The sequence below is a fragment of the Anoplopoma fimbria genome, chromosome 21, assembly GCF_027596085.1.
Source record: "Anoplopoma fimbria isolate UVic2021 breed Golden Eagle Sablefish chromosome 21, Afim_UVic_2022, whole genome shotgun sequence".
Lineage (NCBI taxonomy): Eukaryota > Metazoa > Chordata > Actinopteri > Perciformes > Anoplopomatidae > Anoplopoma > Anoplopoma fimbria.
Genome location: NC_072469.1, coordinates 21,195,862 through 21,340,040, shown reverse-complemented (window position 1 = coordinate 21,340,040; position 144,179 = coordinate 21,195,862). Strand labels below are relative to the sequence as shown.

At 41.6% G+C, this 144,179-nt stretch overlaps 3 protein-coding genes across 3 annotated transcripts in view; 2 read left to right on the top strand and 1 right to left on the bottom strand.

The window, feature by feature from the left end:
• c21h8orf34 (chromosome 21 C8orf34 homolog) overlaps positions 1-11,668 on the top strand; it is a 55,029-nt gene extending 43,361 nt beyond the window's left edge. The window contains exons 11-15 of the mRNA XM_054623282.1: positions 948-1,074; positions 4,774-5,264; positions 7,000-7,096; positions 10,747-10,785; positions 11,588-11,668. Of these exons, the coding sequence (XP_054479257.1) occupies positions 948-1,074; positions 4,774-5,264; positions 7,000-7,096; positions 10,747-10,785; positions 11,588-11,595 (762 nt within the window). The 3' untranslated portion in view covers positions 11,596-11,668. The remainder of the gene's footprint in view (positions 1-947; positions 1,075-4,773; positions 5,265-6,999; positions 7,097-10,746; positions 10,786-11,587) is intronic.
• Positions 11,669-57,996: 46,328 nt separating this feature from the next.
• Positions 57,997-94,083, top strand: sulf1 (sulfatase 1). Its single transcript, XM_054622562.1, is given in 20 exon segments — positions 57,997-58,060; positions 71,543-71,841; positions 72,305-72,544; positions 73,245-73,396; positions 75,993-76,162; positions 78,985-79,135; positions 79,236-79,411; positions 79,569-79,697; positions 80,288-80,344; positions 82,579-82,705; positions 84,759-84,972; positions 85,353-85,599; positions 85,708-85,804; positions 86,029-86,123; positions 86,270-86,341; positions 87,119-87,291; positions 87,410-87,552; positions 87,768-87,891; positions 91,828-92,055; positions 92,058-94,083. Coding segments are annotated over 19 exon segments (3,459 nt in total). The 5' UTR covers positions 57,997-58,060; positions 71,543-71,666; the 3' UTR covers positions 92,747-94,083.
• A 1,218-nt stretch (positions 94,084-95,301) lies between these two features.
• Positions 95,302-130,394, bottom strand: LOC129110999 (solute carrier organic anion transporter family member 5A1). The gene is made up of 10 exons (XM_054623286.1): positions 130,296-130,394; positions 128,435-129,865; positions 110,663-110,795; positions 110,346-110,563; positions 106,604-106,768; positions 102,684-102,882; positions 100,217-100,376; positions 99,414-99,655; positions 99,117-99,181; positions 95,302-97,496 (listed from the first exon to the last, which is right to left on the bottom strand). The coding sequence occupies exons 2-10, from the start codon at positions 129,390-129,392 to the stop codon at positions 97,039-97,041; spliced, it is 2,598 nt and encodes an 865-aa protein (XP_054479261.1). The 5' UTR covers positions 129,393-129,865; positions 130,296-130,394; the 3' UTR covers positions 95,302-97,038.
• Positions 130,395-144,179: the final 13,785 nt, after the last annotated feature.

Below are 144,179 nucleotides of genomic sequence, written 5' to 3'. Positions count from 1 at the left end.
ATTGGCCTGTGGCATTGTGGTTCTGCTGCCACAGAACGCCTCATGTATCGGACAGGCACAAAGATCAATGTCATGGACCCTGGGAATCGTGTTCTGTCATTCATCAGAGGATAGCAACTTCACTTGTTATTCACCCTACGTCCTCTCTGGAAACCCACTTTGAATCATGAAAATCATAAAATGAGTAGCCTGCTGTATCCCAGGTTTATCTTTAAACGCTGATGGAAGGCTGTATGTTCTGTATATCACCAGATCTCCAAGGGCCTTGCTCTGTGTCAGCACTTTGTCAACACAAATCTGTCTCTCGTTAAGTGCTCAGCAAATCATATGACCTAAGTGCTGGCACATGCCGTAACAGAACTTACTTATATCTAGTGTAAACCAAACTTAACAGGAGTTGGAGTTATGGCTGACAGATTTTATTTCTCACCTGTGCTTGAAGCTCATGTGCACTTGGTCCATTGGCTTAGCAGCTCATCTGGCCACTATCTGCTTTTCTTTCATATGCTTTGGAATATGATCATCTGTTATTATTTTGTATAATAGTAATATCGTGCCCACTTAGGGAACAATCCAAAATGGCTGATTTATTGTTCCTTAACTGCTGTTTCAAGATTTTCTGCTGTCAGGCTCTTTGCCAACGGACTAGTGTGCATAGTGGCTCCTATAGCTTTACTGATAGTTATATAAAAATGTCCTGAACCACTACTGACAGTCTAGCGACCAGCATTCACTAAAGAGAGTGCACTGCATGCTCATTCGCTTTCATCTACACTTGCTGTGGTTTCTTGTGTTTTTCTAAAGCCCATAAAATAATAATTGGCCTTTTTTTCCAGCAGATATGGCTCAGATATTTCCAGCAATAGCTGAAAATTATATAAAGAGTTAATTGAAGGGTCTTTCTTCTAATGTGACTTTCTCTCTTTTCTGTTCTCCGCGCTAACTAGCGTCAGGCTGTCTGGGAGGCTGATCTGAAGTCTGCCAGAGGTGGGAGCTCTGTCGGGCAGACGGGCCTGCTACTGGGTGACTCCCTCTTTTCTAAAGAGCTGGAGAACATGGGCAAACAGCTCGCTGGTAGGAACGTCTGTGTGGTGTGAATGTTCGTGTGCTGTGCCTTTATGCCTATGTGTTTGTCTGTGTATTTATTAGTGGCTTTAATGGTGAATAGTATGGGAAAGTCAGATCAAATACTTTCTTTTGGAATACATACTTTACACTGTGCAAACATTTACACACACACACACACACACACACACACACACACACACACACACACACACACACACACACACACACACACACACACACACACACACACACACAGACTTTGAACTGCAGAGACTTATGAAATAGAAAGAGGTTTAGAGAGCACTTATGAGGGGTGGGAGGAGGGGAGTCCAGCTAAAGAATGCACTATTTTTGGCCAAAGGATTTTCTTGGTTAATTAAAAACTGATCTTCCTGCGAAAAAGTTTCAAGACCAAATAGAAAAAAAACTAATTAAATAATTTCCACATGCCAGGAGTTTACCTCAACTCCAGCTTTGACAGGTTTAATCAATATCTCCAGCTCTGCTGAGTCATTTTGAAATGATCGAAGCCTAACTGTGATTTGATCAGACAAAATGGAATTTGTGTGGCCTTTTTTTTAAATCATTATTCCTAATGTAGATCAAGGCTCATCTTTGGCATATGTGACGTCTGGGTGATTCAGAGACTGCTTTTGTTGTCACGATGATTAAGTGTGTATCCACTTGTGAATCAGATGAAAGCCTGGAGTGGAGGCCAGAGGGAATGTCGCCATCTAGCATCATGTGTCGCCCACTTGTTTGTTTATGCATGTCCTCCCACTCTGTTTGACAGTGTCACTGTGTGTAAAGACCTCATACTTGCAGACTATTTGAAGCATGTTCCTACTTAGTGAACCTATTACTGTCATCCAGCAGTGGTAGCAGCTGCTCTCATCTCCTCAGCTCATCCGAACATCGGCGCTGAATACTCCAGTTGCCTCTATGCCTAGAGACGGAAACAGCAGGCTGGTGCTTAGGGGGCACTAAAAGAGGACTATTTGTGTTAACAGCACACTCAGTTTTGCCCCCAGAGGTCCTCCGATGGAATTCATTTCTAGTTGTTTTACGCAGAGTTAGTGAATATTCAGATGGAGGGCTCCCACCAGGCAGCTCAGTGAAGCTGTTCAACAAGCTAATTCAGCTCTTTCAAGCCTTTATTAGCTGCTAATACTTTCCAGGTTTGGAGCCAGGCCCTCACTCTTCATCTTATATTGTCACCCCAATTATGTGGCTGTTTAGTCACTCCTTGTCTGCCGTTTGAGGTATTGTGAAGCTCATGTGCACTAAGTTGTTTTTTTAAATATATATATTATATTTATTATATTTTCATAATATCGAAACAAATTACTACTCACTAAATGTGTTATTGAATTATGTATAATTTGATAGCAGTTTCATCTAGGGATGGGTATTGTTTTCAAATGTTCTATATCGTTACTAATAAGATGCATTAGTTTTGGGAATATGAAAATATTTTAACCGCTTTTTCCATTTTACCAAAAAGGCCAAACTGCTTAATGTTTTAAAAAGTTTCCTGATTTAGAGCCATAAATTAGTGATTAAAGTACAAGTAAACATGGCTAAGAATCAAGTATTTAGGTTCAGTACCCAGTCTTAGTTACACTATATTAGGAATTTGTACTTCTGCCCATATTTGTACTTAATTTATCTATCTAAGGACAATGGTGAGTATTAAATTCATCCTGGCAGGCAGTTTATTGTATTGTTTTAAGCATGCAGATGAATTACCCACAAGCGAAATGAAATAAAACTTTAGTTTATTTTCAGAGGAGGGACCTGATAAAGTTTGCATGACTTCTGAATGGTTGAATAGCGTGCTATGGCCCTGTATTCTCTGCTGCTTGATCAAAGACTTTAATAGATTAAATCTGTTTCTATTTCTTCTTGTCTCCTTCTCTGTCTCTCGCTGTCTCATTTTCTCCCCATCTTTCATTTTCCTGTCTTTATTACTGAATCAGAGCTTATCAAAGGTTTATACCATATGGAGCCTGATGCCCCCCCTTTGATCTCTAGGAGCTGTCATTTTATATCAGTGTCTGTGAGATTGCTTGAAGAATCTTTAAAATAAAGCTGCTTTTAATAGGCTAGAGGAAGTCACAGAAAATAACTGGTTTACAATACAATCATGAGTGGAGCAACCATTTACGGAAGGAGGACGATTTCACAACAAAAACATGTGGTGTTTATCATTATACCAGTAAATAACTTGAGATAAAATATCAATTTTATGGGAACAGATTACTAATGAACATATCCTGTTTACGATTTAACGATAACAGTCGTGGTAGATTTGGTGTGGGTGGTTCAGGGCTTGAACTGGGAATTTGTCATATGTGGAACTTCGTTTACACCAATTTTTTCTTCTGTATATATTAGTTATTTCCCTTTCATCCAGAGGCACTTGCCAACACAGCAGGTCTTATGGTCACCACATAGCTGTTCATGCAGACTATCAGTCAATTGACAAATGTTCTCTATTCTTTGTATTGTTACATAACGCAGCTATTTAAACCACAATTTAATTTACTCAATCAGAGGGAGGTCAAGAAAGGCCAAGTTGTAATCTGTATCTTTAGTTTTCCTTCTAACATTTAGAGAAGTATCATGTGTAAAATGCAAGAGGGTTAAAGCTACACAGACACATGTACACGTACAGAGTATTGAGCACATGGGCAAGGCACTAAGCAGTATGTGCTCTGCACTGTAAGGGTTGACCTCCATACAATCACAGCTGATTAAGCACAGAAACAGCAATCAAATTATGCATGACAGAGAATTAAATGGTTACTTTTTTTGTTGTTTTTTATCCCTGAAGGATTGTGTACATTTCAGTCTGGAATAGATTTCAAATCAACTAAGGAATGTCTCAAAGTTGAATTTAGAGTAGTATTGCAGACGTTTTCAACTTTGCATGGATATTTGTCAATGAATAGGAGCGTATGCTTCACATTTTTGCGTAGAAGATGTTGTTTGTATAGGAGAAAAGCACCATTTGCTCAAAAACAAGGAAGTCAAGGTTTGTAAAAATCCTTGTCGTGCTTCCTTTAGATATTTCATTAACGTCACACATCTACAGTTTTCCAGAAAAACATGCTCCTTATGAGTCATTCCTGAAATTATCCCTCTCAAATGATAACTCCCAGACTGGTTTGTTGAATCCCAATTGCCAAGATTTTTAACAAAAGCATAAAACGTGGAAAAAATGACCCAGAAGTTGGCAGCGTCACTTCTTTTGTAAACAGACATGTTTTTGAGACTACCAATGAGGCAAACAAATGAGTTTTTGTCAGGAAGATTTTTTTAATTTTTTTTACTGTATATCAACTTGGAACCATTTCTAACAGAGGAAGCTGGATTCACCACAATTTACAGGGCCTATAAATATTGTCATCATTGGCCAGAAGAAGGATTAAACCGAGCAGTCTCGCCCACTTTAATGCTCAGTAAAGTTTGTGAATCATCAGTCTTGTAGGACACATACCAACCTCATGACTTGATTTAGCAGACTTTTCTGTTAGATTTGTTGCAGTCGTTGTATACATACGAATAAAACTGTTTAAACATTGTCATTTAAATGTGTGGGGGAAAAATAGGATTAAAATCAGTCCTTCAGTAACTATATCAGTTGACTCTAAATTAAATATGAAATCTGGATGTTGATTTTCTCCCTCTTTTTCCCTCCAGAGGTTGAGAAGGACCTGGCAAAGCTGGCAGAAGTAGGGAAGATGACCACTCGGAGCTCCAATAATCCACACAGTAGTCTTCTCCACACCCCTCTGCGCCACAGAACTCTACCCGACACGCTTCCTCTCACCAGCCTGCTCTCTAGACCCCAGTCTCCAGCTGGCAGCCTCTCAGGCAAGCCCTGCAGTTTCGGCCTCCCTCTGCTCAGCCCCAAGCCCACCTCTCTGGTCATGGGTCGGACTCAATCTCCCAGCAACCCTGGGAGCAGGACTCAAACCCCCAGGACGCCCAGCAGGCCCCTAACCCCGAATAGTTTACTGACACGCTCCACCTTTAACCCTGGATCTCATAAAGAGGTGACCTTCAGGAGGTCGCGGAGCCGCCCTGTGACACCGACATGTCAGCCCACACATCCCCGACCGCTGCTCACCCCTCCTGGACTAAGCACTACAGACAGCCTCGGTGCTAGCCTACGGGCCTATCTGTCTGAGGTAAGACCGGATACTGAAATATATCCCTTTATCATCAAAAACAGCTTTGTTGCTATCTTTGTAGTGGTCATATGTGCCATATTGCATGACAAGGTGTCTTAATACAGTTAGATAATCAATGAGGAGGAGGCAGGGTTGAATTGTGGAAGCACTGTCTTCACAAATTAAATTATTTCCAAAAGTTTAAAATGATCTTAATTTTTAAAAATCGTACTTTCTTGCCAAGAGTTAAGCCCACATGAGAAGATTGATACCACTCTGATATCCTTCTGTCAGCATACTACAAAAGCCAGAAGACGGATAGCTTAGTTTATTTTAGCTTTAAGAATGAAAGCAGGGGAAACTGCTAGCTCTGTCCAAAGGTAACAAAATCTGCCAACCAGCACCTCTACAGCTCACTATTTATTACATTTTATGTTCTTTTTTTTAATTGGTGAAAAGAAACAAACTGTTCAAATGACATTTGGTTTTTTCACAGGGGGTTAAGTCCTGCTGTCTGCGTCACGTTGGCAACAAGCCCCCAGTAAATGACTGTACCTTGACAAAAAACAGTCCAGCACATAACCCCCCATTAAACAACTATTTGTCATTTTTTCCACTGGGGTTTATGTATGTATATCTTATTCTTTTTTACTTTCGGACAGAGCTAGGCTAGCTGTTTCCCCATAATTCCAGTCTTTATGCTAAGCTAAGTTAACTCTCTACTGGCTGTAGCTTCAAATTTAATAGACAGACCTATAGAGTGGTATGATTTTCTCATCTGCCCTTTGGCTAAAAAAGTGCACAAGCGCATTTCACAAATTTCTATATATTCTGACAATTGACCCAGTATCTTCCATGGCCTCGGTGTGGGACCAAATTCTACATATATTATTTTAGCTATTTCCCACATGTAAGATTTATCTAGCAATGAAATAGATCATGTGCTCACACAGTGTATAAAACATGGAGTAAAATTGTCATAAACTTTGGGTCATGGACTTCAAAATCCATCCAACTTTATGGTAATATTTTTGTAACTCATGAGTGTCAAATAGGCTCTATGTCCAAGTAAAGCTGCTGGAGAACATGAGAGCCTTTGCAAAGAAAGATCATGACTGAGCGCACCAGAACACACAATATCACACATGTGCATACTCTCACAAACGCACACACACACACGCTTCATGTGGGGTTTAATGGAAAGTCATGGAGGTCCATACAGTAGGATGTCATTTCATTGGGGAAAAAGGAGTCTGGCATAAAAGGAGAACTTTCAACAGGATTTTTTTTCTAATATTCCTTTCATGATTAAATTAACAGTGGCGCTGTTAAAAACGAGACCTTTTTGAAGGCTTTATTAATGGTGGGCAGGAATTCTTCAGTCCCTCAGTACTCTTTGACAGTTATGCTAGTTGACACCTAGTGAGATTATCCAAAACACTCGTGCACCCAGTCGGCCTTTATTGAAGCCACCTGGTCCCATGTAGATGGACTGGAAGGCCTGTGTAGAGGGTTAAGGTATCTTGAACCTTTTTAAATACTGACGTGCAGCAAATATGAATATGCTTGTGATCTTGTCTGTCTTGACCACTTATGTAGTCATTTTAAGGATTGGAGTTCCATCATTTTAACAGAAAAGTATTTTGTTGGTAGCATGGGGCAATTTATATATTTCAAGTTTTGCCCTAGGACTCAGTATGAGTTAACAGAGTCTTCAATCATTTCTGTTCTTCTCTCTTTTTTTCCATATCAGGATGAGTTTTACCAGCAGTTACAGGCCATCCGACAGCCTTGGCATATTCCCAGTGACACAGACAGTGACATCCTGGAGCCTCCTGAACAGGATAAGAGTGAGTGACCTGCCTTTTGTCTCTATTTTAAACCCTACATTTGATTGTTTATCATCTCCTCATTCAGGTTCCCTTCACCGGAGAGTTTCCTGGGAGTTTCTCAAAGCTCTTAGTTGAAAACACAGTTCACAAATTTGACAAATTGCCCCTCTAATGTTTTTACCTTCTTTGTAAGACGTGAGGCTCATTTCGTTAGTGTAATGTCTCTTTACCACAATGAGTAGCTAAACCATTAAACTGGCTCTAGATCTATTAAAAAGTGAAGATTAATGTGCTAGTGTTTCTTGTAAAATTTTGAGATGGAGCACAAGGGCTGACACATGAAAATTTCCATATTTCACAGTTGGATGAAATTCTGGTTTCAAAGGGGGGAAGCGTTGTCACATAAAATTTCCTTTCCTGGCATGATGTAAGAGATAAATTATCCATCAAGATCCAGTCGATAGACATGAACGGTTCTTTAAAGTCATAAATCCATTCATAGTAGTGGTCTGGCTGGGACACAGTGCAGCATATTACTCGGGCTTTGAACGGGACAGATTTCGATCAGACCTCCTTGAATGTTCTGGTGCATAAATCACATGAATGTATGTGGCAGTATGGTCTGATTGTCAGAGGCTTGTGGGTCTCAATTCACTGAGGTCCACTAATAAAATGTCAAATTTATGCTCTCTTAACATTGGTTAACATGAGGTGAAACTTCTCTGCGCCTCTGAGTTGTATGCATGAAGTTATACTATAGCTGGATTAAATAATACAAACCTATATAAACATTACATATTTCTGCTGAAAAGGTAGTTTAAAGTTGAAGAGGTTGGACAGGACAAACAGCTCTCTGAGAATTTTGTTTTCTTATTCTTACAAATAGCGGGAATTAAAGTGTAAACTTTCTCCTGATGGTGGCACTACAGGAAAAATCACACGCTTTTTCATATGAATACATTATTTATGCATTTGCGCTAGAGGCATTATGTTTTCGGGTTGTCTGTCCGTCCCATTCTTTTGAACGCAATATCTCAGGAATGCCTGGAGAAAATATCTTCAATTTGATACAAACGTCCACTTGGACACAAGAACCAACTGATTCGATTTATGTGGTCAAAGGTCCCTGTGGCCTCACAAATCACAGTTTTGTTCATAACATGAATTCATATGCTAATATTTACAATTTCACTTAGCTGTTTAATAGGATAAAACTGTAAAATGATCGCATTTTGGACAGATGTGGATGTAAACTCCAACTTGAATGATTGGCGGAGGCATTTACTGCAAGGCAGTAATTCTTATTTCCCTCTTGGGAGCAGGAATGAGTTCAGCAAACTTCATGTCATGATAATAATTATTAGATTATTATAAGATATTGGCTGCAAAAGTGGATATTTTTTCCTTGGGATGGCAAACCTGGGAAGCTTGGAAGTGGAAAGAAAGTCAACAATGCTAAAGGTTCATCTTCTGGGGAACATGAATGTGCTCAGTGGACGTTATACCAATTTACCCATACTGTACAGTACAGGTGGTAATACAAATAGACCTTTTGGCCTAGTAAAAGGTCACAAAGTAACCAAAAACATTTTGACTAAACCTTTTGGGACAATGAAAGTCCATTCTATGGAAATCTTGTCAATAGTTTTCTTTTGGACCAGTGTATTTGTCAAGAAGAAAATGATTACCCTATCAACAAAATGTCATGGTACTGGCATGGCTTCCTTTAGATCCCATGACTCCTAAATTAAATATGGCAGCTCTGAATTTATGAACAACTCCAAAAATGATACTGTGTATGCCATCTCAAATTAACTCTGCCCTGTTTTCCAAGTAAACAAAACACCAGCACCAGCTGCTCAAACTGAAAATCAAGTGCGTGTCGGACTCAAAAAGACAACTTTCATTGATGTTATTACACAAGAATTCCCTTCAAACAAAAGATCAAGCAGGCAAATGGTTGGCACATGGAATTATAACCCCTCCGACAAGTTCCTCCAGAGGGTCGTTGTTTTGCCAAATGTGTATCTTGCAAAATAGATGGATACATTTTCTTAATAGCCCCTGGGGGTCTGCTCTAAGCCTTGGAATTTGAAACTGCATGTTGAGAGAGGATATGAGCAACACATTGAATTAGAGGCAGCTCAGACACAGAGAGAGAGAAACTGACAGCAAAAAACTAAAGAGACCCAACAGCCTCAAGACATGACAAAGCACTTTCTGGCGGGAGAGAGGTCCCAGAGGACTGTTGGCTGAAATCTGCTTTCTGCTTGTATGCATTTTAAAGTGTGTGAATTAAACATTTGAGTGATTGCATTCGTCAAGGTAAGATATTCAACTTGTTTTCAGAGAGAGTTTATTGCCCCGTTAATCACATTTTTCAGTCTTCTCAGGGGTAATTTTGACCTAGTAAATAATACAGCTTAATTGCATCCTGGCAACCGAACACTCAAATTAGAATCCACAAACAGAGGAACAATCAGAGAAATCTACTACTTCCTAAACTACTTCAAGTTTGAGTTTTCCAAATTACTCAAAACTACTTAATTTCTTCTGCCAGGAAGGTCAAAAAATGTCAAGAGTGTGAACATGTTTGTCCATAAAGTGTTTTTGTGTCTGTGAATAAGGCTCACTTCATTAGTGCAGTGACTTCCCTGTATCACAGCACATGTGTCTGAGCTGGCGCCATGTGAAGGGTAAGAGCTGAATAATGGGGGAGAAATCCATAGCTATTTCCTGTTATTCTATAAACTTCCACAATGGTACAACCACACATACCACAATGGAGATGAAAGAAGTCTGCCCTTTTCCCATTCCTGACCCCATATTAAGCATATTAGTCAGTTCAACATAGACATTCACTGTACAGTGGAAGTAGCTTAATCAGTATGTTATATTATACACCTGTCAAGAAGCGTAAGTGATGATGTAGCTGGTGTATATGTTGACCATGTGAGCATATACACCAGTCACAGTGCTAAATAAAACTTTGAGAAATGTTATGCTAGGATTAGCCTCAGTTATGAAGAAAATAAAACTCTGTGAAAATGACTTAGTTGATATTTAAAGGTTTTCTATACAGTTTTATATTCAGAGCATTGCTATAGCATCAAACAGCTTTTTGCTATGTAAAGATATAGTTTAGTAATGTCTGAGCAGAGAACGCTCACTCTCTATGTATTGTAATCCAAGTTTCACAGTGCTTTGATTTCATAGCCGGGCTATGCCTTTTAGTGCGTGTGTGCCTTTTAGTGCATGTGAGCGTGACCCACTGGCGAGCTCATGGCTGCCACTCCGCAATGGCTGATATGGCCGTTACGGCTGATAACGTTGTCCTGACCGTAAGCATCTTCACAGCAGCAAGGGCCAACCCTCCCCCCCCAGGTTAACCTTGTTAGATCTGTCAGCACTGTTGCCATTGTTTGAACTGTTAGCACCGTTAACTGTGGGCCGCTAGGTTATTGCCATGTTGAGCCATTGGGAGGCAATCCCGAGAATATTGAACCATTAACTGTTATGCTTATTCCGTTTTCTGCTGAGCCTGTTAGCCTTGACTTCGGGAAGAACCAGGCTTGATATTTAATGGAAAGATACAGTATTTGTTTTGCTTTGGTCACATAAGTCCTTCACCTAACATGACACATTTTCTGTCTTTATTTTTTTCACAGGTGGTACACGCGACGCCAATAAGAGATCTGTGTTTTCAGGTGAGAAATTGAAAAGTTAGAGGCTTCACAGCCTGAAACCCAGAGAGACAGACTCACCTCATAATGTTCCGTATCATTTGAGTCACCAGAAACCAATTTTGCTATTGTAAGCAGCTGCCTTTAAGTTTAGAGTGCCTCAATGTCTGTCAATGACCTCATTTGTAGAGCCACAGCATGACTACCAATGGGTGACTTACTGTCGAAGCCTCCACCTTCATTTATGGTCCGTTCAATTACAGTCACAGGCTAAACGGAGGGCACAGTGGCTCTGAGTAGTGATTGGCGGAGGCCGTTCATGTGTGGAGACGGGAATGCTGTTGCCCAGTTCCATGAAGTCACTTGGGTTCTGAGTTTACACGCAGCAGACAGCGTCAACTCTCAGCCTCAACATTTGGGAGAAGGAGAAAGTCTGTCTAGTTTGAGGTTGTCTGCGGTTCTCCTTCTTGTGGCTCCGGAGGTGCCCACAGTTCCCAGTGTCAGTGTGCCAGTCTGGAGGGAGATCTGAGAGCAGACTGCTGCTGCTTGGCTATCAGAGAGGATTGCCACGGCAACCAGACGCAAAGCTTGCTGTTTAAGTCACTCAGATCACTGCTCTCCCAGAACTTATTGTGAAATATGGTCGTTGGAACCTCCACTGGGCAGCACCATGCCTCATTTTCCACCTCATGTTTGTCTATGACATGTTTAAATATTAAATAGTCTGTTTCATAGTAATTGCCACAGTTATTTTTCTTATTAGCGGTTAAATGTGTCTGAATTTAGTTTCTAGGAGACTAATGTTTTTGTCTTTCCTTTTACACAGGCCTATAGTGACGAAGACCAGAGACATTGATCCAATCAAACTATTATGCAAACCACTGGACATTTTGAATATGTGTACAGAGACAATTATTTTTGTAACTCAAATGAATGGGGGGGATAAAAATATTGTATACTTTTTTCACAGATATTTCATAGACATTGTAATGTAAATGTATGATAAAATGACAAAATATTACTTCGGAGTATGGAACATTTATTTTTGTTTGCTTTATAGCATGCTATTGCACTTCCATGTGGAGTCCAGAAACAGATGCATTTTGTTGTCGGCAGATTGTTTTTTTAGGCCTCGTGCATTTTCACCTTGCGAAGGCAGCACACCCATGTTAAGAAAGCGTTTATTGATATGCACTGTTAAAAGATGTCTTGTTTTCCGATAGCAAATACGCAAGTTGTGGAAGGAACACAAGGAATGCTGTTCTATTACTTAAAATGATTTGGTTTACATGTCCCCGTTCTTTTGACTCTAATGTCATGTGCTCCTTTTTACAGGCATATCCTTGTGAATTTTGTCCCGTCTCATTGATAAACCCACTGAAGTCATAATTGAAATGACTAAAGATGTCATAACACAGGCTCTGTTTAATACAGGCTTTCCCAGATACATGATCCATCTTACTTAGTGTCTCTGACACGTACTGTGGTATGACACATTTCTGACAGACACAGAAATCAGTTCTGACCATGACTACATTGCTTCTGTGTGTTTGCCTGGGCATGTGTTAGTTAAACTGTGGTTGTCTGACTGTTACACAGGCGACGTCGGCTTCTAGAGACACACACATCATGGACACACCCTCCAGCCCAACACAGTCTGATCCCTCCATTCAAACACAACTGAGATTTGCTGTATTGTAAACCAACAACGTTTCAGTCCATCTCTCGGTATCTAGTTAACAAACCACTCGACTCTCTCAGTCCCATTTCTCTGAAGGTGATTTCTGTAAAAGGTTGTGTGAAAGAACTAATCTCTTTAAACACCATCCTGCAAAGACGGCATGTTGATTGATGTCCCGTGTATTTCAGCACAGCATGTGCTCGTTGGAAAGGGATGTGGTTTTTGAAAGATCTGTGGAGAAATTGAAGGACATGGCATAACAGAGTCACAGTGTTGCCTTGATATAATCTTTATATCACAATATTTTCCTGTCAGGAAAGGCACATGTATTGCATTGCAAATTACACTTTTCACATTGCATAGAAGGTTTTTTCTATGTTGGAGTTAGGAGGGTGTTTGCCATCAGTTCATATGTCTCCTCCAGTGGTTTATGTCAGCTAAATATCAAGGCATGAGGAGTTCTGCAATAAGGCGAGACAGCTGAAGATGAAGACTTAAAATGACTACCACAGATGTCATACAAAGGCAGCGCTCTGATGCTTCCCCCCTCTGTGTAGCTTTGTATACTCAATATGTCACAACTTATAAAGATGAAATGGTGAGACCATCACTCATACCTCCTCTCACCACAACTTGCATAATCTCCTCAGACCACAGCCATATGATTTATTAATGATTAGTCCAAAGATGAAGATTAATTTCATGCTGCTTATATTTATTCTTTATCAGACACATATGTCATGTTGGGAATCAAGAGGGATCATGTTTCAAAATGGTAATACTCTGGAGTCAGAAGTATGAAACCTCCGATATCTTCTATGTTTACTGTGCAGGCTTTATACACCAGAACCATTCAAAGCAACTGCAAGGGCCACCCAGGAATAGCAGCAGACATCGCTGTACTTACAGGGAGATCCAGACCACCATCAATGGTCAGCAGACTGACCCAGGTCTTAATTTACAACTGAACAGACTGGGATTTATCCTGAAGTACAGCACAAATAAATCTAGTTGTAAGAGAGGTATGCTTTGAAGGCATATACAGTTGGTATCGTTCCATGCTTAAAATGAAAAACCCAACTTCTCCAGACATTTTTTTTTTGTCCATACATTTCCCTGACTATGATCTTAAAGAGAAAATCAACAATCTATATTTTACTTTCCGTGTTCATGGAAGTGAACTGTCTGTTCTCACAAAGCTAATGAAATCAGCCTGCACTGTTCTTTAGCCGCTTTAACTTATTTCAAGTCTGTCATAAACATGAAAGTTGAAGTTTTCTTTGTGCTGTTATTTGAAGCCAAGGTAGAAGTTTTGCACCACAAAAGCAGCCCAGTTTGTTTTACAAAATGTGTCGTATAAAAGCCAAAACAAACAGCATAAGTCTGACATGTCACTGTTTACGGAGCAGATTGTGACACTCGACCTGTTCTGCACCACTGGAACAGTGGGTGTACTTTTACTCCATTCTTAAGCATGTATTTTGATAACCCCAGAATTTGGGTAGGTGATGATTAAAAAGAAACATCAAGGAAAGAAAAAATGTTGGCTGTTAAATTCAGATTTATATATAATGCCTATTGATTGAAACTAGCATTGGGTGACAGTGAGCATTAGACTGAAGAGGATATGTTTCCATCCTCTTACGTATGTGCCACCCTATCAATGCTTCATGGGATTTGTTGTTGTTGACTTTTAACAAAATGATCATTCACAATCTCTCACTATGTGGTGAAATTGAGTCCCAATGTGTGTAACACACTATTACAATTGTGACCATAGAGCAAATGGCTAAAATTGTGACTGTATTCAAATAATATTTCTGAAATTGTTTTTGTATTACGGATGTTTATTTAACAATGTATTGAAAAAAGTTTTTCTGGGTGTCAGGCACTGATATATGACCTGAAATGTTGATGCATCCAGTACAGTACAACAAATTCACAGCACAGCTAAGCACTGTTTTAAGAGCTCATATGTAGCAAAGTGGGCAGAATTGGGGACTTATGTACGGTCTTGCAGTTTTGAATAAACCTGTATTTTCATTTCAATTCATGTATCTATTTTCTTTTCAGTGTGTGGTCTCTAATTGTGTTTGCTCTTATATGTCAATTGGGTAAGTGTCTTGTCCTACTGAGCCCCAAAAGAGCTCCAACTGTCAGTCATGTTGTGTCATTTAAATGAACAGAACCTGGATGTGATCACTTTTCACCATTGTTTGGTTCAATGTGTGATCAGAATTGTTTAGGTTTGATTACTGAAGCCAAATCTACTTTAAAGTCGAACTGAAGAAAAAATCAGACGGCCCAAGTTGTTTAGAAAATACTTGCTTCTGTTTTTGGAGACATTTCCAGATTTCTCAAAGATATTCCAGAATGAATAGTATTCCATAGCAGTAAGTATCAAAAGTTCCCATTCTGTCTTTTAAACCAAATGTGCCAGCAGGAAACATCTTAGCTTGTAAAATATGACCAAAGAAAAAAAAAAAAGATCTTCCTCTCTTTCTTCTCCTTCTTCTTCTTGATGACAGGCTCGAGGCACTGGTGACGTATTGCTCGTGGGTCAATTGCGGCTGATATTAAATAGCTATCACCTCCGGGTGCCATCTCCATTTGCAATAACCGATGACGTATCGTCAGCGGCGGACGTTACACTCCCATTAAGAGTGGTGAGAGTTTGTCTAAGTTTGTTTTGTAATATTATTTTCATGCAAAACACGTCACTAGCTCATCAACTTTAATGACAGTAGCGTACTAAGCGCACGAGGAAAGGCACGTGCAAGTTGTTATATTTGATATTATGATGCAAGGACTTTGTCATTCTGTAACATTATCGTTGCTCGTTTTGCACGCATAGCTTTTGTGGCTGCATGATAGTTTTAGCATTTGCTTTGATAACATTTCATGAAGCAATCCCACTCACGTAAATTATACATTTTAAATATACATCCAGTGTAAATGTGAATTGCTGTAACTTTTTGTTTTTAACTATACTTCATTTATTTGTTTCGCATACTGAATATTATGATTAAAGTTTGAGGGACACATAAATTAAATCCATTTCGTATTAAGTTTGAACTGTTTAAACCTCAGGCAGCAGAATGAAAATGATCTTTGACCATCCTTACCAACATTATGAACCAGAAAATATCCATCATTGTTGTCTGGATAGTTGAGGCTCTTAGGTTTGGCAGGACTTGTGATGTGTTGAGGGACCTGCCTGTATTAAACAAGTGTTATGTTGTTTTCTAGCTGAATCGTTTTCCTAACATTTTCAGCTGTTTGCTTTGGCAGTTTATTGGCCTTCTCTTTTACAACTGCACATGGTGTAGTCGCACAGACATCCGTTTTATTTAATGCTTTTTCCATGATGTTCAAGGTGTCAATCTGAATTTTTATTATAAATGACGTGGCGATGGCTCATCCCCTTTGGTGCGTTGTGTTTGAAAGGAAAAGATAACTACTGGGATTAGCAGATGATTGTTTCATCCTTTGGAACATCGTGTGTTTAATGTTGTTCCAAAAGAGTTGCTCAGCAAATCCTGAAGGATTACATAGTGGATGAATGGACAGAAATCCTTTTGTGATCTCTGGCTGATGGTGAGGCGTTCCTGTCAAATCTCTGTGAAAGTCACAGAATGATCGGGAGCCTTGAGAGGACTCCCCACTTTTAGGTTCATTTGTTAGACCTCAGTGTGTGAGAACAGTAGTCTGAGCTGTCTTGTCTGTATCTCCCTTTTTCTTTCTCTCAGACTAATTTATGGTTACCCTCCCTGACCATCATGCGGTCAGTGTTCCAGACGCTTGGGGATCTTTTCAAAGACTGGGCTGTACGTGTGTAACACATTGGCAGGCCCTGTGGTGGGTGAGGCTTAGACCTGGGTCAAATGACTCATCCAAACGCAGCGCTTGTCTTTGTGCTCATATTAGTCTTATTATTGTTTCAATTGCATGGTTCCAATCTTGGTCTTTTGGTGCGCAGTGTCATGGAAATTATTCGTTTGTGTGTGGATGTGATTTATTTCTGTCTGGAGTGGATTGAAACAAAATATTGTGGCAGGCACTGTTAACTCGATCATATGTCTACCTATTGTCAAACTGCTTTGTTTCTTACATCCATTGTAATGTGGAACACCTCCGCTGATGTTATACTTGGATTTAGTTTTACAGTCGCAGCTGATGGTTCCACTGTCCTGTGCTCCAAAAGCTCCAAGTGCCGCTCTTTTATGTTTTCATTTACATATAAAGTTGCAGTGAATTTATTGGGTCTGCACATGGCTTTTTACTCAAGCTTTGATTTATAATACAATTCAAATTCACTGCCAGCATAGTTTTTTGTGCTTTCACCAGTTTATGAAACCCTTCTACCAGAGGCTGCTAATGGATGTTGGGGTAAGATTTATCCGTAGAGCCTTAATCCTTTGACTAACCTTTTATAGATGGATCATCATTTACTCTGTGTAGCAAATATATATTACTCTTGTCTTCATGCCAAATATGAAGTAGAAAACATTAGTAGAAAACATTTATTTTCTGTTCAATCATTATGCTGAATAGGCCATGTGTTTACTCATCTGTGTGATTCACGATGACCAATCAAATATGAGTACACCAACATTAGTTCTCACACCAGATGCTAATTAGATTCATATTCCAGTAAAAGCGTTGTCATGTCACTCTCTTCCTTTGTTGAGGCGAGGAGATAAATATTTGTGTGATGTTACATGTTTCAGAGGTGAAATGATAATAAATCGTCAGGTTTAGCCTGCCAGATCACAAAAAGTCATGTAGATTTATATCTTTATATCATGGCCTTGTGTTTAACGAGGATTGATTCTCGTTGCTAAACATTTGCTGATCATTTCGAACACGTGTGGCTTGATTATTTCCGCCCTCAGTAAAATCAAACTACCACCATTAAATACACATAGCCCCGATGCCTGTGCAGAAACATTCATTCCGAAGTGATCTTTAAAGCTTTTTATTGATTTAAAGCTTTTCTCACAAAATACGGTTTACCTTTGCTCCTTTCCTTCCCTTCTTACGGTGATGAATTCTCTAGCAATCACAATTAAAAGTTCCAGATAACCCATTGCTCTTAACATCCAAATACGCAAACTGGGTAAGCGGCAGAAATAATATAAAATAATGTTTAGGCAATAAAGGCTCTTTTGTAAGTGTTTGTGTTACTTCATCAGGGCTTCACAAGGGCCATCATGTAGGGAAAAGGGTGGAGTAGGACTGAATGATGACTCTGTTACTGGCCAGTCGGGAGGGGAGGAGCTGCAAGATCGCCTTTGTTCAAAACCCTCAGATGGATCTCTGACCACAGGAGACCAGAGAATGTCTGTACTAACGCCAGAAGAAGTTTGACGGCTTTAAGCTGCTTCACACCTGCTGCTTCTTTTCATTTTCTCTCTACTCTAGTGTGTCGTATCCTTTAGTTAACAAGTAGTGTGTGTGGAGCCTTTTGTTGCTTTCTGTTTTTGCACATACTTGTCATCGGCATTAGCTTCATTTAGCTACGTCATGGCAGGGGGAATGGCAAAGGACAGATTAATTGGCCCGGTGTGAGTAACTTTGGAAGTGTTTGTTTCTCTTCCTCTGCAATCACTAAGATGACGCTGTTTCTCCTCATCAAAGACTCGTGCTGCCAAAAGTCTGATCTCAGTTTCCCAGCAATGCAACGTGACGTGGAATGATTCAGGGGTCATGATACATTAGTTTAGTTTAGTTTGAATGATAGCACAATGGACAGACCGGAACATTAACAATTCACATTTGTTGTTGTGACATTGATGACGTGGGTTTGTCATGATTTGAGGAGATGTTGAGAGTATCAACATTACAAAGAAGATGAATTTCCTGCACTTTTTTTTTTTTTGGCAGAGCTAGGATGAAATTATGTGTGTGAGTCAGAAGTGTTTTCACACTGGCTGTACAAAAATGCTTTCAATCAATATAATGATATTGAACAAAGGGTGATCGGATATCTAAATACCAGCTGTCCCAGATTGGGTTTTTTTTTCACCATATTCACCCTAAAGACAGCTTAAACCTCTTTTTTTATTTAGGGTAGTTTTAATCAAAAGGTTGTAAATGTAATGTTTATCTAAATTGAGTACCTCTGAAACCTCAACAGGTCGTTTGAACCACGGGAATAGAGTTGACTCAAAAGAAAATGTTGTGTCAGAAGGTTACACAGCAGGTAGGCTACCTCAATGGGCACATTTCTGCAGCCACACTATGTTTAGTCTGCTATTAAGTAGGAACCACAAAGAGATCTAGAGAAGTAGGTGGAAAAAAAGGGTTAAATCTTTTAAAATTCTGTAACCTGTAAGTTTGAGTCCATACGATATGGACTGTAGCATAGGCGTGCAGTGGAACTTTATAGTACATGATGTCATTGGTGTCAGCGCAAGAGCGAACATGAAAATAAAACTGATTTATGGGGTAAGAGGGAACACATTTTTAGGTATCCAAAGCAACGTTTTTGCTGAATATGTAAAAACCATCACTACTTTATGGAACACATATGGGTTATGAGCTTTTATAGAGAGAGCGATAGACCCACCAGTCTAACAGGCCATCTCACTTGCAGTCCTAGTGTGAAAGAATTATTGGGAGGTCTGTTCACTTTTATCACTCACAGCCTTTTAAGATCTCTCTCTCAACCACTGCTCTATGATGATACGTTTTCATTAACAGCCTAAAATAGGCAGTTATCAAGTTAGTCAGTCCTGAAACTGAAAATGAGCCATAAACTGTTTTTATTACATGAAATTGATTTCTAGACTACATCAGATGACTTATGTGTACAGACTTATGTGTAGATCACTCATCTTTTTGTCCCTTGCATCATCTCAGGCGGGCAGAGTCTGCCTCTGAAGTCCCGCTTTAAATTGCTTTTGATATTTATGTCACACTTGGCTCGTCTCATAGCGGGGCCCAGTGAATGAATGAGGATAAATCAATGATAACCAAGCAATTTGAGTGTTCCTCCATGATGTCAGTTTATGGTTGGACTTAGCACGCTGAAGTTTAAGAGTCTTTCAACTCCAGGCCAAACAAAGAGGGTTTTGGGGCTGATATTAGTTTCTGTGATACATTTCCATGAAGCTGAGAGGAGCTTGTGACTTGCCAATAGTTGTGAGGGGCAGGGGGGGAAGAAAGAAGAGCAACCAGAGAAAACAGGAGGTTAGAATAAACGTATCTTGCCAGCAGCTGTGGTGTTTTTTGCCTCAGATCAAACAGGGAGAAACAATGAGTGGGGATGAACTGTGCCAGCCCTCCACAAGAGGGCACAGATGATGTTACTGAAGGAGACTAACTATGTGTCCTCCCTGGAGTGTTTCTGATGACATGCCTAGTTGGTGAGACCCTTCATGTGGAGCCCTGGCCTGGCTTTGGTCATTAATCTACTGTTGTTATAAATCACATGTCTAGTTTCTGCTGAAAGACGGAAAATCCCTGGCAACACAATGTTCTGAAATGATAGCTCAATGTCCAATTAAAACACACAACTTTGGCAGTCTACATGATTGAATATATACACAAGTAATTGACTTCATTTAATACGTCTGGGTTTTTTTTAGGTTGTACGATCATTTCAGGGGACAACAATGTAAGGGTTATAAGTGATTTAACAGGATACCAAGAGCAGTCTCCTACAGCTTAGACTAAAATATTCTCATTTATTTTAAGTATTATTATAAAGCAGAGCCACTGTAGAGTTTTATGTTGTTGTTGTGATTGTGAAACATCCCCCCAAAGTTATAAATCAAGATTAAAGATTTGTACTTGGACATATTTTTCATTTTATAGATAAAGATTTTATAGATCTATAAGGGTTATTCTCCCTCCTGGTCAGATTTACCACCTCTCTGCTTTGCTGAGCAGGTAGCAAATACCGGACCATGAAGTGATCATAATGGTATCACCTGCCCTTTAGTGCTGGATGTCAGATGCTGAAACAGAAGAGCACTCGGGGTTTGATTTACAGGAACATGTGGTGCGGGCTGCTGTTTGTCCTTGCAGTTGGTGTGCTATTACAGGTCCTTTATGCTCTGTAGATGGCCCCATATGGTGCAAAAGACATCTGAAGTTGTCTCACTGTGTCTGGAGTTTTTCTTGGAATGGAAAGCAGTAAGAGTGGTTTGTTTTAGGGATGGGCATTTTTAACTGACTGGCTGTTAAAACCTGTGTATGACGTCAAAAACAATAATCGTTAAAGTTGAAATGGGTGCTTTGAATTTATTTGTCCTTTAAATAACATCAAACACATTTCTCGTCCCTGGATTTTCTTCATTGCAGCATGATGTTAAAACTGACTTTCACTTTGCCCTTCCTTAGTTAATCTAGACATGCTATTCTCTTTAGAGGTGGAACCTCTCTTAACATGTAAAATGTAGGATAGTTAGATATCTGGATTCTGCCCACGCTATACTAAAAGCCTCTTTTCCCCCATAAACCTAATTGATACTTAAGGCTAGTGTTGAAGTGTAAACAGAGAGGCAGCTGGTGAGACAGCGATGTGTCTTGGACAGAACAGCCACCCAGCCCGTAATGTAGTGCAGTTTGGATTGTGCACTCCCTCTTCTGTGGCTGTCGGGGCCGAACAGAGGCAAGGAGACGACCACACAAAAGAAATATTTGTCCAATCTGTCCAAGCAAACTCCCCAATTGAGGACTGAACTTTCCCATCGCACTGCTCTGTGCCTGTGTGACATGTAATTGAAAGAGGAATGACGCTTTGAACTGAGAAGGAGGGCAGCCTTTGCATTTCAAATCAGTCGTTAAGTATAATGACCACTGACAAATTATGCACCTGTTCCATTTCCAATTAAAGTTTTTTTGTTAAAATTTAGCAAAACTAATTTGAGTTTAGACTAAACAATAGTTTGGCAGTGTTTTCAAAGCTTCTTTGCTTCTTAACAAAACATTTAAAGTTGCAAGAGGAATACTGGAGATTAAAAGATATTGGTTTTAGACCACATTTACTTGCATTGTTTATCTGCACATCTTAGATACGTTATTTTAACAAACCCAATTATAGAGTTTTTAACCTTCTTTTAAAATAAGCCAAGTCTTTATGTCTGGACAATGATTACCATATGCAAACATCAAATATATCCTCATTGTGCCATAGTTGAAGGCTTGCCATTTATACACAATGTTTTTCAGTCCATAGATCTCTCCAAAGCTCAAAAAATGGGGTTTCCACTTGTCTGTATCTCCTGGCTTCTCAGAAAGCTTTGCTACCATCGTCACAAAGGGCCAGGAAGTCTTGTTCTGTGTGACTTAAACATTTATCTCTCTCAATTCATGAGAGGATGTTGGGTCGGCCGTCAAAAACCCTCATTCAGTATGTGTGTGAGTGTAGATTCAAATGGTTTGCCAGTGTGAAGTAAAACGGGTTGCCGGGGCGGTGAAAGCAAGTTGTTTGCTCATGTCCAGACCAGCAGAATGGATGGGGACACAGATGGGATATCTTTTCTGGTGGACTTTTCTTCTGAGCTAGCCTCTCTGTGTTTGGAGAGACATGGAAACCTCGGCTAGAATGGACAGGCATCTTATTGAATGAGGGAAGACTTAGGGCCGTCACCCAACAGGATGTGAATAGGATGTGGGAGACAGGCAGCGAAAGTTGTGTGTGGGGTTTGGGGGGGGTGTTTGTTGAGATGAGGTCAATATAATGTGAATGGCCCATGCTGTCACAAATCCTGATCTCCTTTTGACATTGAGAATGAAAACATATTTTTTAGATACTAATTGAATTACTGACCATGAGCATGTGTGTCCAGAGCATGTGGTAGATTTTTTATGAAATGGTGGTCTGTAGTGGTCTGATGAGACTCAGGCTCGTCTGGGCCTTGGCCTCTGAGGCTCCGTAGAGCCGCAGAACCGTAAAACTTCAAAGCCTGGACTAAAGAAATCATCTGGGTTTGTTTCTCTCCATGTCGAGTACTTCTGCTTTTTTCTTGAGAACCATGGGGGGGATTCATTAACAGCAGCACATTTTGTAATGGAAACAAAATGCATCACCAAGAACTGGATCGAAGACACACCTCTTGGCTTGAACTCATTATAGCTGAAGTTAATACCAATACACTTTACCGGGAGAGATAAAACAGATTTTTCATGACTGGTCTCCTGATATTTTCCCCCACATGATGATATATCTACATTCCTCTTAAAGTGAAACGTATAAGTAAATATAGGAGTTTTAAATTGTATCTGAAACATAATCTGTCCATCCTGCAATGTGTGCTAGTGCTGTGATCAGAGCTGCCGCAAACTTTACAGTCACGAGTGTACCTACGCATCTTATCCTGCGGCAGATTGCGAGCCACTTGAGCATTGCTAGACACAGTTCTCTCCAATAAACTCAAAACTCTGTCCATTGTATGGTTGTCATCACCAGAGAGAGCGCGGCCAGACAAGGTCTGAAACCCTGATGAAGAAGCCCCACCCACATGTGCAGCACTGCCCCCACCCTCTGGACAGAGCGTCACTGCAACCTCTTTCTGAGATAATGTTTGAGTCCTACAACCCACTTGTACTTTATGGTAATTATCCAAGTGATCCTGTACCTCATGGGTGTGCCCATGAGGTACAGGATCACTGACTGTGGCATCAATGACTGTGGTGCCACATTGATCAGGGTGAAGGACATGTTGAGGCTGGTTGGACGCCACACCAGGCGTTTGTTCTGGATTGACACTTTGTCGCAAACTAGCTTTGATAGATTCTCCAATCTCTATTCCAATTGACCTGATCAAGTCAGCTAACTGACTGGAAGATGCCTCTATACCAGAATCAGTCATCCTCTGAGGTGAAAAATCAACAGAAGAAATTTCTGGTAGGACGTAGCGCGCTCCATACAGTAGGTGCTAGTCATTCGCATGTCCTCTGGCCTTGTGCCTGGGACCAATTTGCTATTTGAAACCCGGCCAGAAGCTAAATGATCCAGACAGCATTGCTCCAAGGGTCACAAAGTTCTCTTTTCCATGATAAGGTGGGTTGTACAGGAGAGAAAATGTGGATTTGTTGTGAGTCATTTTTCAAGCTTGGCTTTCAAAGGACACACATACACACAGAAGCAGCGGTCTGGTGCAAGTTACACCAATTTATACAGTGTCAGGTACGGATGGGACTTCTCCTTTTTGATTTAAACCTCATATGTAGTTTACCAAAGGCACAAACTGTAGTTTAAATCACTAGCTCTGTTGGTGTTGACAATGAGATAATACAGTAAATCCCATTCCTCATTGTGGGTGAGTTGTTGCACTAGTTGAAGGAGTTTACGTATTTCACAACCTTGTAAAAGAGGTAGAATGGGGGTGGATGGTTGGGTGGAGGGGATCACACGGTGCAGTTGTGAGTTGCTGACAGGTGTAGCACGACAAGCGGTTAAAAGGTCAAGAGGTTTCCATGGTAATACAGGTCTGGAACTGCTTTTGGTAACGTGCAGGTTGGACGGAATGAGCAACTAAGCGAGCTCCCATTATCATTCTCACTACACTATATTGTCTGCAGTATTAGAAGTGTGATTTGAACAACAAGTTTTCAGTTGATGGTGTCTTTGGCTTTTTGATCATTTTCACCAACTCTTCTTTTTTATCACATTTATGCATTTGTTTGATTATTTGCAATTTTATACACCGTATCCATTTCATGGGTGCATCTTAATGCACCTAATGTTAATGCAAAAGAATGATCCCTTTCAGTGTACAATGGTAGTTGATTTGAGTTTGGCAGGGGTTATTTAGTGTGGAATGACTTATAACCATCAGGGAATAGCAGAGAATAGCTAGTTTCTTTAGATGGACATTGAATGAAATGTAATGACGGCTATAAACAGTCGTAGCCAGTTTCAGTTTGCTTGGGATGTGAACCTTAGGCGGGCTTTAACTTTGAGCAAGAGATGCTGTAATATAAATACTAGCATCTATTATTGTATAGAGAAACTAAAGGTTTTAAAAAACCAATAGCACATTCTCAGGTTGCCAGGGTAACAGGAATGATGCCTACATACAGTATGTGTCTTGCCCATTGTGAAAAGAAAAACAGTCAAAACGCATTTATTTCTCTTTGAAGATAGTGCTACTTAAAAACCCCGGTTGAGAGCAGAGGTGTCAGAGGCTTGTTGTACATTAGACCTAGTGGAACACAACTTGGTCTCAGAAGTGCAGAATGGGCACATTAACATCAGGTTAAATCAACACTGGGAATGGGAGTGACGCCAAGATCATTAGAGAGCGAGAGCGGGCGCTGGGCGAGGTCGGGTTACATGTTGTCGAACCCGTTCCTGCCCTGAACCTGTCTGTCAGAGGAGAGGCAGAGAGGAGAGTGAGTGAAGAGAAAAGACCGATGACTGACACATTTGGACACACCATTAAGCGGGACACTGTTGCTTACTCTGGCGTTGGAGGAGAGCTTAATCAGATCGGATGCTTGTATCAGACCCATTTCAAGTCACACTACTGGTAATGCCTTTAACACAAAACTATGTGGTGATGTGTTCCACTTATAATTTCTGCAGTGAAATCAGAAAAAAGGTCCAGCTCCTTTATTTTCATACAGTAGTTGGTGATTTTTTTTGCCTGGTGACACAAAAGTTATGTTGCTATACAGATCAACATTATGGCGGTGATTTGTTTGTGGCCTGGTTGTGACATCATGCGGGGAGGTGAACCCAGCACTGGGTCAGACCTTAATGAGACCCACAGAAGAGTCATTACAGTCAGTGGGAGAAAGTCAGACTGTTGAGAGTAACAAAACTGCCGGGTGGAGCAGCCCCCGCCTCCATTCCCCCCCCCCCTCCTCCTCCTCCTCCACCAGCTGGCTAACAGATGGAAGGACCTGTTGGCCAAGAAAGTGAAGGAGAAGACGGGAATGTGGGCGAGGAGGGAGGAAAAAAATTCAGTGACAGATTATTGAATGATAAGCAAATTTGTGGATGCTTCAATCAGTGCTTTGGGAGCACTTGCATATTTTTCTCTCTCATTGTTTGTGTGTGTGTGTGTGTGTGTGTGTGTGTGTGTGTGTGTGTGTGTGTGTGTGTGTGTGTGTGTGTGTGTGTGTGTGTGTGTGTGTGTGTGTGTGTGTGTGTGTGTGTGTGTGTGTGAGGTCGCCGATTGGGTTATGCAATGTTAGCGTTTGGTGTGTTTTGTTAACAAGGCTTGTGAAATGGAGGAAGTCAGATTGTGCGGGGGAAGGTGATGAGAAAGTCAGAGGATGGGAGGCAGAGTGGATACAGGCCGTACACGTTGCGGGGTTTATACTTGTGTGTGTGTTTTTGTGTGTTTGCATTTGCGGTCAAGGAGCATTGCAGTAAGAATGATCTCTGTCCTGCTGTTATTTACCTTCCAGGCCCTTCACAGAGGAAACCAGTGGGTGTGGTGGGATCAACAGAGACTTGTCCTCCTAGATTTATACAAACACCACCTCCTCAGATCGGCTGAGAGAGTGCCTGTGTGTCTTATCGAGTACAACATTTTTAAGCTGTATGCACAGGTGGTAGCAATGGAAAAGGAAGTCAGGTCAATGTTTAACTGCTTTCTTTGTTGGTTTTGGTTTTGATAAGTTCTGTAAAAAGTACAATATGTGTATTGATAAAGTATCTTTTAACAGCCATTTTCTGTTGACTGTGAACAAGCCTTCAAAATAAAACGAGTGACTTCGTATTTGGCTTTTGAGAGCCAATAGTAACCTATCCAAAATATTTTGAATGTAATAGATTCATGGTTTTATAGCCATGGGAGGACAGGACACTTTTATATGAAAACTATAAATGACAAGTTTGAAACACCTGAAGAAATATTTTCTTACAAAGCTGTGCACCAAATCTCTGTCGTTTCATCCAGCCTTCAATGTTTAACAGGAATATTACAGCAGAAGCTCTACGCTGGGCCCAACAACGCTCCATACTGTAGCTGTGATAGAATCACAACATATCATGGCCTGAAGTGAGCTACTGCTTTTATAAATAATAAAGTTTGGCAATATGGGAGTTATTGACCGATTCCAATTTAAACCATTTTTTATTTATAAATAATTATGTTCTTTATCAAATAGGCTGGCTGGCTGCACATACCAAGTCAGTTGCCATGGGTCGACACTACCATCTATTATATATTATATATATTTTTTTTATAACAGACATTATATTGATATCATTTTTTGAATATTTATTTAAATATATATGTGTTGCCAATTATTGTGCAACCACTGAAATACGGTTTAGTGTCAGACTCTGATAACTGCTTGTAGTAGGCTTGCCTTTTTTCAGTGGGTGGAGGTGTGTTGCATGGAGTCGTGATGATGTTGCTCCAATTTCTCTGGTCCCGAGTTTCGGTTTAAAAAACTCTGTAGAGATATCTCACACTTTTGGCCTTACGGCCATAATCTCTGTCTTGTCAAGACCCGCATCAGATAGTTCTGATTTACGGTTAGTGTATTTCTGCAGCATTCTTGCTTCCTTGCATATATAGTGTTTTTTAAAGTGGGGTCCAGGGAGGAGGGGTCCTTGAGAGGGTCCCCAGCTAAAGGGGAATCATTTTTTTTTTTACTATAAATGCATCCATAAGTAACACAATGACAGAATTTGTGACTATTTTGGTTTCATACACTTTCTGTATTTAAACATCTAAAGTCAAAAGGCGGAGTGATACTGCTAAGTGCTAAAGGAATTGACGTCAAAGCGGTGGTATGTGGTTATTATATCATGTCTATGTACCGATCCGGTTGCTTGATTTGAGCTGCCTGTTTTATAAAATGTTTTTTCAGTTAATGTAAACATTGGCACTTTGTCTACATTTTTGTTTTCATTTTCTATCACAAAACTATAAACGAGAGCTGGATGCAAGGCCATTAATCATGGGATTTTCCATTTTATTCGAATTATTAACAAAATATTGACTTTCTCTTATCTTCTTGGTCTTTTATGGATAACACCACACACTGTTAGTTTAAAATGTAATAATAATGGTAATTATAAAAACACTGATCTGGTTTTATCAACGTGACAATGCTCCTGTAAAACAATTTAACATTAAGATGTTAAATGATAACATGTGACCTGATGACTTAACACTGAGAGTAATCCTTAATGATTGTTTTTGTTTTTTTACTATATGCACATGCTCATTAACAAAGGAAATGAGTTTGCTCTGTAGCTAGTAGGTACCAGATTTGTGTCTTTTTAGATTCAGGATATATATCATTGTAAAAATACCTACCAGGCCTGGTGAATTTTGTGAGTGCCCTTTTTCATTTTCTTTTCCAGCATTTGTCCTTCACTTTGCTGAATATTTTGTTTACCACTTTACTGCGAGGGAGTCTTTTGATGGACCCTGAAATTGCTGAAATGTGTCTTTTTATTAATGGTGACTTCATTCAACAGGTGCTGGGTCCAACTTGGCATTTCTAATGTGTTAGGAATTGTTTCCTTGGCAGTCTGCAAATCAGCTTGAGTCGTTCCAGCTGTAGTATTTTAAGCCAACTTTACATATTTTGTTCAGTTTCCTTAACTAATATTTACCTGGCCCTTGGATGATCAACAACAAGTTCCTTTGTGAATAATGACTCCTTTAGCATCCGTTTACATTCATTTACAACAGTATGAATGACAATCACTGTCATTGCTGTATCTCAAGTCAGAGCCCTCACTTCCTCTCACCCGCCCTCTTCTCCACCTCCCCCCATGTTCTGTGTTGCACCTTCCTTACAACTCCAGACCATAAAATGCTAATCAGTTGATTCAGTGGTTTGTCTTTTGGAGCAGACCTGACCTGGCTGGGACAGTCTAGCTAGGTGAGAAAAGAGTCATCACAGGAGACTCCTCAGGGCTTTACTGTTCTCTTCCCCTGTGCTTTGTCCTGTTGGGAATGAGGCACCAGACCATTCAGACTCATATCCCTACTACAGCACCAACAGAGCTTCTGCTGTTGTCTGCTTTGAGGGGAACTTGTCCCCAAAACTCTACGTCACCTGTCCATTCTAAATATAGCTCTGTGTTTTAAGGGTCAGACTTTTTCTGCATATTTCTCTATTGCTGTCTGCGCTAAAGGGCCTTCTTGGAAAAACAGACTTCATTTAATAATGTGAGAAACATGCTTGACTTGAAGTTCTGAATACCTTGTTGAGCAGCCAGGAATGTTTAAGTGACTGTGCTTTTATTCTCTGTAAAGTCTGGGCGTAAAGATGGATGGCATCCCGTTGGGCTGATTGACCCACTGATGTGTGGCACCTATGTACCTTGTGCTAAATGTGTTGTTTGTTTTTTTGATAGTTCAGTATGTACTCAAATTGGATTTATGTCTGTCTGAGCTGTAGGTTAGAGGTTAGTCCCTAGAGAATGTGCTAAAATAAACTGTTATGCCCCTATGGATCCTGAGGGAGTGACCATTAAACCCAAATTCCTCACACAACTGAAATCCCCCTTGTCTCTTGTAGTGAAAATGTGAATGGAAAAAACATTAATTGAGCATTCAAGGGTTATTTTTGGTAGGTGTTAAGTCTTTATACATTGTGACTTACATAGACTGTCTGCATAAGCTGAAGTTGTCCATATAATGATTTGAGGTTTGAGATCTTTCTTAAGGTTCCTTCTGTGTGTTACTATCACATTCTCCATTCACAGCTTTGGAACCCAATGCATTTGGCACGACTTAAGCCCCACGGAACTTTTTAATTAGTTTAAGCTGCTAAAGTGGTCTACGTATGAATGTGGAAATACCTCATTGTTCTTAATAACCCGGCAAGCAGCAACAAGTTCATACAACTGCTGTTTGTGCTGTTGTTAAGTCGAAAACACTGTAAGGAAATGTGACATAAGGTCATATTTAATGAATTGGCATCATTTTTATAATCCTCAAAGCTGTACTCGTATTTAGAAGAGGAAGAGCAATAACGGAGAGAAGAGCAAACATGCAGGTGTAAGTGAATATCTGTTAATAATACTAACCGGCAAGATTAGTGCCTTGCCTGCAGGGGGGCTGTGGTTGAAGGGCCTAGAAAGCCGCCCATCTGCTACAATATCCCAATGCACAAACAGGTTAAATCCATCAATTTGTAGCTGCAGTGTAGCCTCAAAACAGGCAACAGAGTCTCCAGTTCACGTGTCTGGAAGAGATAGCAGCCACGATGTTGTGTGCATTGCTGTGGACACATGTAGGCGTTTTCCCAGTAGGTCCCCAAGACCCAATTCTAGCCCAGAAGTTGGAGTCAGCTTTGGCCCAGACTCACTTAAGGTGGGATGATCTTCAATGTGGACAGGCCATCGTTATTTTAGTGCGCTTTTTTTAAGTGTCACTCAAAACATTATTGTTTCCACTTGTCGTTTAAACGGTTAATCATTAACTTCCTAGTTTTAACGTCTGTGTGACTGAAGATACCGGCTACGTAGAGTGTCTGAGACCTGCTGATAAGATCAGGAGATGCCTGAAGTTATTGGATTCCCTCTTTGCAGGCTGTCATTTCCTCTTTTACGTGTCTCTGTTTAAAGACATAATTGAATAATCTTTATTAGCCTGTCATTTCTCGACCTAGACTTCCTGTACTTGTCCATGTACTCTACATTGCTTGTTGTCTGAAGCCATGAAACAGGTATGATTCTTGAGCATTTTGGACTCTAATGTACCTGTAAACAGGATAATATGTTTCCTTTTTATATTCCTTTTTTTTTTTTTTATATGACATAACTGAATGGTAAATGTTAATGCACAGGATATATTCAGTTGGAGGTTTGGCGAGTGATGTTTTATGCACCTCAGTGATGTTTTGACACAGATTTCTTTATGTTCTTTCTTAAGATCTGAAGATTAATTTATTTGCACTACTTTTATGCATACATATATTATATTTCTATTGCATTTTTTCCTTATCTTCGTGTAGATACAAACAGTTAACATTGGGAGAAAGGGGTTTGGCATGTAACAAAGTCCCTGGTTGGAATTGCCACAAATGTTGGTGGTGTGCTCAAAGTATACAGAGTTTAGAGGAGTTATTTTAATGTACATGCATGTGAATTGATTTATGCTGTAAAATTGTAAAAGGGACAGCACAGATTTAAACAAAGCATTGCAGCCTTCCTTTTAAAAAAAATGTGCCATTAGGTTTAAAGAATCTACAAACCGCGAATTCCTCAAAATGTAGCCGGTCTTTGATGCAAAATGTCTGTCTTTAGAATTTAATGCTATCATCACTCAATAAAATATGTTCAGGGGGAACACTTGGATAAGCACCAGCATATCATCCTGGTTTTACTCAATGGACAGCCTTTTTTAACACTGAAATAAAGTGCTAGTATAACTCATGAGCAGACTTTGTTTTTACAACTTTAGCAAATGTAAAGGTTTCTGCCGTTCATCTCCTTGACACAGATTCTTCCCATTAGGCATGTTTTCTTGTGTTTGACATCAAAGTAGTTGGACTGTACCTTAAATTGCCATTGTCAGTATATATCTGAGGGGAGATATATCTGCAGTGAAGGAAGGGATCTCTCCATTGTTTTTCCCTCTTCTGTCTTCTAAAGCCACACCATGCCTCAGAGCAGAAAGAAGCTCATGGCAGTAATATGTCAGCAGCAGGAATGGGCTTGCAGATATATATGTTCCCTTTGTGTCTGCTTCGAGCAGTTTGTATTCACACTGCATCTCCACCTGGTCAAAAAGCATTGCACCTAACTTTTTCATGATCACTTATTCTTCCATTTAATCATTTAGTGTGTAAAATGTCATGAAGACAAATATGTAAAAGGTTCCTGAGCAAATAAATTCAAAATGTTATATTGCCTATTTCATCAAAACTTGACTGCTCTTACTGAAGTGTTTTCTCTTTAACAAGAGTTTCAGCAGTGCGTGCAACATTTCCTCTGGGTTTATGAAATTCTGTGCAATCAATGGATAAATGGGATTTTATGGCATGTAGTCCAGATTTAAATTTGTATATGAATTGGTCTTGTTATATAAAGTATTTATCAAAAGTTATTCTTTTTTAAACATTTATTTTCAACAAAGAAAAACTTAAAGTGACACTTAACCCAGTTGTAGCTCAGGCATCCCCGTTGCCAAGCTTTTAAGAATGACCCAGCCAGTGTCATGTGATCAATATGTTTTTCTTTCCTCTTTCAAGTCAGTGATGGTCCTAAATGGGTCTTGCAGCCTTGGCCTGTCTGGCCTTTCTCCCAGCCACACTAATCAGGCACCCTTGTGTATGCCTGTCTGGCTCTTTCACAGCCAGCCTGGGAGCTCCCTAATTTATGAGTCATTTCCCAAAGAAAACATGCAGCCTCAGCAAGTCCTGATATAAGGATACCAGGGTAGTTTAAGTGAGGTTTGATTACCGAGAGGGTGGAGGGATAGCTAGAGGAGATGGAAGAAAGGAGATGGAGGGATGTCTGACAGGAGAGAAAACGGATTTATGAAGCACCAATGACAGCAGTCAACATCTGGAATGATGATAGAAGGGAGAATAAAGGATGAGAGGAAGGCAGACAGATGGTGGGGAAAGGATGGAGAGAGAGTGTGATGAAAAGAGGGAAGGTGTTTAGTTATACAGGGAAGCAAAGGTGGAAATCCATAGATAGTAGGACGTATATGACTCACTCCAAAATGTAACCAAGGAAGCCAAAATGAAATGCTTTATAGCCTTTTTTTATCACGCGGACATTTGCTAATTAGCACTGAAAACAAATAACAGCAGAGTTTGATGGAAATATGATAGTCTAAATCAAATTTCATGGGGATCCATACAATAGTTCTGTCGAAATCAGGGTATCACTACTCAAAATAATTGGGATATATCATCTTGAGACTATAAATGTCTGTATAAAATGGTGGGCCAATACATCCAGTAAATGCTGACATATTTCACTGGATAAGTAACAAAAAAGTGTATCTACTGGTGGCGCTAGATGAAGAGTCCTTAGAATTAATCATCCAGGCACCATGGATATCTTCTCAAAAGTAAGATATTTCAGTCAGGACTAAAGTGGGCATATTGACATTTCCACCCCTAGAGCCATGCTGTTAGTTGTTAAAAAAGTCATTAAATAGAGACAGAGGACAATTAAGTCTCGCCCATACCAAAGGGGACAACAATTGACTGCTCTCCAGTGACTTTATATTCCTTGAAGGTGCAACAGCAAAAACAATTCTGAAAGCTGCCTAAAAGTTTTTCTAAGTTGCCTAATCCCCCCAAAAAACTGAGGACACAGTTTATATCAATAGTAAAAAGTGCAGCAAGCAGTTTGTCCAAATGACACTTTTAGGCTAACTGTATTTCTGTAAGTCAAGCTTAAGCATTTTGACAGTATGCAACTTGAGTTATAGTCGAAGTTGGATTCATCAGAAAGCTCTGCAGTATTATGTTTGCAAGTGCCTTAGCCAACTACAGTGGCTTGCTAAAACATGGCTAAAGTTATTTTTATAAGTGGAGTGTATTTATCATTTTAGATATGAACTGCACCTCTAGTAGACATTGAAAATACTTTGGCATTATTGCCTTCCATCTACTAAAGCAAAAATAGGGTATGAATAGTTTTTATAGCACTTGTGTTTTTAGAAGTGTATTAAATGGATTTTAGGGCTTTCTCTTCATCGATACTTACTAACATTGCTATAGATTTAATTAGATTACTACATCTTAAGGGCCAATGTTCTTTTTGACTGTGATTATATAGCTGCAGACAATTCATAGCTAGAGCTCTGTTTTTTCTAGCATGAAGGAAATAATAACCCCCATTACCAGTGCTCCGTTTTAGAAAACTAGCTTGTTGCAGTGTAATAGATTGTCAAAGGGGAAACCTGGACAAGCAAGAGACCTTCATCTTTGATGTGTGTAAGAAGGCTATTTACTTTAACTCAAAGAGAGCAATGAAAGCTTTCTTTCTTTCTTTTTCTTCTCCTCAAGCCTGCCCTGCTTTCTCATTGTCTGTCCAAATCCATCTTGCTCTTGTAAATCTGTGCCTCTTTAGCCAGGCAGCCCTTAAGTTGCAGCCTTTTTTTATCAGGCTACTAAAATAAACATTTCAAAGTGCAAACGCTAGCGTCTGTTCTCTTTTACTCAGGAATTAGGCATGGGATGTTTGAGGTTGACCCAATTTTAACTGTCAGGGTCTTTTATTTTTATGTCAGATTGTCATGGCTATCTTGGTGCAGTGCGGCCCAAACAAATACAGGAACTGCTTGTAATGCTCCGATGGGTTGTTCTGAATTTACTCAATTTATTGGTGGACTCCACAAAACGCTTGCAATGTTTGTTTGATTTTCGGTCGGCTGCTCTCAAGGTTAAGCCAGCAGTTTCTGATGAGCTCCAGTTGTGATAAATTACGGGCAGTTTCACGGAGTCACCTCTTGTTATCTTAACAGGTCAGTTCTGTGAGCCAGTGTTACACAGAGATTATGGTTCAAACTTTCTTTCTCTCTCACTCAAAGTTTCCTCCTCATGTTAAATTGTATCGGCACTACCTTTTCATGAGATGATGGAGAATATGAATCACTAAATAATTTTGTGATCATTACATGAAGATGAGTTTACTCTGCTCGTGGCTGGTTCTTGTGAACTTATTGGCATATCTAACTACCGTATTTTCCGCACTATAGGGCGCACTGGATTATAAGGCGCACTGTCAATGAATGGTCTATTTTCGATCTTTTTTCATATATAAGGCGCACCGGACTATAAGGCGCATGAAGCGAAACAAAACAGTCAGTCAGTCAAACTTCCTCCACTTCCTACCATTGATTCATTAATGTTGAATTCTCTCGCAGCTGCTCTATTCCCATGTTCTACTGCGTGACTGACAGCCTTGAGTGTGAAGTCCTGGTCGTCAGCGTGTCTCTTGACAGGAGCCATGTTGGTCCTTATACACACACACTGTAATATTATGGTGAAGCACAGTATGTATTACTCCTGACGCTCCTGACTACGGTAGCCGTAATGCTGCTGCGGTTTCTTTGTAGTTTACCAAAGTCTACTAAAACATGTTGACAGAGCGCCGTGTACCACACAACACCGCTTCGAGGTCAGTAAGCACAACCAGAATTAATCCATATATAAGGCGCTCCGGATTATAAGGCGCACTGTCGTTTTTTGAGAAAATGAAAGGCTTTTAAGTGCGCCTTATAGTGCGGAAAATACGGTACACAGTGTAAATAATGCAGAGAGATCACAGCAGCAGTGATTGTACCGTGACATCAATATTGTATCTTCAGTTTAATGTGGCCATTTATTTGCATTGTTCAGGGTTTCTCCAAGCTTTGTGTTCTCACAATGCTGTTTTCCATTTGCCCATGTTTACAATTTGTGTATATCAATTGACCGCTTCAACTTATCCACTTAAGGCACTAATCTAGTGAATGAGTCCTGGCAGTCAGCTGGTTTTTCCAAAGCCTGTCCGGGAAGTTTTTATAAGAGAGAAATCCATCGTCTTTTGTACATAAGTTTGTCGATAATGCTCTATACGGCACAAAATTCAGCCTCGCCATCCAAGGGCAAATAGAGCTGCGTCCTCGGCCGGTTGTCAGTGAATCCAGATGTTTCTGCAGTGCTTATTTAAACAGTGAGCATATTGTCATAGAAGCAGTAAATTTGAGAGTGGGAAGAAAGGGGGGGAAAAGTATTTTCAGATGACAGAGTGAGGTAGTTTTGAGTTAACACTACACTTTGTTCTTCTGTTGCAGTCTTGTTTCAAACCTGGAATAACAGGTGTTGTTCATTTATGTTGTTCTTAACACAGTCTTTAGTTTACCGCCTGTCTCATACTATCCTCCTGCTCAGATTTACTGCCTGGGATTTGTGGCCTCCTAATCTCACCTCTTATCCTTAGCTATTTTTTTATGCTGAAGAACAAATGTATGTTGTTTTATATTATTTAAGATTAGAGGAGAAATGGAAATAAATAGAAATTGTTTTGATTCTTGTGTTTGTAAAATCTATATTATATTATTTTTTTCTATTGTCCTCCTTTTTAGACAAAACTCACTAATCTCTAAATCGTAAAGAAATGTTGCATACAAAATGCATTCATCACAGCTGATAAAGAAGCAACAAGATAGTTTTGACCCTGCCCCACCTTCCTGCCCCTTTCAGTGATGTCTGTGTCCAACATTTACTTTCACTCCCAGGATTACCGTCAAGGCTGGCTTCCACTTTCAAAGGCTTAGTTGGAGAATCCCAGCAAAAGTGGTGTTAAAAGTTTGGAAGGGCGCATAAAAACAACAGCATGTGCTCTCATAAAGCAGCATGAAGCAGGGCAGCCACAAAAGCCCTCAAGGACATTGCTACAGTGGTCTCAAAAGTTCACTCAAATTTGTACACCGTGAGCTTGGTTTCTTGGATGGAAGCCTAATTCTGGTAATGTAAAGGTAATTGTTTTCTGAAAATGTCTATAAAAACAAGTATACAGGTTTTTGCTGAATTTTCATTGGTGCAGAAGATTTCAGTTCAGTCCAGGCTTATGTACTTTAACAGCCTATCTCTGGGGCTAGAGAACATGAAGGCAAGTGGGTCATTGAGTTTATCCAATGGGAACCTCCCAGCACAGATGTTACATTGAATGGTACATGACAGACAAAAGTTTAACATTATTCAACTTTTAAATACATAGTGCTCTTATTGCAAAGAATTAAAAAAAGAAAAAAATTGACTATAGCCGTTGTGGTGATTGCTTGCCATCTCCTGTGGTTGGCTTGTTGAAAGCGCGGTTTTGCCATTTTGCGGCTATTGCAACAGCCCTAAGCAGAAGCTGAACAATGTGAGTCACATATTGAAGGTGTGGTTCCATCACCTGTTAAAATAAAAACAAAACTTTTTGCTTTGATCTGGTCCAGTAGCTGCTGAAAATAAGATTATGTTGAATTTATTTTCAGACTTAGTGGACATTTTGCTGTATGGTTCTTGTGCAAGTTTAAGCAATTTAACTGTGATTTGTGATTCTGTGGCTGTGAAAGCCAAATCCATCATGATGCAGGAGGCACTAGTAGTCTAAATGGCCTTGTCACAATGAAACATGGGCTAACTTTTGTAATCAACAGACTACTAGCTGTTCAATACAGTTGAAAAAGTTCCCAGAGAGGCTTACAAAAAGAAAAAGTGGGAGACTATATTTGTGAAAAACCCTCTAAAGGGTGACAGATTATCTGTTTGGATGATTTGATGATCCAATTTCCTCGAAGTGATCGCACCTATAGGTGTAGATTTCAGTAAGAAGAGGAGTTTTATGAGTTGGAATTTAGAAAGTAAGGAGACTTGTGACGGGAAACAACCAATTTAGCAGAACAGAAATGGAATTGTATGAGCCAACACAAAGATATCCGCAAATGATTAATACCGCTACGTCTTTCATAAGAAATGAGAGATAAATCTATGGTATGGATCCCAGCTGGTATGCTTCTATGCCAGCTAGAACCTCTGTCTTGAACAGAGCCATTAGTAAAGAGGACTATTCAACACCTCGACAACGCGGATATTTAGCAGAGGAAATGGTTTTCATTTTTCACAAATTTCCAGTTATGGGCAATTAATGGCCAACAACCAGATACTAATTCACACACAGGAATCCCTGACAAGGACTAAAGAACCAGGTTTTGTTTTTCTTAACAATACTGGCTTTCTTCATTTCCCGCCATCACTTTCACATAGACACTTCCAAACCCGTGGGATGGTTTTCACATGGGTGGGGAGAGCTGTTTTTTTTTAAACATATAACCCCTCAGCTGAGGCCCATAGGCCCCTTCTTTTCAGCTGCTGGCAGAACAAGGTTGCTACTTGTCCTAGAATGTCAGTGCCATAAATTAATACGCAACCTTGACTTGGAATCAGACCATAAACCAGCTACAGTTTTGATAGATATCTAGATTATAGATGTCCAGGATAAACAAGCATTTGCAAGGTCCGCCACATAAAACAGTTGCCCTTAATGAACCCATGAAACACCTCAAGAAAGTTACTTAAGAGTTAAAACACTATTTGTTTCTGCATTAACTTTCAGATCTACCATAGGAACTGGGTGGTCATGCACCATTTGCTGCAGATGAAATGTTCAAAGTAGCAGATGGACGCCAAGTTTGTTGTTGATTTATTGCTTTTGACAACTAGTGGTCCTGAGTGAAGAAAGATATGTGCTGTATTTATATTTTGGTGTTATAAATTCTTGTGGTCTATATCTAATCCCCGCTCAAAGCTACAACCATGCATTTCTTTTAATTAAAATAATATGAAGTCACTTTTCTTTGTATCTTTGTGATAAAATGACTCAGTCCATGCATTCAATTCTTTTCACATGCTATCTTTGGACAGATGGATTTCACATTGGTATGTAGATACTTTTGATATCTTAACACCTGAGCTTGCTGTTCCAAACCAGCTGTCATGTTGCATTATATTGAAACAACGGTAAACATTTTATTGCAGAAAACGGTTAATTAAATTCCTTCCACAACCTCATTTTGGAGGACTGAGGTTAGTGGTGTTGTTCTGGGGTGGCACAGCTTGGTTGCAGGAGTTGACAGCTAATGCGTGGGGTATTGATGCATTGGGTGTTCTGTCATGGCTCTGTGAAGATGGTTTGTCTGGTGCCGACCACATCGTTTTCAGCGGGTACCACATAACCCAAAATAGTAGGGATGTTTGAGGGCTTTTCTTGGTTTGTCAGGAATGAAGGATTTTTTTATCTTCTTGCTCTGTCTTTGTGTTAATAAAATAATCTTTATCGTTGTCCATAATGTGTTCATTGTCTTGCCCACCATTTTTACAACCATTTAATGCCATTTGGATCCTCAATGGTGTGGAGTATAACTACTGTAAATGTCATTACTTTTAAAGCCTCACTCTAAATGATTTATGCTATCACTGATGATAACCCAAAGTATTTCTCACCGCATCAGAAAGCTTTTTACACGCTGATGTCATATAGAAAACAATGCGGGCGCCGGCGCTCCTAATGATGTGGTGGGAACAATAACTTCTACAGCATCGATGCAGCAATAGTGAGTTTGATTAATGATCTGCAGGAGACACAACTAGCAGATGGTATGCTGAGCTCATGTTTTTGGTGAGCTTGTTTGAGCGCAACAGCTGTGAGGCCTGTGCTTATAGCAACGTGTGGAGCATGGGGGTGTTATTAGCACTTTATTGGGGAGATGGAGACCGATCACTCCTGACTGCCTAAAGACAAGTCCATGGCTATTCCTGGTGGGTTGTCTGCCTCATGCATCTTGTAGATGGGTGGGCAGATACTTGACAAAACACCATTGCATAGGCACATGTAGCAGAGACAGAAGTTGTGTAAGGGCAATATGATGGTGATTTCTATAAGGAACTATTTAAATGCTTTCAGTGTGATTATGGCCCAGTGTGGCCGTTCTTTGTAATTGTTCTTATACTTTCATATTGGAGGTATTCCCCAACATACAAACACACACAGTACATTTCTATTTATAATCTGTATAGAACAGTTTATTGGCTTAGACATTTGCTGCAGGGTAGGGGTGTTTATAATAGAGACATGAAAAGCCCTGTTCAAATATGAGAAATTTCTATAAATTGATCTATCATTGCGTGTAGTCCGACAAGACAGGGGTCCTGAGGACGGCATTAGGAGCCATCGTTGTTTTCTCAGATGAAAACCAGGCCTTGCTCTGGTTCTATGGCGGTCTGCTGTGTGTAAAGCACTGATTAGGACTGCCACCACAGGGACCTAAAGGAGCCTTTTGAGAATCACATGGAACTTTTTAAATTGGAGCCAGTGCAGCCGGAGTGAACTCCACAACTTCTGAAGAACATCAACTAAGGCAAAGTCAAACTGAGATTGTGTAATGGATGTCAAATTGGAGGTGAAAGAACAGCAGGCAGTGGAAAAGCCCTGACGCGGTTAATTAAAAATGAAGAAACCACTGGCTAAATCTCCTACATTATACACTCAGACAACGTTCGGTTCTCATTCTCCATGGCTCTACATGAGATAATATCTTGGCAAAATGTCCAGCAGATGCACTCCATTTTTATGGATCAAAGGGCCAGAAAACAAGCATAGCAACGTCATGCCTACTGTATTTCACATCTGGAGCTGGGGATGTCTGTCATGTGTGGCCACTTGTCATAATATGGATGAATCAGTCTTTGTTTTTTATTAGAGTCATACTATTGTGAGTTGCAGCTAATGTGGTTAAAGGCAAATTATTTTCCATAAACTGGGAGTTTTACAAATCTAAGGATTTTTGTCTTGTGCTTGTGCCGACCTCACGGATGGATGGTATACTTTATTCATTGTACTGTTGGGAAATCTCAATCATTGGAGTGCTTCACTGAAACATTTACAGTGGTGTAGGTCAGCACCGTTTTGGGATGATATATGTATTTGGGCCTTTTAAAATAGGAAATTCATCAGTGAGAGCCAAATCGTCTTTTGGACAAAAATCCTTAAAGCACAACTTCTTATTTTTTACATTTTTACCTGGAATCTCTGCTTAAAGGGACATTTATTTGTCCCGAGATGGCTTGGTTTGTTCAGTAAACGTTAACCGATGTCGTCTTGAAATGATTAAAGGGTAGAAAATGAGAATAATCTGGTAATTTTCTGATTTTCAAACATGCAAAAATACAACGAAAAATCAATGAACCCCCTTTGGCTTTACAAACTCAAACTGTCTGTGATCCAATTAATTATTTGTCTCTGCCACTGGAGCTGGACACATTGATGACCTTTAGTTTTTTTTGCCTCCATTCCAAAATTTAGGTATCTTCCGATACAATGTTCGATCAGATAAATGTTGACTGAATATACATCTGACACATTGAATTAACAGCTGTAGTGTAACTAATGGAAGTATTAACTTTATATGCTTTAATTATTTATATGCAGTTATTCTCCTGAACCTGATGTGACGTGATCTAGAGAGAAGAGGTATCACTTTGTTAAAGTTATTGGAACTATAGACACACTCACTTCCCATCCCTTATGACATTACAGTCAAAGCTCAGCGGTTTGTGTGGCTGAGTCGTTTTGTGCCAAAGAAATGGCAGATGTGAATTAATCATTTTGAGTAGCATTCTCCTTTTCAAAAGCACTTTGAGTTAAGGTACTTTTAACAGTAGTGGAGGCTCGTGTATGTGTGGTTGTGCGTGTTTTTGTGTGTGTCATTGTAGATAAGTGAAAGTGGTGTCCTGGACAGGCCCTGCTGGTCCTCCTCTCCTGAGCTCAGGTTGCAGCTCCCAGATGGTTCCTTAATCTGTAGGTCTCGCTCAGGTCAGCTCCAGCAGGGCCCAGGTAACACGAGCCAAACTCATAACCCCACCATCCTCCTAAAATGCATCCTTTTGGACCCAGACAGATGACTTTAATGTCTTCACTTCTTCTGAAAACCGAGCCACATGGGGCTCAGTGATCTATGATCGAGGGCTAGCCTAACTGTAACCTATTATCTACAAGACCTACTGCTGGGAGCTTAGATCCCTCTCACTGCGTCCTTTTGTTGACAAAGCATCTAACCCGACCACGTGGAAAAGAGCTTGAACATGATAGTGATCAGGTTACCTAAGACGTCTCCTCATGTGGTGTTCAAACACCTCATTATTTCCCACTCCCTCCTAGCCACCTTAAGGCTCTGTCCTATATAGCGTATAGGCATTTCACATAGTATAGGAGTTGTACCACTTTCCAGAGCTCAACCAAACTGCACTGAAGTGCTGCTTGCGATGGTAAGAAATTACAGCCCACTCCTGAGGGTGTGATCTCTGGTCAGATAAGAAACTGCCTGATGAGATTGAGTTACCTCCCCTCATAGTCTTGGAAGAGAACAACCACAGCCGATCCTGAGCCTCGACTCTGATAAAAAGCCTCCCTGTTGGAGTTCTCCCATCTCTTCTTATGTTTAATGTCTAATAATTTCCATGCTCCGATATCAGTTGACTTGACAGGGGTTGGGCGACATTGCAGCTAAATTACAGCTGGAAAGCTTTTCCAGGCCGACCTGAAGGGTGTAAATGAGCAGCTGACCCATAATTTGGCATTCCAGCTTTAAGTGTTTATAAATGACCCCCTGAAATGAAGGGCTTTTGAATTTATCTTTGCTCCTTTGATATCTTCTATCCACTTTCTTGCTAAACTTTGCTCTCCTTCTGTTTCTTTTCAGAATTTAACTTGTTTGTCTGTTTGTTTTGCCACACATTTTTCTATTTTAGGCTCCAAGTCTATTTGCAAGTTAAATAGAGCAATGTTGATGATTCCAGTTGCAGGATAATTAGGGTTTTTGCCTCTTTACTGCAGTGTATGTACTCTCACCTTAGTCAAAAATAAATCCTCTCAGCCTCCCTCTGGACACTGTAAAACACCTCTGAAGATACAATTTTAGTGCATAGGGTATGCCTTCACCAACACTGACACTACATATGCCGGCCACTGATGTGAGAACAAGGTCCTGTTGTTCAGAAAGCTACTTCAACACCCCAATCTTTTTAAGACTTATACAATCTCTTTTTGAATACCTGCGCTCTATCCTTTGTGTGCTGTCTTACAAAATTGAAAAAAAAAAGCTGTCATAAACGCATTGTGAAAAGCATTGAGGTTGATGTTTATAAGAAGGTGCAGACGTTTGTGCTTGTCAACATGTGTTTTCTTTTTTCCCACTGACCCTCAAAGGATTCCACTGATCCTAATGAAACCAATTTTCATATAAAGACGCCTTTTAGCTTTGGCCCCTCGCATGAAGGCAGCAGCATTTTGGACTCAGCCGCTGCGAGCAGACCTGGCCTTTGAAGTAGCCTCTGGTTATTTTTCTGCTTGACAGATCAGAGCAACTGTGCAGAAATCAAAAGGGAAGTGCCCCGCCGCCCCAGGTAAATGGTAACTCAGGACTTAGCCGGGACATTTTGAAAGCTAATATGGCTACTGCTGAGTTAGGGCCATCTGGACAATTTGCCCTCTGTCCAAATTCTTGAAAATGTGATGTTTAATAGAGTGAGATTAAAATTGTGTGCTGCACACATGAGCAGACTTGTGCCAGGGTTGTATCTTATTACTCATCAGAAACTTACTGCTGCACACCTCAGAGAGTGTGAAAGACAGACCCGAGTCTGAGAAATGCCGGAGAGGTGTTGACCAAGGCTATCCAGGCATGTCTGACCAATCTCTGCTCCTAAAGGAGGAATTTAGGGTGTGGGAAAAGTTCCGAAAATTCTTCAGGCTCTAAAAATCCCACATAGCACCTGGTGGAGCTCGTTTTCATTTTCCCCATGTGAACAGTGGGTATTGAGAGATGAGACACGGCCAATTTAGCTAAGTGAGATGTGCTTCTCCACCAAGTATTATCCCCCCCCTCCCCTGACTCCCAGTGTAGTCGTCACTAAACCAGGGCAATGAAGAGAAGGAGCACATGTTTTTTTTCACAGCACTTGCGTTTCATTATTCAATGCCCCCCTGGAGGGTTTCAAAACAAGCTCTGGGGTTAAGACCAAAATCACTGAAAGCCGTTACACCACAACTGATGCCTAGTCAGGTCTGCTTCTCATTGGAAGGGATCTTGGGTGAGGGAGAGGGCTTACCAGCGAGACTCCGAGTTGCAACCAATCAATGCCACATTGGCGCTCGACCCTGCTAAGATTATAGATGTCATATACACACGTTAATTAAACAGGAGCATCACCTTAAACGCAAAATAATCATTATCTTTTACAACTGTAGAAAAGTATTATTAATGATCATGATGATTTTAAGTATTGTGTAATCCGGCCCCTTGTGTGGCCCACATGTGGTTACTTTTTCAAATGTTCTGGCAACCAGTTGCCCACAAACCAACAAACTTTTAATTTATTTTTTGGAGTAAAATTGACAACAGCCTTTTGCATGCAACCTCATGCAATAACATATTTGTTGAAGTATTCAATATATTTCAAAAACAGAAAAAAGGAAATTAGAAATAAAGGATTCAATTATCTGTACTATGTATTATGTTAAAGACTAATGGAAGGTTATTGCCCTTCTCACCGTTTGCACTTGTTTACACATTAACAAACACATCCACTATGCACTATACTCTGTCATCTAAGTTTGTCTGTCCAAGTTCCGAATATAAAAATCTAATTGATTTAAAAATATCATAAATTATACCATGTGTGGTCCCATCGCAAATAGGCCCAAACCATTCTTTTCTCTGACCCATGAATATACTGCCATGTCATAAGTGGTATACAGCAACTAGTAATACTGTTGCATATGCTTTGTATAACCATCAGGGGGAAATAATTTCAGTTTGTTTTGTTTTTTCACCATTCCTTTAGAAGTCTTCCTTTTATGTGGTAGGAGATAGGAGACTTTGGTATCTAAAAAACAACAACAACAACAACAACAACAACAACAACAACAACAGTGTGTTTCTCAGTGTGGAAATGTGTTCCACACTGAGTCACACGTCTCACATGCCCAAGACTGAGACCAGACTCTCATACCACTGTTTGTTCAATGACATGATTTATAAGATATTGTTACGAAACTGTGTTTGTTGGACTTTCCGTTGCAACTAGTTGGATACATACTAAACTGAAAAAACTAATTTGAAAAACTAAAACATATTTTTACCCGCTTGAGAGGGAAATCTGACAAAGATCTCTCTCAGCCATGTATGAACCATTTTGATTGAATTTTAGCAGATTTTAAGATTAATAAATAAAGCATCAGATTTTGCTGCAACTCAGGTGAACTTGTTGAAGTCTGAGTACAGTATTAAGCCTGTGAGAGATAGTATGATTATATTATTCTCATCCTAAACTACAGCTATAGACCTTTTGACAAGCAGCAATGAACATTAAATGATTTAATGTGGGTAAATGAATGTTAATGTAATAACAGTATCATTTCCAGTGCTCTGTAGAAGACATTTTTTGGTGTGTTCTATAGATTGGCATATTGTAATGTTGTTTTTGGGAAAGGTTGTTTATCTAGACCAGTGGTGGAGATGATTTAGTTTTGTTTTGATACAGCTGCTTGTGGTCCTGCTGGGCCCAGGGAAACTGGGAGGTCTTGGAGGAAAGGGAAGGAGTTAGAAGAGGATATGGGTAGAGGTTGATTTATTTGCAGTCTGAGCTCAGCCTGAGCTTCCCTCCACCTCCAGACCTCTCTACTCCCAGGGATACAGGCACACAACGCATAAGCTAGCTAGGCAGATTGATGTTTGAAAGTAACTTTAGAGTTAGTTTCTCATTAACTGTTATATCCCATACATAAAATCTCAAACTCTTTTAGTAAGAATGACACAAAAGTGCTCTGGCGTGTAGGCCTATTCATGATGACTACTGCATTCTCCTTCTCCTTAGTTTAATGCTGGAATTTAGTGCAGTGAATAAACTACAGCTAGTGATAGAGATACAGGTTTTATTAGCATTAGATTAGATTACAAAAATGTCTCTTAAATGTATTTTTTTATGCTGCTGAAGAAAAATACATTAAGATTCTCATCCCTTGCTCTTAAATTCCCAATGTACCCATTTTCAGTTTGGGATTTATCCAAACCTTTCTGTGTTCATGTTTCTACTTCATCATTTCTTGTAAGCCATAGTGTTAACAGTGATACATTTGTCTGCCTCTGCAGTCAACATGAAAAAAGGATTGGCCCCTGCAACCACTTGATTAGGCCATGTACCTCTATCATTACAAATGCAACTATCAGTCTTATCAGCTTTGACGATGTATGGATCTGTGATATGCGATAGATAAGTCTATAGCAAGACCTATAATTTTGAAGCGAAGGACTGCTGTAGGGGTTGGTTAACAAAACGCTCGGGGCTGATATCTGATAACCTCCTCCTATCCAATGGATGGCCAGAACCAACTTGCCAATAATGATTGGTATGTGTTTAAGACTGAGCCCAGAGCTGATGCTGATGTCGGGCGAAAAAATGCTCCAGATAGTCTCTGCACCACATTTGCAAACATTAGGCTAGAAAGTTCTCGCCTTTTTTTTGTCCATTGATGAGGCCCATTTTTGAGGGGATTAGGGGAACTTGTGAGGATTGCTGCTGTGTTGTTCTCTTGCTAACACTACAAGGATGTGGGGGTCTAATACTTCAATATGTTTTGCATTAAGTCTGAGCATGTCTGCCTCCCTCAGGGAGTTAAACGTGTTAGCAGATAGCAAATTTTTTCCTCAGGCCCAAGTTTTTGCCGACCAGTTTGGCCTCACTGCGTGTTGGGGGGTACGGGAACAAATCAAATCAGGGTGATGTGTTGTTTTTATTACGATATCTTCTATAAACAACTCAAGCAGTGTTATAATACCCAAAGGTAGAGGCTTACACTAGGCGAAATGAGAGATGGGTTTGTAATAAAGTGACTCTTAGGAAAAAGGGGGAGAGCTTAAAGCATTAGCAAAGAAAATTGTGACTGATACTTTTACTAAATGTTGGATTTTACATAGTTGTCTCTGTGGTTTGGAGGCTTGGTCTCTTTCCTGCTGCTAAAAATGTACTAATGTAACGGCCATTTTTGGTCTCCTGTACGCTGTTTCATCTCAGACACTACCATCACATATATTTGGTCCTCCTTCTAATAAACAATGGCAGGGGCGACTTTCCCTTTGTATGTATGTGTGTGTGCATGTGTATGCATGTGTATGCATGTGTACGCGTTCCAGTGTTTTGTATTGTGATCTGGGCAAATACAACTTGGCTCTGTTTGAACAGGGTAGGATAAAGGCTCATACATTTTAATATATTTCCCCCATGTCAAGCAAGAAGGAGCAAACACAATGCCACAGGGGGAATAGCTATTGGGTAATGAGAATCAGCTTAAGATGCACAAGTTTAAAAAAAGGGGACTGCTGCCATGAATTTGTGTTTGCAGACTGGATGTGGGAGGCGGTAGCGATGCCACGTTCGGCATTCGGCCTTACATTTTTTCTGACCTAACAGAGGAAATGGACTTCTGGAGAGATGAAAATAGCAGATTTTTGTGGAGTGTCATGTAAAACACATTAAAGTGAGCATTTTCACTATGGATTGTAACATTTGCAGATTATGAAAGCCACCTGTTAAATTGAAGTCTTTAATCATCCATCCACCTTAAGAGAAATGACTTGACCGTTGCCCTCTCATCCATCTTCACTACGATAGATTGTGATGTACCTGACTGCAGATTTCTGGAACTCTGTACTGAGGAGGACTCGCTGAGTTAAGGGGGATTTGGTGAAAGTCCATGACATCGTGTCATAAACTACTAATCCCACACCTCTCTGACTCCCTCAACCAAGGTCAAAGGTCATGTGCCCTCCCCACCGCTCTCACCGCATTACGATGTGTTCAGGGTCAGTTTATTTGAGAGGAACAACATGATACTTAGGTGGATCAGGATGTTTCCTCACAGTCTTCTTGTGGAACATTAAGTAATGCCGCAAAGCCGCTACATTGTTGAGGGATTATCACTCTGATTGTGGGCCTTATTTGTTCTATTTATAGCTTTAAATAATGGCATTTCTGCTCCATTCCAGATGGGTTTCATGGCTTGGACTTACATGCCCTTGACAATTCACTCCAAAAGTTGGGCTTGTGTACAGCACGCTGGCACCACACACACATCTCGGCCAAACACTCTGTTTGCCTGCTGTGTTCCTGTGAGTAATGTGGAGTGTAGTGGCCTTGTCAGTCAAATGCAGTGCAAAAGGGCTCAATTTTAAGTGTTTTATAATCTGGAATATATTTATGAAGTCTTAATTGTGGTAGCAAAGACATTGAAGTGAAAGCCCCTTGACTTCCTGCTGATCCAGATTTCTGCATTTGTGGTGCCAGCAGCCGAGTTTTCTTTGACTTGGATATAAAACTTGAGCTTGTGATTTCTATTTGGCCGATGATGCGAGAGGACCAACTTGCTGTTTGACATGGAACACCATTGTTTAATGACATTACAGGAGATGCCAAGAGCATGGGGTTCATATGGCAAACTCGATTTGATGTGGAAAGTGCACAGAGCACATTTTATAGGCAATTTCTGTCAAACTTTTTGACTCTACATACTTGTGGCTGAACTGAGTTACTGCTTCTCCAAGACGAGATTCAAGACGGGCTTCGCAAAATGGAATGATTTAACCTGATATAGCACTAAGTTTTGCAGCGTATGGCTTGATTATACATCCGCTTGCGAAATGCATAATCAGTTTTGATCTCTATGGCCATCTATGATCCCATTTTACCTGGAGCTATACACTTGAGCTGGGAAATGCTTTCGCCTCCCTAATCCACACTTTCCATGACAACTATTCCCAGCAGAACGTATTAAATGGACACTTTGGGAAACAGAAAGGCTGACAACCGTACCATGGTTTCACATAATGCAATACGGATCTAGAATGATAAAAAGGGAAAAATAAGATCATGCAATTATGACTGTAATATAAGTAGAATATGAGAACGACTACTTACTTTGTTACTGCTTCCTTTTTGTTGCTGGTACACAAATGTTAATCGTAATTTGTTAATCAGTTTAGTAGAATACTTGTCTTTATATCTGTCATCCTCTTAACATACCTGAATGGGATTAGTCAAGTGCAGAAAAGTCCCTAACAGCGGTAATGTTTTGCATGCCAAAAGCATGTTTATCTAAGCTATAAGGCTCAAATATTTATGACTGTTTTGGATTCAGTCAGCGTACAGTTTTTGATTTCATCAAGTGGTGTACAATATGTGTCAAGGGGTCCATAAAGCCTTCAACATGTTTTATCCCTTTCTTTCTTTCGTGTATGGTTTCAGCATGTCTGACACCAAGCTAAACACATTCATCACTGTACAAAATGGGACATTATTTTTCCAGTTTTTTTTAGGATTTCAAATTGAACCCTCACAGAGTTCAGCTGCAGGAGGGTTGAATTAATAACCTGTATTAGGTAAGTGAGATATACAAGTATATCTATATGTGCTATGTCTATTCAAACACACCTCTGGGTTAGGATGCCAGTAAATGTCTTTTTAGCCTTTTTTGGAGAGAGACAGAATCACAAAATTTAGAAAAAGGTCTGGCCTGCCGTGAATTGGACCGAAGACTTGCTGCTTGTGGAATGCACTCTAACCAATCAGCTACTGGGTCGCTTGCAAAAATAAAGCCGATGATTTATGGGTAAAAAAAAGCTGGACATGGACCGTTATGATACAAATCCTTCTACCTCCCACTTACTTCATCCTGCTCGGCACCGGCTCAGTCATGAAAGTCTTCAGTTATTCCGTTACGGATGTTCTCTGGATCCTTTGGCCATCTGGACCCGGACACGAACAGGAAATGAAGAATGAGGAGTTAAGAGGAGGTTCTTTTTGGAATATGAGAGCTTGAAAAAGAAATGCTGCGCACCCGTTTTCACAGTTTAAGCCTGGGCTACACACATTGAGACACTTTTTCCTTTTCTTTTTAATACCTTCTTTGCTGCCTCTCTTCTATATTTCCTTTGTTTGTTCCCACTTTCCTATCTTCCTGTCCTGGAGATATTTCATTCATTGTAATATTCAATATTATCTAATAAAAGTAGTTGAAGTGGTGCCAGTTTTGCCCGCAATAACTCAGTGAGCATACGGCGGCGTTATCAGATGGTCTTGGTATAATTCATTAGATCAACATTCTCGCCAACACAGGAGGGATGGAGAGAAGAGAAAACACGGGGCTTTATTAGTGTTGTTTCTATATTTATCTCCTCATCTCAAGTTATGTTTTAGTTTGCCTTTGTGAAAAACCAAAACTTGATAGCCATTTAAAACCAACTTTAAAAGAGAAATTGAAATCGTATGCTCATAGAGATGTGCATCTAAACAAATTGGCTCAAAGATCTATAAACAAACACAGAAATATATTCACAAGATGATGCCCATTTTCTTCTTTTTGGCCTTGTCATTGTGGCTGAGATTCCAATTCCTCAAGAGGGAAGATAAGCGCTTACTAGGAGGATATTCTAAATTCCTGTGCTGTTTTTCTCCTCTCTTTGCAGGGGTATATTCGCTGAAACAACTTCGTATTAGTGTCATCTCAGAGAAAAGGAAATCTACTTTAAAACAGAGATGTAGTTTTTCAGGTAGGATTTATGTTATATATGTCCTTACCAACATACATGATATCACTCTTATACATAGTGTAGCTAATTAACACCAACTTTGATATTTTCCCTCCTATTTCTTTCCCTCTTTTCATTGTTTTTTTTGTGTGAATATGAGGCCAGTTATAAAACAGCACACAGAACAGTAAAGGAGCCCCATCTTTTTCTCATGCAGATTCAAACACGCGTGCGCACACACTCACACACTGTGAAAGGCAGCTTGGCTCCCGGTCAAGGGATCTCTGCTAAAGGCTGGTCCTGGACAAGAGAGCTGAGCGCCAGCCAAGCAGGACAGCAGACAAAGTGGAGCACGGGAGGCCCCGCCATGTTTGCCGAGATCTAAAGCCCCTTTCTCTGAAGCTTTGTTTGCATTCTGTTCACTGCAGCAGCTGAACAGTACACAGAAAAAAAACCTTTTCTTACCCTTTTTCACTGTCCACTCTTTCTCGCTATTCACTTTTTCTGACTCGGCTGCTCTCTGACAGTTGATTCAGTTCCTGTGTACTAAAGGAAATGATGTGCTTAATTGGATTATTGGGAGTTTTCTTCAAATGAGTGCGCACCCACCCACACAGCCCCCGACTCTGAATCCTCCTCTGGGATGGGCTGTCTGCTACATGTTTCCAGACTCCACAGTGTGAAGGATGAGCGTGAAATGGGAGCCTGGGAGTGTGTTTAATACTATTACGCCATAGCAAATTATACATTCATAAATAGTATAATTAAATATTCATGGTGATAAGAGGGTCTGTTTATATTCCCTTTATCACGGAACATTTTTCAAATCAAGGCAGCGATCTCTTTTAAAGCTTTATATTAATTGAAAAAATAAGTTATTTGCTGGTTTTTAACTTTCTCTCTGTCCGTCCGTCCGTCCGTCCGTCACACACACACACACACACACACACACACACACACACACACACACACACACACACACACACACACACACACAATGGGATCCAGCTGTCAGACATCTCTGCTGCTCATCACCTTCAGCGTGCTAGTTGGCTCAGGTGTATAGAGACACAATGGAGTCCAAACGCACACAGGCATCGTTGGAATTTGCACCTGTTGGATACCTGGCTCCTGTGGTTTTCTCTCTTGAAAACTGTTCCTCTGCCTTGTTCTTTGCATTATTAAATAACAGAGGTCATGACCAGAGACCCGAGAAGGGTCGTGAGGAAATGGTAACATCTTAAATGAAGGAAAGAAGGAAGCGCGAGATCAGAGGGCCTAAGTGTAAAAAAAAAAAGAGGCTGAATAAGGGAGCTTAGAGAAGGGGAGGGTACTGCTCTTGTACCTATTCTCATACAAATGATCTCTTGCGCTGTGTGGCCCTTCAGTGGGTCATAAACATCCCAGTGGTTGTGCAGTTGTGTAGTGGTGAGCCGTTCATGTTACTGATTTTCCTCCCAGAGAGAGGAAGCGGAGTCCAGGGCCCAGATTAAAAGGCCTCTCTTCCCACCCGCGTGCGAATCACAAATCACACAGAGCCACAGTGCTTCCCCTCGCTCGGGAACCCAACAAACACCCTGTTAAAAGCCGCAGCCACATCCCTGTGTTTTCATCTCACGGAACAGAAAACATAGTTTGTATTCTAATTAGACTTGTGCGTGTACCCAAGTTTTCCATGTGGACACCAGGGCTGCATTGGATGTTTATTAGCATGCCAATTTATTTCTTGTGCCTCATTATTAGGCGTTTTGATGGTGCTATTTTTGCTGTTGAGAGTATCATTAAGATACTACAGTATATGTCAACATGCTCTTTATGCTCTAACCGGATCGCCCTTGTTCTTGCCACATTCTGCTGACAAATGAAAATTCTATCCTCATCGTGGCCCGCGGCCAGTTAAGGCCTCCGAGTGGATAATTGAACGGCCTATCTGCCCTACGAAAATCCTAATTCTCTCTCTCAACAGGCTACTGGCGGCATGCTTTATGGGATTATTTTCAGCCAGGCATTTTAAATGTTGTAGCGTACATAGGACTTCCTTCCCACATACAGCTTTCCCCCCTTCTCCTTGTTCCTGCCTTTCACCTTCTCGCCTGAGAGGATTAGCAAGTCAGGCCTCCGGAAACGGAGCACCATTCGGTGAGAATGAGACTCCCAAAAGCTCAGAGACGGGAAGGAGCTGGACACTGGCTTCATGACAACAATCACTGCCTTCTCTCAATGTCTCTAGGGGGGCAACAAAGAGTTTGTCTGTTTTTTTGCGGAGAATATCGGTGTAAACAAATACTGTTGGAGCAGATTTTCCTGCTACCCAAGAGACCAAGTTGTGTCTGTGTGTTCATGAAGGGAAATTATTATTTGTTGAATGCACTATTGTTTGGTTGTGTGGAGACTGATGATTTGTGGCTACAGAGGAACTGTGCTTGCAGGGTCAACACTATTTCATTTTTTCTTCAGTCCTTCTACATTTTTTTGGTGGTAAAAAAAACACTCTTTGTTGAGATTAAAATATATCCGTGTTTTATTGATAGTTCCAGCAAAAGGGTTCATATTCAGATTGGATTTAACCATATTTCATTCTGAGGTAAATTTACTTAAGTTTGTGTACAAAATCCAGGACCATCATGTACCAAATAATGACGTCTGTCTTTGAAAAAACAAAAGTAGGCCACAGCCGCCTGGCATGTGTAGTCTTAAGGCCAGAAATAGATGGATTTGAATTGGGGGGGAAATTGCCTATAATTCAATGGCTGAAATTATTTTCAATTGTTGAATTTTGCACAAAGACTTCTTCCTGAGGCGAAGGTTACCCAACCCACACCATAGTTCACATTTTGTTCCAAGTAGAAAACCAGTATTATATTTTTTGAATCTTGTGTCTCCATCAAGATGTCTTAATAATTCTCTATTCAAAAACAACCTATTTTTATGCCACTGCTGCTGTTCCAGTATGAGAGGTGCTGCTGGTTATCCTACTAAAGTTCCCAGTTGTGCTCAAAAAGTTGCTCCCCAGGCGCTTCTTAGCAGCCCACTGCTCCTCCGGGATGGGTTAAATGCAGAGAATTGTAATTTCCCCATTGTGGGACTAATAAAGGCTTAATTATTATTATTAAATTTTGTACTGCTTTGGTCTGACAAGACTGACAAAAGGCAGCAAATTTAAAAGTGGGATTCTGTTGTATTGCAATCTTAAAGGGTCCCTGGGGCTTTGCTTTTTGAACCTGGTTGCTACATGACCACCATTGTCTTAGCTGTCAGAATGTCTTTCATCTTCTTCCTTGGACCCAGGGAGAGTGATCAGTATCTCCCTGCTGTATCTGTCTCATATCTTCATGGCTTACAGCTATGGTTCCCAGCCATTTACCCATTTACTGAACCTTAAGGTTATCCCAAATCATTTCCGTCATCCTGTGATTCACCAGATCAGAGGGATGATAGGACTGGTTTCTCTCGCTGTCTTTTCCCAACTTTTGTTGGGACAGTTCTTGGAACGTCCTAATCCTGCTTTAAACTCCCTGGGTGGTCCATCAGATTCTTTGAGGATTTGTACTAAACTATCATTGAATTTTGGATTTTAGTTACTGTATTCCACGCAACATGGCTTTGAAATATTTCTAAGATGGACTTTTGATGACTCTTTCCATGGAATCAAGGAATATCGGGCCCCATATTTGCCACGCAGTGTTTAAAGGCTTGATCAATAAGGGTGCATGTGTGTTCTTAAATGCCTGTGGCAGCTAGTAAGAGCCAATGAATCATAGACTGTCCTGACAGTTGTTGTTATTTGGAAGTCTGGATGCACTTTCCTTTTTCCACACCAAGAGTTATCCAATATGGGCCACATTCCTCTTGAACTAGATATTTGAAGGTTAGCAAGTATTTGCACCTGTTTGTCATTACCAATGGTACAACCTGTCGTTTTGATTTTTGGGAAATCAAACTAATAATCTTCAGATCCCAAAATGATCAGCAGCAGAATTAAGTCAACTGAAGTTTGGTGAAGTTGAAAAAACAACATGTGTGATTGTGACGTAAAAGAGGTATTTCTTATGGAAACGATTGCTTTCAATGATGCATAGGTAAAAGATAAATGTGTGTTAATTGCTCTGAACTAATGCCATTTAAAGTAATACTTAAGACCCCTTAAAATTAGATTATGTTATCAAAATGCAATATTATCTTCCATTGTAAGCTAAAACTGGCTTTTACACTCTTTTCACTGGTTGGTGACCATAGTTGACAATCATGTAAACATCTGTTGGAGAGGTGACAGCACATCTGGCATCTGACTTAAGCATGTTGGTGGATGTCATTATTAAGAGACCTCTAAATCCTATCATCATTACCTAACACTTGATCTCAGGTTACTGTTAATGACTTCATTATGTGTTAGTGTATTCCCTTTGTCTGCAGCACTACTTGTTAGCTGCTTGATGGTGGCTTTTGAAGAAGAGGTGTCAGCCATGATGTTTATTGTAGCAATGTCTGGCAACCTTTGAAGGTAAAAAAAAAAAAGAAGCCTATTAATTTACCGTGTTATACACAAAGCATGTTTAGGTCCACACAGATAACTCTATCATTGTGAATAGATAAGGGTAACTCCAAACCAGCAGTAACCCTTACTACGTGTTTTTTGTAGCGAGTTAGTTAAAAACATGTCACTAGAACCTGAGTCCTCAACTTGAATTCAAGAAATTAACACAGTGCCTTAATGCTATTAACTCAGCAAAGATGTTGCCATGGAAAGTATTAATTTACTCTGGGTACAAAATAATTTTTAAAGTTTCACCAATTGGTTTTGTTGTGAGATTGTATATTGTGACAGATGCTGCCATGCATGTCTGTGTGGTTTTCATTTGTGTTAATTCACATACGTGTAGTGAAAGGACACATGCATGGCACAGCAGGAGCGTGGCGTGAGGAGAGCTCCCTTCACATGCATGTGCTGTGTGTTCAGTTGTCACTGAACCAAATAAGCGCCTCTTCCTCCTCCTCCTCCTCCATTCCCTCTCCATTTGTCCTTTGGCCTTGCCCCCCCCTCTGTCCCTAAAGTATTCCTATCTCACCTCTGTCCTCCCGCCTCCTGCCTTTCATTTCTCACCCTGTACATTGCGTGTCCTCTCCTGCTTTCCTGCTGTAACCCGGTCATTCCCATCTGTGCCCCTCTGGCATGAACTTGAGATGACACTGATTCAACCCCCTAAAGTGTAATGCAGTCCTGGGAGCCAGCAGGACCACAGCAATAATAGTACTAAGGAACAACAACACAGTGGAATACCTTGCTTTACAAACTGGGCTTGGCTGTGGAAAAAAAGTTTTGTCTTATGCGACCATAAAAATTGCTCCCAGAGTTTGCACTTAATTAGTTGGTAGTCGATGTATGTAGTTTCTCCAGTGTCTTACACCCGGACTTAAACGGATCATAAGCAGCTGACACCTTCAATACTTTGATACCCCCCAGTCATCTGACACAAGCCTACAGCACTGCATTACAGAGGGAGGTTAGCGTGGAAGTAGCCATGTGCTTGGCACTTAAAAATGCTGTGAAGATCAAGGCAATGTCACCCCTAGTGTTGCCTTCCTGCACATCATGGCTGTGTCCCCCAGCTTCAGTGCTGGTGCTCTATACTGGCACAGAGGCAGGATCACAGCTATGACACCCCTATGTATCTCATTCAGGCATAGAGAATGGGGCTAGTGAACCGAGGAGCCCCCCAACACTGGCCTCTGCCTGCACCTGCAGGCCCAACTGATGGTTGGAAAGTTGGAAGGAAAATGGGGGAAGTGAGTTTGAGATGTGAGGAAGCTTTCCAGTTTAGAGTAAATACTGGACAAGAGACAATATTGCGTACGCCATTGGCGAACCAAATCAGAGAGGTCTAAGTAAGAGAAAACTGGTCACCTTAAAGCTATCTTTGTGTTAGATAACCACTGTGATGGGCTTGGTGAATTCTTTGTAAAGTAAGGATGGGGAGAAGGAGTGAATGGAGGTTACTAGAGAACCTCTTGGCCCCCCTGCAGTTCATTCAGTCATTCATAAGATGAGGCCATTTTATAGACCTCCCCCCTACCCTTGCTTTTGTTGCTGTTGTGTCCATAAGCGGAAGTGAAAATGGAAAAATGGAGATTAAGAATGGTCAGGCAAAATGGATGATGTGTGTCGGCACAAGGTGGATGACCAGTTTCTATCACTCAAAAGTTTTGGTTTCTTGGTGGGCCCTCGCTGTAAAAGGCCGTAGATGTTTTCCCTCACAGAAACTCAGCCTGATAACCTTTTCTGTCCGCATGGATTCATGATGTTTACAGATGTGCTCAACATATGAACAAACAGCCCCATCTCCCCCAGTGGGGCAGCCATCTTTAATCCAGTAAAGAGCACAGGGATTTGGTCGCCCCTGGCCCGCCTGAAGGCCCTTTGGAAACCTCTCGGCCGTGAGAATGGGGGCTGGGGTTGGAGGTGTGGGTTGGGATGTGTGTAGCCATGCAGGAGGGGCTGGGGACAGTCTTTGTGAATTTAGTTAATCTAATTTGAGCTTTTTTTCCCCTAAGGCCCTTTCTCTCCCCTCAACACTGCCCCTGTTTCAAACATCAGTCCAAGCTGGGGAAAGTTTCACGTGTCCCTGGTAAAAATAGGCTTTGTTTAGTTTAATCCAATATCCTCATATGTGAACCTGAGGGGAATATAACTCGGAGCACCCTTTGGAAAAAAAACCTCAGATTCTTTCTGCTGTTTGTGTGTGGTGCAATCAAATTAAAATGGAAAGCTGATGGGAGATCTGAGCAGTGTTACAGCATAACATGTATGAAACTTAAACCAGTTGGTGTCATGCAACATACAAGTCATTTTAAGATGCAACAAATCCTGTTAAAGAGGGCTATTTATTTATGAATGTTAGCAAACCCATTTTTAAATAAAGGTTTTAGGTGTCAATAAATATGTTCATATGGACTAATTGGACCTACCATTGATAAAATGTCAGATAGAGAGATGATCAAAGTCTTCATTAATAGACCTGTTTGAACTTAATAGTATTAATCAAAGGGCAACTTGAAACAGAGACCAGGATGTTGCTGCTGCTCAAAGAATGTAAATGAACCACTTAGAAAGCCTTTCTTTCGTGTTTCACACCTCTGATTAACTCATTGTGATGCTGTCGGATATCAAATGGGTATTAACTCATTAGGGTTTGCCTTTGAAGTCGCTCCTGAATGTAATCAGGGTCTTGTAATCCTTTTTTAATGGCTCAGTGAGTAGGACAGTGGTTCCACGAAATGATTAATGTGACAGCCTTTCTCACCTAATGTTATCGGCGTTTTGCATGAATGGGTTTGAAAATTGGTTGATTCATTTAGGAAATGCACCAGTAATGGTGTTAATGTGGAAAGGTTGATAGTAAATGGTAAATTCCGTTATCAGTTTGCTGTCATCTGGCCGTAAACCCAACTCTTATCTTTACTTCTTTTCCTTTCCTTTTTCCTGCTATCTCAGTCTTTCCTAAGCTTTGTAATTTTAGTGTCTTCCCCTCTACCCTTTTTTTACTTAAGGCAATAGGTGGTGAAGGGCAGGAATGCAGCCGAGGGACTGTAAGGATTTATCACACAAAGGTGCGAGTGCTGCTGCCTGTGCTTCTGTGCCTGAAGATGTAACAGTTTAGTGCCAACAGCATTCCCACCACAGGGCCAATGCGGCATTTTATTGCTTTTTTAAAGTTTGATACTTAAGACCATATACTTTGTGGCTGCAGGGAGATGAATTGTGGGAAAGGTGTCAGGGACAGAAGGTTAAGTAGTTTGTGTGTGTGTGTGTGTGTGTGTGTGTTTGCATTCATGGGTTTTGTGTGAGAATTGTTGAGTTACATGTCCAGCAAGGTAACTTAAAGCACAAGAATAGTTTATCTCCATATTCCTCTCATCTAACCCTACTTTTACCACTTAAACATGCACTGCGTCTCTCTGCTCGGTCTCTCTCTCCCTCTCTACTCTTTCTCTCTCTCCCCTCCCATTCCTTCTCTCTTTCTCTCTCTCCACTCCTCTCACTCTCCCTGTCCCGTCCTCCTACTCTGCCTCCTCGGGTTACGATGACTGGGGGTTTTCTTGCCTCCATCTCGTAGAGCGTCTATGAGTGTGTGTGTTTGTGACTGCATGTGTGTGTGTGTGTGTGTGTGTGTGTGTGTGTGTGTGTGTGTGTGTGTGTGTGTGTGTGTGTGTGTGTGTGTGTGTGTGTGTGTGTGTGTGTGTGTGTGTGTCTCCCTAAGCGCTGAGCTGTGTCCTTGTCCCTGCCTCCTGGCAGCAAGGAGCCACCCAGCAGCCGGTCTGTGATTGGGCAGGAGAGCAGGGTTCTTGACACAGTGTGGTGCTGACTGCTCTGGGACGTGTTTCAACAGATGGTCGAGGTTAGAGAGTGTCATCACATCGGAGAGAGGATTAGAGGAGAGAGGTTGTCTTCCAGGAGCTGTGTGGTCCCCTCTACTCTGCAACCCAAGACACAAACCCCTCTATGAGCGAGGGGAGACCCGGTGAAGAAACAGGAGAAGAAAAACTCAAGAGAGGAATCCTTGCCTTTGCTCTCACTTGACCAGCACCCTGCTCTCCTGCCTTTCAGGTACTTTACAACATTTTATTTCACTGTTTTTTGTCTATTTTGTATTTTCCACTACTTTTACAGGGTCTGTGCCTGTTAGTTTGTTCAGATGGCAGTGCATTTCTTCTGCAGCATACAGTCTACAAGTGGAGTGAGTCTGTGTTGCCTGTACAGCAGCTCTGTGTGCTGGTCTTCATAGTTTTCCCCTCTGAATGACAGGAATTCCCTTCGTCGCAAATTCCTCCGTCTCAAGGGATTAGAAGGCAGCACATTCCATTAATGTCATTTTTCCCCTCAATCATAAGCACCCATCTGTTAATGTCTAGTTTTCTGAATGCAGGATGTTTGAAAGTGAAGGGAAACTACTAACCCTATACATTATATTATGGACAAGGATGATTAAAATATGTGTATTTCATTTTTTTATCCTAAAATCTTTAGTGAAGATAAATTGTTTCCTTATTCACTCTGTCAGGTCTGATAATAGGACATTTGACATTCCCAAAACTCAGTGTGGCATTTACCATTCCCTCACTTCAGCCCTGAGAAGTTTTATCATAAATCTTATTCAGAGTGCACTTCTGGCATAACGTGTCAGTATACGCTTAATGGATGAGCTGCTGAAGAGAGCTTTCTGGACAAACTGTCAGAGCGAAGCAGAGAGCCAGAGACTCAGAATGTACACCTCACTACAGCTATTTAACTCAAGTCAAGTGAGAAGCGACGCTTGCGAGTGTAGTGGGAATATGATGGATAGTATTCATACCTAGCTTCAGGCACTATGTGTGTGTGTGAGAGTGTGTGAGTGTGTGTTAGGTGTTTGCAAATGGAGATTGTGCAGCTGTGAAAGGCTGCGTGGACAGCAGCCGGGCTGAGAGGAGAGGAGGTTGTATAGGTGAAAGCTGCTGTTGTGTGAGTTTGTGTTTACTTTGGTGAACCGGTCTAGTGCTACACTTCCTGTTTGTTACTTGAAGTATTTAACACAACCACCAATAGGTTGTGATGACTGTTGCTTTAAGTCCTGGGGAGACGTGCGTTCAAAATTTTGGCTGTATGACCAATAAACACATGAAAGATTTTTGAGAGAAGTCGAATGGTAAATTGATTGTCTTTTTTGTTTTAGACACAGATAGAACTTTCATAAGAAATATCGAGTTTGACTCATGGATATGTTTTTCTGTATTAATGAGACAGAAATTACACTTCCACAAAAAATTGCATCTGAAAGTTAAAAAATCTAAATGCTAGTTTAACTTTTTTTTACTTGTCTTAAAATCATCATCTATTTTGCTTCTGGTAAGGTTGGAATTAAATGTTATTACACTTCCTCTATTTTAGGGAACAAGTCAGTGACTTGGGACTCTTTATTTTTTTATTGCGTGTTGAATAAATATGTTTAACTTCTCAACCAGTCCACAAAAACTTGAGAACTCATACTAGTGTTCCTAAATGGCTAAATGATGCTGTGGTCCTGTTCAAAGACGACCACTTCTGCCAGGCACAATTGGGGTAAATGTAACTGACTGGCTTATATTTCATTACATCTCCACTGCCAATATGTGTTACTGAATGAAAAGCCAGAGAAATATGAAGAAGCCTAACTTCAATCTTTCAGTATTGACGAGACTGATCCATAGATCTTCCCGTCATTTCAGTTTCACCTGGAAGCGTTTAGATTCCATTTCTGATTTCTCTACCCAGAGCGTAGCAAAGCAGCTTTGAGGCGTTTTAAAAGGCAGCACTGACTGCCAGCTCAGAAGGGAAGGGAGATCCTTTAAACAGTTTGGCTTCACTGTGCTACAAACAAGAGCAGCAGCTGCTGCAAATAATTAGGTTCTGGGGGGTAGCCACTTGCCAAGACAAACGTTGTTCTAGTAGCGGCTCTGCCATCACTCGAATTTACTGTGGTGTGTGTGTGTGTGTGTGTGTGTGTGTGTGTGTGTGTGTGTGTGTGTGTGTGTGTGTGTGTGTGTGTGTGTGTGTGTGTGTGTGTGTGTGTGTGTGTGTGTGTGTGTGTGAGCAATAAGTTAAGTAATTCATTTTTTCTGATAGGTATGGTGAGTGACTGAGTGTGAGGAAGAGGTAGTATCTGTGATTTTCATTATTTGTACAAACAGGACCAAAAGTGTGTGTGTGTGTGTGTGTGTCTGTGTGTGTCCTGTAAATGCCAGCCACAATGAATCAGAGCTTTCCCAGACATCTTGCATGACTTCATATGTGCCGACTGATGAACAAGCTCAAAGGCATTCATGGCAGAATAAATATTGTAAGAAATTAAAAGGAAAATAAATATATATGCGTTTATTTTGAAATAAATGTACTGAATCGAAGTATTTAACCTTTCCATTGTTTCTTTCTCATTAACTCCAGATTAGAACTATAATTTTAGCATTGCAGAGCCAGACTATCCTCACACTGCATTTTAATTTCATAACCTCACCCTTCAATGACAGAAGTCACATTTATGAATTCTATCATTACAAGGTTCTCTGGTGTGCAGTAAAATTGAAAGCCTTGCAGATGACTTTCTGTTCTCCAGTAAGAATAGGAAGGGGCCGGTAAAAAAGGACTTTTTAGTAAAATGGAGAAAGAACTGGATTTGCTTTATGACCGAATAGCACCTAATCATTTAAACTGGCTGACGATCTAAAAATTAACTTACTGAATTATTCAACATCTTTGCATTGGAAAACTAGAATGTTAGAAAAAACATAAAAAAATGTGCTATATAACTATACTTTGTGTGTGTTCCCTTGTGTGCAAGTATGTTAAGAAAAGATTTCCTAAACCACCCTCTCCTCCGGCACTTGTTTATCTCTTCAGCTTAATGATAGTGTTCCTCATACTGGCCTGATTGCATAGTAGCGCTGGAGTAGATTGCACAGTCCTATCACTGCAAATGACCAGTATTTGAACAGTGAGCATTTGGCATTTCTTTTATTTATGTGGGATCTAGAAGGGCTATCTTTAGATGAGTCAGACACTTTCCCAGTTCCTTTGTTGTCCTCACTGATCAAACATTTCCATGGAGTTTCCATGCGCTAACACATAGCCTTTTACACGAGACGTGTCCTTGACTGTTGAGGACAAATCTCCAGGGAAATATGCCATGTACATACTGAGATGCCTACACAGATGCACTGCATGGATCTATTTGAGGGTATTTAAGGGCTCATAATAGCACCCCCAAGTGTTTGTTCAGCCTCTCATTTGGGCGGGAAAGGTCAGGGCATGCAAACACCACATTCAGTGCATCATTGGTAGGAATGCCTAACCCTCCAACTTTCGATCTAGTGCTTGCACACGTTCAGGAGAGCAGTAAACCAGACGCGCATTTGATGCTTTACCTTTTTTTTTTTTTTGTCTGGCATTGTTCCCTTTCTCATTGTCTTAAACCTCTGCCCTGATGACTAGTTTGAAAGAGATGTGGTTTGTATGGAAAAACAAGATCTCAATAGATGGTTCAGCTATGCAACAGCCAGGACTGACCCCTGACCAGGTCCTTGTAGTTTTGAGATTTTGAGATTGGCGTTAGACCTTATTCATTAATGCGCTGTTTGAGCGGGCGAGTGAAAGAAAAGAGGATTTCAATGCTCTTTCTGTGATGTCCGGAGCTGCTTTTGTTCAAATGTCAGTGCACACAGATGCAGCATGGGCTTTAGATGGAGAAAAGAGAAAGCTGTGTCAAGAGAGACACAGAGAGGGGGAAGAGGGATGAAGTAGAAGAGGCCAAGATAAGAGAAAGGGAGGTGTGAACATGTGATAAAAAGAGGGGGGAAGAAAGTGGTGGTTCGAAAGTGGACAGAAAGATCCGATGATGTTGTTGTGATCAGAGGCTGGATCTTGGGCACACGTTCTTGGTTGTCACTCACACGTGCACGCATTAGAAACACATGGACACAAACGTAATCTTCTTGTGACACAGGCATGTACAAAGAAGAAAAATAGAAAAACATGTACGCACACACACATATACACACACACTATCCACTAGCTTACCCCCTCCGTCCTCCGCCCCCCCAGAGGGCTGCACTGTCCCTGCTTTGTCATCTCTCTTGTCCAATAATCCCCTTCCCCAGGGAGAAGCAATCTGTTTTAGATTTGAAAGAGAAAGGGCCCTGCCTGTATCACGTACAATTAAGCAGCCGTCAGAACGCGTCGGCGTAAGTTTGGAGGGCGAAGTGCTGCCACTGGGGGGTTGTCCCCTTTCATCCGCCGCTTTTCCAGAATGGAGATAATGGGGTGGGAGGGTTGGAGGGATGGGAATGGATGGGGGTGGGGGTGGTGGGGGAGCAGAAGGAATGAATACATTTCCTCACCCCTCCATCCCGCTCTACAGCTCGACTAATAGAAGCCAGCATGCGTTTGTTTCAGCTCTTCTGCTCCCTTTCTTCCCCTTCTCCCCTGGAGCGGGCAAACACATTCAGCCTCTGCCAGCACTCCCCTCCTGGCTGCCCGTGTGTGCGTGTGTGCGTGTGTGCGTGTGTGTGTGTGTGCATGCAAAAACACTCTTATGTGTGGACTTGACCATGTGCTACTGGTAGCCTCCGGTCCTGTTTGCCCTTACTCCAACAGCCCGACTTTGCCATGTGGATGCAGAAATGTTGGATATTTGAACAGTTGTAGTATTCAAGGTTGAGCAACTTTGTTTATACTGACAAGGTCCAGCATTGCATGACACGCATTATCTTCGCTTTGCTCTCCTTGAATGGCCTCCGGCAAGTTCAGCTGAGTTTTCCTGGTATCTCTTGAACATGTTTGGATGATGCATTGACTGCATTCCTTCAACTTTCCAGCTCAAATGTAAAGGAATGAAAGCGTTTGCAGTGGTAAGCCTCCTGTTTTATGCTTTGTAAGCAAACTGGTTGCTCAGTAGATACTGTGCTTTAGATATTTTGCAATCTGGAATTTTTGCCGTGCAGGATAAAGTTAATTAAGTTACAAATGACGTTACTGCATGCTTTGGAAAGCCACACACTGAGCCAGAGGCAATGGAAAGGAGAGCTCCCCTGTGAACAAATTACAGGTTACGTGTCTGTCTGTGTTCAAGTCTGACTGATTCTTACTCTGGCTGTTTTAGTGAATGACTAGTTCGCACACACTCAGAGTACATGACATCCAAACACACACACACACACACACACACACACACACACACACACACACACACACACACACACACACACACACACACACACACACACACACAGAGGGGAGTGCTGAACAGGCACAGGTGCAATCAGACGAATGCGTCTTTTATGAGTGGTATCATGTTGGTGTGTCACAGCCGTGGAGCAGTTTGTTTATGGCATTCAGGGTCACGCAGGCTGGTTCTCATGGTCTATGTTTGTCTACCGTTCCCAGAGAATATGCCTACACATGTTCCACATTTTAGGGGTGTTTAGTTTCATGCGCCAGCAGCAGCCCTACACTTAACTGGGGTTTGCTGACTGAGCTGCTGCCACCTCACCCCGAGGAATCTCCCTCTTCTCTCTCGCTCTCTCTTTTTATTGATTGCCACTTAGAATTTATTTGTTTTTTTTACTCTCATATTTAGGGGTACTTGTTAAATGCTAAATGCGTGTTCATATATCACTCACTTACATCAGTATATGCTAGCTCTACCTGTCAGCAGATAGCACTGTGTGTGTGATATTGAGCTTATCACTTGGCTACTGCCCAATAAATAGAAAGAGAAATCACTGGCTACCGGGTCTGTCTGCTCTTTGTAGCAAGCATATCATCCGAGAATAATTTTATATTATTTGTAAATCATCATTTTAGCTATTGTTAACTTGTAGCTAACTTTTCTAAGCAGCTAGATGATGAGTGGACTTATAATTGGGTATGTGATTATTGGTTGAATTTGATACATGTCATTGATCATCTCCATAGACAAAGCAGCTGCTGAACTTGTTTTTTTCTTCAGGAGTTTGTCGTGATGTCATAAATGTGATGTCTCTTACTTTTCCCACAAGCACAGTGCTTGTTCAGTTTGACCCAGTATATTCTGTTTACCTTTAACCGCACCCTTTTTTGTTGTTGCTAAAGGACAGCTCTTATTGTATTGACACGGACATAACTTTCTTCAGTCTGTATAATGAGTAAAAATAACTTTATTTTCATTCATTGATTAGTAATCAGTGCATAAAGAAAGCAAAGCCCATGTCTTCCTATTGACATAAACACTATTTCAGTACTATTAGTATTCACACTCAACAACGCAGGTCTTATTTTCCTTGTCACTTTTCTCGATATATTCAAGTCACACTCGACTCAGTAGTTAGAGAACATTACAGGGCTATTGAACTTGGTAAACTGCTGAGCTTTAACCGAAAAAAATTCCTTCATACTTGAATTTGCTCTCTCTTTCTCCCTCTTTCTCTCTGCCACCATGCTGCTGATTTCATGGAAAATAAGTCAATCTCTTTATTCTTGACAATTATCTCAGTGGAAACCCATTAAAGCAATTTGCCATAGCTCTCTTTTGTGGTAGAAGGAATAATTTATCTGGGGTACAGTTGACGAGTCAAGGAGACAAGAAAGCCACCCGTGAGTGAGCAGTACAGTCTACTCCCTCTCGCTCCGACTTTCTCTGCAGCGCTCGCTTCTTGATAGAGTGTTTCTGATGGGAGCGTGGGTTTTGACAAGAAAGTGGCTGGAGGAATATAAATGCGCTGTAATTTATTCATCTGAGGTCGTCTATCGCTAATGGTTTCCATTCATGGCTTAGAATAGATTTTACAAGAAAGCGCTTGCTTGAGACTCATATCGTATAACTGTGGCTGCTGATCCTCTGATTTATAGTGTGATATGAAAACATGGAATCACAATCAGAGTGGTTTCCCTTTGTTCAATCTCTCCCTAATCCTTCACTCTCTTTTTCTCTCACCTATTTCCTCACCCTCTTGAATAGTAAACCTGCTGTTTCAAATTTGAAATTGAGTTAACTTCTGAAATCAATCTGCTGTTTGTGAGGTCTGTTCGAGAAGCGATCCAATATTTGAGGCTATAACCTTTTTATGCAAATCAACATGTATGAATGCCAGCATGGTAATTTCCCTGATTAAAAAGGTCAGAAGCTGTTAAAACTGCTGTGCTTGTATCCAACTTATTTTTTCGTTTGGGCTTTGTGACGCCAAAGAGAATAAAATTACAAACCAGCAACATTAAAGTGCTTTATAAACTTCTGTCAGTCACCAGAATTTGATTTGGGTCCTGATTATGCATTTACCTTTGAGTTTCCTCTCAGTCTGTATAACTTCATGTTTACTGCTCTTGGTTTGTTTATAAAAAGGCAATATCAGTGGTAACAGACCAGAAAAAAACGGGAACATTTTCTTTTTTCCTCGGTCCGGACCAAACGAACCGACCCACAGGTGTGAAAGCACCCTGAGGCCCATTTGTCAGTGTTACCAGCATGAGGCCTTTTACTTAGATATACAGACCTCAGACTTGGTGTCCATAGTTAAGGATATAAACACTATGTATATACACACCACCTTCAGAGCAGGAACACACACAACACATGCACACACATAAATAAATACAGGCAGTATTCCCCATTTCCTTGTGCGTATTTTAATCATTTCCCTCTTAGGGTTCTCTAAACCTCCTCATGATTTCCGACAGACCACCTGGTGGCCCGCAAGCCATTCCCACTTTGAAGTCTTTTGGACCAGGATTCGTTTAATTATACATTAAGATGCATCCATAATATTGATGGGGTGGCCTGGCAGCCTTGGCACTACAAAGGGTCTCTTACCAGGTCCGAAAGAAACATGAGGGGTTCAACTAATAGCCGTGAACGCACTCACTCCAGGTTCACATTTCACTGAATTGAGGCCATTCTTCCTCATTAAAGTGGCCTGCCTTGTACCCCAAACACGCCGCATACCAGTAGATGCGAATCATTTCTAGCTCTAACATCTGACGTTTTGTAGCTGTTACACGGACGTAACAAAGAGTCTGAATGTGCCTGTCAAGGTTAAGAGTTGTGAAGCCATAAACATGTTGGAACAAAGAGCCAGTGATCTCTCCTCACTGCCTTGCGCTTGGTTTTCTCACTGGAATTTTGTCATAGATCCTACACTAATTTGGGCTTTTTGGTCAAAAAAATAAATCTGCGGAGTTAAGAGTCTGAAAACACCAAGGTCTGAGCATTTTCCCAGTACATACCCACAGCCAAGTGAGTGCACCGGCACAGAGGTCTCCTTCAGTCAGCTCAGTGTGGCAAACAGGCGGGTCTTGGTTGGTACAATGTGCTGCCTTGGCTTGCCGGGCACAGCGAGCCCCGACACAGGCCCTCCTCAGTGTAAAAGGCCCGCGTCAGTCCTCGTGGCAGCAGACCAGCCGAATTCCCTCGGATTACAGAAATATTTGGACAAACCTTAATCTAAGGCCTCGCAATAATTATTTTTTCCCCTCTGAAATGGAGAGGGAGCAATCAGCCAGCACTCCAAAATGTCACTGGTCTGAAGCAAAAATCAGGAGTCTAATATTGTCCATTTCTATCTCTACTGCTTTATTTTATGTATGATTTCTCTCTACTCTCTGTAATTTCTATTTCCCACTTTATACAGTTCTGTCATGGCAGACGTTTGATTGGAGTTCCTGTTCAAAGTCGTAACTGTGTAAAGAAAGGCCTTTGCCATCATTGCTAGTCATGGAGTCACAGTTTGAGTACAGGCTACAGAATTCAAACTATGCCGTCAGACTTTAATTCCCCTCTCTTTGTCATTGTTCCTCTGTGACTTGGCTGCCTTAGAGATGGACTGGGCAAATAGAGCGGGAGCTGGAGAGAGAATGGACAGGAATAAGAGGGGATTTGAGGTGCTTTGAAATGGCCATTGTCCTTCGTAGTTAGGCCCTTTTATGAATGACTGATTTACTTTAGTGGGGCGGGGCATCTGGTTTGGCTTTGACTTGCATCTTGTTTCACCTCTGCATGTTAACTTTAATACGACTTAAAGTCAGAGGGCAGACACACATTAGTTGACAAATACACTGCTTTAAGAGATACATGGATTCATTGCTGTCAATCAGTGTGTTTTCTTCCAGAAGAATTCCCTTATGTGTCTTCTCAGTGCGTCTGCTGTTTCTCAGTGACAGCTGATAAATACATAGACTGCCACTGCTCACTGAACAGAACCTAAGCCAGATGCAGCCTGTTTGCCACTGCTGAAAAGAAAATGCAGGCCAATCACAACCAGGCTTTTACAAGACTTTTGTTACCTTCATACCTCTGCACCGAGCCCCCTCCAGTCAACTTTCTCTTCCCTCAGAGTTTCCCCTCTTAACCCCTGTGTGTGGGTAGCCTCAGGTTGCTGAGGTTAGGTTAAACAAGCCACCATCAAAGCCATATTACCACTTGGGTCAGAGGAGGGTCAGGGTGCAGCAGGGTGTGCGGTTTGAGGCCCTAACTGGAGGGCACGACTGCCAACCAGCCAAATAGTACTGCCCTGGATGGTTACACAAGCAGCAACTCTATTATGTTCAGCTTTACTCGGTGCACAAAGCACAGCTGTCCGTGCAGCCATACCAAATCAGTGAGCAATGCTGCCTGTGCCAAAGGAGAGTAAGTGAAAGAGATGTTTTCTGCAAGCAGAGTAGGGAAAAAAAAACTTTTCTGTCATGAACGTAGAGATTGGTAGGGTGTTGAGGTGTGCTCAAAGTCCCTAGTGTTGATGGCCATTAATCTGAAAATTGCACATCTTTTATGTATCTGGCAGCTGTTTGTCTGAGAACTCCATAGTGGCCTTTTTGTTCCAGTCCTTTGAACCCCTGGGCATTTTACGTTCCTCCCATCCCTTCCCAATATTCCTCCCCCGGCTTAACCATAGTACAGTAAAGGCTCATTTAAAGGGTCATTAGCGCTAATCCTCCAAAACAATGAGGAAGGAGAAACAATGTGCTCCCTAGTCCTCTGACTCCGTCCAGGAATAAAGACCTGTTGTCTGTTCTACAGATGTAAAGAAGAAGCCTGTTCTACTTATATCACATTAGATGACATAAATAAATGACTCATTCAAAATGAAGGGTTTTTGAAAATGACATGAAACTCAATCCTCAAAGAAGGTTCTCAAGGGGTTCAATAAATTGGCAACATGCATTTAAACTGAGATGTTGGAGGCAAGTAAGAAGCAGTGGCACTAACAGAGGAGAGGTTCAGAAGCCAGCTACATAATAACTTTCAGATTTAATCATATTTACTCATATTGTTGCTTGTATTTACAGTATTTGAGCTGCCTCTTTGGCTTGAATACATCCAGCAATGTTTAGAGCTAGATGCCCTGCTGCCTTTCATCCCTAAGTGTCCCTTTAGGCACGAACTCAGGATAACACTTATATAAGCTTGTGTACAAAACACTAACAAGTGACTGTGTTTGAACACACTGATCTAATACAGTTAATCTTATGCATAACCATTAATGAGTTTTTAAACTGTCCAATATGGGTGATTTATGTACTCTAGACTTTCATGTCGGTAGCAGAAGTAGACTTATTAATGGAATATATTGAAAACTTACCATTGATAGCGCTTTATGCAGTTTATTTTTCTTCCTTGATTTATAGCAAAAACTTTTTTGGAGTGCAAAAAATTTAGAAAAAGGTATACGGAAAAAGTGTGATTGATTGTAATTGTGAGTAATGTCACTTTCCTTATCTCCCTCCATGTGAAAGGGAAACTTCCTACATGCGCCATAAGTCTTAATACAGCCAGCCAACTGTCATCAATCTACAGCTGGTCCACAAACAACAGCCGCTAATCTCTGCACACTGGTCTTGTCCCTTAGCTGGTCATTTTCCTGCGGCAGCTTAAAGTTCCATTTGTCATATTAGCATGTAAAAGTCAGGTTACTGGGAAAGCCACATTAATAAATAATAGTTGTGTATCCTTTGATTAGGGGTGACTTTGGGTTGATCAGTTCTCAAATGTTCCAGGGGTACATTTGGCAGACATTAAGCCGCAAGAAATCCTTATGGTCATAAGTGAACTTCAGATGCCCTAGTGAGGAAAGTGGATCAGATGAAATTGAGTTAGGATGAGAAGGTAGCCCAAAGGACAAGGGGAGGTCTGCGCTTGTTAGTTGCAGCAGCAGTGTCGTTTTGCATGCGTAACTTTCGGCCCGCATCCCATTGGTCGTCATGTCTGGCACTTTATTTGCCCTGCCATCTCAGTCGCTTCAGACAGTGTAGCTATTGATATCGCTATAGCTAACCACATCAGCACCACAAGGTTCGTATCAGATTCCACAATGAGCCTTCTTGTCTGTAGTCTTACTTCTCTGAGTCCCATGAAGAGGCTATTGCTGGGAACCATTGGCATGTAAAATTGAATTTGCGCTGGGCGCTAACATTACACTAGTTTGGCTGACTGGTTTGAGAGATGATTTCAGGTTTTCAAAAGCTTGACAGAAATAGAGGCTTGAGTTTTGTCTAGAGTTGGGCTACATCTATTGTTTCTGGGAAGCTTTCACATCTATGTAGGAGGACTTGGACCCTCACAGCAGGCAAATGTGTTTTTGTGGGAAAGAGCCTTGTGCGTGAGTGTCTTCTGAGTTTCTGCATGTCACCATGTGTTTGTACAGTAGTTTGTGTTTGTGTGTGTGTGTGTGTGTGTGTGTGTGTGTGTGTGTGTGTGTGTGTGTGTGTGTGTGTGTGTGTGTGTGTGTGTGTGTGTGTGTGTGTGTGTGTGTGTGTGTGTAATTCACTGTGAGGTTCTGTGCACTCTGCCACCCTGTGCTGGAGGGGTGTTTGTCCAAACGGCGCCAATGTTTGCACAGGGCTGTCACGATGACTGGGCTGGCTGGCCCGGACACTGCTCGTCTGAAACGCAGGACAGAGCAGAGTGCTCTTAGAGCTCCGTCTGAAGCCATGTTTATCACACGCAACATCAGACTAGTGGAAAAACGGATACACACGATGCACCTTTTGACTCATTTGATGCGTTTGTAAGAGAAGACAATTTGTAGCTGTGTTATCTTATGTAGGGCCATCTGTTTGGCAAGCGTTTGCGGAATTAGTTTTTTTTTGGGGGGATATGCATTTTCTGTGCATTTGTGAAAGGACTAAAGCCACATGTCAACATGATGCATTGATGACAAAAATAATTAGCATTTCACCCTTTAAAATGTTCTCAGTTGGGGGTTTGACCAGGCTCAGGTGTCATAGACCTGCTGTTTGTTTTCAGGCCATTAAGGGAACAATATGGTGCCACTCAGTGGGATTGCCATCCATAAGGCTCTTTTTCACAGGCAATGATGTTACTTCTTGTTACAGCGTAATGGCTCATCCCACACTCACAAGCCATTCTTTCACATACATTATTGTTACTAAAAATTGCCCGCTAATTTGAATGACCTTAAATTTTTGTTAGTATCACCTGGGCAATCAATCTTGTAATGATATGTTGGATTTATTGATCAATGATTGAAATTTATTTAAATAAGCGGATGTCTCTTTTAGTGATTGCATAATACGCTGTATAATATCTACCTGCTTCTGATGTTGGGTAAGAACTCAGGCTTAGTGCTATTATACGTTTGACGCTGGTCCGTGGCATTTAAGCAGAAGATATACAGACTTTTTTTATGACCAACCATGCAATTATAAGTGAGTAAGAGGCTGCAAAGTGCTACGATGACTCAGTGGTAATCTGTGATTGGTGACACTGGCATTGGGGTTAATGTAGCGGAACCTTCTCTCCACCTCCCGTGCCCCCTAACCCCCTCCCCCCTAGTGTGGTCCCATCCTCCCCACAGGCCCTCAGTCACGCTTGACTCACCAGGGGGTGACTTTTGAGTGACAGGTGGAAGGTGGGCCATGATTGGCCGACACAGGAGATTGGCAGTGGGTGTTTGAGCGCAGGCAACCAATGGCGCGGTCTCAACACAGTTAGCTGAACAACAGCTCTCCAGTAGAGATAGAGAGTTTCCATGTGTGAGTGTGTGTTATCTGACACAGAAGGAGAGAGTGAAAAAACACAAGAAAAGGAACTTGGATAAAATGAGAAAAGGCCAAACAAAATGAGATTTATGGGATTCTCTGAGGTGAGATCTGTGTTGCTAGAGCTTAGCGTGCATATTCTGTGATTGTGTTTTTTTATTTGTCAGTTAAGGTCAGTAGAGTTGATGTTGAGGGATTTTGTTTACAGGGGAGGGTATTGATGGGGTTTCAGTCAGCACGCAACTTTTGTTGGAACTGTTGGGAAAGTTTTCCTTGGTGGACCATCAAGGGCTTAAGCACCAAAGAATATTTTTTGGCTTCTCTGTTTATGGATAAACTGTTGTGTTTCAGTATGATTTGTGAGCAGATGAACACAATCTCTCAGAAGTAAATATTCTTAAATGTTCCTAGAGGGATTCTAGGCTTTTCACTGACTGTCTCTCTGAGAATAAAATGCAGTTTGCTTTTCTGCTTTCTTTAAAATCCCCAACATTATTTCTCTGTTTTCCTTGTTGTAATGTCTCCATGTGTTTTTCTCCTTCTGTCTCTCCATAGTAAACCACGGCTGCGAGAGCTGCACGGGTGTAAGTGAGTGGCCTGGCTGAACCTCTTCTCCCTCCCTTCATTTCTCCATTAATCCTCCCCTCTGCCCACCCTGTTTCTTGTTGTCTCGGGAACCATGCTGATGCAGTGGCTGGCTTGGTTGGCCCTGCTGTCTCTGGACTGGGCTCCAGGCAGCTGGGCCTTCACCACCACCAGGGCTCAGGGCCTGAGGGGTCGCATCCAGAGAGACCGCAGAAACATCCGGCCCAACATTATCCTCATCATGACTGACGACCAGGATGTAGAGTTGGGTAAGATTGGCACACTTTCTGCTCTTCCTGGAATTCTGTGGGCCCTATTCACTTTTCATGTATTTTGGCCGTATTATTGCCCTACTTAAAAAACTACTTTTTTGTACCGTTGCTATGCTGCCTTAATCAATTTCTTTGTCTTTGTGGGCCTTTGCATCAGGATGTATGTGGTCTTTCTTCACATGAAATATTAAATAGAGGCCATAAGCCAGAGCAGAATGGCCATCTGGCCTATTAACTGCTGAATACTAATAATTTGCCACTCAATGAATTCAGTCAGAAAACATCAGGTGATCTAATTGGACTGAACCATGTTATAAACACAAGTGATTGTCATTTTACAAAAATAATTACATTTGTCATTGTGTGTTTTGGCACAAGCTGCTTTTATCTTAGTATTAACAATGCATGTAACACAATTAAGTCAATGATTCAGCACTGACCTCCATATATTGTCCTCCAGGTTCTCTCCAGGTAATGAATAAAACCCGTAAGTTCATGGAAGATGGAGGTACATCTTTCACCAATGCCTTCGTCTCCACACCCATGTGCTGCCCGTCACGTTCCTCCATGTTGACGGGCAAGTACGTCCACAACCACAACACCTACACCAACAATGAGAACTGCTCCTCCCCTTCCTGGCAAGCTCAGCACGAGCCACGCTCGTTCGCCGTCTACCTCAACAACACCGGCTACAGGACAGGTTGGTGAACAATGACATGCACTTGCATACATTGAAACCTATCTATACACAATGATCAGCATTAAGGGCCTGCTGTATGTCCACCAAAGACCTTTTAATTCAGTGCTTGTGATGTTTTCCCATTAATTAATATGGAAAAGTGGCATTTCTAAGATTCTTATTGGGAACCATGACCATCTCAGTTTTTTGCCAATATACTGTCAATCACCACCAGCTCGAATGTCCTTCTTAGGCATTCTTTATTCAACGTGTTAGTCAGTGAACATTTTTACAGTAAGCTAGGCTCCACTGCTCTGCCTGGCTCTCCGCTGTGAGAAATGCAAACAAGGTGAGCGTGCCAGGTCGCTGTCATCTCTCATCAGACAGTGTCTGTGTCAGTGACGGGCAGGCGTTGGACTGGGCAGCTCAGTGGGGTCCTGTGGGCTGCAGCACGGCCTGCGGTTTTAGAGCTGATGCGTTAGTCTGCAATTAGCCTTCTCTAGGACGGGCTGGCTCCCTGCCCAGCCTATCCGAGAATGCTGTTCAGTGAAGCCAGGAAAAAAAGGAGACAAGCAAATAAGTTATGCGTCACATACACACACAGATAAAGTCAGTCAGAATTTACACAGGTACAGGCATAGGTGAACAATGAAAACATTATTTATGGCCTAAGACTTGGTTTTAAAAGAAACCTTCCTCTATCTTTCCTTCTCCTCTGCAGGCTTCTTCGGCAAGTACCTCAATGAGTACAACGGCTCCTACATCCCACCTGGGTGGCGCGAATGGGTTGGATTGATCAAAAATTCCCGCTTCTATAATTACACTGTCTGTCGGAATGGTTACAAGGAGAAACATGGTGCCGAGTATGCCAAGGTATGTGTTCCTATAACTTCTAAAAACAGGGACCCTTAACTCAATCACTCATTTATTTTCCCTTTATGGCACGATATATAAAGACTTCGCCTGACAAATTGCAGGTTCCACTCCATTTATAAACACAGACAGTGAAGCACTTCACTTATCACAGCGTTGTGATCTAGGCTGGCAGGAATTTTCATTCAAGAATTAAAGGGAATGACTTGAGCTGGAGTCTCCTCTTTATACAGCATCCCTTTATTATGAAGCACCTTACCTCAACATTTAAACAGCATATTTATGTGAACCCTGTGATAAATACCACCCTGCATTTGTTTTTGTCTCTCTTTCTGTCTGTCTGCCTTTTCCTTTTATTTTACAGAATAATTTGGTGCTATAAAACCACAATAAAAAAGAGGGAAAACTTTATTTTACAACTGTCAGACTCTGGAAATGAACACTGTGGTTACAATCTCTTTTTGGAGCTCTGGATGGCATCGGCCATCAATCATCCCCAAATGTTTTTGTAAGAGCTGTCAGTTTGTTTTCGCAGCTCCATGCCAGTATCTTCCTAGGTAGCGTAGTCCTGGTTACATGAAGAATCCATGTGGAGGGTTTATGGTTTGGACACATGTCAAGTTTCAAGATGGCCTGCCCAAAAGATGGGCAAACAAATGTTTGGATTGCTATTCCTCTGCCAACTTGGACTGAGGTGTAAAGTTACCCACAAGCTGAGGCCAAGGTGTTTACATGACATGGGCTTGGTCAGCAGTTTGTGGTTTAAAACCAAATGGACACACTATTTGCTATTTACTGTCAAAAGCCATGAACCTGCTACTACTTGGACAACCACAGGTCCTGTTTAGATTCACACAGGGTGAGAAGTTCATGGTATTCCACACAGAGTGAAGCTGGCAAACCAAGTAATTGTGATTAGATGAGGAACTTGCCCAGTGATTAAATTCAATGAGGTCCCTTTTTGATTTTCCATCTGTAGGAGGATGAGTCCATTGAGGTTAAGGCCTTTGTCGAAGATCTGCGTGACATTTAGTTGAAGAATATGATTCATATAGTTTTTTTCTTCAAATTGCATAACAGAAGACGATTTTCATAAAGACACAAAGTTACACAATTTCAAGCCAGATGTGATATGTTGGTGTCACTCCTAATGAACAAGAATTCAAAGCCTCGACTCTCTGCTGCATTGACAGTCAAACCATGTAGGTTGCTATTCAACTTAAAGTATCAATTTTAATGGTTGAATGTCATTGGGGAAATTAAACCATGTGTGAATGGGTTTGTATTATGTGACACTTGGTACTAATCATCTCCAAAAGGTTCTGGGAAAAGTGATACTCTTCACCTCCTGTTGGCCAGTCATTCCCCATGACACTTTTGCTTCCTTCTGACTTACCAGAGCCTTTAGATGCATTGGCTCATGTTATGGGGAGCTGGCAACACATAGAAAACAAGTATGTCAATGATTCGCCATATGCACGCAATCACCAGCCTCCATGGGCATGTGCAACCGCCAGGCCATTAAAGCTGGTTCTGCTATAAAGCCTATTAATAGAGACAGGATGAATCAGCCAAACCCACTTCTGACATTTCAGGAAAATCACCCTTTACCCTTTCATTCTGAACCTGGCACTCCCTTCCGCATGTGGTGTGCCAGACAACAACTGCTGCCAGCCAAAACTGCAGGTAGAATGGTTAATCTGTTGGAAACTTGGCAAATGATATTGTGATTTTAGTTCAGGGTGTGACCTACTGTACATTCAAAAAGACATACTCCAGCGCCTTTTATTCTGCATGGAATAAAGGTTTCGATATGTCAGACCTGTGGGTTGTTTGATGTGACAATATCACAAGTCTAAGCTCTTAAGAGTAAGCTACAGTTTCATTCATTCAGTTTTCCTCTCTGCCCAATGCCACTAAGTCTGAAAAACAAAGCACTCTGGGATTTTGTGCTTTTCCCATCTCCTGTATACAAGTCATTTTTCTCTCAAGCTCATTTCAGGCTTAAAACGGTTGAGGTTATTGTGTCTTATTTGTGTGTTCCATTATCTCCCAAACTGAATCAGTGACAAGAAGCACAAAAACACAGGGAGTCAAATAAAGCTAAATAGGAGAGGAGGAAGCTAAAAGAGAAAGGGAATGCTTTGCCCAGAGAGGAGTAGAGGATGGGAGCTGTCATAACAACATACCATTTGAGAGCGCCAGGCTCCTCTAACCATCAAGTGGTGTCACATTCAATCGTGCAAAGATTCACTGATGAGGCAACAGCCCATATACTGTATACACATGCACAGACTCAAGCACAAACTCACATTTACGCACACAGGCAAGCTGCCAGCTGTTGACTCGACAAATTGGTAGTGTATTCAATGGCCCCGGTTCATATCCCCACTGGCCCTTGTCCATTTATCTGAAAATGACTGGACGAGGGAAAGCAACATGTCGAGGTGATTGGACTGCAAACGAGTTTTATCAAAGCTTGTGTTGTTTTGCATTTTTCCTCCCTATTCCACCTTCTCTTTTAGCCTTCTTCTCTAGATGGGATTTTTTAGCTCTGCATCACCTAATAAATTCCTATTTATTCACTCTTTTCCAGGACTATTTCACAGATTTGATCACCAACGACAGCACTAACTTTTTCCGCACATCTAAGCGCATGTACCCTCACCGCCCTGTGATGATGGTCATCAGTCACGCTGCTCCTCACGGCCCAGAAGACTCGGCTCCACAGTATGCTGAGCATTTCCCGAATGCTTCGCAGCACATGTAAGTTACATTCAGACTCACTTTATCACGCATGCACTCATCAGGGTTCCTACATAGGACTTTCAACCCTGTAAAATAATGAAAAATAAATGTTCAGGGCCCATATTTACAGATTATATAAGCAGACATTCTGGCAGTTTCCATCTGTTGCTTTATGGATTTTTTTTTTCTTGTTAACCTCCAATTATAATTTTCATGATTAGGTGTATATAGCATTATTACAGTATTCGTGCACCTCGATCCCCAGTGTCCCAGGTTTCTTAGAAGCTGCTAGGAACGACGACTTGGCAAGCGTGACATCAAAATGATTTATCATCTGAGAATAGCTGGAGCACATGCCATGAAGAACACGGATGGCTTTTTTTTTTTTTTTATAGAGCACAGCGCCCAAGCCAAGCCCACATTGGCCTCGTACAACTCTCATTACTGAGTTGAGGCAGTGTTGCAATACTGTGGGTCCTTCCATGGCAACATGCCCTGCCATCTCTTGGTGGGTCCTCCAAAAGGCTCCCAGGATGTTCTACTCCTCTGGGTGGGGGGAGGGGTTGTTGTAGAGAAGTAGATATAAGTTCCAAGACTGCCATTTCTGCTAAAAAAAAAAACCATTTGTTTACCAGCGCTTTCACTGTCTCCCCACTTCCTCCCTCTCACTTTCAAACCCACTTAACATTCTCCTCTGTCTGTTTGCTCTTCCTCACAGTGGCTCTATCTGTTATATCTCTGCGTCTGTCTGTCCCTCTCTCCGTCTTCTCTCGTTTTCCCATCCCTCACCGCTCTCCCCACCCTTCCCTCTCCTCCTGTGAAATTCGCAAAGGACTTCCTGATCCTGTCCATATCAATCATTAGTTTCTCCCCGCGGCTCTTGGGATGAGAGGAATGCATTGTGTGCTCTGGAACACCCTTTGTGACATTATTAATTTATTTTTAGCTCAAGCCTCTGGGTGAAGGGGGTGGAACTGGGGCCCGGGGGTGACTAAAGGGGTTGCCCCAGTGATTGTGTGCTGAATATGTGGCGAGGTTACTGTGGCAGCACGCACAGTCAGTATGAGCGGGTGTTTGTTTTGGTGTTTGTTGACTACATACTTCCATAACAGATTTGAAAAACCCTTTTTTAATGACAGATGTTGTGGAGCAAATTCCTTTTATATATAGGATTTTGTTTTGAACCTGTTCCAATTGAGTTTGAATTGGTTCAATGAGCTTTGGTAATTCTCTACAAAAGTCCCTGGTAAGGTCGACCACTAATGGAAAGATGTCACATGAAGTTTGTCTGGTCTGCCACTTTCTGTCTTTCCAGCAGATGCCATATACCTCTAACCTGTAATGCATAGAGCTGGAAAGAGACTGCGTGGCAGTAAAGGAGGAGCTGCCTCATAAATCAAATGGGCGTCTGTACTTTTGACAGCAACAATAGCAGACGAGGGTTTGATGTTAATGTCATTAACATTCCTCACTGGAGGTGTTTTTACCCTGTCTCTTAGATGGAAGCCAAGCTCTTGACTCATTTTAAACACTATAGATGAAATGCGGTCTCTCAATGGCATGTCTCTTTATAGCGGGGAGTGTATTGAAGTTATTCTGGTTGCGATGTGTCTATGTTAGGTTCTGTAAGGTCAGGAGGCATTCTGGGGTGTACAGCGGGCCTTGGGCTGCTGTAATCCAGTGCTAATACCACAAAAAAAACCACCTACGTTTATGTGACAGGTGGCAGGTGTGACCTCCCCTATGGACTGGCTTCGTTCCACTGACCTCTGCATTCCTGGTTCCCCTTGTGCCCAGGGCCCCATACCTTGGTGGCCCATTGCCCAGAGACAGGTCTCTTTGTGGGGCTTATTAGACCGCCTTGCTAGGTGGGTGAAGAGTTCACCCTTCCCACAAAGCAGGCCTGAGGAGACGAGGGCAGAAGGCAGCTCACTCAATCAGAGCAAAGCAGCTCCCAGCAGGTCTTCATTAAGTATCATAGTCTTGATTCTTTGTCCAGCTGCTTATTAAGTGGTAGAACCTGCTTGTTTGTAGTTTGAACTGGATCTATACAGTTCAGGGAGAAATATTTGTTATTGACACATTATATGCCAACACTGCAGACTACAAATATGACTTAATTCTGGGGATAACCACATTATGCTTGCAGTATATTCTTCATATATTATTTTGCTTTGAACTGCAGAAACCTTGCAGACAGAAAGTCAACTTTATACATAAGTCTACCATTTATCTCTCTCCTTTACTTTACAGCTAATACCGCAGACAGGTGAACAGCTTCTCTCAGTTATAAGTCTCCACAAACAAGACTGCCTCTGCCTCTGCCTCCCTCTTGCTCTTTATCCACTCTTGTTATTCCCCATTTCAAATGACCATGACTTATTGAGCTTTTGGTCCAGAACTTGTTGCAAACTTGACTTTAGGGCCTATTACTTTCTCAAGCAAGTGCCAACCCTCAAATGACTTGTCTGTGCCAAGAGCGCAGTGGAGCAGGGAGACTCTCGTCTCTGTGTGAGGGGAGAGATGGTCGAAGAGAGGTGTGGAAAAACAGCTAAGGTGCTGGCTGCCGAGTATTTAGACATTTCCTTCAACAAACAGAGTAGCTATTGATGCGTGTCAAACACAGTGGACAATTGCGGCACCTGTTACTGAGCAGTAGTTTGTGAAAAGTATGGCATCTTAAACAGGGTCTTCATCGATGTGACGTGCTCCGATAACTCACCATGGATGTTTTTTTTACTTCTATAAGACTTCATCAGGTACACAGTATACATGCATGTTCTCATCCTAGTTACAAGCTTTTTTTTCACATGCCCGTCTCCTTTGTGTCCTCCTACCAGCACCCCCAGCTACAACTATGCCCCAAATATGGATAAACACTGGATCATGCAGTACACAGGCCCCATGAGACCCATCCACATGGAATTCACCAACTTCCTCCATCGGAAAAGGCTGCAGACACTCATGTCTGTGGATGACTCAGTGCAGAAGGTCAGTGTAATTATTAATGGACTTTTTTTTAGGATTTTGATATTCGTTCCTGTAAGGCATTTTCTCTAAACCTATTATCCTCACTCATTTTACTTCTTAGGTGTTTGAAATGCTGGAGGAAACTGGAGAGCTGGACAACACTTACATCATCTACACAGCTGACCATGGCTACCACATTGGTCAGTTTGGATTAGTCAAGGGCAAGTCAATGCCTTATGACTTTGACATCCGTGTGCCGTTCTTTCTGAGAGGACCCAACATTGAGCAAGGGGCAGTGTAAGTCTTAGTTACAAGTAAAATCATAATAAGAGTTTATAAGCTTGCAAATTACATTTTCTGTGCTGTGTGTATCCTGATCCTTGGGTTTGTTATTGATCATCACTGTATGCATTTCAGAAGATAAACTAAACTTTATGTGCATGTACTTCCTCAGAAACCCTCATATGGTGCTGAACATAGACCTTGCTCCCACGATTCTCCACATTGCTGGGCTTGACACCCCTCCAGACATGGATGGAAAGTCCATCCTTAAGCTGTTGGAACAGGAAAAGACTGGCAATAGGTCTGTATGGATCCATTAAGCCATTCTGTAATAGATATTATGTACAGTAATTGCACGGGTGCATGACATGTGCAACAGTCCTATTCGTTTGCCATTATAAAATGCAGATTTCCATAGCCAAAATAATTGCTTTTGCTCCAGCTGAGCACAAAGTGGGTTGGGGGGAATGTGGTGGATTTTCCATGGCTGAAGGACTTTGGTTTGGATTCACTGAGGTTATTCTTCTGAAGTAGAATCTGTTTGCAAGTTAAATAATTTGTTTCCCCAGCGAACAGCAAACCCACTGTACAAACAGTGTCCAATATTAATCAAAAATCAATATCCTCTACTCAGCATGAAAAAAGCACCAAAGCAACAGCTATTGCTGATATATCTGCACTATTAAAGAAAAATAGAAAAACATTTCCATTTCCAGGGCCACATAAATAACAAGGATAATCAATTTAATGCTCAAATAGCATTTACACTATTGCCTTGAACCCACAAGGTCTTGAGCTCGCTATGATCAACCATAATATTACTGATGTAACTGATGGAGAGTTGATAGGCCATATGAATTTTTTTAACTTTGTGCGTTGTTGTTTTCCCAGATTCAAACCCAACCGGAAACCCAAAGTCTGGCGGGACACATTCCTGGTGGAAAGAGGGTAAACTGGGGTTCTTTATTCCCTTTCCACACCACAGGCACATCCATGTCACTGCAGCTCATTGTGTGTCACACAAAACCTGACAAAACATTTCAGTGAACCCGAAATGTGCAAGGCTCAACAACGTTTCCTATTCCAGCCACACGGCCACTTTTCCCAGTTATTTGTCATCTGAGAGACATTTCCTGACCACAGTCGGCTTGGAAGGCAGTGGTGGTGGATGAGGTCGAAATATTCAAAGTTGTTTGGTAAAGCTGGCAAACTCTGACAGTTCACGCAAGAGGCGCTGACACGTGTAACCAGGTCATTTGATCATTTACTAAAAAAAAAAAAGCCTTTGTCTTTTAAAGGGGCCTTGCATGTATCAAGCACATAATCGGGGCCCTAAATCTGACTTGGCCTGCTTTTCGTGCACTGGCAGAGACAGACGGAAGATAGCTAGACACACGCAAAATAAACAAAGACTAGCCAGGCTCAGGATGATGTTACCTGAGGAATGGCTGGAAGTCTCACACTCAATCCGCTCACAGGACATGTCACCAGCTCCCCCAGTGAGGAATGCAGCAGCCACGCTATAGCCAACGCTTGACTGTTTCCCTCAAGACTGTTTTCTTTGTAGTGCACGCAAATCACACACAGCACATGCTCTCTCACAAACCCTGTCGGTTCTTTATTTAACCTGTCCTCTGCTGCCTGATATATGTTGCAGTAAATGATACCGCCGATCTGACAGCCCGCTTTTGTTCACTTAACGTGTTAAGCTGTGGTAATGCCAAGGGTTCACTGACAGAAACTGACAGCTTGGAAAGAAAGCATCCCATCAAACTTCAAGTCTTTGAATAATACAGGTGCCCAAGAAAAAAACCATAGGTTCAAATTAAATAAATAGGGGAGAGGAAAGACATAGGGGCATTTGGTAGGAAACTGAGGGGGAAAAAGCAGTAACACTGGTTGAGGCCAGATATTACTGGCAGCATGTGTAATGATACTTTATATTACAGCATGTCACGTTCTCCCAGACAGCTGCTGTTTTTCCCCCGCTATCATTTCCTCACAATCCCTTTCTTTTTTCCGAAATCGCTGGCTTGGCCCTCTCATCTCCTTTCCACTAATTTGCTCATTTGCCAACATCTGCAGACACGCATCCAAGAGTACAAAAGAAGCACTCGTTAGCTGCTGCAGTGCATACAGATCAGTCTCCTGCTGGCGCATGTTTGTGTGACAGAAGAACTAGTTGGTCTGTGGACTGCTGTGTATGAAATGAAAAGAGTGTAACCTTTGACATGTGGGGGCTTTAGCTCTCTTAATCCATTCCTCCATTAATCCACGGTGTTTATAAAGGCTGCCAGCTCGTGCGCCTGTCTCCAAATACTGAGATTAGCCTCCACGGACCTCTCACTCTGTTACTCAAGCACTGATGTAGCAGCACAAACACAGAGTAGCTAATGTTTTTTGTCCAGTTCTCTCACGGCTCATGTGATATACTCTATGATATAATATCCTCCCATGACCTTACAGTACCGTTCTTTTGAGCCTTTGAATTGCTGGCAGACAGCTGGGGCTGACTATGTTGTTTGAGAATCTAATAATCTGCATAATGCAGGCACCAGGGAGTGACATCGACAACAACTGTTGGCTCTTTAATCACCCTTGGCTAAAGGGTTGAGACCACAGCCAAGCCAGTGTGTGAACATTGGCTGTTTTCCCTTGGAACAGAGCGCCAGACGGGATTGTACAAGACAACGGCCCTAGTCTTGCAGGGCACAGGTTGTTCTGTGCTTCGATGTCGCCGTCATACTGTCTGCGTGTCGCGGGAAGCCAGGCCACATTGGCAGGTTGTTGGGGATGGTGTGCAGGGGATAGGGAGGTTGGCACGGCCTTCAGCAGAGACTCAGCCAGGCCTTGTGGTAGTAGCAGAGGAGAAAGTGGCAGCGCAGTTGAACGTGATGCCGAGCCAAGGTCAAACAGCTTGGCCTGGAGCTGAGCGCTGGTGTGAGGCTGAGCTGCAATACATGCCCAGACCCTCTGGCACACAGAGGTGCTACATAACGTATCCATTCACTGGCCATGACCATGAGAAGCACATAGGACTGACAGTGACAGAAAGTAAAAAACAGGAAACAGTGACTCAGTTCAGTAATACTTAATAATTTAATAGTATATTGACTCCCTGAATAAGTCTTTTTGTTGATGCGGATTTCCTCTTAATTGTGTTTACTTGTTGTGTCGTGCAGAAAGATCCTGAGGAAGAAGGAAGACTCAGTGAACACTCAGCACACCAACAGCCTTCCCAAGTACAAGAAGGTCAAAGAGACTTGCCAGCAGGCCGAATTCCAGACACCCTGCGAACAGCCTGGACAGGTAAAACAAACACACCAAATGTGCAAATGAAATGAGCCCCTGATATCCACCAAGGAAAGTTTCTTCAGTGTTTTTTTTCTAACTGTAATGAGTACCACTCTTGATGTGGCTTCCAAGTAGTCTGTTGAGCTATTCCACAGAGCCAAAAAGTGAAAAAGCCATTTAAAGTGCATCAGTTGGCTCATAATTGGATCCTTTTGCACTGTTTTGTTAATTTGTTGGTACTTCCCTTTCATCTGAGCCCATTAATTTCCTGGCAGCAGCGGCCAAGTGGTACAGTATGTGGCCTTGGAGCACGCAGACCAGAACAATACAAATTGTTACAAGTTTGAGGTAGCGTTAAATGACATGCAGGGTTTCTGAGGTGCTGACTAATGCAGTCCAGATCCAGTTTATGGCCACATAAATGTGTGTATGAACAATCAGTTATTAAAGACAGCAATGGAGCAACTCTAGTTGAGCTCAGCAGTGTGTTGTAAGAATGCATGTGAGGCTGTGAATACAGTACAGTCCTCCTGTAATAGTGCACAAAACATTTGTCTTCTTGTAGCTGTAAGCATTTACAGTATACATCATAATATGTTGCTGCACAGCATGAAAGATAAGGTTTGCTCATAAGTGGCCCGTCTGGCATGATTTAACATGACCTCCCAGTGAGCAGCCTGAGAGCCAGCAGTGTTTGTCTTACAAAATTACAGGGGAGATGGTTCTTACAAACAGCAGGCAACTGCTTTATCACTCATCTTCATTTTGTTCTTATCTCTCTTTTTTCCCCACCGCGTCTTCTGTATTTTAGAGTTTATTGTTTGCCTTTAAAATCCAACTCATCTCCCAGTTGCAGTTAAAAAAACTGAAGCATTGGGGTCTTCATAAAGGACATTAAACCTCAGTCTTGATCCCCGATTAGGTTAGAATGAGAGAAGTTGTGTCTTTTAGAAAGCATTGGAAGTTGCTGCCTTTTGAATATGAAGGCATGAACTTGGTTCAGCAAAGTTTCTGTTGTGTTTTTGTCGCCAAGCTTTTGCGGTCCTTTGGAATCAATCAAGTGATAACAGTATGGGTTTGTTATGGGCACACCAGATTTACTCACGAGGGACAGAGGGAAATCTCTGGTACTGTATAGTTTTGGGGGTACATACTTTGGGTCTTTCACCATCCGGACATGTTTCAGCTTGCATTGTCATTCATGCCTCCTCAGTTTCTCCTCCATCTTTGCAGTCCTGCTGCTGCAACGGTACTGTTGTGCCTGGAAAGTACTCACAGGAGGGAGAGTGAGAGAGAAGGATAAAGAAAGGGACAGAGATTATTTTCATCCCTGAGTGACAATACATCTCTCTCTCTCTCTCTCTCTCTCTCTCACTCACTCTATCTCTCTCTCTCGGGTCTTGTCTAATGCTGCTATAGCAGCTTTGTTTAGCCCGCAAGCTCTCCGTCACTATGTGAGCCTTCCAGAAGAAACCTGAGCTGCTTTATGGCCCTTTGTTTGGACCCTCGTTCCCACACTAACCACTGATCATCCTTCAGCACTGCGCTGTACAGATGTGTCTCCTCCATTTATACAAGACCTAACCAGCGACACAACTCTCAGCAATTACCTCAGCTTTCTTTTCCGAGTGGGAATAAATGTTGAGAAAGACACAGGAGATGTAGGCAAGTGCGTGGGCATGGATTTATACAATTACGTTGGTGACGCACTTGGCAGAGACATACCCCGTGTGAGAGTGATAGGGGTTTCCTCTTTATTTCCTAGACACCAGACAGCCTCAATTCATCTCATGTGGTCGTTTTGGTTTATCGTTCCTGCTGCTTTTGGATGCCATTCTTTCCCACAGACTGTGATCCGCCTGCTATATCCGTCAGAAGTATGTGTTTCTTAAGGAGTTTGTGAAATTGAAACAGAGAGTTTTTCACTTATTATTGGCTCTGTGTGAAAATCTGCTCATTGTTAAAGTAACATGGACATTTCCAAAAGAGAAACAACTCAAGGACACAAGTTAGCAGAGAGGATTTTATTTCTCCCTGTTTATTTCTGCTGTGGTTGGTTGTTGTGCAGAAATGGCATTGTGTGGAGGAGATCACAGGAAAGTGGAGGATACAGAAGTGCAAAGGTGGTTCGAGAGAAGGCTCCAGGAAGAGGGCCCGCAGCCTGAAGCCCCGCAGCAGTTATGACAACAGAGAAAGGGGCTGTGACTGTGGGGACACACTCGTCCCCCCCTCCAGAATGGACCGCCGCTCCCAGCGCCAGTTATCTGGCTCATCAGGCCATCGTGAGTATACATGAATCTTTTAATTTTAACTATATTATTGGATAATGTCTGTCAATCAAAACCATTTGGAGAAAAATATAAATACAAATTGCAATATGTCCTGCAATTTGTTCTATGGCTGTTGCTTTGAGTGTGTGCGCTGTTGAGATTGTGATTTTGAATTGTTTGTTGCCCTCTAGTGTTCTTTAGAAAAGGTGCAACTGAAAGTGTGAACACAGATAACCTTTTTAGATGCACTCCAGAATGTGAGTGTATCTTAAAATGATCCTTGACAGCAGAAACAGTCAGAGTTGGACATTTGGGTTTTATACATCAGGAACACTGAAATAAGGAGTACATAAATGCATTGCTTGACTCAAGTTTTTTAAATCATTTTACAGGTTATCGTCCACGTTTTGTCCACACCCGGCAGACCAGGTCCCTGTCTGTGGAGTTTGAAGGTCAGATATATGACATTGACCTCCAAGCAGATGATCAGTCTGCTGTCCGCCGCCGTGTCATCTCAAAGCGCCACTACAACCCAGAAGACCCCGAGTTTTATTTGGGGTCAGATGATGGTTCAGAGGAAATGCTGGCGGATGACACCAATGCTGTGGGATACCCAAACTCTGTGAAAGTTACCCACAAGTAAGAAGGCAGCCTCCCTTAAGTATCTCAGTAATGACTTCACATGCAGATATACTGTATGTCTGTCAAAAGAGCAGTGCATGACAGGCTTCTCTGCATCTGTTCCAGGTGTTATATCTTGATGAATGACAGTGTTCATTGTGAAAGAGAAATCTACCAGTCCTCTAGAGCCTGGAAGGACCACAAGAGCTATGTGGACCATGAGGTGAGTGTACAAAGCCCACACACACACACACACACACACACACACACACACACACACACACACACACACACACACACACACACACACACACACACACACACACACACACACACACACACACACACACACACACCTTCTCCAGGAAACACATTTTGTCAGTGGTCAAAGATTTTTCTTAATTGTTAAAAAAGAATTGATGGTATTTGATGCATATTTAATTCCAGATTGAAGCACTTCAAGACAAAATCAAAAACCTCCGAGAAGTAAGAGGCCACCTGAAGAGGACACGACCAGATGAGTGCGACTGTGGAAAGAAGAGGTTGGTCATTTAAATTTCACCTCAAACATACGTTTCTCTCTTTCATGTTATTTCCACAAAGAATACGAGTTATAAATAACTTGTTTGAGGCCTGATGCAAAACCCCACTGGAGTACTTAGACTCTTTTTCTGTTTATAAAAACCAGCTATTTAAGCAAAGGAGACAGAAACAAGGCAGAGAGAATGAAGAGCAGGAATGATCAACTCCATCCCTTTAAGTGAGTTTCTCTTCCCCTTTAATAATGGGTTTTCCACATTTAGTTTCACCCCTTTTCGTTGTTAATTAACACAGACGTGACTTGCAACCGATCCAGTGTGAAAAGATGTGTTTTATGATGCTGTTTCACTGTACATCGTTTAATATCTGCATGGTCATTGCATGTCAGTTTAAAACATAAAGCTCACCATCATTTAAATGACTTTGTAGATTCCAGATGACCAACCCAGCATGTGCGTCTTTTAGTTGTGTACTGTGATGTGTTGATGATGTTTGTCTAGAAATGTGCATTTAGTATTTAGTCCCTGAATGGAGTTTAAATGACAATGCAAATGCATGGCCAGGGATCTTTTTTTTTTGTGTGTGTATCTGGAACTGATTGACTGCATGGAAAGAGAGAATGACTCAGAATGACTCAACAGAGGGGAAATCAGTCGATCCCTCAAACACAGTGATCAGCTTGCACCAGCAAACATTGGAAACAGATGATGTCGATACAAAGCAGCTGTTTTTTAGTTTTTTCTTGCCGTGCCTGTTCTGTGTTCAGGCAGAGAGGAAGAGGGGACAGTGGCTAGAATGTCATCCCAGAGAAAATTGGACCTAGTAATGGCTTAAACATGAAAATAAACATTCTGTCATAATCTGGCATCGGCCATGCCTTCTGGAAGTCCCCTCCGGATCCTCCACCATTGTGGTTCCTGGCATTAGAGAGGGGCAGGGGATGATGTCATCTCTGCATCAACGCTGTTTTGTAATTCTCTCACGTTACTACCCACAGAGAGCCAGCTCACGAATTAGACGAGAAGGCCCAGTTGTACAACGAGATCAGGAGAAGAAAGAAGGAGAGGAAGGTAAAGAAACGGCAGAGGAAGGGAGACGACTGCAGCCTGCCCGGCCTCACATGCTTCACACATAACAATGACCACTGGCAGACCGCTCCTCTCTGGACATGTATGTATATTGACTTCAAGCTATAAGCTAATTTCAATGATTTATTTGTAAGGTCTCTAAAGAGATTTGTGAGTAGTTGCAGTGGTTACATCTACAATTAATCTTGATTTCTGTCTAGTGGGTGGATTCTGCGCATGCACCAGCTCCAACAACAACACCTACTGGTGCTTGAGAACCATCAATGAGACCCACAACACGCTGTTCTGCGAGTTCTCCACTGGCTTCCTGGAGTACTTTGACCTCAACAGTGACCCCTACCAGGTGGGTGCGCTTGCAGTCATTCAGCTGTGCCTTTTTGTTTGTGACTGTCTTCTTTTACCCTCTTTCTCTAAGTCTTTTCAGTGGCACCTGCATTAAAAAAACTGTTATCTTCTGGAAAAAAATTGCGGGAGTAAGAACATGCAATTTCATCCTGCCCTTCGTTGGAGATGGCTAAACATGCACAACATTAACTTTGTGATTTTTGACCTGTGCAGCTGACCAACGCGGTGTACACAGTGGATCGGGATGTACTGAACTCTCTCCATGCCCACCTGATGGAGATGAGGAGTTGTCAAGGTTACAAGCAGTGTAACCCTCGCCCAAAAGGCCTGGACACAGGTAAAGATGCTTGGTATTTGATTGTTTATTGATCCTTACTTAGCTGTCCAAGCATTTTTGGACATGTGGACTGTTACACTGGGTGTAGTGGTAGTTGTTATGCCAACAATGACTGAAACAGATTTTAAACACAGAAGAATTGGACAAGTTGATGTGTTATTAAATTCAAATCAGTTAAATAAACACTGAATGCTGAAATAGCAATATGAGTGACTGTATGGAAAAAGTGTACATATGTGTGAGTCTAGTCTTCTGCCGTGTTTCCAATCTGTTTCAGTCTCAATGGTGTGTATTTGCACATATCTGCATGCTGCATGTGTTTGTGGATGACCCACTCAGTGATGTTTCTGAAATTTCAGGTGGAGGTCAAAGAATCTTCACAGTCTTGTGTGTGTTTTGTGTACAGTGTTCTCTTCATAAGGCCACACATATGCACACACACTAAAACCCTCTCTTTCTCAGCCCAGGACCTTCCACTCTGCTGGAAGACTGTACTGTACATACTGTACATATACCGAGTTTTGAATTAGAGTATTTTTCAATAAAACGGGGCCATGTCACAGTTGAACGTCCTGGCCCTCCTCCCCGTTGTGACTCACTGAGTGTTAGAGATATTATTTGGAGGGCGCTGTCATCAAGGCATTTGAGGCCGTCTTTTTATTTTGGCCCGTCATGCATCACTGCCAGAATCAGCCGCAATCTATTTTTTTTTAACTACCACCGCATGTATCCAAGCATCTTTACTGAGCAAACATCCCAGCGACGGAGGCGGTTAATAAGCAAAGCAGTGACGACCGAAGCCTGTATGGCAGAGCTGCAGCGTTCGTGTGTGGCATGAACTGAGCTCAGCGCTGTTTATGTCCCGAGGATAAAAAACTTAATGTCTGTAATTACCAGCTGGAGAGTGGAGCACTGGAGCAGCCAAGCTACTCTGAGAAAACTGATTGTGTTGCAGTGCTGGCACGGTGGACTTGTCAAAACGGTGCCAGCACATGTCACATAGCAGCCTAAAATCTCTTACTTGTACTGGCTGCCCCTTTGCTCGGGTGTGATGCCAGCTCCCTGAACCAATGAAATTGCTGTTGTGGTTAAACCAAGTGATGTTTTTGTTGGAGGAACAGATTATTAAAATATAACTTTCCGATGAAATGGATCTAACATTTATTTGCATCTATTTGCGGAGTGGGACTTAACCACCATGATCACCTGACTGGATAACCCTGTGTGTTTTGCCTTGAAGGGGAAACCCCGCCATTGAACTGTACACCTCATAAAACACTCCGTTCTGATCAATCATCATCTCCATCCAGTCCAATCGTATGACCTTTCAAACTTTTCCTCCCAGTTTTTCCTCCATTTCAAATCCAATTCTCTTTTACTCCTCATTCCTCCCTCCTCATTCTGATCATGGGATAATTGCATTTCTCCATAGGGAGCCGCAGCCGTGCATGAAGAAATCTTCAGTGTGAATGAGCTATTTTTATTTCCCTCCCATTAACAATCGATTGCTTTTATTTTTCCGATCAGGAGGTAAAGATGGAGGAAGCTATGAGCCACACAGGTATCCACCAATTTTTGTTTCTCTTCTGTGGCTTTTTCTGTAACACCTGCATGGGCCTGAAATGCCTCATTCCCACTAATCCATCCATCCATGGAGTTGCTGGCGCTTAATCTGTGGCTGCATGCTGGGGACACGCTAACAAATCATGACAGATGATTTTTCTCATTTAAAGCAGCTTCATTTGTTCTCACCTCTTTGCAAACAATCTGTTTTCACTTTTATCGCTTGTGTAAAATCAATCTGACAATCAAACATAATTTCACAGCTTTGCTTGAGAGTGCAACATTTTACCTCCAAAAATATAGACTCAAAATGAAGCCTTTGTAGCTATTCTTACTATAGCATGGCTAAATAAACATTGAGAGGTCCCATAGTGAGGTGCTGAATATGTGCCTCTCCTCGAGACCCAAGCATCAAGTGCACTTGAATGACAATCTATGATTCTCTATCATCCCACCTCATGCATATCATCCTGCATGAAAGCTCAAAGGAGTAGTTAGACATTTTGGCTCATTTGCTTTCTTGCAGAGAGTCAGAAGATCAACACCACTCTCATATCTGTACGCTAAATATGACGCTTTAGTCCATAGTTGGTTATCTTACTGTTAGACCACAGTCTGTCAACATGCTGACCAGGCCCCCCCATGTGGATATACTGTACATTTTTATTTTTATTCTTATTCTTATTTCTTATTTTTGTTCTATCTTTATTTTGTTGTATAGTATGTGTATTTATTGTCTGTGTCTGTGTAGTTGAGCTGCTGCAACACTCGAATTTCCCCCATGGGGATCAATAAAGGAATATAATAATCTTAGCAGATTTGTGAAAGCTAATTAGTCAACATATTACAATTTTTTTTTTAAATAATTAGCAGTTTTATAGGGGAGTGGGCAAGCTTTTTGCCCCTGCTTCCAGTCTTTATGCTAAGCTAAGCTAACTGTCTCTCGGCTGTAGCTTCAAACATGTCCGGACAAGACGGACAATAATGAGAGTGGTGTCAATCTTCTCGTCTGGGCGGCTCTGGAGGTAGAGTGGGCTGTCCACAAACTGGCTGACAGGCCGTCCGATCCCCAGCTTATTGTCGAAGTTTCCTTTGGAAAATGTTCTCCCGACTGCTGTGCCATCAGTGTGTGAATGAGCATTAAATTAAATCCTAATGAGCAATTTGGCATGTTGTAAGACAGCCTCGGCCATTAGTTCTATGAATGAGTGTGTGAATGGGTTAAAAGTTGGCATGTATGGTAAAGCGCTTTAAGTGATCGAAAGACTAAAAAGTCCCCAAAATGTCAGACTATTCCTTTAATATCACCCTCCATGTCATTTCAGCAATATCCATAAAATATACAGTCATCACATTAGTGTTCCAGTGTAGCATGACATTCAGATGCCTCTCATATTCACTCCCGGCCGTTAGCTAGTGGTAGAGTGGACACTTGAGTTGCTGCGACCTCTCTGTCCTCCCACTGACCTCTGACCTCTGTTTCTGACACCTGCTTACCAGGCAACAGCAGCATCGAAAGTGGTCAAAGAGGAGACCGAGCCTCTCCTTCCTGTGAGTCCCTCAGTCTACGTCAAACCGTCTCCATTCTTTAGCTGCAACAGCTACAATTATGCTGATCTTAGAAGGAAGGCCAACCTCAAGTGGCAATGATGCTTGTTTTCCTCAGCTTTTACTTGCAAACATCAAACTGAGCCTTTTTCCTGCAATTTTCTTTTTCTAATATTTTTTTGAATTCCATTATGATTTTGTGTGGGCCTATACCTTTCAGCAGCAAGCTTTTTTTTCTTAATTTTTCCTGAGCATCTTCTTTTGTTGATCACCTTTTTGTGCTCTCTGCTGTTAAATTATTTTATTCCAGGTTGCCTGACTTTGCATTTCAATCCAGTGCAGACCTATTATTAACTATGCCATTGCATTTTTTTGTTTTATTTGCAGCTCAGTATGTTAGTCTATTATGATGGAGCATTTAATGTTTTTCCTTTCAGTATGTCTCTCTAAGGTTGCATGTGTTTGCACTACTCATTGCTTGAGCTTGGTGTGGGTGTTGTGTTTGTCTAATGCTGCTTTGAAGTTTGTATGTGATTTTGTGTGTGTGTGTGTGTGTGTGTGTGTGTGTGTGTGTGTGTGTGTGTGTGTGTGTGTGTGTGTGTGTGTGTGTGTGTGTGTGTGTGTGTGTGTGTGTGTGTGTGTGTGTGTGTGTGTGTGTGTGCGTGTCTGTCTGTTGCTTGGGGCCTCGACCCCTATGGAACTGGCTGCTTTAGTGAGAGCCGGATGCTTGGGCATGACTGCATGGTGTCTGAGTAAACTTGAAAAGAGCTCCCTCTTCTTTCTTCGTCACATTCTCACAGTGTTCTGTTTCCTTCTGTTCGGCAGCACACAGCCAATATGGGACGGAAGACAGGGTTAAGCTACCCAACTTGACAGACGAGGACGTGAACTGGCAGGGACTGGAGGATCTGTATAGCATAAACGAAAGCCTTTATGAATCTAGGCCTGACTACAGCCCCAGCCCGGACAACTGGGTCAACTTCCAGAAGGATATAGATAATATGTTTGCACTGCGACACGTTTTTAACAAATTCAACCGAACCCATGACGACTCCCCCTGGCAGAGCTGGGCTCCGGGGCCGGGGGTGGAGGCTTTGAGGAGGGCAGCGGGGACGAGCTGGCCTCAGCCGGCGCCGTCTGGCCGGGCCTGGCCGCAGAGGCTCGCCACACCACCCCCGCCCCCGGCAACACGCCGTCTGCACCGCCCACACTGGAAAGGAAACCGGAATCTGTTGTCAACGACCTCCCCGAGAGGCTTTTGAACAGACCTGGGGTGTCTGTGATGTCAGAATCACCTGAGATGTCATCACCACCGGGTCCAGGAAGAGACGGGGCTATCTTCCAGAGTGACATGTGGGCACAGCAGCTGGAGGAGCTAGAAGGAGAGATGTTTAGCGGGAACGGAATGACAGAGCTGGAGACTCGACACGACGACCTGCTGAGTTCTCGCAACAGCCTGCAGGCCCAGCTGGAGCCCGGCCTGGGCCACGGAGAGGCCACCAGCCCTCAGGGGTTTGGCCTGGACCTCGAAGAAGAGGAGGACATTTTCCAGGCCCAAGGCTACCTCCCTTTCTCCCCACAGACGCTGAGGCCCAAGGTGCAGGCCAGCACCACCCGGAGCCCCCCCACCACACAGACTAGTGTCGGGTTGGTAGTACAGGTGCTGCCTCGGTCAACGCTGCCCCTCACCTCGGACTACGAGGGCAGCGGCTCTCTGCCTCAAACCTCCAATCAGACCCTCTGAGGCAGACTCAGGCGCTGGCCAATGAGCTGCTGGTCGCCATAGAGACAGTTATTGGGAGATGAACTTGCCAAGAGTAATGGCAAGTGACGCCACCTCAGTCAGTCAGAGTTGTATAATGAGTATTAAAGTTATTGTTTATTTTTTTACAGGTGCCTACAATTATTAGTAAACAGTGTTATGTTTTGTTTTCAAATATATATTTAGAGAAGAAAAAGGCCTTAATGCAGCTAAACTTAAGTGTTGGGATTAAAAATGATTAATTTCACACGGATAACACCATTGATGTTTTTTAATATGTTTTTATGAAAAACAAGTGTGAGTGGTGAAACCATTTCAACATCTGAATGAATAGCTAGCATTAGTAAGCTTTAGGTTGCCCCAGTTTTTTAAGAAATCATAAACCTGCCAGTCACAGGACGATTCATCAGAACAGCACCGACTAAATAAAAAGGTTAAAATGCACTTTTGAACTTTTCCAAGTGACGACCCCGTTTGTGGATATGGAATCTTTGTCCATCTGTAAAATAGGATTTTATGAAAAGATTATTTCTACTAACAACTTTTTAAAAACTAAGACGAGAACTGGTTTATCACTTCTGAAAAAGTTATAGAATCAAAATGGATGCACATCTGTTTCTCAAACAACTCTTTAAAATGATATATTTTAGAATTTGCAGAATGAGAATATTTTTTTCATTTGTTTTACCTCCTTGCCATACAGCAATAATGATATCAGAGAGTTTAGACAATCATGGGACCGTAAACAGTAATTACATTTATTACTAATAACCGATTAGTTACACCAGCTTTGACTATGCAGAGTTGCACGCTCATCACTATTCACAGCATTTTATTTAAAGTAAAATGTTCCTTACAAATCACAAGCAAATACTTACACAATCACTGGGGTGTTAGAACATGTTTCTTGTGAAACTTTTTTTAATGGGAATGTCACCAATTCCTCATGTGGTGTATGTGGAGCTTCTTATAAGCCTAAGTATAGTGTTTCACACGGCCACGTCATTCTGAATGTTACCGTGTTGTCCCTGTAAGACTGGTTTAATGACAGCGTACTCTGCTCCAGCTTCATCTCCGGCAGTATAGTCAGTAACCTACTCTGCAGACATTGTATAAAGTATTCAATTGTTTAACTTTCTGCCTGTAGTTCATCTCTGATGTTGGACAAGAGCAACTGAGATGAACCTTCTGGGTAGAATAAGGTTCTGCAGAAACCTGATGCTGTCCTTTTCTTTCTTGACAGTGTGTGTGTACAAATGTTAGAACAACTCTGGTTTCAGGAAAGCCATGAAGCTGTTAAGAAATAAACCCTTTCAACCTTCCCACGTCATGTTTCGGCGCAAGTTTTTTTTCGCACCACATATACACAATACTCTGCAATAATTCATTCAGCCAAGTCAATTTTTATCCGTTTTTTAATGACAAATATCAAGTATTCAAGGCGTTTGTAAACCAAGAGTTCACAAACATCAATTAGACCTCTGCTCATGAGGAACAAAAGTGATAAGACTTTGACTTTCAGAATACAGCTTCTGTTCTTTCCAGGAAATTCACTTTCGGTTTAAATACTGTTAAAAGGAAAATGCGTTAAAGCACATTTACAAAGTCATCTGTGTCAGTAGTAGTCCAGGCATTTGAACAGCAGGACACTGAATACCAAGTAGTAGGTTTACAGTACAGTAGTGTGTAATAATGATCTGTGTGCCGTTGCTGGATGGTTCTCTACCCTTCCCTGTATATAACTGTTCTAGCAGCAGAGTCACTACATAAAACCTTAAAAGAGTTCTGTAAGTATAAGAGGAGAATTTCAATCTTATTTCAAACATTTTTACTCAAACATGTTAATTTTGTATTTAATCAGAACAGCATTTCATAAGCGGCACTTCATTGTAAGATGACTGAGTAAGGATCACATTCGGCTTTCTAGTCACACACAAGCAGGAGACCTGATCAATGCAGATCTAGAGGAACGGTAGAGAATCATGACCGATGGAGGGGGATGCCCTCTTAGTGTAGCATGACTTAATCATTTCAATTAGCTCCATTGTGTTGTCCTCTAGCCAGAAAACAAAATTCATTGCAATAACCCAACTCCCTCCCCACATGACGGCCTCAGCCCTTTCCATGTGAGTAATACTGTTCAGGCACAGCGAGACAAATCCACTGTTTTCGAAGCTTTAAGTCTAATTTTTTTCATTTTAACTACAATGTCATGGGTTAGTTCATAAATATGCTTCTAACTATGTGTGAGCTCTATAATACGCTTCATTTGATTTGTCAATATTTACACAATGATCACATATGAATATGTCTTTTGAGGTACTAAGTCACGATAATACAAAAATGTAGTTACTGCCATTACCACTTGATAATCTTTAACCTGGCAGAATATCACAAATCTTGGCCAAAAATGTTAACTTTTAAAATGTATTCACTGCATCAGAATCTCAATTCCTTTGCAATAGTGTAATAACCAAAAATGTAATCGAACTGATCAGAATAAATTATACAATAACTTTATTAGACTTAAATCCCCCCCCTCAGAAAAAAATACTATATAAAATGTGCCTTTTTAAACACAAAAAAAATGCCATATTTCCACCTCTTCCATTTCTATGCAAACACTTCCTGTCCTATTCAAAGGGAGGTGAATCTTTAAGACACTTAAGAAAATAACATGAGCCCAAATTAAAAGAAAAGTTGATAATTGGACTAAAACATGGCATAGGTTAAACCGAATGTTGGAGAGTTGACCACCAAATAACAGACTGGATTTAGTCACATAACCTGCACAGGGTATATGATTGTGAAGCTGGTGTGCTTAATTTCCGTGCAGTGACTAAGTTTAATAGTTAACCTTTTAACCAAGAATTTCATAGCACAGTAGGACAAACGGCAACATTCACTGGCTTTCACGCAATCACCTCTTTGTCCACTAGAGGGCCCCAAACACCCAGGAACTAAATCAACATCCAATTACTCCTGCTGATAAAAGGGGATCATTGTTTTACATGCTTGCTGCACTACTTTCTTAAAAGCCTAGACTATTAGATAACTACTATGTACATCTGATGACCATTAAAATGGAGAAGCCATTACAATACTAGAGCCAAAATGATGCATCCTTTCATTTGTTGATGGTTGCTGCAATAGATAAGATACAAATAATATCACTTTGAAGAAGTTGTGTTTGCAAGTGGGTCAAATTAGTTGAGGTTTTGCCACTTTCTTTAAAATCTCCATCGCATTTCCAATTTCAAGTACAATCACATCTATTGGACACAGTAGCTTTAGCACATGGTCAGAGATGAGTTACCTTTTCTTATTCCCTTCTCCTTTTTGCCTAATTATTAAACATTATGATAGTAAAGTAGTGTGGTGTGTAAGGAAATATAGAAGTCATTAAAGACTGTACCATTGGTGCTGGTCGGCTTTAAGCTACATAGTTAAACTTGCCAAGGCGAGGAGCTTCGTCCCACGGACACGACTGTTCCACAAACACAGAAGCTGAGGGCAACAAAGCAGAATATTGTTGCTCAACTGAGAGGACAGCGACTGGCTTTTCGATAGCTAACATTTACCCTGGGAGCTAGCTTTGTGTACTGGACTGGCCCAGACAGCCTGAGAGGCACTGTTACAAAAAAGAAAAGATCTTATGATCCAAACAACACCAGAAAAGAGAAAAGGCAGAAAAGGCGGAAAATACAAGAAAGGTTGCTGATGTCTTCACAGCTCAGACTGGAAGGGAAAATGTAATTATGAATGAGCCGACAATAACATGTAGTAATTGAGTGGGGAAGGAGAGAGAGGTACAGACGTAATACGGGGGAGCTGTACAGTACTGGAGAGGGAGGAGCTGTACATAGGATCTTGCATAGTACAGGTTTGTCAGTTGTGCTTTAGAGGCTGTGTTGATGATGACTCATCTGTACAGAGATTTTAATGCCCTGCCCTTTTAACAGTAGCACCATGTGACGCCTTTACATCATCCCAACCTTTAAGCGGAGGTCTGACCTTCTGTCTGGATGCTGTGCGTGGCTGCGGCTGATGAAATGCTCAGGATCAAAGAACATTTGTCAGTCTCCTGTATAAGCTACAATGAGCAGCCCTTTAAATATGGTGGCCGCACCTGTGTCTCTGCCTGTTTGTCCTACAGCAGCTGTGGAGCCCTGCCTGGCGTCTGATTGGTGTAAAAGCAGACACTGTGTGATGAAGAAACACAAAAAGAAAGGCACGTGTCACAATTGACCACCGGACGGACGCTCGGAGACCTCTCAGATATGGGCTGTGCCTCTGTGGTGATGTGGCAACACGATGGGCGGGGTTATTGCTTTGAGGGCATTGCCGGGGCAGCTGAGGCTGCTGTGGCCGCGGTGGAGCAGCAGGGCGGCAGGCGGGTCCGGCCGAGGTGGGATGAACACGGGGCAGGAGCGGGTGCGAGCGTGGCTTTTGTGACCTCCAGCGTGGCAGATGAGCTCGCTGACCGTGCCCAGAGGAGGCAGGTGCTGGCGCCAGCGATCTGCCCGATCCTCCTTATGCTTGATCGAGTACCAGGTGAGAAAGATGAAGATGAAGCCAACAAACTTGAGACTGGCCGCCAGACCAAAGTAGACGAAGCGGAACGAGGTGACGTCGTACTCCCAGCAGGAGCCGTGCACTCCGCAGTCCTGCTGCCACAGCATGCAGGTGGTGTCGATCACAGCACCAAAGTAGATGGGTGTGGGGATGTAGGCTGTGGGAGAAGAGAGTTGTGATGGAAAACTTAATATCAGGTAAACGAAACAGTTGCTGTGTTTCAATTTCAAACTACATACTAATTCTTAGACGGTATTGACAATACAACTTTTGTCTTAAACTATTTTTCTCCCATTTCTCACAATTTAAAGTGGTTGAAGCGCAATTGGAATGAAGTGATGTCATGTATTTCTATGAACCAATCAGAGTTTAGCATCAATTAATGCTTGTGTGCTAATGTTGCCAACACTGTCAATCAGATCTGATGAAACCACACCCACACAGTCCTGATGAAGAATTAGTTGAGTTTTAAGATTACATTTGTCTGAACTTTAACTTTTTTCATTACTAATTTAGTTATGAAATATATATTTTATAGAGAGATTCTTTGGATGTGAACCCCTTTTTCAGGGTAGATATGCATAGTCTCATTTTTTTGTGTCAATTTTGTATGTAGTAAATATATGTACAATTAGTATGTAATGGAATTTGGATACAGCACTACAGAAGATTGACTGTATTGTAAAACCATCATTCTACCACTTGGTGCCACTATTTCATGCAGATGTCAGTGCCATAAAAATGTCATTGTATAGTAAGTAATTGATACCATAATACGTAAAAAACAAAGTCATAAAAGATCATAGCAAAGTAATATAGCATTCAATAAAAAGTTCATAGTATAGTATGTCACAAAAATGAATAGCATAATGTGTCAAATAAAGTCATAAAGAAGTCATAGTATAGCATGTCAAAAATAGTTAAAGAGAATAGTAGAACTAAACAAAAAGTCGTAGTAAAGCATGTTGAACAAAGTCATAGTATAGTATGTTGAAAAAAAGTTGTAGTACAGCATGTCGAAAAAAGCCAACAAAAAGTCAAAGTACGCCGAAAAAAGTCTATGTATAGTATGTCAAAATAGTAAGTCGAAAAAAGTCAACAAAAAGTCATAGTATAGTAAAATGAAAAAAGTCAGTATAGTATGTTTAAAAAGAGTTCTAGTATAGTATGACAAAAAAGTCAAAGAAAAAGTCACAGTTTAATATGTCGAAAAGATTCACAAAAAGTCATAGTAAAATACGTCGAAAAAAGTGAAAAAAGACAGTATATATGTAAAAATAAATAAAAATACAAACCCCCATGTGGACATCTTTCAGTGGTTCAAGATAATTGATATGACAGCTTTATGTTCACACAGCCATACCAAGCAGATTTGAGGCATGTAAGGGCAGCCTTTACTAACCCTGAGGGCTTTTATACAGCTAGCAACACAAAGGTTCACAGAGGCCGTCTACACTGCTACATTCCTGCTCTCAGTGAGATTGTGGGCTATTCACAAGTAAAAGCGAGCAAATTAGACAGTGAGCACATTTTGAACTACTCAAGTAGTCATTTACTGTCCAATTATTGACACATGTATTACAAATGTCTTTTTCACTAAAAAAAAACATTTTTCCTTTCCGAAATCCTTTTACCCTTAAACATCTTCTCTTTATGACCAAATTTGATACAATTTACAAGGGTTTATAGTTCCTTAACCCAACACAAGGTCACAAAACATAGAGTGTGCGGTCCTAAAATGTATCATTCACCATCGCGCAAATATTCAGGAACTTACCAAGAGTTCGGAGCAAGACAAACTGCATCCCAAGAGCAAAAGGCCTCTCCTGTTCATCAACAGACCTGAGAAGGGAGGAACAGCATGCAAATGTTACAGATTCACTGCATTACAACAAAGAAAAAACTATCCATCTGTTATTCAGGTAAAACAGAGAGACAGAAAATGAGACTTCAAGCAAAGTGGATATAAACTGAGACTACCAACCAGCTGATCACCAGCTGTACCAGTAATCAGACCTTTCTATCCTGCAGAAATAGAACTCTGTGATGATGACTGGCAGAACCAGTCACTTACCTGAGTGTGACGATGATGGCAGAGGGCTGGGCACAAGCGGTGATGAGAGTGACGATGAAGAGGAAGATAAGGAAAGGGATGAGGGTGTTGCAGGTGCGGTCGCACTTCCCCGACACGGCATAGCCGTTTTCATTCAGGTAGGTTTTAACGATGACCAGTTGGAGCTGGTTGACCTGGCCACCGGAGGATGGAGTGATGACCTGTCTGCTCTGAACACAGCCGCAGTCGGTGTAGTTCCTTATCTGTAGTGAGAAACAATACAAGTTTATCCCTCTACCCACACAGGTGCTCTCTTTGTAAAATGACTAAAATCTTACGCTAATTCCATTAAAAGACTACTGAAATTTTAGCTACATTGAAAAATCAAATGTATATTTTGACACACACACACCACACGCGCAGACTGGGTGGCACCAGGGACGCGGTGCAATCTAGACATTCCTTTTCCTCATGCTGTTATGACTTCCTGTCTGACATTGTTGTGGAGTCTGACACTTCCTGAACTTTCAGAGCTATGGGTGAAGAATGTACAGAGAACAGGTCTTTGTGTATTTATTATGATTAGTGTGTCCATTCTCTGAAATCATTTTCAATACTCCTTTTTTTTTAAATCTACTTGATGTATAAATGGCTACATAGAATTTTTTTTTTTGAAACAAGAAAACAATGAAGCTGTGTGTGTGTGTGTGTATGTGTGTGTGTGTGTGTGTGTGTGTGTGTGTGTGTGTGTGTGTGTGTGTGTGTGTGTGTGTGTGTGTGTGTGTGTGTGTGTGTGTGTGTGTGTGTGTGTGTGTGTAATTTACCCCAGTGCTATCATTGCCTACGGTGTTGCATCCAGCCAGACAGGGGTTGAAATAGGTAATGCCATCAGAGCCGCAGACCGGAGCGTACTCGTGGATCCTGCAGCCACAGTTCACGTTGCAACTGCCCGTCAGGTTCCTGTGGGTCATCGTAAGGGTCGGACTGCACAAAGGGACACAGAAAACATTTGATAAGAACAACAGGGACCCTTTATTCACACTAACTAGATCATTTCAGGGATACATGCTTTTTTTTTATTTTTTTATTCTTTTGTCTTTGTAACGTTTTTACTATTATTTCAAAAACTATTAGATAATGTTTAATGCAAAGACAAGGTTTCTTTTCTTTTTTTTTTATTCACACTTTGGAGATACAGTTATGGTGTCAGTATGGCCCTTGGCCATTCAACTATATGTAGTAGCATCTGTTATTATATTTCCCCCAAAAAACAAGGCTTCCTGGTGCAAACAGGATGATACTTCTTTATCCCCCTCTCCTTTCCTGCATGGCATCCCTCTATAAACGTTTGTTTCAGCAGTAAAAAAAAGACCTAAATAGCCATTGGCTGTGGAGTGACAACGGCAGTGCCTCGAGAGGCCGTGTGGGAACGGTAGCTGGACTTTGGCTCCGTCTAAACCGGGAGCAGTGAAGCGAGTCCTGGGTTTTCTCTGGAAAGCTTCGATCTGAGCCCTGCGGAACAGCCGGGGACGGGCCCTAACAACACAGTGGCCTGGGAGTGATGCTGTAGCATGCACACACATACACAAAACCAACCCTGACAATACATAGCTCTCTGAAAGTTTGTATTTTGATTATGTGTTTAAGATACCAAACAGAAAAACATGTACATATTTTTTGCTACTTCTTGAAATCAGTGGACCATCATTTTTTTTTTACATGTCCATAAAGTAATACTCATCCTTTTATATTGGTTGTAACAGGGGAAGTAGATTTGAGCCCATCCTGACATAACAGTGTTACATTCCACACAGAGAGAGAGAGAGAGAGAGAGAGAGAGAGAGAGAGAGAGAGAGAGAGAGTGTGTGTCTTCGTGTGTGTTGGCATGCACGTAAAAAAAAAAAAAAAAGAAAAAGGCATTAGCCCTGCTGTAGTCCCAGGCTCACTGCACTGATTGCACATGTTCTTTTTTCCCCAGATTAAACCCTCCATTAACTCTCCAGATGTTGTGTCACCCGAACAGAGTGCCGAGAGGGCGAGTGGCTTAATGTGGTTTAGTGCTGCAGACACTGAACAGGGAGAATGGAGGTTTATCAAAATACTTTGTAACAGAGGACACAGGTGTGTCCAGCTGATTCTGATCATTGGACAGCTGACTGACTACACAGCAGCTTGTCATTAAGCATACAGGCCAAACTCATAATCATGAAACGCTTTTGCAGATATTCAAGAGTATGACATAACTTAATCTCTTGGCTGCTGAAAAGTTGAGGACCTTTGGAGTTTGTCTTGTCCTTTTTTGTAAAATAGTCTCCAGCCTGTCAGCGGGGGAGAAAATGTCTAGACTAGTGTGCGAGTCCAGACAAGTGACACAAAGGGAGGGCTTGGACTAAACATTCCTCATGTGGGTGCCACCAGTGACGAGTGACCAGTGCTGTTCATAATGAGGAGCCCCTGCTGGCTCACACGTCTTGTTGACCCCTCTATAAACACCGGCTTAAACAAAGACTACAGTTGTTAATGGGTCAGCTATGGGGCTTTAAAGGGCGCACCAACTATTTGGCAAATAATCACTATGATTAACTTAGTAATGTGAAGAGTAAATTCACAGAGGTTTAGCAGTTTCTCCTTCTTTGTGTTCAGGGTTTTGTGGACTTCTGAGATGATGCAGTTGGCTGAACTCTGAAGCCTACAAAGGCAACTAGGTCCATTATCAAAGTATTTTGTATATATCTAAGACTAAAATGTTTGCACAACAAAACCTTTCATTTTTAATTGATTTATAAATATACATTTTTGGCAGAAGACGGTATGATAAATTAAGATTTTTATACAGTAGATATGCGTTATGTTTGTATGTCTTTTGCATCATCGAAAGTCCCTGCATAGTGTCCCTGTACGAGTGTGTTCATAATCTTGTGTGCCAACAGTCCAGTCCGTATTTCTGTCCGCAGGGGCTGACACATCGGATGACTGTTTTGTCAACTGTGCAGCCCGGCTGCTGATGTGGTGTCGAGCAGCGGCCTCAGAAATAGAGGTGCTAGAGTGATTCAACCGCGCCACATAAACAGATGCCAGTGTTGCTAATTAATCATTTGTATGCCAACACATGAGGATGTGAGCGCTGACGGCATCCCAGCTCCACACCTTTCTCCAGTATGCGTATAGTTCTATTGAAAGATGTAACTTAAAAAAAATGTATACCTGGCTTCTTACCACATACATAAAATGCTTCATATTGTATATAGTCAGGTAAAAATTTGCTTACACAGCAAGTACATTTGTCCTTACCCGGTGGTGTACGGTATGTTGATGCCTCCTAAATTGATGCTCTCGCAGCCCACTATGAAGAGTGTGGAAAAGCAGAGCAGAGACACCCCGCTGCAGATCATGGCCAGCTTTGCCGACTCTCTGGCGCCGAGCTTCAGCTTCTTGATGATGTAGCCCCCCAGCACGATGCCCACCCCGGCACTGGGTACGATGATCAAACCTGTGAGAGAGATCAGGGAAAGGAAGAGAGGGTGAGATGGAGGGGGAAAGTGTTGCGGCGTAAAACGGCACAGAAATAGAGCAGCCAATTTGTGCCGAGAAAAACAATTGTGAACACTGACTTACTTGCTGTAATGCCTGACTGACTGAGTGCAATAAGCATCGGTTCTGCAGTATTTCAAATAAGGAACACTAACATGAATAGTGTGAACACGTCACGCTTTTATATGAAAGATTGTATGGTGTCTTGTTGGAAATGGGAGATGAAAAAAAAAAAACATAAATCCCAATGTGACTTCCCATGTTAATCCAAGAATAAATAACTTCAAAGAAAAAAGAAAGTGATCAGAAGAGGATTTGCCTTATCAATGTGACCAGGCCAAACTGTTGGCTACCAGTGAGGCAGCACAGAACACGTGCTCTCAGGCCACTAGAGCAGGTCTAATTGACAGCGTGAAGAAAAGGCAAAGCTGGCTGCTGGCAAGATGGACCGGGTGGAAAGTGTCACATTGTGCAGGATTAAAGGCCCAGGGAGGTTGCACAGGGCAGCCCTCGAGCCCGGCCGCAGGCACTCGCCAACGGTTAACGAGCAAGATGGGGTCAGTCAGCGGGGTGGAGGGTCTTCAAAGGCAGAGCATCAGCAGAGAAGAGATCCGTAGAAATGTCATGTGTGTTTAGCAGATAGAAAATGGGATTCTTTGAGCACACTGCCATCAGACAGCTGTGGCATAACATTATCCTGTTACGTGCATGTTTATGTACTAAAACCTTGTGCTTTCTGCAGGATTAAACATATACACAGCCAAACTAGATATCATATCACAGTGACATAAGGCGCACACACACACAATCTTGTAGGATTAAATGCTACACAAACGCTTTACACATATCTTATCTGGATTAACAGTCATTTGATAAATGTGTACATGTTGGTGCTACTCTACTATAGAGATTCTTCATCACAGAAGTTGTGAATCTCTGACAAACCTTTGCTTTGCTTCTTGTACAGCAGAGACAGTAGAAAAAGTGTCAGAGAAACAGTCAGAGAGCAGCAAGAGCATGATGGGGGAAAATGCGTCGGAGTGAGGCGTGTGCTATATGTTACAGGGCTTTTTCTGTAGCAACATCTAATGAGCATGTAGCAGTGGCAGCTCTGTAACCAGTCATGATACTGACTCTTCGGGGCGGTAATTTGTGAAATTTCCATTTATCTTGTTTTGACATCTTTGGATTCTACATTGCAGTCTTTATGGTTCACTTCCTAGAGATTGCTTTGAATTCAATAAGAAAAAGCTTTTATGTGTTTCTCTTTATACAGCCTTCTTTGGACTTGTCAGCCACTGTTGCTTATGCTGTTTATTCTAGATACCCAACTATTCCTCTTTCTATTTCTAGCAAAGCACTGTTAGTGCTGCCGGAAACTTTACAGTAAAATACAGTAAAACACTTTAATGAACTGAGCTAAACAATATTAGATCTATTGGCAATTAGGGCTGGGCTCTGTTAGCCGGTTTCATTTGAGATGTAGAGTAGAGTTGGTTTTACTTACATTAATAATGATTTGGACATTTTTAAACATACTGTAGCTATGATGGAGCGTCTTTTTACCTTTGAAGTTGAAATGGTGAATTTATTACCATACTGTTGCTTATTTACGCAACCAGCGTATATGGAGCAACACTAGCCAACATTTGGGACATTTGTTGACATGCTATACTTTGACTCTTTTCATTATTTGGAAATATTATACTTTGTTTCTGGCAACTAATGAAAGCAAGTCCAATATTTCCATTTGATACATTTTTTACTTTTTGTTAACTTCTGTTGCACTCTCCTTCTCAAAAATAGGTTGGTAAGAATGGAGAGTCTGAACCAAAACAGTCTTTAACCAAACCAATGAGCTGAAAGTCTCTATAAAACTTCAGAGAGGAACTACAGAGGAACTACAGAGGAACTACAGAGGAACTACAGAGTTGCGCGATAATTGTCAGTTTGATCTCTAAAGTGATGTTATCACGCTAACATGGCGCCATCGTTTTTAAATGCTCTCTCTCTAATTATATACATATAATATCTACCATCTCATCATAGTTTTCTATGAACAAACAAACACAAAGAAGCAATGGAAATAACATTGCACATAATTCAAGCTAGGTTAAGTTGATGTTATTTGGTTATTTATTGCATTTGAAGCGGGATGTTTTACATCCAATCGAGGTAATGTTCAAAAATAAATACGACAATGAACAGGCAATGAAATGATATCCTCGTAGTTGTCTGAGACAGAATGAAAATGCAGTCAATTCTGAGATGAGACTGGTCTTGAGACCACTATTTGAAGATCTTGGTCTTCAAATAGTGCTGTCTGGTATTCACTGCTGTCTGGTATTCCGAACATTCTTAAAAAACAATCCCTAACAATCATCAGGGAAATGTAATCATCGGCCTGTCCATCTGTCTGCCTGAGGAAGCACTGTGCTCCCATCAACAGGAGTGCCCTCTCCTCCTCCTCAACAACCATCACATCCCAGCAGCTTGGCATCGTTTAGGTAGCCATGGCAACTGCACCGCCCGCTTGCCCTTACCCCTTGTATCCTGGCAACAGGCAAATGAGATGAGGCAATGGCATTGTGTTTGTGTGTGTATGTGCATCTAGAGGTGACCATATGTTTGTTAGAAAACGTAGACAGACACACACTTTTTTTCTTTCACAGGATTAATTGAATTGTCAATCAGTCCTGATAATACTGACACCAAATTTGTTGTATTTTAGTACCACTGGCTGAGGCATGACTGAAGGATTCAATAGATGCTATATATTGGTGCACAGTTACAGGCAGTGCAGAGGGTAGTGAGTATGTGTGCTTGTGGCCACAGTATGGTGAATGTATATCCTGCAGTCAACAGAGACTTGTGTGTTACAGTCAGGGGATGTAATGGAAGCTCATCACTGAATGCAATTCAGCAATGACTCATAGCTCTGCCCTCTAACTTGTGAATCATTGTGTGCACGTGAAGAGGTGACAAGAAATGTGAGCTTAAACTGGTACCGACTACGAACTGATATATATACACAAAGTGATGATGTATGATGATCTTGTTCAGGATCAGGACGCATTGATTGATCAGAATAAATCCAAAAAAAGCAACATAAAACGTAAAACACATTAATTTTGACTGCAGTGAAAACCGTGTTTCCTAAAGACACAATAGTTTTCTAAAATCATTTGAGTATATTTATTGTATAATATTTTACATGCAGGTTAACACACAAAGTCCTATGATAATAGTGGATTTGCTTTTGTGTTACCTTTGGACAAAACTCAATAAAGAAAGGATCTATTACTTTTTAAGATGCTGAAGACTAGGACAATAAATAAAAATAAATAAACTATTTGCAGAGGTCCTGTTGGCCCTGTTTTTCATTTAATTCAGCTCAAATCGTTCTTCATTAGGCAGCTATATAATACCATCATGTTCTATTGGATAATTCTAATGGAAGTTATGTTTTTTACTTTATTGTTCAGAACATATTGTACAGAATCCCTAATTATAGGCACATCCTTCATGGTGGCCCAAAGGAGGCAGTGACTGCAATGACACACAAGACAACTTAAATATATGCCCAACTCTGTTGTGCAACTGTGAAGGAGTCAATAGAAAAGAAAAAAACTGAATTAATTAACAAAGACAGACCTGCTTTACATAGAAAAAAGACCTACCGGTGTATATGCTGGCGTTGGAGGCGGGGATGCCAAACTGTGACTCAATAAACTTGGGGATGAAGGTGATGAAGGCAGTAACGATGGCACACTCTGCCGTGTAGGACAAGCTGACGAACAGGAAGGTCTTGTTGCTGAGGATCCTCAGGGCTGCCTTGGGGAGTTCTACGGAGGGATACAAGACAAGACAGAGCACTTAAATTCTTCAGTTCTGCAATTAACACACAACCAGTGTCTTGGTTACACTCTCGCCCACACCAACTGAGCTGTAAATAAGAAAAGACGGCCTGCATCTGTAACCCGAACAAAGCTTGTGTCATAATAACCTTGTGTGATAATGAGTCAATTTAACACCGTCTTTAAACGTCTCTGAAACAAACACAGAAATAAACCAACCATGTCTCATTACATCTGGTATCAAGAATCCTTGCTTCACGCAAGACTGCACGAACAAACGACAAGACATAAACGCACAGATGCTCGCTGTAGCCTGGAACCCTTTGAAACTTGAAAAAAAGTCATAAAGCTACCAGCAGGATTTGATGTATAAGGAAAGTATGTGGATCATGTGCATTTCTGGCGAGAGCATAAAACAGACCATGCTCTGCTAACCCGCCCTGAATGCCTTCATCCTTGGTTCATCATAACAAGGGCAAACATGCCCTTTATGACTGCCTGAGGCCAGTGTCCATACGATTTGGTTGATATGATGCAGAACACCCTCTCATCCTGACACTCAAAAGTCATGTGGTCCAACTGCAAGTACATTGCAGTTACCAGGCAGAACAGGCTTTAGCGTTCTTAATGGATCTATTGATCCAGAAAGACAAACATCTTTCATCGTTACTTCCTGCAATGCAGAATAAACAAACAGTATCTAAAGGGGATTCAGTTACTCACAGCTAGGCAGATGCTTGCTGTCAGGGCAACTCAAACACGGGTCTCCCAGTTGACTCACTATCTCCCTAATCACGACACCACCGTGCTGCCCATTTAGAACCATCAAATCACGTTCCTCTCAATTTCAAGTCCATTCACAACATCCTGTTCAATTTAGAAACATGTCACAACTTTGAGAGGGAGAGAGAATTTGATCTGGAAAAAAGATTCACAGATTCAGTTCACAACAGATTTTTTCGCAACAAGACAAATTAATGAGATTTTCTCTTTGCTTTTTTTCTGCAGTTGTTATTTAAAAAAAGGCCAGGAGAGGTCCCTTCATCATGGTTATGATTATCAGTTACTTCAAAAAGTTTTTCACTTATGTGCAAGCAAAGTTTCTCAATTCAAATGAATTTTAACTTGGGTGGCTGAACGTTTTGTTTGGACAGCTCCTCTGACTGAGCACAAAATTGATGGAACCAATCTGGTCATGTGTGTGTCTTTTAAGCCAAGAGATGAGGGAAAATATTATGACTTTACAGTCATACAGCTGGATTATTATTATTATTTTAGTAAGTAGTTTATTATGAGGCTGACCAGACTAAATGGGTGACACGTTGCATTGATTTGGGGATAGCGGTCTCAACACTAATTCAACTAATCTTGTTGTAGGTGGGGCAATGTTGGCCTCTGTCGATGGTACCTAAAATCAAAAAGGTATGATTAGAATAGTGACGCTGATTAGTTTATTCCTGTGGAGCTGTGCTGTAATCTTCTCTGGAGGGGGACAGATGGCGAGGTCCTGTTGCTGTCGACAGCAGCTGCTCTCTCAATCAGACAGACCAATGGCTCGCAATGGTCGCCACATTCGCTGCTTTCTTGTGGGAATTTATTTGAGGACTTGGTCAAACTGTCTCATCCATCAGCTTTAGCTGCACATTTCTCTTTGCGAGGAGACAGGTTATACTAGCATATTATTTGTGATATCTGTATATGCTGTGTAGGTAATACAAGTAATGTTTTAACCTATATAATATACCTGTATAACAAAATGTGCAAAATGTTTCCAAAAATAACAATTTCTTCATATATTTATATAAAGATTTGATGCAGGCCCATTTCATCCAAATTTGGATGGAACATAAATCATGGATTAGACAAACTATACATTTATATAAAAGTCTTACAAAATGTTACAGAAAATGTATTGCCAGTTATCTTAATAATCAATCTGGATTCTTAAATTTGAGGAATTGCTGGTTTTCTCATTTATATCTTTGTAAGCTGAATAGCTTTGGCTTTTGGACTGTTAATCAATCAAAATAAGACATTTGAGGACGTCACCTTGGCTTGGACGATCAATCAATTAATTGCTTTTGTCACAAACATTGAAAATTAAATAGCTGGTGTTGATCAAAACCTTATTTTAAAGTATTTGTTATTAAATATCACTTTGGGTTACGGTATCTATATTTTAAATGCTGTCGGGTATCTGCCATTGAAATGTATTTGTGATAAAACATATGTGACTCATCTATTCTAGCAAAAAGAAAGAAATGTTAAGCATTGCTTGCAAACAGCTGTTGCCCAAGGTCAGGAACATTCCATAATCAAAGTGCCTCCCTGACGTGCATTACTGAAATTATTCAGTGTTGGCATTTTTCCGTGTTTGCTGATAATCTGAAAAGGGGAAATAAAATCCTTGGTGAAAAACAGCTACTTCAGTGCGGCATATCTTTCACTGAAAGTGCTGAATTTGTGCAATGGACATACACACACAAACCTCAATAGAAGGACACGCACAGCACTGTAATACATTACAGATCCAAACATTGAAGGGCCTGAGTCTGCAAAAACGCCCATAGTTTGCACAACAGCCCAAAACATCCTGCTGGGACAAGTAAAACAGCAGGAGAGCAGTCACTGGTACGCAGAAGCTATTATGCATTCATGGTTGCATTTCATGTTATCTGCTCTCCCAGACATAATCCTGCTCTGGGGAACCTACATAAGCATGATTATATGAGAAGAAACCCATTTAAATAAATATTAAAATTCAATTTAGTTGTTTTGCATATAGTAAAGAGTGCGAGAGCAAACAGGCAGGCAAAGTTTTGCTCTGCTGCTGAGACTGTCTACTCCTGTGTGTGTGTGGAAAATTAGTTCCCCTGAGAGCTCATTTAAAAGAAAGAGACAGAGACAGAGACAGAGACAGAGAAAGAGACAGAGAGAGAGAGAAAGAGACAGAGAGAGAGAGAGAGAGAGAGAGAGAGAGAGTGTGTGTGTGTGAGCTGTCTGACTGAAAAATAATCAGACAAGAGGAAGCTGGGAAACACTGGAGCAGAATACAGCTTAACCACGGGGCTTTTCCAGGGAAAACCAGGAGATCCCTGTTATATCTGACTCAGAGGAGAAAAATATGCTCTTAAACAATATAAAATGTTCCTAATTTGATGTTTTTATTCCTGATTGTTTTCTGAGAAGTATAATGTCAAAAGCCAACTGTCCTTAATTTAATATCACGGTTTCTAAGATGGATAGCAAGTCTCTAACTGACAGGAATTATTCATGACTTTAAGCCATGTTTACTGTTAATCTACTTATGTAAATAGAACCAAATTCCCACCAAAACTGTCCGTGTTTACAGTGAATTCCTGCTTCCACCCTCCTCCATCATGAATCAATAACATCTTCAACAGCTGATCTCAACGGAGCTTCCGCTGTTAGATAAAATGACTTAACCTGGCCATTGATGGGATCACAGGCCATTCGTACATCGATAACTCACAGTTCCTTCATGTAGGGTACGTGCAACACCTCCAGAGATGGAAGGGGAAGATTGATAGGATCTGTTTCTCACCTTTGATGTCCTTTCCAAAGCCCATGGAGGAGGTGACATTCTGGTCTTTGCTACTGGACTTTTCCTTCATCACGTCGTCGTCGCTGGACACGTCGCCGGGCGAGCCCATCTTTTTCTTCTTCCTCTTTTTGTGGCGTGGGGGCAGCTTTTTGGGGAAGGCAAACATGGGAAAGATGACCAGAAGCATGGCTACCGAACACAAGAGAAAGCCGCTCCACCTGACAGGAAGAGACAACAGTTGGGTTGTGAAGATAATTGAGATCACATTGATCATTGTAAGGGATCGGGCGATCCTACATGTGTGCATGTATATTTACCAGTTGCCAACAAAGCGGGGGTCACTCTGATCGATGTTGACTACGGTTTTGGGGTCGACGTAGAAGCCGATGAGGACGCCTCCGAGCAGGTAGCCAGCTGCTGGTCCCAGGGCTCCCATCACGTACATGACGGCTGGAAGAGACAGACAGAACCAATCAGAAACTTTAATAACATCAAATACTCTTTAAACTGCTCTCCTAACTGGAGCTACTATAAATCATTTGTACATTTTAAAAGAGCATGACGTCTAATTAACTACCATTATGAAAACAAGAATACAACAACACTTTGTTTTAAGAGCAAGTTTTTTTCCACTTTCCTCATTAATACTCTTAATGACCCACTGTTAACTGTGCCTGTTTAAATCAGACCTGTGGGGGCTGTTCATTACCACTGATGCAACGCCCACCACATTCAGAACACCTGCACTGAGAGCAGTGGGAACCCTCCACCAGCCTGAGGTCAGTTCTCAAAGCTCAAGAGGTCTTGCATTGACCTGAGGGCAGGCCTGCAGCTCTCGCACACACCAGCGAACGTCAGAGAGCGAGTGGGGTGAAACATTAGCCCTCGAGGGCTCTCAGGCCCTCACAGAGGTGAGCCAATCACAATGCGTCATTTTGCCGCAGGAAGGGAAAAACTCATTAAAGTTAGATAACCTTAGTTGGACAAGTGGAAAAACCTCCTGTGGACTTCCAGCAGGGACGAGAGTCAAAGCCATTTACTAGCCGTAATCAGGGGGCAATGTTTCTATAATTACACCTGGAACATTGCAGCTAGCCATCAGGGTGTGAGAGTGTGTGTTTGTATGTATGTGCTCTTTACGATGGATGTGTGTTTGTGCATATGCATTAAATGTTTCCGTGAATGACTCATCCACAAGTAGACTAAGTAGTTATCTTCAGTTTTCACTGGCAAGATGTCCACAAACCCCTCCGTCGCTGTGGCCACCCCTTCCAGACCGGAGGAACACCTCATATCTGCCAGATTACATAAGGAATGCATGCGCACACAAGCTTCTCCTTCATCGACAAACTTTGATCTTTTCAGAATTAAACCTCAAAAGCCATTTCCGCTGCCCTGCCAGCATTTGCGTAAAGCATCCCTACATCACAGGAGGATGGCATCTTTCGCTGCCCTCGTATTTTCATCCCAACACTTTGAGTGCTTTCAGACATGCACTGCTCCCTGGATGTGGCCAACAGAGCATTTGTTACCTCCTATAGTGCGGCTACAACAATGTACCAAAGCTCAAATCCTTATCTACGGTTCCTTTATTCATGACTACTTTAAACAAAACGATTGGGGAAAAGTGAAAGAGAGCAAGGTACTGATGAAAGAACGAAGGCCCTCCAACAAATCTTATCAGTCTAAATAGGTATGTCTATGTGGCAGTTTCATTCCTATAAATCTAGCAGACATGAATCCGTCTCTAAGCAGATGTCCTTCCCTCTTTTACGTCTCTGTCCCTCGCATATCATATTTCATAATTGTAACTGCACCATGTCTCATATCCTGCTGGCTGAGAGAGTCCATTCACTGTGGCAGTCAAACTGTTACTCAATGTAATTGGAGAAATGACCCACCAAAGACAAAAAAACAATTAATTATAGTTGGCAAGGACAGAGGTTTTATCTTATTATCTCCATCTTGAAATTCAAAAAAAGTTTGAAGTTGAAATCTATAAAGCACAGAACATAGTCCATAACAGAACGGCTGGCTGGCTATAAAGCCGACTGAGTACAAGGATGCGGGTGAGTCTGAACGGTTGGTATGCATCATTTTATAAACTGCAGAGCGTTTTAGATTCAAATCTCCTGCCTCTTGTTTTAGCTTTAGACCAGTGTGACTCTACAAAGTGAAGTTACGTAGATCTGAGCTGGTTAATGAAGACAATATGGACATGATCGTAGCGAGTGAATCAGGTGTGCGAGTGTCGGCTCCTGCTTTAAACCCAACAAGATTTGAAGCACGACTAGAACTAAAACAACTGCCACATAAATAATATTTAAAGAATGAATCATTCTCATTACCTCACCTTGCAGACTGCTGACCTTCCTATGCCTCAAATATAAACACCCCATCATTTAAACACACCCTGGCTTCAACCAGATACACCGGGCTCACCCAGATGTTCTCTCGTTAGGCAAAGGTTAGGCGCCAAGTATGCTCCTTTGGTTGCCCTCCAATCTCCATCATCCCTTTTTTTTGGTTTGTTTTTCAGGCCCCCGGGCGGGGACGGCCATATTTTATCCCCCTTGGGTGATTGCGTAAGCGCCCGTCCCGCCACTCCATCCATCACGTTAACGATGTTCTGCCCGATTTGGAGGACGGAGGGGGTCATAAACCGTGTCTGACTCGTCGCCCTACCCTGCCCGCTTTGGCACATAGCCATGATATTCAGGGATGAAGGGAATGGAGGGCTGCGGGCCGGGCTGAAGGGCGGCCAGGGCAGAGCCGTCATATTGAGGAATATGCTGGCACAGCAGCAGCGTTCCATCACACACACAAACGCACATGCTGTGCTCGCATACGTCAGTACAGCACAGGGGGGTTAACGGCGATGTTAAAACGCATGACACACCACGGGCTCCCAACACAATACACATTAACCAGCTGCACGTGAGGGACAATGCATGATGGGCTTCATATGGCTTCCTACGCGTGTGGAGGTAATGGATTAGGAGCTCTCCGTTGCGGTTATTGGCTTTTCACTGTTCCGTTATACAAAGTCAGCATTTTATCCATCTACGTGACCAGCCAGCCTGTCTTTCCATAAGTTTTGGTCATTTTGTGCTGACCTTGCTATACACAGGAGACATGCATAAAACAAATAAAAGAAATTGAGGATGAAGTCACAGAGCGCGCTAATGTTACAAGCAGAATCCCATATCAGCAACAAGACATTATTGGTTATTGCCGAGGAGCACCAATAACAACTCGGCGACTTTAACGTCATCCAAGGTCATCCAAGGTCCCTGACTGCACATTCAATGCACACACGGATGCTTGAAACGTGCATGCACATGGACATGTGACAGGGAGGAGGAATGGCATCAAGGGTAAGAATGGAGGAGGGATAAGGTTAGAGAGTTTTATAGTGCATCGTTGACCTCAATTTAGAGTTTCCGGTCCATTATTTTTGTGAGGGATGGACACGGCGGTGCCAGGAAGAGGCGATTTACTCAACAATATTCCATAAAGAGAAAGGCAATATAGTGGGATATAGAAGGAAATAAAATCTGATAAACTGAGAGAAAATTGTCCGGGAGACACAAAAGGAAGCGGACACAAAAGGAAAACAGATGAGGCAGGAAGAAACAGAGTGATGGAACATAAAGAAACAGAAGGAGGTAAAGGGAGAGGAGCTGGGCTGCAGTCTGTGGCGACTGATCCGGCTGTGTAACAGAGTGTAAAGCTTGCTCAGCAACATCCCTCTCATATGTAACCTTCAGGGACCGGCGGTGCCCTGTTGTCTCCACTCTGCCTCCTCCACACTCCGTAAGAGCTCTGCTCCTCCTGACTCTCTGTCTGTATTCATGAGCCGCACCGTCTCATTCAGAACTTGAAAAGAGAAGAATGGCGGCGGGGAGGCGTGAATCAGAGTAAAGATTACAGGAAGGGAAATGCCCAGGTGGCCGCTGATGCTTTTGAACTGGTGAAATTATGATTAACTGCAGATTAATTGTATCATAATGCGTTTCTGTTATCTCGCAATCCTTGGATACCAAGGCTGCAACTCATGACTTTTCATATTCAATTCATTTGACATTTTTTGGGGGATTGTTTTTAAAATGTCAGAATAAAGTGAAATGCTTGTCAAAATGTTCCACAGCCTGAGGTCAGATTGATTGTTTGCCAATACAGTCCAAATCTCTAAGATACTCAACTTAGAACTATACAAAACAAAAAAGCAGCATTTAAGAAAATGTACATTTTGGCATACTGTTTAATTGCTTACTCATTTCAGCTTTATGGTTAACTAATATTCAACACAGCTGATATTTTTACACTTTGACACCAGTCTATCAACGGGCAACTTCCCTTTCCTGAAACAACTTCTGCAAGAATTGCAAGGAACTCTGGGATACAAGGCACCCAGCTGCCTCAATAGTTGCCTTGGCTGTGAATGGAATTTCAGTCATAACAATAAAATGCCCCCCCACCCCCTCTAACTCTCCTGACCTTCTGTTCTCCTCACCCACCCCCTCACCCTCGAGACGCAGCCAGAGCGTCAAGAGGATGGAGGAGGGAAACGCAGGGCGACCGGACCTGATGAGGAAGCACGTTGCACCTGATGAAGCAGCTCCCTGGTGGCCAAACTCATTAGCACAGATTAATGATTTGATTTCATTAGGTTGGCAAAATAAAAAGATGCGACTTTCACTGCCTTGTCAGAACACCGCGGGGTTAAAAATGTGGAGGCTACAACCCACAAGACGAATCATCGGTGTCAGACTGCACTTTTATCACATCTGTAAGGCCACACTAGCTGAAATGGAATTGAGCACAATGTGTGTGTGTGTGTGTGTGTGTGTGTGTGTGTGTGTGTGTGTGTGTGTGTGTGTGTGTGTGTGTGTGTGTGTGTGTGTGTGTGTGTGTGTGTGTGTGTGTGTGTGTGTGTGTGCAGCAAGTCTCATTTGTTTTCAGATTGACTTCCCATCTTGTCACTTTTCTGCAATAAAACTTGCTGAGGTATGAGCCTGGCTCAGTAATCCTTCTTCTCTACCTCTCTGGCTGCAAACTTAGTTTCAATTAATTATGTAGCGCTCCACCTGGCTATTAGCCTACAACGCTCAGTCTGCCTCTAAACAAGCTACAATGGATTGCAGGCAGCAACACACCAACCTTCGATTTGTATTCAATGGGTTACGCCAGCTAATGAATCTCTAAAAGATGCAATCGTCTCCTCAGCATTATTCAAGAGTCATGTCGTGTTGATTTATGTAACATTATGCATCAGACATTACCTATTCACTCTGACACGGGATAATCAATTTCCACATCTGCTGTGCGACAGAAAGAAATCTAAATGAGCTATTCTGCTTTATTTAATAACGTCGTCTTTATGCGATATGTCAGAAGAAAATTCAGAATTCTGACGTACTGCACTGTACAGTCCAGCTCAATGCTCAAAGCTCTTTGAAAAGTGTAGCTGCAGGTGAAAGCTGCACGATTGATGATCTATGCGGCAGCGTCCGTTGAAAGAAAGAGCGAAAAAGAGAGGGACAGTGCTCCATGTATCCCTGTGTTACGGGGATCAATTCAGTCATGTGACCTTACCCCCTGAAAGACAAGAGGAGGGAAAAAAGACAATGAAATGGGGGAATGACAGCATTGTCATGGCAACTTGCTGACATAGCAGTGTCTTCTTACAAGTCCTAACCTTACAGTTTTACCCAGAGGGCATGCACGGGAAATGTGGCCTCACACAAATACACACAGTTGGACAAATGGCGTTAATGTGCCTTTGTTATCTGGATGACACCCATACACCACTTTAATGCAACCTTGTATATCACAAAGCATATATTCTCTAGATAGATTTCTGTGGACAGCTAGTGTGTTAATCCTCTCACGTTGCATCATGTTCTGTACTGAGCATCTCCAAGCACACCTGCTATTTTGATTCATACTGTATACTGTATGTGCAGCAGAACAAAGTGCAAACAGGCAGGGTGAAGAGGAATATAATAATATAATAGATCAGAGGGTGGGGTGATTAAAAAATACACGCTCAATCAACTGTCTCAGAGCTCTGAAATCATTGTGGCGCATGACAACAAACAGCTCAACAAATAAAATAAACTTGTTTTTACGAAATGATTTCGTTGTGTGGATGGTGCAGAGCAGCATGACGAGAAATCATAGCACCATGAATCTGCAGTCACAGGCTGATGGTGTCGGGGGGTTTTAACCGCAAAATTGGATTCAAATGAATTAAAACAAAAGTTTGGTGAAGCAGCTCTATGATCATTCTTCAAATGTGATACAGCAGCATTTGCACAGTAATGCATTTCAAGAATAAAACATCATTTTTTTTTTTTGTTGGAAAGGAAGAATCAATGAGCTCCAAAAATCCGATGTCTTGCATGAATTGCCAGCCAACCACTCTGATGCGTGTGGAAGTGTGTGCAGTTATTCTCTAGCAGCCTTGTGTCGTTTGTGTGTTTTAATGAAGGTAAACACGATGGATGGCCGTGCATAATGGCACTGTGCTGTCCTGTTGCCTTTAAATATCTGCAGGGACTCAAGGGACTTAAGGAGAAGCTTTCCATAAAGCAGTATAAAGCAGCTGTATACAAACGATAACATACAAATCTCTCAAATAGATTCATTGATTAATGCAGACTGATTTTAATGTTGTTTGTGCTTTCACCACATTCACATTATCATTTATAGCAGAGAGGAGTTGTATTTGCATGATTGTGATCCTGCATTAAGCTTCAGGTGAATAATGGAAAAAATGTTTATATGGGTACTCCTTTAAAGAATAAAGAAAGTCATGGAGGGAATGAGATGGAAATCAAGAGGGAGGATGTGAGAGGGTGGGAACAGAAAAAAGGCCGGGGGAAGGTACTAGCGGTAGGTGGAGGTGGTGGAAATGAATGCGAATGAAGTGTGATTCCCCCCCCCCAAAAAAGGTGTTGCAGTTTCCATCAAGAAATCGACAAACTACACTGCCTAATTCTAAGTCTGATATTCAGGCATAGACACATTATAATGGCCACATTAAAATGTGAACAAACAGGCTCACATAAGAAAAAAGGACATATTGTACAACAATAGGCACAGACTGATGGAAGCCAGACAAAGACTGTGTAGCCACACACAGCTCCAATATGGTATTAACATGTCAAGAAACAATTTTCTGCTATGAAGTGTTAAGCCGGCAGATATCCTCTCTCTTATATTAACATGCTGATTTAGCTTTGAAGTGGCGCAACAGCCTCGGCAGGCATACAAATATGCGTTTGCAATGTGTGTGCATACAATTGCCAGAAAACACTTTCAACTATAAAAGACAATATTTATTCCATTCTGAAAAAAAAACCTGCTTTCCTTTAACTGCAAGTGGTCCAACATGATGAAATTCAATCGCATTTAAGGGTAAAATAATATTATATAGTATGCTAATTTTGGTCTTAGTTGAATGCTCATGACATGGCCATATCACTTATGAGCACTTATTTCACTGTTGGATTATCAGACACGTGGTTTAAGGATTTAACTGAATGCTATACTATTCATTACAATTACCATAATGGCCAAAGAGGTGGGACTATAATATACTCATACATATATAATCTCTTGATAGTCATGTAACATTTAATAGTACAGTACTAGCAGTCAATGCAAGTCCTCAACAGTGCAGACATCCCAGAGGCAGAACAGTGGGAGGTGAAAGGATGAGATAAGGATGACATGTGGGCAGGATGTTGTGAATATTTTAATGGATCAAGTACAATAAAGAACTTTAATCCTGGTATGCAGGCAGTACAGACTGGTACAGATAGAGTCAAGACTTCATTAGCCCGACATGACTCCTAAGAACCGTACAAACAGCAACATCAAAGCCTCTCCGACTTGGGAATCTGCGTTCAGGCCACCCATCAGGCTTTTGAACCGCTTTACCTCCGGGCATTACTGTTGTAAGCCCCTTAAGCAAAAGTCATGACTGATCACAAGGGGCGCTGAGGACTTGATCAGCATCTTAAGTCTGCTTTTCCCAACCCTTCCCCCTCTTATGTTATACGTCTATACTCCAAACTATGACCCAGTGACCTCGTCTCTCATCCAGATGTTGTGAGGTGCATGAGTGAAGTTGTAGGAGTGAGACACAATAGGATGCATGAATCTACTATACATGCTACACTGGAAAAATAGGAATTTTGTCAAGAAAAGTCAGAAATTGTGTTCTCTCTTTTGTAATGGTTCATACCAAAGCTCTTCACTGCAGGATAGTAATGCCCAAAGCTATGTCATAGTACAAAGAAACACCAAACAGTACACTGGAATAAAATTTGCATGCAAGCTCACTTCCCTAAATCAAATATTTTGAAATTGAGAGAAAAGAGAATAGAAGGGTTTTCTTTATCTCAGAAGGAGGCTTCATGGCAGCCAGTCAGTGAGTCAACGCTTGATGCGTTTCCTCATCCCTTGATACAACGCATAACAAAAGCAATGTAGCAGAAAAGATGTGCATGAAGGAGATTATTAACTGTTTTAACCAGATACGAGTCAGAAAAAGTGGCTGTAGCAGTGAGCCTGATCAGTTGCAATGCAAGTTTCTAGCATGCAAGGCTTTCCTGAGGGAACCCAGTACAGCTTCTGTGTGCGTCACAAGGGTCACGGATCCTCACTCCGATGCAAAATGACCATTTTCTGCTGATTCTGATGCTGGCGTAAGGCTTCTGGACCTGCACTGACAGCAAAAGACCACAAATCTGCTGCTGCTGACTTCTGGCAGTATACGCTTAAGGGGCCGAGGGCTACGGTTCAATGCAAAGAAATCTAAATGTCAAATGGGCAAAGAATCGGGGAAAATGGTGATGGAAGGATAACCCCAAGAGGAACACACATCAGCCAGTCCTCAGCTGCCCACTCTTCTGTGCTGCATTAAACGTGTGACTGGGACTCTAAATCCATCCCTGTCGGATGGACAAATGCTCTGCTTTGGACAAAAGATTTAACTTCTTTTTCCTGGGTGACTGCTATGTACCAAGATATGATTTTATCATTTATTCCTACATGGTATTTCACCAGGAGTTTTCTGAGAGAGTGGGAAGGGAAGAGAGTGAAAAATCCCTTCTGGTATCAGAGTCTAATGTACGTCTCCTCACTAAATAAATAAATAAAAGTTTGAGTACAGACTAAATGCAAACCGTCTCTGACTATTTATCATTCTCAGTATTGTAAGAGCTGAACAAGCCTGTAGGAAACAGCACTGTATGTACTCGCTATTTTAAAAACATGAACAAGTGGAGATCGTTGATGTAATGTGATCTGATTTTACCGTCGTATTAAATTCAGTTCTCACCAGCTGACGGAAAGTCATTTTTTGTGAATGCTCTGCACAAAGAAATCCTACTTTGTTGTCAGTCAAGAGGAGAAAGGTTCTCGCCATCTATGCCGGCATTATTTATTAGACAGCTGGAAATCTATTTCACTCTCTCTTCCTCACAATCTGCCCGTGTGACAAGCCAATCAGACTTCACTTTCTAATATTTCTCAGATGTCTTTCACACACTGCCACATTGATTCAATCCTATTGCTCTATACTTAATTGTCTAATCCATCATGTTTTGTGGATTTTCCTCCTAATCCATCTTTCTTTGTGACTTTTAGTCCCTTTCCTTTTACAGAATTCGAGCAATTACACAATTTCTATTCGATCCTCGACTAATTGCTTCTAATGGAAGGGCGGTTTCATCAATTTTCACAATCAAAGCTCCTATTTTGACAAGTTTCGGGCAGTATCTTGCAAATTTACAGAACATGATGCACATGTAGGCTAACTGCCAGAAACAGAGAGTCCACTGTTGAGCTTTATTTTTGTTCTTCAGTTTCTGGACAAGCTGTTAAATTAACAAATTGCTGGTCTAGGTTAGGATTGGGCATCGGATTTGTGAGATTAAGGGGACAATCAAGGTTTATAAAAAGGCATTTCGAGGTGGAAATAGACCACACTGTAGCTTCACAGCTTCATCAAACAGTTGGAGTCATTGTGGAGAGGAACACTGGGCATTTACCTCCATCGGTTGACAGAAACATGTGCAATTATTATGCCTAAACTTGCTTCATTATCAACTATCAAACTGTTCGGGGTCCAGCCAATCTGAGGTGGTCCATACATTAGCTCGTGCCAAAACCCAGACTGGTGGAGCGCTGTCTCCAATATGTGTGTCTCCGCATACATAATGTTCCAGCATCTGAGAGGGAGGCAGATAATCTTTCAGCTGATGAGGGGCCATGAAAGGGGCATCTGGGCCGGGGGGTGCAACCACATTATACTTAAGGCACTGCTGTGTGTGTGTGTGTGTGTGTGTGTGTGTGTGTGTGTGTGTGTGTGTGTGTGTGTGTGTGTGTGTGTGTGTGTGTGTGTGTGTGCATTCGACTAGTGAGTAAGGGGCTTAGGTGTTATGCCAAAAGCTTGCACCTGCAGCTTTTCAGCCTCTCTCATTCAGACATGGTGCAGCATTCTGGTTCATAGTGCTAAACCTCATCTTTGGCCAGAGCCAGGAATTTGGCCGATTCATCAGTACATCTTATTCTGTCCAATTGCAGCACCAGCTACACCTCAAGAGGAAAAATAAACCAGAAAGGATGATGGTTCCATTCTAAACACATCAGCTCATGCCTTGCCTTCAAGAAATCATAACAACATATCAGAGATATCAAGGCATATTCTTAATCATATTTAGAACAGCCTTTTTAATTCATGTATGTGTGTCCTGTGTGAGCTTCGTTCCCTTGGCAACAGTGAGAAAATTGTTTTCCCTGGTGTCTTAAAGGATAAAAGGATAAAAGTCTAAAAGAATATTAATAGCTGAGCTTATGTGATCTTAACCGTTAAGCTAAAATACTTTAATTACTGTCTGTGTGAATATAATTACTGTGGCCGAACACACAGCAGATGGAGGGACTTCATAGCACAGCCCTGCTTTCATTCATACCGTTTTAGTGTTAATGCAGGTCAGAAAAGACCTGTCCTGCAGCAGAGGTGCCTCCTACACACTGTGACAGAAGTGTATGGAGCCAGTCTCGACGTCGATGGGTCACAATTCTCTGCAGTCTCTTCACACAGGCACAGACGTTCAAATGCCACTGCATGCTTGCAGGAAAACCAACACAAAACCCTTTCCTCCTGCAAACACTTGTGCTTACTGCCTACAACCCCCGACGCCCCAAACCTCACCCACCCCCAACTGCACACACACACACACACACACACACACACACACACACACACACACACACACACACACACACACACACACACACACACACACACACACACACACACACACACACACACACACACACACACACACACACACACACACACACACACACACACACACACACGTATACACCACTTCCAGCTCTAAACAGCTGCTCTCTCAACATTCGCACTTCCTCAACGGTCTTCCAACAACTAGGCCCCCTAAAATGTAAAAACACACAGCTACAGGAACAAAAGCCTGACAGAAAATTTGCATTAAACTAGCAGGCTTTTATTTTAAATGATCACAGTACCTGTACTAGTATATAAAGCGTTGTTACTCTACCGTGTAAAACTAAAACTTTTCTACCAAACAATCCCACAATAATGACCAAACTAAGGTCAGCTAACATAAGTGGATGACTCTTGTCAAAACACTGTCCGTCCAATGAGCCGTATCGCCGTTACATGTTAGCCCATTAGCCGGAGTTATATAATGCACAACCAGCTTAACGCTACATTTAGTGGAATAACAGAGCTTGGCAGAAGAACGTGCACAGTTGAAATTCGCCCCGGTCCGTGCGCCTGTCAGGCTACATTTCCTGGTCTTACTGCATTACTTTTCAACGCGTCTGTATTCGTCCGAGTGTGCACGTGTGTTTGCAGCAGCGACCCCATAGGGTGAGGTCAGAAAACATTTAGTGCCATCCATCTCCCTCACAGTGGGCTCCTGTCCCTCCAGGAGGCTCAATAACATGTGCAGCCAGGACACTAGAGAAACAGCTGAAGGTCAGAAGAGGACAAAAAAAAAGGCCAAGCAAACAAACAACCAGTGAATAAAAATATGAATGAATTAAACACATTTTGTGAAATAAATTCTTTAGATGTCTCACCAATGTTGCTGTAGTTAGCAAATCTGCTTGGATGTCAATGTCGAGGACAGTATCCTAATATTTGTGAACAATAGTACAGTTTTTTTGTGCTCAACATATTCTTACACTTATTTAAATAGAGTTAATACCAGCTGCCCTTCCTCCATCTTTGCAGCAAAGGGGTCAGGGAGAACAATGGCCTCTCCACTGCTCTGAGGGCAGAACACTAGGATTATTATTTTTATTTTCTTCATTTCTGTAAGAAAATAACACTCTCAACAACTCCCTAAAGGCTGAACTAACTTGGAGGGCGGACTGAGCTGAGCAGATAAGATGAGGCACAGAAGGGAATATAATTGAGCTTGACGTGGATGTACAGGCCGTGACTGTTCACTGTATGAAACTGTTTGATCCAGAGAGAGTTGATGCAGGTCAGATATGTCCAATCCCATAGAAGCTCAGTTTCTGCCTTTTTGGGAATCTAGTGCTTGATAGGAACAGTATTTTCTGCTCCAATAGCAATCATAGGACATACTGCACCCTGGCAACAGATAAACATCTGGTAATTATGGACAACAACTAATTTCCTGACTGGACACGACAGGCAAAGGACGGGCATGTTTCTCTTCACAATGCTGATTAGTTTAATCAGAGAAAATAATACACAGAGAGGCCGCGGGTTTTTGAGTGATTTCAGCCAGTAGAGACGAAATGATAAAGGACATCTTAAGTGGAGTGGACTCTTTTTTTTTTTTTTTTTTTTTTAGAGGCCATAAAACATGTCGAAACGGATGTGACAGCTCAGGGGACATAAATAAGTATAAAAGCTATCCATCTAGACAGGAAATATAAAGTGAGATATAAAAATATAAAGCTTCTTGCAAGTAGAGATGTCACATTATGATATGTTATAACTTGGATGTTTCTTTTGTGAATGAGGTACTGTATTTAATCCAAATTGACCGACATGGTTCAGATAATTATGTAATCCTTCCAAGACGCTCAATAATTATGATTCAAGGCTTCGTGGGTGGGGAGGAAGTTTAGTATTTACTAAAGAACATCTGGTCAAAACACATAAATCACTTAACCATAACATTAAAAATCAGTCTGAAAATCTAAATCTAAATCTGAATCATATTTTATTTTCCAAGCAGATTTCTAATGTGTAAATGTCCAAAAACACATGAGAGGAAAACATACACCTACAGTGTTTCTATGCAGTCACAATTAAACCACCTCAAAAGCTATTTGGGGGCATTATTTCATTTTAACCCCAGCCAACGAGAGCCAGGGATCAAGGCATATTTGGCAGAACAACATGAACCAAAGAGCCAGCGGGGAACAAAGAAAACTAAAATATCATTTCTTTCTCCGAATAGCTGAAAACAAAAGGTTTCTCAGAATTCCTGTGATCACAAAAACCTCTTGTGGCATTTCCCCAGGAACCTTCCCACACTGTCAAAACAACTCGGCCACAACACTGAAACATGCCCAGAAGTCATCGGCCAATGAGGCGATCACTGTACTACAGTTTGTTACGGTTAAGACCCCTGCCTCTGGAAACAAACGCACTCCCACGCTCGACTGAACGTTCTCTGCCTCATTCCATCACTCCTACTCTTACTGCCGACTGATTAAAAGACAAATTGTGCAGGTTGGTGGAGAGGATAAAAAAAAAAACACAAAAGGATTTTGAAGCACAGACAGAGTTATTAGTGGCACAGGATCAGCCTCAGAGGGGTCAGCGGTTCACAGGGGAGTCATAATAGTAGTAGTGGTCAGAGCTGGCAGCCCTGCAGTGTGCAGCTAAAAAGGTCGCCTGCTGCTGAGTAACCCGAGGGACTGTGTGAACAACAGGAACACAGCGATATTTAAAACTTCCTTGAGGATGAGCCAAGGGGACGGTGATGAAACAGCCTTCTTTAAATATGCGTGCCAGCCTCAGACGGGGCCCAAACGTGTACCCTAACAGATCCTGAAATGTGATCTGTCAGCAGCCTGGCGGGGTCAGAGAGAGCAGCGGGGAGAAGGCAGCTCCCCCGAGGGACTTGTGTGTTTGCTTCTGTGTGTGTGTGTGTGTGTGTGTGTGTGTGTGTGTGTGTGTGTGTGTGTGTGTGTGTGTGTGTGTTTGTGTGTGTGTGTGTGTGTGTGTGTGTGTGCGCACAATCTGCATTTGCTTTGGCTGCTAGGCAGAATAGGACAAACGAGAAGCAAAAAAAAAAAGAGTGAGCACCGAAAGGGACGTGTCGGGACTGTGACTGATAATACCTGCACAAAGTCCCCAAAAATGAAATCACAGTGAGGTATGACTGTGAACTTACTTTTCATTCCTGTAGTATTTTCTCTCTAATCTGGAGGGGGGAGGACACACATTGCACGCACACCCACACACACTTCAGGAGAGAGACTGAGAGCAACTGTTCTTTCTAAATTTGTCAGAGGGAGAGAGCAGAGAACACACCCCTTGTGCTTATGCGTGCGTGTGTGTGCGTGTGTTTATAAGAGAGTGCAGACAAGACCAGTCTTCAAGCCGTCCCTGCGGGTGTTAAAGCTCCTCTCTTCCTTAATTGGGCACCACCTCGTCTCCTCCTCTTTAGTAAAAAAAAGACAGCCTTCTACAGCCCCACTATGTCAGGCAGGCCTCCGTCAGATGTCTTGGGGTTTCATGAGTATCTAATAGAACATTAATAATGCACACAAGCAGCAATAACACTCACGAGTGTGTTAGTTTCGGAGGCATCTGCACTACGAACTAGTTAATGTAGAGGCAGTGGGACTTTGTAGGGCAGGAGGAATCAATTAACCTTATCCTGCGTGTAGAGAGGGCAGCTGCATGTATATTTGTATGCAAACAGGCTGCATAGAAGAGACAATAAAAAGGTTATTAAAAAAAACATTGTGCATAAACAAAGGGTTATATCTTTGCTGCAAACTGATTTAAAAACACCTCCTCTGGAAGGTGGTGTGGACACGCAGACAGCAATCTAATCAGAGATGACTCCTCCATTCACCCCAAATCAATAAGAGCTCCTCAGCATCATTAGCTTGTAAATCACAGAGGTTGTCGTCGTCGTCCCCCCCCCCTCATAGCTGGAGGTCACAGCCACTGTCCAAAGCTTGTAATGGACCAACAATTCAATGAGGAGCATTTAGATTATTGTTGGTTTAGATCGGTGGGTCATTTCGTTGCCAAATCAGATGGAGATGGTGAAACAGTGTTAGAGATTGGAGGCAACCGTAAACAGCAGAGACAACAAATCAAGAACTAAAGCCGGGTGTTGTTTCAAATGAAGCTTGTTTCTCGTTTACTGCAGAATTGTTACTCAACTGGAGAACAGAAACCTCATCGAATGCAACGAGCCACCTTCATACAAGATGGAGTAGCTCCTCAGAGAATGGCAAAGACAAACGTTCACCATAGTAACGCCGAGAATGCCATGTTGTTAATCTGTCAGAGCAGAAAGAGAGAAAAGACTGAGGAGAGAGGCAGAAATGTGCACACTCGAGCTCACAGTTTTTGTCCTTATGCTCTGTAGAGGAGCGCTATAAAACCACTAAAACCAGATACACATGGCCAAATAATCTACACCCTCATTCCACCGTTTGTTAAAGTAGAGTAAAAGAGGTAAAGTTCAGATGCTGTGCCCGTTACATTACCATAGTGACGTGGGGCCTGAGCTGGGAAATGGGGTGACAGGTCAGAGGGAATGCCCTAATGTGTATGCATGCATACACAAAGATAACATCCTGACACACATGCACACACACACACACACACACAATCCACTCTCTTTCTCTTCCTCCAAGAGCACCAGAAGTACCCTCATTGTAAACCGCATTGTCCTACAAAAGCCAGCAGCTCCTCCCCTCTGAGCCAGTGTAAATTGAGAAGGGGTTTACATTAATGGGTGTGTGGGGGGAAAAAAGCATCTCAAGGTAATTTTGGTGGGGAAGCCGCCTTGAGATATGGGTAGCCTATATCCCCACAAAATTAGAATTGGAAAATATGAAAATGGCTTGATAGATTTGTGGGTGATCAGGTTTGGAAGTGCTCCATTTTCCTTTCTTGTAGGGAGAAAGAGGACGGGTAGAGGTTAAAAGGACACATTTTAATGTTAAGCCTTACACTTGCCAAACAATATGCTTTTTTTCTGGAGGTGAAATAAAGAATCATCTTGTGTAAAAGGTAGATTTGATTCAAACTAACATGACAAGCCAGCACCACCTGGACTTTCATGCACCAAATACCAGAACAAGCCTCAGAGAATGTCAAAGATAAAAAATGTACTCAAAACACCTGGATGATAAGACTGAAGCCCAGTTACCATGGCTTTTGGGAGTATCTGCTATACAATCAAGCACATTCCCCCCACTTATCCACACCCTCTGACATGTTGGAACATGTCTGTTTCTCCAAAACAGCTTATCCCTCAGAGACCCTTCTGAAAAAAGCCATCAAGGTCAGTACATCCATACATGGGGACATCTGATGACAAAGATGATGATGATGATGAGCCTTAAGAACCCTGATGCATTTGCTCTGCAATGCCTTGCCGAGGTGAGGGCACAGTAAGTCTGTGTTTGGGATGTTTACTCCTTGTTTTCCTGCCTGGTTCAATAGCTATGCTGCATTGGCTCCCTGTGACGCAGGGACCTGATCAATTCTGGGTCTCAGGGGCAGCGGAGCGGGCAGGGAAAGCACTCGACAGAGAATATGCTTCACAGGGTGTGTAATGTTGTGATCAAGGGCTAGCGTCAGCACCGTGGCTAATGCTGTGCAACCATCTCAAGGTTGTTTTCTGTCCAACATGGTGCATGCATGGCTCCTCACGCAAGACAAAAGAAGGACAAAAAAATACAGCTCGTACTGCGAATGGATCTGTGATGGATCAATTGAAAGATAAAAGCGACAATAATTACAAATCTTTAAATCGTTCAAGATCTTTATCGAGCAAAAATGCAAACATTCAGTGGACATTTTTCACTATTTTCTCTCATTTTGTAGTGTGATCTAAAATATAAATCAATAGATGAACTAATGATGAAAACAATCATTAGCTTAAGCCCTACTCAGCGGGAAAGTGACCATCTGTGTAACGACACCAGATTGAGGAGTGCCCCATGCCCCAATAACCCAACGACAGGCAGACAAGAACCATAACTCCTCTATGAGCTATGTACAGTATGTGGTATGGATGTATGTTCCAATCACTCTGAGCCAAACCATTAAGGCCAGCAAAGCCCCAGCATACCAGATAAATGACTGAATACCTGGGAAGAAATGTACAAATGATTTGGAAGGAACACAACGGACAATCCGCTCAAACTTAAATACAACACAAACTGATCTTCTCTTGATTAACATCAAAGCATGTTGCTTTACTGCTGCCAGCCTTCTGTGCGCGCACACACACAACTGAGGGGACACACACACACGCACACACACGCACACAGTACAGGACCATTAATCATAAGCAACCCAGTTCTGCTTCTCGTCCCACACTCCTCTCTTGTGCTTCTGGCCCAGGGTTGACTTTGCAGTGTCTGTATTTACTTCAGTGTGGTGCAGAGGTTGCATGCCGCGGAGATTATACCAAAAGGACAGAGGGCTGCTGGGGTGAGTGCATTCGGTTGAACTCTGGAGGTATTCATACATGCACATACCCTCCAGGTTAACATAAGCAAGACCAAACCATCTTCGGAATCTATCAAAAGGCAAACATCCAATTCATTAATAGTGGGGATAAAATCAGCTGTGATAATTGACACCAATTGTGTTAGAGACCAGTAACTGTGTAACCCAAAGGCTCTGCGTCCTTCAAGTCACACACCAGAGCTGCATAGTTTGAACTGCGGAGCAAAACTAGTGAGGATGATGTAGTCTAAAAAAAGTAACAATATTCATTCACTTCTTAGAAATATCAGTCAATAAAATGAATTACAGGACATCTTACCCAAGTAGAGAGATGCATTTTCTTTCTTCACGTTGTCGTCCAGGTAGGTGGGCCCCAGGGTGTAGATTGGCGTTGACCCCATGCCCACCAGTATCTGGGCGCAGATGAACAGAGTCACGTACAGGTTGTGCTCATTGCCTTCCTGGTCACGAGGGCACGATGCAACATCGAGCTCACGCCCGCTGCCGTTGCCACTCTGACAGAGGCCTTCGTTGCCAATCGATGAGTTCATCTCCTGGATCTGGTAGGGCGGTGAGATAAAGTGGGGAAGGGAAAACAACGCTGCCCCTATGGCGATGACCACACCACCCACAGCCAACCAGCGCGGCCTTTGACCCCTGCCGCCAAAGTAGGAGATGAAGACCACCACCAGCAAGCTGCCGATGTCGAAGCAGCTGACCAGCAGGCCGGACTCAGAGCTGCGCAGACTGTAGCGCTTCTCGATGGTGGTGATGACGCTGCTCAGGTAGCCCGAAACCATCAGGGACTGAATGAAGGTCAGGTAGCACATGCAGAACAGGAAGCAGCGGGAGTCCCTCAGGATCGCCCGGGCATACTTCCTGACCGGGATGTGGATAAGGCGGGTGAGAGAGGAACCAAGTTTTTTACCCCCAGAGCCGGCGGCCCTGTGGCCCTCCACGGGTAAAGAGCTACTGAGTCCCACAATGCTGGAGGCAGAGGGGGAGAAGTCCGTCCTGGAGGAGGGAGTCTCTGCCTGGCTGGATTCTGGGGTTTTCGGCTGGAGCTCGACGCCCTCCTCCACGGCCACGCAGGTGTGGGTGGTGTTGACCAGTCGAAGCCCTTCAGCCTTTGGATCCGACTGACAGGGTCCATTCAGGATGGGTAAACTTTTGGACTTGAAGCAGGTCTCTGGGTCCATATACTGGTCCTGGAGGTCAAGGATCTCCAGAGACTCGGAGAGATCGCTCCCTGTTTCATCGTTGTCCGATGAGGTCATGGTGCAGCTGGAGATGCAGCTTCTGTTGGCTCCTGGCTGTGCTGAAGAGTCAGTCAGTATCTACCGCCACATGAGGACACAGTGGATCTGCTGCTAGAGAGAAATACTCTGCCCTGCCAGTGGGACTGGGTCGGCCTGAACCCCTCTAGTTATGAGCATGTTTAATCCACATATCTATTTACAGCAGCTGTTCTCTGTAACAAAGTTAGTGCCCAAATATTCGTACAAGCCAATGGTGATATCTTGACTGAATACAGAAGAACATCAGCTTAACACTTAAGAATATTGTCTATGGACTGAATAGTTTTGAATAAATAGCTTATAAGAATACAAAATGATCATATACAGATTACAAAAAGGTGCTGTCTTTACAATGTTCCCCAAATTAGGATTCCATGTGGATGTTGTGTTGATTTTATGGCTCTTTGTTTGATTCATTTTGCGTAGCCTTTGTCCCATAGATGTGCAGCATCCTATTAGAAGAAAAAACAAACAATAAAGGGAAAAAAACATTAAATTAAAATATATATAAACATATTTCTAAAAAAAAAAGTAGACTTTAAATAATAAAGCTTGCAAAAATACAACCCCTTTCACTTCTGGCATTATGGTAATGTGTCCAGCCTGGATTAGACTGGTTACATTGTTACACACATCACATCAAAAACACGTTCTACACGGACGAGCATGCACATACACAGGTGTGACGGTGTGGCAGCGGGGACGAGCTTTTCCTTTGTCAAAACCAGAAACACATGTAGAGAACAAAAGACCATGCTGGCCACAGACACAGTCATGACTTTGAAAAGAAATCAAACCCTGAGACATGTGTGATGTTAAGCAGACAGTAAGTCTGAGTAAGTTATTTGATGGATAGGTTGTGTGAGAGGCTGTCATACTCACAGGACAGAGGGAGGTAGCCTGTTGTTCCCACGGAGCGACCAGTGAATGAAATGTGTTTGATGCGGATGGCTGCTGCTGGTGGGCAAAATGCTGCCTTCACGGGCTGTCGGAAATGTGTAAAATAAAGAGATCCAAGCACAAATAAATTGCTATTTATTGGTGCTTGGATATATTCGCTTATAATATTAGTACATACAAAGAAATGTGATATAAATGATGATAATAATAATAATAATAATAATAAATTTTATTTATAATGCACTTTATATTCAAGAATCTCAAAGTGCTATTATTATTATTATTATTATTATTATTATAAAAACAGAAAAACAAGAATACAAAGCAGTAAACAAACAAAAGCATATGCATGATTGTATTAAGTCATTTGGTTGACACGTTTGTTTGTTTATTATTGATATTATTCATGCGGATTTACCCATACTCTTTTTCAATTCTATTCAATTTATTTTGTATAGCCCAGAATCACAAATTACAAATTTGCTTTACAATCTGTGCACATGTTACATCCTCTGTCCTTACACCCTCACATTCACAGGAAAAACAGAATGCAATAGATGTCATGTGTACAGAATGAACAGCATAACAGAGATACAACACATTCAATGTATATGACATAAATGATTCATATAATAAGACTACTTATAATAACAGCAGCAATTATTACAGTAGAATTATAGCCATGAAAATAGGGATAGTAATGTGACTAATAATAGTCTTCTCAAGTCTATAACACAAAGTAGCTCTGTGATACTTTTAGCCTAAAATGTAAAAAGAAAAATCACCAACACACACAGCTAGGTCACATCTTGGCTTGTGTTGTTTTTTTTACCAGACACACAACGATATGATAACTCTTATTTGGCAAACTCCAAGATCCACTGAAACCCAACGAGGTGATTGGAACTTGAACGCAGCGTGCAAACGTGTGTGTGGATTATTTTTCTGGGATTTGTAGTTCTTAACGTGCCTTGTCTTATTAACGTTACATGTAACAACTGGGAGGAGTAACAGCGACTCTTTGAGACATGACATGTTTGGAAATACTAATGCATTCATGTTTTCATTCGTTCATTTCAACCAGCATGCTTTTCGGCCCATATGGTGGCTTGTTAAGTGCATCTGGGCAGTATGGGACCTTTACTGACCCTGCAGTGATGGTAGAAAGCACAAATGCAATGTTTAAAAAAAAAAAGAGAATGAGAGAGTTTCATGTAGAGTCTACATGAAACTCTCTCATTCTCTTTTATTTTTATTTATTTATGTATTATTTATAATTTTTATTTCATTTATTTCATAATTAATGTTGTTTTATAGGCAATACTCTATAGGCCTTGTTAGTTCCAGGTTCAATATGTGCACTAAGGTTCTTTCAATAAGTTTTCAATAAACGTTGAACCCATCTGGCCCTTGACTTGTATCAATTTCTTTATTTCGGCCCACTGTGTATTTGAGTTTGACACCCCTGATGTAGACAGACTGTCTCTGGCAGTCTCTTTGACACAATGAATTTTAATAAAACATCTTGTGAAGTCAGTTTATTTTTTGGACGGAATATTACCGCTCACTCTTCGATTAAAAGTACTTCAACTGATATATTAAATTACATTTAATATTGCACTGAGGGGAATCCCAATTGTAACCCAACAACTCTCTCTGTCTTGGATGGATATATTTTCTACACATTGTAAAAGCTGACACTCATCTTGAAATATATTCAATTTGCACATGAACCATACATAATCACCATAATGTAACTCTTATAAAGACTTGTCTTGAGGAGGATAAAATGACTGTTGTCTTTCATTCCGATGGCCATTGCAACATTACTGAGTACATTTATAAGGTAAAAATCATAATATTGTTAGATATAAATAAATGTATTGATTCTCTATCTGTCTAAGTAAAAACATTTGACACTATATTTTATTTTTGAAAAGTAAAATACCACAGAATGGAGATTAATTGAAAAACGTTGTTGCAGACAGAAAATTAACTTGCACCTTTTTTTGTAGAGAGGTAGTTGACTCCTAGTGCCTGTCAGAGGGATGGATGACTTTCTCCAAGGTCATTAATTCATTTCCTGGACTGGGTATGTGGGTGATCAATCCCGCTCCTCCTCCTCCGCTCCTCATTCTGATGCTCTTTGGTTCCTCCTTGGAGGAATACAATTTGAACGAAGCCTGAATGTCAAATCTCTGCTTCACTACGCAGAATTGGTTCATGTGAGAGCAAATGTCACTTATTTTAAACTAAACTGACACACGAGCTTAGCTTTTATTCCCCAAAAGTTTGAAGTATCATGGAGTCCACCATCTCGTTGGTGTCTGAAAGAGAAAGATAGAGGGATCAGTGAGAAACATCATGGTCCATATAGAGGCCCCCAGTGGGCTCTGTTCAAGAGTTTTTAATGTCCCTCTCTGGCTATCAGCACGCAGCAAGCTAATCAATACCTCAAACCACCATGAATATATGTTGTGCTTCTATATTCTTCTGCTAATACACCGTATATGATAAGGGTTCCTGATGTTAGGAGTTATTACATCTATAATCCTCTAACTCAGATGTTGCCAGCATTCATGTTAGAGAAAGTCAGGAAGAATAAACATAGATATATTAAAAAAGTATGTCTTATTTTATTTCTAAAATAAATATTTCCTTTTTTCTCCCACAATCCCTTGAGGGGTTCAGACCTAAGGTTGGGTATCACTAAATTATCACTAAGAGTAAAAGGTTGAAAGCAAAATCTAGACTTCAACAATTTTCACTTGGTCCGTCTTATTTTTGTACAATCCTATGCTGTCAGAATAATTTCAATGTTGCTTTAATCTCATAAAGATATGTGGCTTTAACATCCTGAGATCCAAATCAAGACAGGCATTTCGACAGTCACCCTATAGCTGACACCAGACAGTTCATAATGTGGCTTGGTGTAGCAGAAGTAAACATTTCCATTTTCTACCTAAATTTGTGAACTAAATCCATTTTATGTTTCGTGTATTTTGAAGTCTAACACAATACTGTAGCTCTCATTCTTTGTAATCAAGTAGAAGGATTTCAAGAGGAGTAATATGCAACACACTGTTTATATTTTTTGTCCACAGCAGATTTTTTTGCCAGCCAAATGCCATCGAGTTAAAGAAGATGGGTAAGTTACAGGGGCATTAATTATCCCAGAGTCGGACGTGGAGAACAGGGGTGGCTTTTTCTAAAGGTTAACAACGTCATGCTTTTCATAGAATAGTTCTAAAGTACAGTACAGTACAGTACAGCTTTAGAAGATTCAGCTGCCTAGAGAACAAAACATGTCTTTTTTTGGTGCAGAAAAACAACCAAAAAACTTCCCATGAGAACGAGCAAACCAACAATAAAGACTGAAAAGCAAGCCTGCATTTTTAAAAGGGGGTCTTCACAAAGCTTTCCTTCATATCTAAATGTTTCCCACAGTCATTGCCAACAGTTATTGCATTTCTCATAATACCCGGCAATAAAACAAACAGCCTCTTATTAGAACAACTGTAAATTCTGTTTATCGCTCATAGGGTTTCAGAAATCGAATCTATTCAAAATATCAATATTGATGGGCATAAACCAGATCAGCGCTATGGAGAAACTAATCGTTCCCCATTGAGCTGGCTGTTCATATGGTGATAAATATTTTATATAGAGAAAATTCAATCAAACGGTAAACACTCAAAAGAACTGTCTTGGATCCATTTGTAGTGTGATGGGGCAATGTACTGATTTCAAAACTGAGCACCGCTTCCACAAAGGAGAGAAATACAACACCACCCTCTAGTGCATAATGTAGTTCAATGAGGCCAGGATCTGCCGAGAGGTTGTGTTTCTGAACGAGACCAGTAGATGGTGCTCAGTCCTCAAGACTGTAAGCATCAAACAGAGGGATGGGTTGCATCGTATGAAGGTCTGCTGATAAAATGACACACAAACAAAATGGAAAATTGAAAAAAACTGATTTAGAAAAGTTATTTTTCTGGTTACACCAAGATTGCATCTAAGGCTTCGATTCGAATTAGTATAAGATCTGTCTTAGAAACTTACTCTTATTATCTCATCAGGTTACTAGTGTAAATTAGTTGCACAATGTGTTTATCAGGTGCACAGTCTAACCAAAGTTATTGAGTTGCAACAATTCTGACCGATCTTTTGAATCTGTACCTCACAAGTCACAAAACGTATATATAATCATTATAATAAATCACTGTGGTAGCACTTTAATTTAATTGAAAAAAGAAGGAAAAATAGAGCAAATTATTTTCATTAATTTCATAAAAAAAGAAAGTTAAACTGCTAACATGCATAATACTTTTTATTCATTTTAGATACATATGCTATTTAGTAGTCAATGATATTCAGCACTCCTTTGATTTGGGCATTTAATTCCTTTTATCTTCCTTTTCCACATATACATAATACATTTACTCTTAACAATATTCAATATGCTTGTTACAAAGATGTTGTGCTTGTGAGATATCTTCCTGTCAGTCACTGATTGATTACATCATCACCATCATCATCATCTGCAGCCTGGTCCGACACTTCCCATGGCCTTGGGTCGGTCTCCCCCTGCTTCCATCCCACACTCTTCCTGTTAACCATCCCAACTTTATTGACATTACAGGAATCACTAATGAAACACCGTCTGTTTCTCAGCTCACTGTGTCTGCCTTTGGAGCTATTAAAGGGCATCACACACAAACCCATGCAGACATGTGTGCTCATAAATATACTGTACGTTCCCATCCCCCCATAGTTCACATAAACACACAGCAGTCTGTTCCTGTATGTATAGCCTTGGTTATAATATCCACCGAGTAACGTACGGGAAAATGCAATGATGACAGACATCGAAGTGTAACTGGAAGTCAGAGGTGCTTCTAGTTCCAGGACTCCAGGATACCTGCCACATAAGGAGGCGTAATTACACCTAAATAATCAGCAGGATCCTCATGTCAGGTACTCTTGCTTGTTTTGGCTGTTTTTTGCATCATGAAAAGAGAGGTGAAGGAAACATCCATCCATCCGTCTCCGACTGTTGCACGGCTTCATCAGCTAATGGCTTTACAACAGCACTCAAAGATATAGGAGGACTCTATGCTTGAACTATAACCCACTGTGGTACAGTTTTACCACATTCTGTTTACTGGAAAGGCATCCTTTTAAATTAGCAGTCCTCTTTGTGTTGCTTTCTAGGGTCAACATTCTTGTGATGTGGACAGACTCCCTGGTCTGCTGTCGGGACTACTCCCCAAATTAGGTTAACCATTCAGAAGGGCCTGCAACTGGAAACTTTGCAACCCAGAGAGCGGCTGATGCATATGAATAAGGAAAGCAGATCAGGACAGAAGGGTGGTGTAGTAATTGTGTTAAAAAGTGCAAGGGCCCCAAAATAAAGACCCCCAGTATAAGCCTGCGGAGCACCCCTCACTGTGCAGAGCAATCCCAGCAGATTGGGCCCCATGCTTATGCAAAAGTCCCCCCCCATCCCCTCCAGACCCATCACCCTCAGCCCTACCATCACATCAGAAAAGCTTGATTGGTAGGCCAGGTCACCCAATGAGGGGGCATACATACAGGTCCCTCCATGACAAAGAGTGGCTGAATGTCCCTTTCCTAATAAATCACCAGGACATTAACAAATATGTTCACTGCTAACAAGAGCTAACAGCACTGTTTTAACAGTGATAACACACGGCTTCCATTGCAAAGATGACCCCGAGAATTCTCCCCTGCTGAGGGGATCATTGCAAAACATTTGACTGATTATGGATTACTTCAATGCTAATTTTTTACATTAAGAAAACCTGAAATAGGCAATAAAAGTCTTAAATGTTAGAATAAAGTGGGTAATTTACTGATTTAATTTCAGTCCCTAGTATAAAATAATATATTTGCAGTCAGTTACACACATGTGCCTTCTCACTTTAATCCAATACATTTAATTAAACTGTATGTAAAGGAAGGAATTAAACATGCAAATTGAGATGTTATATTTCACAGACGTCTTGCTATTGTATATGACATTATTAAGTAGGTTTGCTATCAACCTTGCACTAAAAACAGCAATGGTAGCTCATCTTACAGTAATCAATAATCAACGCTACTTCTTTTGAATCAAATCACCATATTGATACCAGTTACATTTCTTCCTTCTGAACAAAATCACATTATTTTGATTATGAATGAATGAGATAAAGACATGAGTTATTTTTTTATTTTCATTTGAATCAAAACAGAAGTGCACATGCACGTAATTAAGCTCAACTCATGTGGTTTAATAGACAGCAACTGATGGGCTGCTGCTGGTATGAGTTTAAAAAGGCAGTTTAGCTGCATACTCAGCAGGTCTGTCCTTCGAGAAGAGCCGCTAAGTTTACTGTAAACAGAGGGGCTGTTTCAAGCCCTCTTCAATTCCCCTAACACATATGGAAATGGGCCATACCTTTAGGGCTTTGTCCTCCTCCAAGAGCATCCACACAGCCCTCACAATGTTAGAGGAGGGAATGCCAAACATTTCATATTCATGGGGAACAATTACCTCCATATGAATGGAATAATTGCCCTTTAAAGGCTTAAGCTACCAGCTGAAGTATTTGTGCAATTTTCAGGCCCTTGGGCTAAGGTGATCAGCCACCTAAGCAGAGGGTGTGCTCTATCATTTGTTGGAAAGGAGGAACATCTGACCGCTGTAGTACGTTACAAACAATATAATGTATATGTTTGTATGTATGTTTGTGTTTGTGTGCCAAGCATCGCTGTACCTGTGCACATAGATTCAGACTTTTTATCTGCTGACAAGATATGCTAAACCTTTGTTTGTTTTTGTTTCGAAAAGGAAGGATGAGTGTTTCGAAAAGGAAGGATGAGTGTAAAAGATATCTGTGAAATAATCACACTTTCTGTATTCACTGATAATTAACCAGCAACACATTATACCACAACAAATTCCTTTTGGATGCAGAACTTCAAAAAGCAAACAAACTCATTAGACTGCTGAAACAAATGCAGCTTTGTCATTGCATATTTTATAACCTAAAAGAAAACATCTTTACATTGCTTAATGAAATAATTCAGATATAACAACATCAGATTATGACAACTGAATGTTAACTCAAATGTTCTTTTTGGGACAGCTGTTGATAATGAAAACATGTATGTTACCCAGCTGTGATGCACCTCTTTTCCTCTGAGCAGGGTGGGCCCTAGTTGGATGAACCTAAAGGGAAATCCCCGTCCTATTGTTGTCATACCACCCCGACACATATCAGCCCCTCTGAAGCCAAAGGTACTTCAGCGTGTGCCTTCTTAACCCCTAAAGAGGATCCTTCTGCCCAGCTCATCTCACTAATTACCTTCTAGCCATACTGTAAATGGGCCACTCCTGATAATCAGCCTAAGCTGGGAGGAAGGCTGCATGGAAGCGCAGACAGAGGGTGACATGGATGGATAGGGGATGAAAGGAATTGGGGTATTTCAATGAAACGGATTAGCTGGGACCAAAAGCCCCAGTTTGACAACTTGTTAAGTTTTGATGACATCATCCCTGATGCATACGGAGATCAATCCCAAACTGAGCAGCTGATTCATTTATTTTTCTTGAGTGTGCTTCTGCTTACATAGTTGGGAACATACAGTATTATGTGGTAGCAGTGCAACAACAACTTTTGCATGTCTGATTTTGTACTAAAAATCATTCACTAATTGGATTTTACAGCAGTTGAGAGTGTTTGGCAATGGAGTTTTCCTCAACTCATTTGTGGAATTAGTCTGTTGATATTTTTATATTTTTTATGGTCAACAAACAACACCCTCCTCAGAATCATTGTATTTAGCTAAAGCCTAATATAGCTTATTGTTTTGTGTGATATGGCTCCATTATTGTCTAATAATGACAATTATTTGTCTTTGTTTGTCTCTGACTCGTTTATTTAAAACATAAACAAGTCACAGCATTGCACTGGCTCACATATTCCTTCATTACAATGAACATGGGCGCTGTAGTTATTCTTAATCAAACCCACAAACATTAACTTTGTGCTGTAAATAGTCACTTGTGAACCAAACCACTCCAAGACGCCCTATCTCTTTCAAGCCCCCTCTGGCGAAAAAAGGTCCCCAATAACAATACTATTTATTCCTCTTTGAGTAACGTTGAAAACTACAATGCATAAGAAAGTATTTAGCCACATAAAAACATGTAACAATGTATTTGTGATCCATTTTTAAATATTTACATCTTCAGTAGGGACAAATGGGCTTGGGTCACAGGGTAGGGATGTCTCAGAATACTGAGGGGCTGACTATCACATTGTTGCTTTTGTTTCTTCCATGGATTATTTCATGCAGTAACAGAATTAAGGGAATACCACCAGTTGTATCCTTTAATTTGTCTGGTAAAAATGAGGCATTATTTCTAGTTTAAATAGACACATAATCAGCAGGTCTGTGTTTCCTTGTTCTCCTCTTCTGGATCATCCTAAAGGCCGCGCACACATCCTCCTCTTACAGTAGGTTCTTGAGACACAGCTGCTAATAGAGCAATGCCTTCTGCCCCCGATCCACACGAAACCATACACACACACACACACACACACACACACACACACACACACACACACACACACACTCACACACACACATACACACACAATGCAGCAGTGTTTGCACTGTAATTACTGCAACACTGTCTTTGTCTGGACCATAATCCGAGGGATCCATTGTGGGTCATACGTGCCTGCTCCTTCATTATCACCAATACTCGCCCTCCTCCTTTTTCCTTGAAACCACCCCCAAACCTCCTCCAAAAGGCTGTCTCTCTTTCACCCCCCCCTCCGCCCCACACACAAGAGAAGTGTGCTGCGCCACAAAGGCACTAAAAAGAGGCACAATTAGCCCTGTGACAGTAAGCCCCGGTGTGGGCCAGGAAGCATGCCGCACAATGGGGACAAACTTTTATACAACACTTTAATGCAAACACTGGAGTGTGCTGCCTCGTGCCTCGGTGCAAAGAACCGGGGCCACTCTCATCACGGCCCTTTGTGACCGGGTAACAAGGGGCCATTCATTTAATTTATTAGTTACCCATTAATTGGGGAGGCACAGCGTTGCCATTGAGGCAATGAGGGAGATGGGGTTACAGAGGGTGGATGAAAAAAAGAAATCATCAGTGGGCTGTGCCTTTAATTGAATCCCATGCTAGTCAGTCAGAGATTGCTCTGTCAATGATTATATGGGGATCAATACAGTGAGGGCAATTGCTATCTGAGATGGGGTGTGTTTTTTTTATCGTAAACCTCTTTGAGGAAAACCTAGAGCACATAGAGCTCTACCAGTGCAGTGTAGTAGAGTGAGAAATCTAGTTTCCCTCTTACAGAACAACTTACAAAATCTTACACCACAGATTTACGCACACACACGCACACACACCTTGTTCTGCCCTTGTTTGTGCTGCTGAGCTGTGGTTCGGAGCACTTCAACAGGTCTACACTGCAGGACCCACATTAATGATCGGCACACTTGAATAAACCCTCTGTGGTTGTTCTCTATCGATCAGGTGATCTGGCTATCAGATAAGCTAACAGATCTATGAAGGACTCGTGCTGTAATTGAGTTGCTCTGTGGGAGTGTGTTCAAGCACACGTGTTCACAGGCACATCGTATGGTATGCTCCTGGAGGATTATCAGCCAACTTCAGGCACATTGTGGTGCTTTTTTGTGTGTGTGTGTGTGTGTGTGTGTGTGTGTGTGTGTGTGTGTGTGTGTGTGTGTGTGTGTGTGTGTGTGTGTGTGTGTGTGTGTGTGTGTGTGTGTGTGTGTGTGTTTCATACTGCCGACCCAAATGGGAGCCATGCTCCCTGGGCTAATTATGAGTTGTAAAGCGGGTTGTGACTGTGGTTGTTGGTTTGAGTCCCAGAGGGGGATCAGTATTCAGTCTGTCCACTGTGCTGTGTGATTAGAGAGACCGGGGAGAGGATCCAGATATTGGGTGGAGAATCCACTCATACAGTACCAGTCAAAAGTTTGGACACATCTTCTCATTCAACTACTTTGAAGAATCTAAAATATAAAACATATTCTGGTTTGTTGAGCATTTGTTTGTTTACCACATAATTCCATATGTGTTCCTTCATAGTTTGGATGTCTTCAATATTAATCTACAATGTAGAAAAATAAAATAAAATAAAATAAAGAAAAACCATTGAATGAGAAGGTGTGTCCAAACTTTTGACTGGTACTGTATGTATTTCTTTCTGTCATTTTGTTGTATTTGACTAGAGTACATGCATTTTGAAATTAAACAAAAAAGCCCAAACATATCACCATAGTCTTCTGAAGGATGTGTTAATGGATTTGCCATTGCTTGAGAACACTGAAGAAAGAGTGACTTCACTCAAATTGTGCATCAGGCAGCTATAACATTACAAAGCAATGGTGGAATGTTGATCATCATAATTGCTTGATTCTATCCAGGTGATGTATTCAATGTAAAAAATAAAAACTGAGCACTGACAGAGTTAAAACAAAATACATACTGACCTCTGAGACGTCTGGGAAGAGCTATTTGTTCCGTATTACGTTGTTTTTGCTGTCAGGTGTTACTTATATTAAATATGTAAACTTCAGAGGGTATCCTCATTAAGTTAAAAAAGTAGCTATAGTGCCATAAACTGTTCCTGTGTGTGTGTGTGTGCATGCAGGCCACTTCCATGCTTCCGTGACCACCAGTGACACTAATTTTATCTGTCAGCCCGCTCACCACAGCAGCCATACCGGCGACATACACTGACTAACTAGGACACACACACACACACACACACACACACACACACACACACACACACACACACACACACACACACACACACACACACACACACACACACACACACACACACACACACACACACACACACACACACACACACACACACACTCTGTCCGTTCAGAGCTCTGCGTCCAGCAGGAGATGGGTTACAGGACAACAACAGTCACAATTAATAGACACTCAGTCTGGGAGCTGCCTTCATTAGATGTGTATTTTTTTCGCAGGAGTTGAAGGGACAGTCTAATGGTCAGGTTTAAGGCTAATAGGGCACAGGGGGATAGGAGCACCTGAGTGAGGCCCGCTGCCCGCATATTACAGACACACACGGACATGTTAACACACGGAGTGAACAAGGGATGACACACAAAAGAGAATAAAGAGGCATAATAGTGACTGTTCTATTGAAACACTTGATAAGGTAAAGGGGCCAGTATAATAACTTTCTCTTTAACGGCTCAGTCCACATATTTCTTAATTTTCTTTTGAGTGATCTAATGAAAGTTTTATCTGTGGAGGCTTTTTGATTGCTCCAGTAGAAAGTGGTGCCAATAAGATAATTCAAATAAATCTAGAATGCGATGCTACTGCTGTGTTTTTAAAATGCTTGCAACGTAAAGGATACTCATTCATGGCAAAGTTGGAAAAATTCTCAGTGACAGAGAACTGGTAAATCTAAGTAGATGCAACCACAATGGGGAAAATGCCATATGCTTTTTTGTTATTTGGATTAACGGGACCTTTAAACTCTAATAGCAACAACAGGGCTAACAATGAGAGATCAAAAACCTTTACCACAGATTTTTCTGCTAAATCCTGCCAGTGGTAACCAACATCTGCACCTTTCCAATTTTATCTCTCAGTTTAAAGAGTGATTTAAGAGGACCCCTAACTTTAATATTACTATTCTATTATTATGAGTATTGTTTTAAGACAGACTTGAAAAAAGTGAACATTTAAGTGAACTTTGAAAACAGCGTCCAAAGCAGGATGCCCATCACAGCTGTCTGACCGTGACCTTAAAAAGCAGCTCCGGTTTGCATTACACTTGCACAGTTACCTCTGTGGTAACAGCGAGGATCCACATCTCAGCCTCTAAATCAGGGCCTGAAGTCTGTTCTGGCTTTCCCAGCTTTCTCCTCCTCAGCTCTAGAAAGGACTGATGGCTTTTGTTTGCAGAGGAGCATCATCGCTCACAGCTGCTGCTGTAAATCTGCCCAGCTTCATCAGTCAGCCAAGAAAGCCAAATGAGCTCACCCCTTTGGCCTCACCTCTGTTGCAGTGGTGAAATATCGAGGATGACGATGATGATGGTGATTATTGGTGATTTCCTCAGCTGTGTGTGTGTCAATAAAGGGAGGAGGGGATTGTTGTTCTTTGTCTTGTTTATGTGAGGAGGGTCTACTCAGGGCGGGATGAATCGTCTGTCCTCAGGTCACTGTTTGGATCACCTGGCTGATTGTATTTTAGCTGTTGATTAACTGAGGCTGGATTAATGCGAGAGCTATATATGGAATAAATGAGAAAGGGATTGATCTAGTTGTGTTGCTCCTCTGCCGCTGTCTTAATAAATCTGTGCTTTATAAATGGAGCACCGAGGTTCTCTATCTCTTTCAACGGCGAACCCTATAGACCCCTGCTCTTCTCCTCTCTCCTCATCTCCATGTTCCCTCTTCCTTTAATTACTGTGTTCATGCTTGACGGGCACTGATGACTTGATTAAGCCTGCCGTGTGCAGTTCCAGTCTCTACCCTGCTGATGGATGAGTCTAAAGCTTATTAACTTACTTGTTCTGATCAATAAGGCGCTGGGCTTGAACGCTGCAAGGACAGAGAGGAAACTGCTGTGCTGCTCCGCGTTGGCAGCGGGGATGAAATCAACACACATGATTAGCGTGTGTAACCAATCCTGCTGCTCTGTGGAGAGAGGAGCACAGGTGGATTGATTTTCCAGATTACTTTCAGTTGCAAGGCGTTCTTTGCGGGACTTTTAGGATAAATATTGCTGCCTTTGCAAACATATTCAATTATTTAGGTTATAATGTATCATAGAATGTTTATTTAGTCAACATATTGGGTAAAAAAAAAAATTGACATGGAGGGAATTTGAATGGAAAGTCAAATTGCCCTAGATATTTGACAAAATGGATTGAAAAAATATAAAGTTTTGGGTGTCAATCTGACTCAGATCATCAGACAATAAGTTGAGTTATTCATTATCTATTTGCAGAAAACAAACACAACATTGTCTCCTGATGAAAGCCAAATACCTAAATGTTGGGCAATGAAAAAAAAAAGGTTAAGGCGGTATATGTCATAGAAAAATTCTTATTTTCACACAAATTTCAGTTTTCAATAAAAAAACAACAACTGACATTTAAAAATGTCAATGTTTGTGTTGAGTTGTGTCAATTAAAAAAGTTTATTTGGCTACACTTGAAAAAAATGCCAACTTGTTTCGGAGCTCTTTTACTGTTTGTATCACCCACTGAGGATACCCCTCATACATCGGCTCCCACTACTCATTTACACACAGGAGGCCTTCTGACAGCATCCAGGGGGCAGCGGATGAAGAAGGGTTACATCTAAACCCTATTCCCCCGAGGAGGCCTTTCAGCCTCACCAGGGCCTTTAGAAATGAGAGGCTCATCATTGCAGCTAATTTGACCTCCAATGGAATCAACCAGCATGCATGAAGCCCATACAGCGCTGAACAGATATTGTGTGAAGGTGACATCTTAACTGATAATCCATTGAATAGGAGATTATGACCGAGGAAGGTGCCATGTGTCTGTCTGCACCTCGGAGCCACAGAAGAAAAAAGAACAAGCTTTCCTCTCTTCACATTCCGATATTGATCATTTTTTTGTGCTGTAGATTCAATCTTTTATGGTAAGAGGCTCCAGTATTGATGTATTGTGGTCAGAGATACACACACAAGAGAGCTAAAAGGTGTTTGATTCATTTTTCATGTTGAGAAAACAGATGCTTCCTGTTACAGAGAAGATGCAGCTCATACGATAT

Excerpts from the sequence above, each read along its gene's own strand:
- LOC129110999 (XM_054623286.1), bottom strand. The coding sequence starts at position 129,392 with ATGACCTCATCGGACAACGATGAAACAGGGAGCGATCTCTCCGAGTCT. Across the intron at positions 100,377-102,683 it reads AACATACCGTACACCACCGG|TCCGACCCTTACGATGACCC; the intron begins GTAAGGACAAAT and ends CCCTTTGTGCAG. Across the intron at positions 97,497-99,116 it reads TGTCTTGCTCCGAACTCTTG|CCTACATCCCCACACCCATC; the intron begins GTAAGTTCCTGA and ends CTTCTCCCACAG.